Raw genomic sequence first — 144179 nt, forward strand, 5'->3', positions numbered from 1 at the left:
TGAAGTTTTTAGTGGTCACAACAACTCTCCATAAAAAATTGTCAACATAGGTCCATGTTCGGATATAGCTCCCATATAACGGTACCTCCCAATTTTCAGTTATTGGCAATTTTAGCTACAATTTTCAACCGAACTAACTGAAATTTGACATTTGAAGGTTGTAGTGGTCACCACACATCTGCATCAACAATTTTCAACATAGCCCCAATATAACGATACTTCCCGATTTTCGGTACTTTGAGGATTTTACTTAAAATGTTTAACCGAACGTAGATCCATGTTTTTGCATAGCCCCAAAACAAACCTCCCGATTTTCCGTACCTTAGATTTATTTTTGGACGAACTTTCTGTAATTTGAAATTTAAAAGGGCAACAAAAATTCTGCAACAAAAATTGTTCATTTAAGTTCATATTTTCGTATAGCCCACATACTTCCGAACTAGCTGTTAATGACATTTGAAGTTCCCACGTTATGTACCGATTTTCGGTATTTTGAGGATCCTAGCTACATTTTTTAACCGAATTAGGAGTTATTTGACATTAAAGCCTCCAATCAAAAACTGTCAAAATACGTCCATGTTTTATTATAACCCCTATACAACGGTACCTCCCAATTTCTAGCCCACCAAAAATTGTCATCATATGTACATAGTTAGATATAGGCATCATAAAAAGGGCCTCCCGAATGAAGCATTTTATGTACATTATCTGACATTTTAACGTACCCACTTAAAGTTGGGGACAAGAATGAAAACTAATTATTCCATTTTAGTTCACAATATTTTATGGTGGAGGGTATGAAACGCATTTTTAACTTGTTTATTGCTGTGATTTTCTTGCATAGAACTACATTTACATTCCATGCTACAAAATGTCGCAATCATGATAGAAAAGTTTTGAAATCATGAAAGAAGGATTCCCAGGTTTTTAAATTAAAATGCTGCACGGAATCTTGATGTTTTTGTTATACCTTTGGCAAAGAGAAATGTAATAGTACCTCGAAATATTGGTCTATTTTCATTGATCGATTCGATAAAAATCACCGAAAACTAGTCAAATCCAAATCTTGTGTCCTTAATTCCAAAAATGTGCTTATCATCTATAACACTATTGTTCTAAGGTGTCTTATCATATCACACAGAGTACTTTAATATATTTCCCAGAGTATTTCCATATCATTTTAATTATAAACATAACTCACTACATCAAAATCACTAAGGCATTATTTATCTCTAAGGATAAGAGGAGAACAATCAAAGCAAAAATTGAAAATGAAAAACACAAACAACAGCAATTTGCCAAACAAAGCACCGGGAATGAGAAACAAGTACAGACAGTAAACTCAATTACTTGTTTCTTTGCAATGCAAAAAAACAAAAAGATCCAAATTTTTGTATGAATTCTCAAGAGAGATTAAAAACTGCAACAACAAATCTCTGAACATATTCAAATCTTCATGTTTAAATTGACAGGAAGGCCACCACACAAACATGGAAATGGTAAAGGGTATAACAAGGACATCTGTATTCACACATATGACAAGTGGTGGAAGATATAAACAGAAACCTTTTAAAGGACTTAAAAATTAATATTTTTTGTAGTTATGCGATTGAAATAAAAGTTGGTTTGGCTTTTGTTTTTCCAAGTTTTCATAACTGTGCCCTTCACCATAATCTGGTTGTTTTTTTTTATATCTTCAGCCTTATGGCTTACAAGGTGTTTACATACACTTTGATATGATCTTAAGTGTTGTTTGGGGGAAATATTTTCTTTGTATCCACCAACGAAAATGGTATCTTTTTTGTATTGTTTATAACAATTCTGAAAATGTGTTTTTATTCAACTTGCTGGTCCCTTCAACATACTTACTTAGCTGGCCTTTTGCAGAAAATCTGTTCCATAAGCCAAACTAAGTGCTTATGTCGGTCCCGAGGCAGACGAAGTCTTTTACTACCTCAAAATTGTAGGTACCAACATTCACAGTTGGTGCGAGATAAATTCGTCGATGCCGTCAACTTGGTTTAATCGCCGTTTGCTGCCAGACCAACTTTAGCAGATTTTCTTTCGACTTTTGCAAAGGTATCAGTTACTTTTTTTACCGATCGACCCTTAATGCCAATGTCGTGTACATAAGCAAGTAACATATGTCTGCTTATACATATATATTGTTCCACCTCTTTTGACCTTCGCATCTCGTATAACCTTTTCCAACAGGATGTTAAAGAGATAACACAACAGGTTCCTTCTCTCTGAAACCTCTTTTAGTAATAAACTCTTTGGAGAGGTTCTTTCCTAGTTTAACTGAGGACCCAGTATCAGTTAATGTCATCTTACAAAAACTGACATGGCTGAGAACACCTTTGAACTGTCGAAAGCTGCTTAACAATCGACAAAAAGGTGGTAATTGTCGATCTGCATTTCTTTTCCAGGCTGGTATTGGATACAAACAGTTTGAAAAAAATGCTCTTTCCATATCCCGAGCACACTATCTGTATCAATTACCAAATTACCTTACTGGTCTCTACAGGAGGATGTGCCTGTACCGGACTTCATTCTGGCTCCTGTATATCGGGATTTTTTCACACTCCCGATTTTCCATTTCTCTATTTTTCCTGCGGAAAAGACGTTTCTCTTCTATACTTTTGTAGAGTTTCCCTATATACCGCATTTTTCTCTTCGGTAGCAAAACGACACTCCTGGTCATACCATGGATTCCTTGATGGAGGCCTCTGGTATCCATTTATGGATTTTGCGGCTGCTTGCATGGAGTTGACAATACTTTGCCATTGTGCTCATATGTTATCGGGACGAGGAGTGCTTCCATTAAGCACTCGGGCCATTTGTGTGGAATATGCTGTGCCTATCTGTTGTGTTTGCAGCCTACCGATGTCCAACTTCCGCATTGTATCTCTTGCATTGTATCTTGTTGCAACAAAGTAGTGATCCGAGTCTATGTTTGCTCCTCGGAACGATAATACATCCAGCACGCTCGATGAATGTCTTCCATCTATCACAACGTGATCAATTTGATTTATTGCTCGTTGATCTGGAGACAGCCAGGTGCCCTTATGAATGTCGAGATGATTAAATCTGGTACTGCTAACTACCATGTTTTTTGCAGCTGTAAAGTCTATCAGCCTCATACCATTGTCAGATGTTTCACTGTTGAGACTGAATTTCCCGACTGTTGGGCCAAAGATATTCTCCTTTCCAATTTTGGCATTAAAATGATTTTAATGTCATGGGCAGGGCAACGGTCATATGTTTCTTCTAAGCGCTCGTAAAATATATCTTTGGTCTGTTCGTCCATTTCTTCAGTGGGAGCATGAGCGCAAATAAAGCTGATGTTGAAGAATTTAGCTTTTATTCGAATTGCAGCAAGTCTTTCATTCACTGGGGTGAAGCTGGATACCAGATGTTTTAGTCTCCGACTAACTACGAATCCACAACCAAACTCATGCTTTACGTCATGGCAGCTATAATGCCATGCTCTTCCCATATCCTTAGCACACTATCTGTATCAGTTACCAAATTACCTTGCTGGTCTCTACAGGAGGATGTGCCTGTACCAAAGCCATCAGTTTGCTGCTCGACTCTTTGGTAGAATTTTCGGACTTCATTCTGGCTCCTGTACATCTCGATTTTTTCACACTCCCGCTTTTCCATCTCTCTCTCTTTTTTCTGCGGAAAAGACGTTTCTCCTCTCTCCTTTTCTCCCTGTATCTCTCTCGTGCGCTACGCGTTGCTACGGATTGTAAAGTAGCCCTATATGCCGCATTTTTTTCTTCGGTAGCAGCACGACACTCCTGGTCATACCATGGATTCTTTGTTGGAGATCTCTGGTATCCAAGTATGGATTTTGCGGTTGTTTGCATGGAGTGGCCAATGCTTTGCCATAGGTTATCGGGATGAGGAGTGCTTTGATTAAGCAATTGGGCTAGTGGAGTGGTATATGCTGTGGCTATCTGTTGTGATTGCAGCTTACCGATGTCTAACTTTCGTGTTGTGTCTGTTCGTACTTTGTTTGCTCCGTTTAAGCGGGTGCGTACCTTTGCTGCAACAAGGTAGTGGTCTGAATCAATGTTTGCGCCTCGGAACGATCGTACATCCAACACGTTCGATGAATGTCTTCCATCTATCACAACATGATCAATTTGGTTTCTTGTTTTCTGATCTGGAGACAGCCAGGTGCCCTTATGAATATCGAGATGATTAAATCTGGTACTGCTAACTACTATGTTTTTGCCGCTGCGAAGTCTATCAGCCTCACTTCATTGTCAGATGTTTCACTATGGAGACTGAATGAAATGAAAAATCTCCTAGAATAATTTTAATGTCATGGGCAGGACGACGGTCATATCGTTCATTTACTCAAAGAGTGGCATAACTCAAAAAATGCGTTTTCCGAGTTAGCAATTTCTATTTTTTCTACGATTTCTACTTTATCTAAAACTCAAATAATTGAACACAAAATTTTTTGAGTTTATGAAGCACTAAAACGCTTCAAATCATGCTTGATCTTACACAGAAATTTATCTCTAATATCTGGTTAGCTGTTTGCAAAATATGATCCAAGTAGTTTTTAGTTTTTGTATAATAATCTTTTTACAGGGTTTTATTTAACTTGGTTTGGTGTGTGTTTAGTTCAAATTTGGTAACTCATTTTTCACAAAGTTGTAGTTGACCAATCGAACTAAAACTTTGTACACTTTTCAGGTTTGGATGACAATACATGAATATGAAATCAAAACCAATATTGGTCAATTTTTACAGTGTTGTACAGTATTCAATTTTACATGCTTTTCAAATCTGGTAACTCATTTTTAACACAGTTGTGATTGACCAAGCGAACTAAAACTTTGCACACTTTTCAGACATGGATGATAATACATGAATATGAAATCAAAACAAAAATTGGTCCATTTTTACACTGTTCTACAGTTTTTTATCTAATTTGCTTTTCAAATCTGGTAACTCATTTTTCACACAGTTGTAGTGGACTAATCGAACTAAAACTTTGTACACTTTTCAGATTTGGATGACAATACATGAATATGAAACCAAAACCAATATGTGTCCATTTTTCCTGTAGCTCCCATCCAGCTGTACCACTCGATAGGTATTTTAACGTCATTTTAAGCCCGTATTGCCTTTTTTTGACAACTAGGGTTTTCAATGGTACAGAAACGTACCCGTTAAAAATTATGGACCTAGGTCCAGGTTTTGATATAGCCCCCATATAGCGGTACCGCCCGATTTCAAGTGTTTTAAGGATTTTATCTTCATTTTTATACCGAATTGCGTGTAACTTGGCATTTGGAGATCCCAGTGGTACAGAAATTTCTCCACCAAAAAATAGCCCACATATTACGGCTCCACCCGATTTCAAGTTTTTTTGTCTTAATTTTTGGGCCGAAATTGCTGTAACTGTGATTTCGAGTTCCCAACTTCTCCACCAAAAATTGTGGACATAGGTCGTGGTTATATCAGGCATTTTAAGGTTTGTATCTACATTTTCGGCCTGAATTGGTTATGGGGTTCCGTTGAAAATGGAAAGAGCATGTTGAGAGGGGAAAGTTCGGAGGAGGTTGTTCGGCGGTTGTTTTTCAGAGGTTCGGTGGAAGTGGTGTATCTAGGATCCAAGCTTTTCGAAGAAGTGCAAGCATATGTGGCATTGAGTCGTGTAAGATCGCTGGATGGATTAAGAATAGAAGAAATGGATTGCTCGAAACTAAGAGGAAAGTAGCCATGCAATAACGAAGCGTTAACTGAAATCAATAGGATGAGAAACTACCAACCTAAATAAATTTTTACTAACATTATACATTTAATTAATAAATGTAAGCCCATCATTAAATATAATTTATAATCTCAAGTATATAGAAATAAAATTGAAAATCTTAAAAATGTATTTACCAAACAATTAAAAATAATTATAAAATTAATAAGTTACAGTGTTCTATTTTTAAATGCACTAAAAACTAGAAAATAACTATATAATTAAAAAAAAAATAAGTAGCAGTGTTTTATTTATAAATGCACTTCAAAGTAGAAAATAATTTTTCATGATGGAATCTCTCAAATAAAACGCTTGCATTTGAATTAAAAATTATGACAATATTGAACGGCAAGCTTTTTATTTGAGAGATTCCATCATGAAAAATTTTTTTCTACTTTTAAGTCCATTTATAAATAAAACATTGTTTCGCAGACACTTTCGTCGGAGTTGTATGAGGTTGCCAAGGAAAAACTTCTCATTGAACTTTTTTCTTCGCTTACCTTTATACTTCGAGCTGACGATTGATTTTTGGGTATAAAAAGTTTCTTGTTGAAGAAGTTATTGAAAAATAACTTCGGTGGAGAATATCCACAAACAAGAAACAAGGGAACTGATGAGATCCAGTGGCGTGGATCGAAACTATAGTATTCCCTGCCTTACCCCTTGGTGAACAATGCCAAATCTTTTCCACTAATAAAATAGTTGTTTTAAAATATTAAAACAACAACAATGGGATTAAGCCAGACTATTTTGAAAAAACAAAATTGCAAACGCTGTCCCAATAAAAAAAACGCCACAATGCTTCAAATTGAAGACACTGGCACGACGTGTGTTGTTTTTGCTGTAAAGCAGACCAACCAAATTTTGGTGTGTGCATTCGTCTAAATTCGACGACACATACAAGTGGAAGAGGTTTGAATTGTTTCGCAGACACTTTCGTCGGAGTTGTATGAGGTTGCCAAGGAAAAACTTCTCATTGAACTTTTTTCTTCGCTTACCTTTATACTTCGAGCTGACGATTGATGTTTGGGTATAAAAAGTTTCTTGTTGAAGAAGTTATTGAAAAATAACTTCGGTGGAGAATATCCACAAACAAGAAACAAGGGAACTGATGAGATCCAGTGGCGTGGATCGAAACTATAGTATTCCCTGCCTTACCCCTTGGCGAACAATGCCAAATCTTTTCCACTAATAAAATAGTTGTTTTAAAATATTAAACAACAACAATGGGATTAAGCCAGACTATTTTGAAAAAACAAAATTGCAAACGCTATCCCAATAAAAAAACGCCACAATGCTTTAAAACACTGTTCCTTAATTTTTTCATTTATATACTTATTAAGTTAGGAAGTCAAATTTCAATCGAAAATTTAAAACGCGTTTTTCTCGAAACAGGATTTTTCGGGATGTGTCACTCTTTAAGTAAACGAGCGACATGTTTATCTAATCAGTCGAAGAATATATCTTTGGTCTTAGGTTGAAACATGGGCACAACTAGGGCTAATGTTGAAGAATTTTGCGGGGGTCGTCCACTTTAGAGGGACTTGTTTTTCTTTTCTTTCGTATTTTTTGTAGGCTGTATTTTTTAGGGGAGGATTTCTAACCCGACACCCAGACCCAAGGTGTTCGCTCGAACAAGATGTTTGATATGCGGTCGATTCTAGCAGCAAAAACATTTGACTTCGATCACTACTAAGGAAATAAAGAAGAACATGTCACATTCAGTGAGATCAGGTCGGTGGAGAATGTTGGGAGGTACAATTACAATACGTTTACCTGTATCGGCCATTTTTGGTAAGAAGTCGAACTGTGGGATTACGATTAATTCGAGTGAACAATGTAGTCCAGACCCTAAAAAGAAATTAAATCACATAGTACTCTTGTATGGGGACCACACCAAAACATGAATCGATATTGTCCTGATGCAGACTTATTTTGTGCAAAAGGTTATTAATTAAGCGCCGCTAAATAAGTGATTCCAAGGTGCGATAATTTGAATCCAAAATCGGGGAATAAACTGCATAAAGGCGATTGTGGGAGGTATGAGAACCAGTGGACCCAATTATTTCACTGACAGATCCAATTTACACAGTCTACACGAATAAAATCTTTAATCCTTCATGGGATGTATGGTGAATAAAGTTTTACTTCACATGCAGTAAAAACCAGAACTTAACTTAAAATTAAAATGTGCAATTTTTTTTGGACCGTAGGTATTACCATTACTCCACCATAGTATGGAGGGTATATTAAGTCCGTCTGTATGTCAGTCTGTCTGTACGTCTGTTGTAATCACTCTAGCGTCCACAATAATTCAGCTTTGGCGCTGCATTTTTGCATCCGAGTGTCTTTTCTCCATAGGCAGGTGAAGTTCGAAGGTGGGCTATATCCGCTAACGTTTTGGTATAGCCCCCATATAACGGTACTACCCGATTTTCGGTATTTTGAGGGTTTTAGGTACAATTCTTAACCGAACTAGCTGTAATTTGACATTTAAGGTTCCTAGGGGTCACTACACTACTCCACCATTCAACATAGGCCCATGTTTAGGTATAGCCCTCATATAACGGTACCTCCCGATTTTCGTTATTTTGAGAATTTTAGGTATAATTTTTAACCGAACTAGCTATCATTTTACATTTGAGGTCCTCATTGGTCACAATACTTCTATACCAAAAATCTTCAACATAGGTCCTCCCGATTTTCGGTGTTTTGAGCATTTTAGCAACAATTTTTAAAAGTACTAGCTGTAATTTGACTTTTGAAGTTCTCTGTGGTCATGAAATTTAGCTCCAAAATCGAACCTGTTGTAATTTGTCATTTGAGTTTTCAGTGGTCACGAAACTTCTTCACTAAAAATAGTCAACATAGGTATAGCTCTCATATAACGGTACCTCCCGATTTTCGTTATTTTGAGTCAAATTACGGAACTATCCGTAATTTGACTTTGGAGGTTCCCCGCTGTTATAAAACTTGCCCACAAAAAATTGTAAAGGTATTTAGACACTTTGATATAGCCCCAAAGAGGTATTTCGTTCCCAAATATCGAGAAGTACGGACGTTCTCAACAACAAAATATACTGCTGTAGTTAATCTCACAAGAACTACCCGTCATTCAAACTTCAACATTCGAGGAGTGGGTTGTAAATTGGATTTAATTTTTGTACAAGAGGTACCGGAAATAATAGACCGATCGAACTTGATCGAATTTCAGTCATTCGTTTCGATAACTGCCGTGTGCACCACCCACTTTAGTTGGTCACCGTAAGATGTGTTTAAATTTTCGTGTTTTTTGACGTCAGGTAGTATGAAAATATGTAAAAGTTACAAAAAATTTTGGATCAGATTGGGTTCTAGGCTTATTGGGCTTACACACGAGAAAATATATCCGTGTGGTCAGGTCCACAAGAACATATCTGGAATTCCGATCAATAAGCTATTGGGAGTTAAATAATCTAACCTCTTGTAAAATAATGTATCCAGTAAATGTTGTATCGGTCGACTGTTTCACTGTTGACATGGCAGCTTATCCTCATATTTGGAATTTGGGCCTAATAATGAAAACGCAAATATTTATCATCAAAAATAGTTTTATTGTTTTCTAAAGTTTTCTCGAGCATGGGTTTTGCATGGGCTCAAACCAACTGTTGAAGCACTTTTTTTCAACTGCATTTTCTAGCGATGAAAATCGTTGACCACGCCTCTTCTTCTTGATGTGCGGGAATCAAAAGAAATCGTTCGGTGCCAAGTCAGTTCTGTACGGCGATTGGCCCATCAGTTCCACGTTCGGTCAGCTTTAAAAGGCGCTGGTTTGAATCGATGTGTGACAGATCGCAATGTTATGGTGCACAATAATTCTCTTGTTCGTTTTTCGAATTACTCCGAAGACTTCAGACATACAAATTGTAGCGTACCATTCAGAATTAATCGTCCTATGTTGGAATAGTCCCGACATGACCAGTTTTGCTGAAGAAACAGGCAACCAAGGCAATGTTTTGTTTCGGGCTCATACGAATAGATCGAAATAGATAAAAATCTTTTAAAGCACCACTATCGTATTTTTCAAAATTTATTCGCACCAATCGGCAAGAGCCGTTTTTAAGAGATTGTCAACTTGTGCTGGATCAAACGAGAAATGACTTTTTTACTGACAGGTGTTTATGCAATATGTGGTGGAAGAAATGCCCAAGGATGCCTCTATATCACGGTATATCACATGCAGGACATTATCAGTTCACGCACAGCATCAATGTTATCTGGAGAGACCTGAAATAAGAAATTTAGATTACTGTTGCAGTGCAGTATTGATATATGGAAGTAGTTTTGGGAAATCGTACTTATGTGTACGAATGGTACTGTAATTATTACAAACTTTGGTACAATTTGGATTTGGGTGAACGGATAGAAGTGAAATCCTGAAATTTGGAATAAATGTTACTGTTGGAGTATAGGATTGAGATATGAAGGTAGTTTTGGAAATTCGTGTACGAAAAGTACTTAATGGTACTAAATTCGATAAAATTTGGATTTGCGTGAACGCATAGAACTGCAATCCTGAAGTTTGGATGAAGTATAGATGTGAGGTAGGTTTGGAAATTCGTACTTATGTGTATGAAAAGTACAAAATCGAACTACAATGGATTTAGGATTTAGGTGAACGGATGAAATATGAAATTAGTTTTTGGAAAGTCGTAAAAGAGGACTAAATGGTTAAAAATTTGATACCCTTTGGTACGAGTATTTGCTAAAACTTGAATTCTGAATTTTGGTACTAGGATCACTGTTGGTGTGTAGAACGGTGATAAGAAAGTGCTAAATGGTACTAAATTCGATATTGGATATATATTTTGAAAATTTGGTATTATAGTAGCTGATGTTGTGGTATGTAGAGTTTAGATATGGATGTGGTTGGGGAAATACGTACAATAAGTATACAAAAATACTAAATGGTACAGAATTTGGTACAATTTGTCATTGTGTAAAGGGAAGAGATGGAATTTTGAAATTTGGTATTATGATAGCAATTGGTGTTTAGAGTAGAGACCCCCCTCCTTGGTCTTGGAAATTTATACGTATTTATACGAAAAATACTTAATAGCTCTATTGGTTTTAGAGGAACATATAGAATTGGAAAAGTGAATTGAGTTTTGGATACATGTTGGAAATAAGGAAATACCTTTTGAAACTTTTATCTATGTGTATAAACGAAAAGACCTGGAATTTCGTATGTGTACGAAAAGTATTAAATGGTAATAAAATTGTGTTAGGTGTAGGAGTAAAGCCTGAATTATGCTATTAGAGTATAAAACAGGTATGAAAGGTGTTAAGTTTGACCGGTCCGAAATTTGTATACCCTCTACCACCGATTGCATTGAAGTAAAATTGAAAAATTAGTTCCCTGTCCTTTATGAAAGTACTACCCTCTTCTGCCACGCTAATGAAAGATATTACTTTCTTTTAACCAGTTTTTAATAACAATGAGGCACCGATATTTTTACCCATTCATAATCCGAAATTCCATTTGACTGTAATTCCATTTGGACGATGCGTGTACAACCTTAAAACTACGCAAAATCTGGAGGTACCTCCATATTGGGAGTATACCTAAACATGAGCCTATATTGCGGATCCGAAATACCAAGGTACAGTCACTACAATAGAGTAATTCCTTAGAAGACTTCACATCGACAAGTATCGTAATAGCTTCCAATGTGAGAAACCGCTATACCTCTTCTATGAGAGCTATATTAATACCCACAATTCTTAGTAGGTAGGTTTTATACTCATATCGAATGCTAAATGCCAAATTTTTGATATTTCGATGTGATTATGAAGCTGTAACCTTTTAAATACCGAAAATTAGGAGGTACCGTTCTATCGGGGATAAATCTAAACGTGGACCGATTCCAAAACATTGCTGGGGGAATGTTTTCTAGTCACCCAGATGACTAAAAGCCAAATTTCAGTCATTTCGGTGCGATAATGAGGCTAAAACCTCCAAAATATCGAAAATCGGGAGGTACCGCTCTACGGGGGCTATATCACAACGTGGATCTGTACAGACAAATTTCTAGGCGTACGTTTTGTAGCCCATAGGAAGACTAGATACCAAATTTCAGTCATTTTGGTTGGATAATATAGGTAAGACATTCAAAATACCGAAAATCGGGAGGTACCGTTCTACGGGGGTTATATCAAAACGTCGACCTATACAAACATATTTCTGGGGGAAAGTTTTATAGTCCCAAAGAATATTAAATACCAAATTTCAGCGATTTCGGTGTGATAATGGGGCTAAAAGCTTCAAAATACCGAAAATCGGAAGGTACCCTTCTACGGGGGCTATATCACAACGTGGATCTGTACAGACAAATTTCTAGGTGTACGTTTTGTAGCCCATAGGAAGACTAAATACCAAAATTTAGTCATTTTAGTTGGATAATATGGCTAAGGCTTCAAAATACCGAAAATCGGGATCAAACAGATTTGATCAACATTTTATACACATACTTCAATCGGTTCGGATGCAAGAGTGATTTCTACAGACGGACAGACATGTGGATGTAGAATGATTATTTCGATGAGTTACAAACGGAATGACAAAATTAATATACCCTCCATAGTATGGTGGAGGGTATAAAAATACCAAAGTGCAATATGTTTTGTATTTGGCTGGAATTCTATTCCCACAATAAGTGTTCTAGAAGCACTACCATTTGAGATAAGGTCGTCAGTTTGAAAATTGCTCTGAATATTTTTCCATCGATTTCGCGATAACGCGAAAGCTGTTTCTGAATAATGTACTGAAAGCAAGTTCTAAACTTTTTAACATTGTACGATTTTTTTGTGCAAGAAGGTTTTTACTACCTGAGGGTCAACGCGTAGGATTTTTATATGTAGGGAGAGTATAATTAAATTTGCCATTCCGTTTGTAACACATCGAAATATTCATCGGAGACACTTTAAAGTATATGTATTTTTAATTAGCATAAAATTCTAAGTCGATGTACAAGTATAGAAGCTTCTAATTCTCCTAGGATATTTGGTATTGAAAATGGGCTATATCTGTCACGCCTTCATATAGCCCCCATAGAAAGGCACCTCCTGATTTTCGGAATTTTTATGGTTGTGTCTTCAATATCCCACCGAAATGGCTGAAACTTGATATATAGTTTTCGTTGGGAGTATAAAACATTCCACCTGCAATTTGTTGGTATAGGTTCACGCCTTTATATAGCCCCCATATGTCGGTACCTCCCGATTTTCGATATTTTTCGACCGAAATGGCTGAAATTTGGTATTTAGTCTTCGTTGGTGGTATTACATTTTCCACCTCAAATTTGTCAAATTTGCCTTCATATAGCCCTTCATATATATATAGCGGTAGAGCTGTATACAGTTGTGGCAAAGGAACTATATGAAACTAACTAGTTCACTTCGCAGTTCAAATGGCCCACATTTTTTCTTTGAACAAAATGCGTATACTTAATATCACACGTTACATTTCATGATGTTACTCATACGTTTTTGAACTAGCACAAGGAACTAGGAACTAGATTACCCAACTCTACAGCGGTACATTTCGATTTTCGGTATTTTGAAGGAAGTGGACTCAATATCCCACCGAAATGGCTGAAACTTGGTATTAAGTTTTCCTTGGTAATTTGTCGTTATAGGTCCACGTCTTGATATAGCTCCCATTGAGATTGCTGAAATTTCTAATTTGGTCTTCTTTGGGGGAATAAAACTTTCTTCCTGAAATTTATAGATCCACACCATCGTTTAATCCCCATAGAACTGTACCTCCCGAGTTTCGGTATTTTTAATGTTATGGCCTCAATTTGGTACATATTAAGTTTTCCATGGGGTATAAAATATTCCAGGAGAGAATTATCAGTATAGGTCCACGTCTTCGTATAGCCCCCAAAGAAGCGTACGTAGTCTTTGGGACCAAAAACATTCCCCATAAATGTATCAGTATAGGTCCACGTCAAGGTTTCAGCCGCATTTTTCCACAGAAATGGGTAAAATGCCTGTAAGGAATTGTCGCTATAGGTCTACGTTGTGATGTAACCCCATAAATGGTACCTATCGATTTTTGCGATTTTTACGGTTTTAGCCACATTATAAACATGCCTACAGAGAATTGTGTTTAATATAGCTGCCATTGAAGAAAGGGGTGGAAAACCACCACACAGAAAATGATCAATATAGGTTAATATTTTGGTATGTACCTCCTTCTTTTACATATTTTCAGTTTGTGCACGCTTCTAGGAAACAGCGTTGACGTGGCGCAGAATTTAGTACTTTCATAAACGAAAGAAAACTAATTGGTCCATTTTATGTCAATACAACTCAAAGGGGATGGTATAAAAAGTTCGGCCCTGGCGAACTTAACACCGTTGTTACTTATTTGAAAAAAGTTTTTCTACCCTTTGATGCCACAAATTCCGAAACAGCTACTTGATTGGACATTGAGCATAAAATCTTCAAAATATCCGTTCTAATAATAATATTTAAATTAAGCTTTTATATCCTCTGAGAATTCGAGGTCCAAATTTAAAGCCAATTGGTCAATGTAGTTTTGTTCTGTTTTTAAATACACCAAGTCGAAGGTATGCGTACATACGAGAACGTGGATTTATATTGCCATTTAGAATACCGAACATTTTACGGAATGTTGCCGAAACCGCTGAAGCCTTGAATTTTGAATGAGCGTTATTGTTGGATTGAAGGGGTTAGAGATGTGATATGGGGTCGCAGTTTTTGAAATTCCAATTTATAAATGTGGGTAACTTTTTGTGTGTAGAGATGCCACACAGCAGATTTTCTAAAATATATTTTTTTAATAATTAAATTAGGTGCAACAAAATTTCCAGTGTTCACCATTTCCATATTAACAAGTAAAAAGTATTTGTCGGCTTTGTCGACAGAGGTATACCCTCAGCTTATGTGAATTGAAACTTTCATCCACGGACAGGTCGAATGTATTTAGGGTATTTTCAGAATTTTGTGGCCTTTTTGGACATTTGTACTTGCCGACAAAAATTTGGATTAGAATACAAGTTCAAAAGTGTTGCAGAAGGGGTACTTAAAGGAATGGTCCGATATAGTCCATTATGGAAGTGGATCTTATTTTGGGAGTCATATCTTTTTGATAGATATATATCTATAAATTTTGGACCAGTATGCCAGGAAGCATGGACTTGTCCACGGAAACATAACATCGCGTAAACAGGACCACAACGAACAGCATCGGTATACATTTCCAAAGGATCTTCGAACAGACCCTAAACTGCACTTAGACAAAAATGTTTATCTTTTGTGGGGGGAGGTACTCTATGGAGAGGACTGATATGGGCCATTTAAGAAGTTAAACTTAATTTGGACAAAATATTAGGAGATCCAAAGTTTGGACCAAATTGGTCACCACGTTCAAGGTGTAGGTGCATACTTTACAATGTTTGTACTTGTAAACTTACATCACCTTTTCTTTGAATTTTAAATTGACAGAAAAATACTTTTTTCTTTTTGAAATTATAATTTTCAGTTCTTGTATTTCATTCGAACCAAATATACGTTTTGTTACTTTTTTATAAATGTGCCTTTGTTTCAATTAAAAAACACATAAACCTCGCACATTAATTGGTGACCTCGCGTTTTAAATCGTTGAATACAAAAACCAAATACAAAACTAGTGTAACAATGCCCTCGGAAAATTCGGATCAATTAGCAGATGGTCGGAATGAAAATTCTCAAGCCCGTAATGTTGCTGTTTCTAGTGTCCACAAGCTGCCTCCATTCTGGAAAGAAAATCCAAAACTATGGTTTATGCAGGTTGAAGCTATTTTTGCCATTTCTGGTATCACTCGCGATGAGACCAAATTCCAATATGTTGTAGCAAATATCGATTCAAATTTTCTTCCTCACATTTGTGATATTTTGGAATCCCCTCCTGCTGATGGTAGATTTGTTGCCGTTAAAAATCGCCTTATGGAGACATTTTCCGAATCTCAGGAATCAAAACTCCGCAGACTGCTGAAAAATCAAGAATTAGGAGACCAAAAGCCATCGCATTTGCTGCAAATTATGAAAAATCTTGCTTCTGGTCAATTAAATGACGCTGTTCTCAAGACACTCTTTTTGGAACAACTTCCAGAAGATGTTCGGTCAATTTTAACAATAAGTCAAGTAAGCGATTTGTCTTCGTTAGCTCTGCAAGCAGATAAGATCATGAGCCTACGTTCGCCACAACTTTATGAAGTAACTGCTGCAGCTGGTAATATTGATCTGATCAAAATATCTCGTCAAATTGAAGCTTTAGGAAAGAAATTCAACAACTTTTCTAGAAACCGCTCTCAGACTCGTTCAGACACAGGTAATAACAGCAAGTCGCGTAACAGAAGTAAGTCACGACGCAGAGACTGGTGTTGGTACCATAATCGGTTTGCTGAGAAGGCAACAAAATGCGTGTCTCCATGCTCTTTCTCAAAAAACTAGAGGACCACTCGGAAGTTGCGACAATTCCAGATTACAGTGGTATCTCGTGTCGCCTTTTTGTTAAAGATAAGCTTTCCAACAGAGATTTTTTAATTGACACCGGAGCCGATGTGTCTGTAATTCCTCTGTGCTTCAAGACTTCAAAAACGTCAGACTGTGGTATTAAAATTTTTGCTGCAAATGGTTCTTCAATTCGTACTTTCGGTCAGAAAATCATGCATTTAGATTTCGGATTACGCAGAAATTTTTCTTGGACCTTTATTATAGCAGATGTTACAAAACCCATTATTGGTTCTGATTTTTTAAAACATTTTCATCTTCTTCCTGATCTTAAGCGTAAAGCATTGATTGATGGCAAAACTGATCTGCAAGTTTCAGCGAAAATTTCTAAATCTCCGTCACTAGGCATAACAACTTTGGTGAAAAATGAATCTGTTTACAACAAATTGTTAATGAAGTATCCAGATGTCTATCAAGCCTCCACTCTTCCTGGAATTAAAACGGAACATGGAATATATCATCATATTGAAACGACTGGACCACCCGTACATGCAAAACCACGGCGCTTAGATCAAAATCGTTTCAAAATTGCCAAAAAAGATTTTGAGTATATGCTCGAACATGGGATCATTAGATCATCAAGTAGTAATTGGTCGAATCCTCTTCATATGGTTCCCAAGAAAAATGGTGAGTGGAGATGTGTTGGAGATTTTTAAATAAAATTACGGTACCTGATCGTTATCCAATACCTTTTATCACTGATGCCAACATTAACTTAGCCGGTAGCTGCATATTTTCAAAGTTGGATTTGGCGCGCGCGTTTAATCAAATCCCTGTATTTCCTGACGACGTACCAAAAACTGCTATCGCTACTCCATTTGGTTTATACGAATTTGTCAAAATGCCGTTTGGATTGCGAAATGCCGCCCAAAGTTTCCAACGTTTAATGGATGAAGTACTACGCGGTTTACCTTTTGTCTTTGTCTACATTGATGATGTCCTTATATTTTCAAAATCGCCTGCTGAACATTTGGAGCATCTGAAGATTGTTTTTGAGAGGTTTCAGAAATATGGCATTGTCGTCAATCAAGGTAAATGTTCTTTCGGTAATAGTGAAATCGATTTCCTTGGTTTCCGAATATCATCAACTGGAATGCAACCCATTCGAAGCAAAGTTGATGAAATTGTAAGTATCCCTAAGCCTTCGACTATAAAGGACTTACGACGCTTTCTCGGAATGGTAAACTTTTATAGAAGATTTTTACCTAATGCAGCGACAGAACAAGCCCCACTAAACCAACTTCTCAAGAATGTAGTGAAAAATGATAAACGACCTGTTATTTGGACTAAAGAAGCGGAAAAATCATTTTTGCAATGTAAGTCAAGCTTATCAAATGCAGTGTTGTTATTTCATCCCGTTAGTGATGCAGAATTATCCATTAAAGTAGATGCATCAGATTTTGCTTTAGGTGCTGTTTTGGAACAACGAATAAATGGTGAGTTACAACCATTATCTTTCTTTACCAAGAAGCTAAGCAAAACTCAGCAACGCTATAGTACTTACCAGGGTTTCGGAGTCGGAGTCGGAGTCTACGAGTCGGAGTCGAGCAATTTTGCTGGAGTCGGAGTCGGAGTCTGAGTCGAAAAAAATAGCTCGACTCCGACTCCGGGCAAAATTTTTTTCTACGTTATAGATATATAACCTTAAATTTGCAACAAGAACATTTCTTTAAAATGATTATTTATTTTAAAAGAAAGGTAAAAGAAAATATGTATCAGGAAAAATGTGTAAAATTGTCTTTTCCATTTCAAAAAAATCAAAAATATTTTTTGATACTACATCAATGATTTTTGGTACATAGATTAAGAAAAAAATCAGCATTCCAAATCTGTTTTCGTTACTAACTTTGATCGTTGCGCGCAAAAGATATGACCGTTTTAATTATGATAATAAGAAAAAATTCTAAAAAAATCGCGGCTTAATATAATTAGCTGTTATATCCCATTATCGTTAACTGAATTCGTAACCTTTGCGATGATGCAAAAAATAATCGCAAAGTCTCAATGGATTCGCGAAAAATCAAATTTGTTAAAAAATTTCATGTATTTACAAACATATTTTCGAAAAAATAGCGCTCATAGTTACGAAAAATATATAAAAAAAATTATAACAGCATCCAGACATTATGAGGAATAAAATGAAACCTAAGTTACGAATGTTGGAGCTATAGTATTCATGTTATTTGCAAAAATACGAAGAAAATATTACGAAAAAATTAAAATCATATTATTCTAATTTTATTTTTTTATGGTTTTATAGGAAAAGTTGGAGAAAAAATGTTTGAGTTCTTCGGCATTTTCGTCAAAATTTCACGCAATAATGAGGATATTCCGTTGTAACAAATTTTTCGCTTATAGTTTTCCTATTGGATAATATTATTAGAACCTTATTAGTCCGGTCAAAATAGACATTGAAATAGCAAAAATTCCCACAAAGCTGAATTTTGGTGGAGAGCTAGGGTTTGCCATTAGAAGCAACGTCCTAAAAGTCCCCATCGATCCCATGTGTGCAAAAAAAATTATTCGGGGTCAAAGGTCAAAATTTAAGGGTTTTTAGGTTTTCGGATTTATTTTTTGAAAACGGTTGATCGAATCAGAAAGTGACTAAAGTAAATATTGTAGACAGAAAAATTATCTACAAGTTTGACACTTATAAATTTTTTCTTAGAAGGAACCATTCTTGAGATATAGCTGTTCTAAAAAACACATGATTTTTATGCACTTATAAGGGAAATATGCACATATTCAGACGAACCGGCTAAAATAAGCGAAGTAATCGGGTCTGTCCCCCCAAAAAATATATATTTTCTTGAAGAGCGAAATTATAGCTATCTTCTAAAAAAAATTCCAACAAAATCGGAGCGTGTTTAGTAGAGTTATTCAATGTTAGAGTCATTTTATGCAAAAATAGCCCATTTAACCCACATGTATAATCGAAAGCCCAACGGGAACGACCCCAACGAAAACTCTCCGATTTTTTTCAAGTTTTGTCCGAAGGTAGGGTTTGTTGCGCTGATTACGGAAATGTATAATTTTCAACGGTTGCGGATCCGGTTCGCCGGTTATTAGACCCAAAGGGCCAAATTTAAAAACCGGGTTAGACCCGGTTCTACTGAACCGATTACTGCAAAGTGGATATCGTTTGAAAGCTTACGGAAGTATCTAACACATAGTGTCGTTACTTTAACCGGTTCGCCTCATAATGTACTTACGCGGCTAATTTTTTATTTGACCTTTAGATCGAGATATCTCGAAAATGGTAAGTCTTTTTTAAGAATCATAAAGACCAATCTTGTAGACAATTATTGAATCTACAACTTTTACTTTAGCGGGCTTTTGCTAAGTATTACCGTTTTTGAGAAAAACTAAAAAAACCGAATAATGCCTCCAAAAATGACCTTTGACCCCGAATAACTTGTTTTGCACACATGGGATCGATGGGGACTTTTAGGACGTTGCTTCTAATGACCAACCCTAGCTCTCCACCAAAATTCGGCTTTGTGGGAATTTTTGCTATTTCCCCCTTATACGCATGTCTATTTTGACCGGACTATATATTAAACCACAAGGAATTCCAATTGTGGCATAACGTTAAAATAATGTTATATTGAATATTACAACATTTGAGACGCATATAAACCGCGTAATTATGAAAATGACATGATGCGCATCCGATTTTCCAACACAGCGAATCAATCCCTTTTATTTGATGTACAGTTTGTCAAATTCTATTTGGCGGCCACGATGTAGCATCTGCTGCATTTAAGGGTGCAAAATACAGTAAAATGCTCATAATTTCCGCGAAGTTCATTTACATTTTATGCGCATCCGATTTCAATAATCACCATTAAAAAATACATCATTCTACGCCGTTTCAATGCGATCCATCAAGAACCGTGGATGTAGCATCGCACTTAATTTTTAGAAAAAATCTATTATATCTCTGGATTAGCGATAGTTTTGAAATATCTGTTTTCGCGCAGTTTAAACACGCGTATCGATCTATTTATTTAAGTAGAACTGACACATCCAAAACGCGTTTTAATATGCGATATTTTCAAAATAATTTTTTGCAAGTTTTCGAAATCTGAGGGGTATCATATCCGCCGATCTAGTGGGTGGATTTTTACGCGTCGTGGCTTGTTAGATTCAGAACGTAAAAAAACTAAATTTACGCGGGTTTCCACGGAAATCCAATGACGTTTGTAAATTTTAAACCAAAAAAATAGGTTTTTGTGAAAAATTTACGCACAAAAATTTCGTGTTTAGGCGCAGATTACTGTGATCCTGTGAGGGCTACACCCTCATGCTATACATTAAAAAATGCGAAATCGCGAGTACTACAATCCAATAATAAGCTTTTAGGGAAATCCTGCTGCGCGTCCCGATTAGAGCAGAAATTCAAAAAACCCCATTTTTCAGGTTTCAAAATGTCAGCATCCGTTTGAGGTAGATACAGTGGATATATTAAAAAATCATACATTAGAAACTTCAACTCTGAAGTGTGCTCTTTAACTTTTCCTTTGAGCATTAAGCTCTACATTTTGTTGTAAAACCACTAATTGGAAAATAACATAATGAAACTCGTTTATTTCAACGATTTTTTCCGATTTTTTTACTTTGGTACGACCACAGCTTCCGCTCAAATTATTATTTTAAGAAACCCCTCGGTGAATCGGGCTAAAACAGTTTATTTTGCCGAAATGCGGTCAAAAGTTATGGTATAGTAAAACTGATCGCGAGTTACAATACCCCATACCTCAGTTTCAACAAAAGTTAATTTTCTACAAAAAGCTTGATATGCAAATTATATATTATACTAAGTTAAAGGACAATTCACAGGATATTTACTATCCCCTGAAGTGTAGTCTATTCATCCCTATTTTGTTGATCCAATTGATTCTTCACATTTTTGCAAACAATAGTAAAGTTCTATCAATCGAATTAAGATTGGACCTTTAACCTCTTTCGTCAGAAGTCTTACTGGTCTTCTCACAAAGGTCTATAGGTATTCTCATCTTGTTTTTTATGAGAAGTCATCATTGTCTTCTATTAAAGACATTGTGGTCTCTATGGGAAATCTTACTGAATACACTGTGACACAAAGCGGAAGTTAAGATCTGGGGGAGGAAAATTCCTTTTGGGAATGAAAGCCCCAATTGAGAACCCCAAAGGATCCCATAGCTGAAATTTCTGAGTCATGACATAATGATTTTTTTGATTGCCCTCATCAATCATTGTAAAAATAGCTTTATATCTCTGTTTGGATATATTGTTTCATCATTTTTAGATTACATGTTTTCAGTTAAATGGAATGACGAACCTTTATGTCAAATATGCTGTCCTTCTAGCTTAGTTTCTTCTACAAAAATGCTCTACCGAAATATATATGTAGGTTTCCCATATCCAAGAAATCGATATTGTCACGTTTTAATTGTCCGTTACCAGTTTTACCCGTTACTTTCTCAAAAAAAAAAAAACGTATGTTTATGTATTTCGGTAAATTTCGCATAATGTATTAACTATATGGGTGCCACCGTGGTGCAATGGTATGCACGCCCGCCTTGCACGCAGAAGGTCGGGGGTTCGATTCCCCGGCCAGGCAACATCAAACATTTTTCAACGGTGTCAAAATACCCCTCAGTAATGTTGGCGACATTTCCTGAGTATTTCAGCCTTGAAAAACTTCTCCACAAGTGGTGTCTTAAGACACGCCGTTCGGACTCGGCGATAAACAGTAGGTTCCATATCATTGAGCTAAATATGAATCGGGGTGCACTCATTGATATGAGAGAAGTCTCCCTTGTCCCGTATGGGATGTAGTGGAACAATGTTTTTTTTTTTTTGTTTGTGTATTAACTATATATCAAATTCGGAAGGTAACGCTTCTGAACTAGGCATCATAAATTCGTTGTTGGTAAACAGAAGCCTCACAAACGGCGAATCTTTCATCTAGGATTCATTAAATATTCAATGAAGGCTTTAGATGTAGATATTCAAATAACCGAATCTGTCAGAGTTTTCTGCACATTCAATTGCATATACGAAATTCAATGAAATACATAATCATATAGTTTTCATAAGAAAGGATCGGGTAAAAGTGATAAAGGACAACAAAAACATGACAACATCGATTTCTTGTCCTAGTGAAGCGACACTACATAAAATTTTCCTAGCAACATATTTGTAGTATATTTTCATGCACGAAATCTCATCGTTTGCTAATTTTTCAGTTCCAGAAAACATCCATCTGCCTTTGTGCTAAGTGGTGTACACAATATATCTCAAATATTTCAATAAAAGTTCAACATGTGAGCGCTGAATTTTAGTTTAAGGGGTGATCCCTATTTATAAATTTCAGAAAAAGGTAGAAAGTATAAATAGCATAGAAAATGTGGTCAAATTTTTAAGTCGATCGGAACAATATTGCCTCAGTATGAGCGTTGGATGGGAACAATTTATTTTATTTTGTATGCAGCATATAAACCTTGTTTTTCTCGAAATCGGCGACAAAAATATATGACAATTGCTTTATTAGTTTTCGAAATAGAGTTGGCACCTCAAAATGTTTTAATGAAAACAAATTTTCGTAGACTACCTCAAACCTTCGTAATATTTTTCTCTTTCAGATGAAAAAAAAAAAAAATTCTGCCAAAAATTAACGTAGTTTTCTCGAAAAAAAAATCATGAAAAATGGCTTTAATTGAGCTTTACAACTGGTCTCCTTTTAAGGCTAAGCACACTAAATCGTAAATTGCTTATAGTTTTTATTGCATGTAGTCCATACGATTTGTATTGCCCCATCATTTTCAAATATTTTGAAGGCTTAAAGGTTTTCTCACGCGGAAGAAATCCGTCCAGAATATACTCGTGCAAAAAAATGAAAACCGACAAAAACTTTCTAACTTTGCTATTTTTCAATTTAAGATTCGGCAGAAACAGTATTGATATGTTCGAATGTATTCGAACCAATGCCCTTTCTAATGAATAAGTAAGAAAAAACGAACACATTAGCCTATATAGGCAAAAATATAGGAAAAAGTTAAAAATTTGTGCACATTTTATTCATTTTTAGTGGTATACGAATTCACTCTCGGAGTCGACCCGGAGTCTGAGTCGGAGTCGGAGTCGTGAAAAAAACTCGCCTGGAGTCGGAGTCGGAGTCGAGCCAAAAATACCTCGACTCCGAAACCCTGGTACTTACGACCGAGAACTATTAGCGATTTATGAAGCTGTTAAGTATTTTCGGGACTACGTAGAAGGCCGTTCGTTTTCAATCTATACTGATCACAAGCCATTAATTTACGCTTTTTCTCAAAAGCCAGAAAAAGCAAGCCCTCGTCAACTACGACAATTAAACTTTATTTGCCAATTTTCAACGGATTTGAGGTACATTAAGGGTAATGAAAACATCGTTGCAGATACACTCTCCCGTGTAGAATCATTATCATTATTGGATTTTGAAGAACTTTCAAAACTTCAACAAAGCGATCAAGAACTTCAAGATTTGTTAAAATCCGAAACATCAATGAATTTACAACTCATTACAATTCCTACCTCAAAAACGAAGATATTTTGTGACGTCTCTCAAGCTAATAATCCAAGACCATATGTTCCAGTTCAATTGCGAAAATCAATATTCTATGGTTTACACAATTTATCTCATCCTGGTTCAAGATCTTCCGTAAAACTTGTCACTGAACGTTATTGCTGGCCTTTCATGAAAAGAGATTGTGTACAGTGGACGAAATCATGTCAGTATTGTCAACGATCAAAAATAACTCGCCATACAAAAAGTCCTATCGGGACATTTCCATTATCATCTCGACGTTTTGCTGATGTGCACTTAGATATAGTTGGCCCATTTCCACTATCAGATGGTCATCGCTATATTCTTACCTGCATTGATCGATTTACCCGATGGATGGAAGCAATACCAATGCCGAATATTACAGCTGAAACTGTGTCCCAAAGTTTCTTAAATGGCTGGGTATCTCGTTTTGGTCCACCAGATATTGTTCACACAGACAGAGGACGTCAGTTCACATCGAATACTTTTCGCAATCTATTAAAGTTATTGGGAACTCGATTAAAACATTCGACTTCTTATCATCCACAATCGAACGGATTAGTTGAACGTCTTCACAGAACTCTTAAATCCGCATTGATATGCCACAACAAAACGCAATGGACAAGGTCTTTGCCTTTAGTATTGCTAGGGTTAAGAACTTCGGTAAAAGATGCAATTAATTGCTCTCCAGCTGAAATGGTATATGGCGAAACACTTCATGTTCCTGGTCAAATGTTCACCGAAAGTAATGTCGTTCTAGATTCAGATGATTTTCTCTTACATCTTCAAACATTAATGTCTGGAATTAAACCCGCAACAACTTCAAATAAGAACAGTTCAAATATATTTATCAACAAGGAATTGCATGTATGTTCCCATGTGTGGATAAGAAGTGATCATGTACTTAAACCTCTTGAGCAAAAATTTCATGGACCTTACAGAGTGATTAAAAGATTTCCAAAATATTTTACCCTTCAAATCGGAAGCAAGACAGATAACATTACAATTGATCGACTTAAACCAGCATTTACAGAAATTGAACATTTAGAAATTGATTTAAGTCAACAGATCACCCCTATCAAATCGGAAGAGAAATCTGTATCGTTTTCACTAGGAAGGGGGTAATGTAGGTGCATACTTTACAATGTTTGTACTTGTAAACTTACATCACCTTTTCTTTGAATTTTAAATTGACAGAAAAATACTTTTTTCTTTTTGAAATTATAATTTTCAGTTCTTGTATTTCATTCGAACCAAATATACGTTTTGTTACTCTTTTAGAAATGTGCCTTTGTTTCAATTAAAAAACACATAAACCTCGCACAAAGGTATATAGTGCATACCATTTTAGTGATATTATTTAAATATTCGGGGAAATACTGGTATTGATTATCGGTATTGACGAAGACCAAATTTTGGTCCAAATCGGTTGATCCGTTCGAAAGTTATCTTGCGCTCTAACCACTACACACTGTGTCATAGGGGTTTTTTTTTGCATTTTTCAGGCTATTTTCTCAAGAAGTTTTTACTTGCCTCTGAAAATACTCTTGCCGACGTAAAGGAGGCAGCGTATGCAAGTTGCTTCAACAGAAATCAAAGTGATTCGAGAGCGGGCCTTAAAGTGAATTAATCCGAAATTTTGTGTGGGAGGTACCCGCAGGAGTGGACAGATATAGTTCATATTCAAACCTGATCTATATGTGGTAGACTTATTAGGAAAGTACGGAACAATCGGTCACTCCCTTCAAGAGTTATAGGGCGCACAACTTTTCCGAACATTTTCGAACTTTTGTGGGGGAGGTACAGAAAGGAGTGGACCGATATAACCCATCTTTGAACTTAAACTATGTTTGGACAAAATATTACGAAAGCCAAATTTTGGACATAATCGGTTGATCCGTTCGAGAGTTATCGTGCGCTTCAGCCAACCAGACAGACAGACGGACGGACATTGCTAAATCGACTCCAAATTGTCTGAAAGGGATTTCGTCCAAACATACTTGGGGTCTAAAACCATTATTTCGATAAGGCACATTTTGCCCGTATGAAAGTGTATATCACCAAAATTTTTGAAAATTTAACATAGCTGAAGCCAAGGTTTACCCTTTTAGAATACGCGACTTGTGGTTCTATATTATACAAATTAAATATTTTTGGATAAAATGAAATGTTGTTGGACGTGGCAAAAAATATTGGCCTTAAAAGATAATTTGTGTGGAAGCTGTGGCTATATTTATGTTAAAAAATGGGTAAAAATGGGTTGAAGCCGCCATGTCTTTTTTTGTTTTCTCTCGATTTGTGAGTAAACCACACTTCTCTCGATTTTCCTGTCAAAGTAAAAGTAGAAGCAAACTAAATAAGGATCATCTCACTAATGTATTACTTTTCAAAATTTGAACTGCTTCTACCATTAAATGATGCTGACATTTTGAAGCCAGATTTACAGTGTTTTTTGAAATTTTCTTCTAATTTCATTCCGCAAATAGGTTTTTTAAAAAATTATATATAGGATTGTAGTACTTGCGATTTTGAGTTATTTGATACGACTAATGTGAATGTAGTCGCACAGCTTCATAGAAATCTACATCCAAATGCGGAAATTTTGTGCGAACATTTTTGTAAAAAAAATATTTTTCGGGCCTAATTTTTACAATTGTCATTCGATTTCCTCGTATACTTGATTGCACATTTTAGTTTTTTACGTTCCGGCTCCAATAAATCATTCCTCGTGAAAATCCATCTACTAAAACGCGAGTTACAAGAAAGTCCAAAGTAGAAAAATCACCTAAAATTGTTTTTGGAAATATCGCGTATTTTATCGCGTTTTCTGCGGTTCGTTTCCACTGCAATGAAACAACTAATACAGCATCTTCGTTTTAGCGGAAATAGAGATTTGAAAACTTCACTGATAAGGGAGCTACATTCATTTTATCCCAAAAAATAGTGTGTGATGCTACATCCACGGTTCTTAATTGATCGCCTTGAAATAGATATATATCGATGTAGATTTTCATGGTGGACATTGAAATCGGATGCGGACAAAAATTGTATTCACTTTGCGCAAATTAGCGATATTTTTTAGGTTTTTTAGTGCTAAGATGCAGCCGATGCTACATCTTAGCGTCCAAATTAAATTTCGAAAAATATATACAAATTAAAAGATATGGTCTTGCTGTACATGAAAATCACATGCGGACAAAATGATTTTGATAATTACGCGATGTACACGTATTTTAAAATGCATACAAATAAAAATGGGTTATTTGACCTCTATTTCCATTTCAGAAGCTTTGACATATATCCTCATCAACCCAATTAGCTTCCCTAATGGGAAATCTTTAATATGAATGTCAATAAAGCAAAATCCGTCTATTTTGTTGGGAGATTTAAGCAAAATGAAGGAAGTATTCCTATAAATTTTTACAATATTTTCTACTACATAATGCATGTGAAAAAAAAATATTTTTTCAAACAAAAAATTATTTTTTGACCGAAATATGTGTTTATTTTGGCTGTAACATTCAAACTATAACAGCAATCTGTATGATTGCAGTCTCATTTGATTCGCCGTGAAGCTTGGATCCACAACAATTTTTTATGTAATTATATGACCACCAAATGGGCCTTAATTTTAAAAAAAAGTAGACTTATATTCAATAATTTATCAATTATATGTACATTCCGCGAATTCTGTGTAACATTTTGCAGGTGTTATGCAATCTAATCGCTGAAGTCACTTCGAGAGAACTTTTTGGTAAAAATTGTGCTCATTAAAATAATTAGCGCTTTTATAATATTTTCTTTCTTAAAAAGCGAAATAAAAGCGCCATAACTTTTGTCCGCAACAACCAAAAATTGGCTCGCGACCATATTCGTACTGGGAATCTTTTTCTTAACCTACATATCAAAAATCGTTGATGTAGCGCGAAAAAAATTTATCCTTTTTTTCTGAAATGGGATATGAAATAATTGACAATAATCCTGATATACCCTCGTTAGCATAACTGCTGAGGGTATAAAAGGGCAATAAAAAATGTTTATTTGAGTTTACGGCCAAAACTGTAAATGGTTTAGTTCATTGTAGTAAATCCAATTGATTTGAAGTTTGTTTGAAAACAAAAGACCTTTTGTGGTAGCTAAAAACATGCTATTGTCCTTGTGGCGATTTTCCCCATAATTTCAGCAATTATTGGACAATTCAATGGATTTTATAGACAAACCCTTTAGTGATTAGAGTTGTTCAACACACTGATTGTTACCTCGAACAATATGTAATGATTCGTGTCACCCAAATTTGTGTATATTGATCCTTGAGCCCAGGTTTAGCCAATTTCCATTAGCCCTTTATTATTCCTCGACTAATAATATTTTAGATGATTTTTACATTTTATTATACTGTTATGGCAGAGGTCTAAACAAGGTTTGAATTGGATTCAGAAATATAGATCTGTACTAAAAGTTAATTTTTAGACGTGTTTAGAACTCAAACTGGATCTGGCAGAACTAATCCCAACGAGAGTTTTTGTATTTCGGTGTCTCTTTGTAGGTCTCTATGTATCATAAAAACGGCTAGGTAGACAGTACATAGTTTAAACATATATGTTTGCTCATTTCTTCTTTTAAAAATAAGGTAAACTGAAAAAAAACTAAAATAATTCAAATCAAACTTTATATATTTAAAATATTACATTTTAAATAATTTTAATATAATCAAGTTTGTGATTTTTGAATTTAGCATTTTTTCGTTCTTTTTGACCACTTAGCGTAATAAAAGTTTCTTCTGCCATATTGTATGCCATTGGGAATTATTGTATAATATTGTTTTGTTAGCAAAACAAAAGTTTTAATGAAAAACTAAACGGTGTGAATGCCGCCACCATAACTCTTATGAATATTTCGCAAAAGCATTTTATTTTAGCTTTACATTTCCGCTAAACTTGTGTGTGAATAAAAAAAGAATAGAATTTTCAAATTTAGATTATTGAAATTAGTTGTGTTGTGTTATGAAAAGAGAGTAGGGATTTTTTGGATTTGTTATAGAAAGAGTTTTAATGGATTTTTGTTTTAATTAATTCAGTGCAAATTGCAGGAATGTGAAATTATTCATTCATTGCCAAGCAGATAATGGAAAAACAGCAAATGAGATGAATTTTTGTTATTGGTTCACAAAAAGACCATAGCCTACAAACTATTATTTATGTACAATCAATTATGTATATGTGTATTTAAAGCGAATTTTTTAGTTTTTGGAGACCCAACAAAACAACTTTAGACCATCAATTACCACTAAATCACAAGGATATGATAAATTTTTGAGAAGAGAATTTAAGATTATAACGAAAATAACAGAAGTTGAGAACCGAAATGTACTATGAACATTCTTTTAATATGAATCGAATTTTCTTGTGCGGGGTTTTTGAAACATTCGGACTATAATCGTGGCAGGTATGGGGAACAGAGTTATAGCGTTGTAGCAAATACCACATAGACTACTAACAAATTTTTTACGAGAAGTGCATATGAAGGCGGGCCATTGGGATATTTTTTTTATTTTATTTAGATACAACTTTACATTAATTCAAAGCCATCTGGCCAAAAAAAGATTCAATTAAATCATATTATATATATTTATTTTTACACTACACCATAAATTGGATTGAAACGAAAAAATGTTGTTGATCTGATATTTGGAGTCTGTCCTTTCGTGCCAACCAGCCCTTTCAGTTGCTCACCGTAGGATTTTAAGAAATGTCAGGAAGTATGGACTTACCCACTTAAAATATTACTTCACTGTCAACAATGAGTACCTAAAACTATTATTTCAGAAAGAATGGGCTTGAAAGAAAGAAAAACAATAAACGGTTGTAATAGGATCTGAGAGAAATACCTGCTGTAAAAATTTCAAAACGAACAGGGAGCTGGACTTAAAGTGTACTTTAGTGGACATTTTTAAAATTTTGTCTGTTTGCAGCGCTTACCGATTTACACCACATTCAAACCTAATCAATATCTGAAGAAATTATTACGATGTGCCAAGAATGGACCAAATTGGTTAATATTTCGAGCATTATAAAAAAAAAAAAAACATTGTTCCACAACATCCCATACGGGACAAGGGAGACTTCTCTCATATCAATGAGTGCACCCCGATTCATATTTAGCTCAATGATATGGGACCTACTGTTTATCGCCGAGTCCGAACGGCGTGTCTTAAGACACCACTTGTGGAGAAGTTTTTCAAGGCTGAAATACTCAGGAAATGTCGCCAACATTACTGAGGGGTATTTTGCCACCGTTGAAAAATGTTTGATGTTGCCTGGCCGGCGAATCGAACCCACGACCTTCTGCGTGCGAGGCGGGCGTGCATACCATTGCACCACGGTGGCACCCCGAGCATTTCGAGCATTATATTAGCTCAAATTTTTGAATTTTTGAGAGGAGGTACCGAAAAGTTGGACCTGATCTATGTACTTTTTGACAAAATTTGATGACAAGCGTTAATCTACTCCAATATATCTGCATCTGGATTTCGTCCAAACATACTTGCGGTCCAAAACAATTGTTTCGTGGAGCACATGATTGATTCCAGATTTTAGGATTCCAGCTTTATTCGTTCATCCAAATCCAAATTGCATATTTAATACTTTTCGATCACTTATAGTTCGAATTTCCGAAAACCCGTTTGTACATCTTTCTTACTCTACATCAGTGACCCTCATTCCAAATTTCAGGATTACAGCTCTATCCGTTTACCCAAATCCAAACGGTACTAAATTTAGTACCATTTAGTTCTTTTGAACACTTGTAGTTCGAATTTCCAAAAATCCTTTGGTACATCTTTCTTACCCTACATCAGTGACCCTCATTCCAAATTTCAGGATTCCAGCTCAATCCATTCTCTCCAATCCAAATTTACAAAATTAATTACCATTTAGTACTAAAAGTTCTTAATGGTACGTACATTTATAGTTCGAATTTCCGATAACCCTTTTGGTACATCTTTCTTACTCTTCATCAGCGGCGATTCAAACTCTATCCGTTCACTAAAATTCACATTGTACTAAATTAAGCACCATTTTGTACTTTTCGTACACTTATTGTTCGAATTTCCAGAAACACCTTGGTATGTACCAGAGGTCCGCAAAATGCCACTCGCTTTTAATACATATTCGCGATTTCGTGCTTTTTTCATTGCTTGCTATTGCCATCTCTGTTTAATGCTTTTGCTTGCTTTGCTTTTACTTTCATGAGTGTGTGCCAATTGCACACACACAACATACTACAAGAGCTCGTTGCCTTTTTTTTTGCACGCTGCCTTCGAAAAAGCACGTTGCATTACAAAAAGCAGTAGATATTTCTGGTCAAATTTACATGTTAATAAACATAAAAAAATTAATGTTGAGACAATAAAAACAATTACTAGTTTAGTTTATCCTATTATTAAAGAAACTCAAAGAAAAAGCGAAATTTGGCAAATGTATTCATTTATTCAAACAGAAGATGGTACGATACTGTGTGGTGGTATGCAGTATTGTGCATACTGCATTTGCGAATCGTGTGAATACAAATGTAAAAGCAAGCAAGCATGCACTAAAGCAGTGAATCATTTTTTGGGGTAAATCTGCTGTTTGCACATTCATATTTCTTATATGCAAGGCACTGCACTATTCGCTTTTGGGAAAAGGCAATAGATTGTGCCTTTTATATGCATTTTGCGGACCTCTGGTATGTACGTCTTACTTTCTCTTCTTCAATGACCCTCATTCCAAATTTCAGGATTCCAGCTCAAATACAAGTTGTACCAGATTGAGTACCATTTAGTACTTTTCGTACACATGAGTACACATTTCCAAAATTACCTCATTATATCATCCCTACTTCTCAAACTTGATTCTCATTCCAATTTCAAGCCGTTAGCTTTATTTGTTCACATAACTCCAAATGGTACCAAATTTAGAACATTTTTGTTTGTGTACATTTCGTACACTTATAGTTCGAGTTTCTTCAAATCGTTTCGTACATCTTCCCTTCATTCCCTTACTGACTCTCATTCCATATTTCAGAATGCTAGCTCTCGCCAAATATTTAGTTCCTTTTAGTACTTTTACCGTTCTAGTAAGAATTTCAAAAAACCCAGCAATATTTAACACCTTCGGAACAAAAGTGACCCTATCCCAAAATTTCATGTTTCTAGCCCTCTGGTCTTTCATGAAAAGACCTTCATATATTTCATATTCATATCATATTCATACATATTTGCATAAAATGAGCATATGCAAAACCACATGCAAATATATATACAAGGATTTGTGGTCTAAAAATCCCACTGAAATGGCTGAAATGTGGTATTAAGTCTTCGTTAGGGGTATGAAACTTTACACCTGAAATTTGTCCGCATTGGCCCACTTCTTCATACAGCCCCCTTCTTCATACCTCCCGATTTCCGATATTTTGCAGGTTGTGGCTTCAACATCACACTTACTGGCTGAAATTTTGTATAAAGTCTTCGTTGCACAGTGGATCCACTTGTATGGAGAAAGTGGCCAAAAATATTTAGAGTGTACAAATCAAGCCAATGCGCAGGCTACAGCTGTGTGCTGCTGCGAAGAGTGTTTTAGAAACCACGAGCGTAACATTCTCCCCCCTTTCCCCTCTGGAGGGGGTATACTGTAAGAATTGTTTTATGCTGTTAATACAAAATGGCATGAACAAAGGTCTCGATTATCCTAAGATGCACAAATAGGCTTGGCGAAACCAAATTATCCCCTAAACAACATAAAATCCAACCAGTTTACCGGATTAAAAAAATCAACATCTATAAATATATAAAATTCTTCGAGTCTGCCATGATGTTCGAAATTAAACTCCTCCGAAACGGCTGGACCGAATTCGATGAAATTTTGTATGTGGAGTTTTTAGGTCTGAGAATAGGTTTTTAGCTATTTTTCATACGGGTCAGTGGAGTGACCAGGGTACCTCCCCCACAAAATTTTTTAAGAAAACGTGAAATTAAGGACATTTTTGAAAGTATTGTTTAAAAATTACTTGCAAAACTATGTTAAATACTGACTCGATCCTGAATGGTCTTCTCGGAAGTGGAATATAGCGGTCAGCCCAATTTTTCAAAAATGTATTATTATAGATAATATCCTTAATTTTAGTAAGCGTGACTACACAAACCCTATAAACACTGGCTTCAATAAGTGGGAAAGCGCGATCAACCCAACATTTTGGAATACAGTACAACCTCGATAATGTATAATGCTGCGTGATCGAAATTCCAAAAAAATTGATTGAGAAATCAGGCAAAACGTAATTTCAAAGATGGTTAAATAACTGGAGCGTCTAAAAATGTGAAATGGTCACTAAAACGATGGGTAAACTATGCTATGATCTATCTAAATGTATATAAATTCTTTAAGACTGACATGACGTTCTAAATTAGACTTCCGTGTGTGCAGATTCATAAGGTGGTAGAATACAAAAAATGGAGCGGATGGGGGACCTCTCCCATAACAAGTTTTAACAAATCGCGAAACTCAGTGATTATTAGACGTATTAGTAAAAACAATTGTAATTGTGGCCTCTGTCAATAATAGGTTTTTTGAATCAGAATATCGCAATTGCGTCCAATTTTTTAAAACTTTATTCTTTCTGATCAGATTCATTAATTTAATAAACTAAGCAAACACGCCGTGAACATTAACTTTAGGGCTTGAAATACAGCAGAGTCTAGATAAATTCAACTAGCATTTTGAAGTCATTTTTTATGAATCACCGATGTTTCATGTTTAAAAGTGTAAAATAATAACGTGCTCAATGAAACAGCACTAACAACAAGTAAAAACGACGTTACCCACCAGCATAAATTATACTGAAATCAGGTTTCAGACATTTCGGTTGAAAAAAAATCCCCAAAAATCGGTAGGTATCGTTTTATGGCGGCTATATGGAAACGTGGATTTTACCGACAATTCTCTGCTAAAATATTTGATACATCTAAAGGAGACTACATACAAAATAATGTTGAATAATGCCGCTAAAACCTTGAAAATACCGATAACCGGAAGGTGCCGTTCAATGTAGGCCACATAACAACTTCTATTGGTAATGTTTTATACCCATAATAGAGACTAAACACCAAATTGTAGTCATTTCGGTGGAATAATGACTCTAAAAACTCCAAAATATTGAAACTCGGAGGTACAGTCCTATGGTAGATGTATTAGAACGTGGACCTATGCCAATAATTCTCTGCCGAAATGTTTTATGCCACCTAGGGAGACTAAGTACCAATTATAGCCATTTCGTATGAATAATGTGGCTATACACATACAAATACCGAAGTTAGAAATCTAGCGATGACTATTTACAAAACCTGGACCTGGACTGAATATTCTATATTTTATACCCACACGGTACACTTATTACCAAATTGTAGCCATTTCTGTGGGATTACGAGACTAAAACCTTCAAAATATCGAGACTCGGGAGGTACCGTTTTAGAGTCTCTATCAAAACGTGGAGTTATGTCGATAATTTATTACAGAAATATTTTATGCCTCCAAGGGAGACTAAATACCAAATTATTGTCATTTCGGTAAGATAATGCTGTTAAAACCTGGAAAATACTGCAAATTGGTCGGTCAGTGGTGTGGCGGCTATATCAAAATGTGGACTGATATAATAACTTTTCAATACCAAACATGCTACGAGTAATAAATAGAAACTTCTGTACCAATTTGAAGAGTTCTATGTTAAATATAGCGAGCTGTATCATGATTTCAACAGATAGACATTATATCGACTTATTTTTTATGTTGATCACAAATTTATACATACTTTATAGGTTCTCCGACGAATATTCCGATGTGTTGCAAACAGAATCACAAAGTTAATTATCCCCTTAAACATCGTATGGTGGAAGCTATAATTTAAGTAACTTTCTATTCTACATCTGGATATCAAGCTTTTTGTAGAAAATTAACTTATGTTGAAACTGAGGTATGGGGTATTGTAACTCGCGATCAGTTTTACTATACCATAACTTTTGACCGCATTTCGGTAAAATAAACTGTTTTAGCCCGATTCACCGAGGGGTTTCTTAAAATAATATTTTGAGCGGAAGCTGTGGTCGTACTAATGTAAAAAAATCGGAAAAAATCGTTGAAAAAAACGAGTTTCATTATGTTATTTTCCAATTAGTGGTTTTACAACACAATGTAGAGCTTAAAGCTCAAAGGAGAAGTTAAAGAGTACACTTCAGAGTTGAAGTTTCTAAAGTATGATTTTTTAATATATCCACTGTATCTACCTCAAACGGATGCTGACATTTTGAAACCAGAAAAATGGGGTTTTTTGAATTTTTGTTCTAATCTGGACGCGCATTTGGATTTCACTAAAATCTTGTTATTTGATTATAGTATTCACGATTTCGCATTTTTTAATATATAACATGAGGGTGTAGCCCTCACAGGATCACAGTAATCTGCGCCCAAACACGAAATTTTTGTGCGTAAATTTTTCTCAAAAACCTATTTTTTTGGTTTAAAATTTACAAACGTCAATCGATTTCCGTGGAAACCCGCGTAAATTTAGTTTTTTTGCGTTCTGAATCTAACAAGCCACGACGCGTAAAAATCCACCCACTAGATCGGCGGATATGATACCCCTCAAATTTTGAAAATTTGCAAAAAATTATTTTGAAAATATCGCATATTAAAACGCGTTTTGGATGTGTCAGTTCTACTCAAATAAATAGATCGATACGCGTGCTTAAACTGCGCGAAAACAGATATTTAAAAACTCTCGTAAATCCAGAGATATAATAGATTTTTTCTAAAAATTGAGTGCGATGCTACATCCACGGTTCTTGATGGATCGCATTGAAACGGCATAGAATGATGTATTTTTTAATGGTGATTATTGAAATCGGATGCGCATAAAATGTAAATGAACTTCGCGGAAATTATGACCATTTTACTGTGTTTTGCACCCTAATATGCAGCAGATGCTACATCGTGGTCGCCAAATATAATTTGACAAACTGTACATCAAATAAGAGGGATTGATTCGCTGTTTTGGAAAATCGGATGCGCATCAAGCCATTTTCACTATTACATGGTTTATATGCGTTTCAAATGTTGTAATATTCAATATAACATTATTTTAACGTTATGCCACCATTGGAATTCCTTGTGATTTGATATAAGGTTCTAATAATATTATCCAATAGGAAAACTATAAGCGAAAAATTTGTTACAACGAAATATCATCATTATTGCGTGAAATTTTGACGAAAATGCCGAAGAACTCAAACATTTTTTCTCCAACTTTTCCTAGAAAACCATAAAAAAATAAAATTAGAATAATATGATTTTAATTTTTTCGTAATATTTTCTTCGTATTTTTGCAAATAACTTGAATACTATAGCTCCAACCTTCACAACTTAGGTTTCATTTTACTCCTCAAAATGTCTGGAAGCTGTTATAATTTTTTTTTATATATTTTTCGTAAGTATGAGCGCTATTGTTTCAAAAATATGTTTGTAAATACGTGAATTTATTTAACAAATTTGATTTTTCGCGAATCCATTGAGACTTTGCGATTATTTTTTTGCATCATCGCAAAGGTTACGAATTCAGTTCACGATAATAGGATATAACAGCTAACAATATTAAGCCGCGATTTTTTTAGAATTTTTTCTAATTATCATAATTAAAACAGTCATATCTTTTGCGCGCAACGATCAAAGTTAGTAACGAAAACAGATTTGGAATGCTGATTTTTTTCTTAATCTATGTGCCAAAAATCATTGATGTAGTATCAAAATTTTTTTTTGATTTTTTTGAAATGAAAAAGACAATTTTAGACATTTTTCCTGATATACCATTGTATGAGGGTTATACCAAAACATCGACATATCGTCAATTCGGTTCGAGAATCTAGAGGTATCAATATTAGATAGATAAATTGTTGATAGACTACTAATGCTTACATGAAAATCCAAAGCGACGGGCCAGCAACGCGGAACCGGGTCAGCTAGGTCCCTAGGTGAGCAGGAGAAAACCAAATATTGCCAAGGACTAAAGTCGAAACACTAATCACAATGTATTTTTTCCTTTTAAAAATTTTAAGAAGTAACCCATTATTATTCATCTTACTGGTAATGCAGAAAGTAGGGACTAAATACCAAATTGTAGCCATGACGGTGGGAAACCTCCAAACTGTTCTATATCAGAACGTTGACTTATACCGACAAGTCTCTGCAGGTATGTTTACGACCCCCGACGGAGACCAACAACAACCATTTCGGTGGGAAAATTAGGCAAAACCTCTTTACTATAGAAATTTATGAGGTATCGTTCTATGGGAGCCTTATCAAAAAGAGGACCTGTAGCGACAATACCCTGCAGAAGTATTTACCACCCCCAACAAACCAAATTATAGCCATTTCAGTTTAATAATTTGGCATAAATCTTGCAAATACCCAACATCAAAAACTGGACACAGAATGGGAATAATTATACCCCAAGGAAGACTAAATCCCATTTAATGGCGAATACCGAAAATCGGGTTGTACAGTTCCATGGGGTTTATATCAAAAGTGGAACCAATTTCCAATACCAAACATCCTAGGAGAAATTTATTACAAAGTTCAATGTTAAATATTGCGGGCTGTATCAGCTTATTTTTATTCCGATCAAAAAAAATCGAAGTGTTAGAAAGGGAAACAAAAAGTTAGTTATACCCTTCATCTTATGGTGGAGGGTATAACTAAAAGAATTTTCTATTTTAAATCTGGAGAAACAATTACATGAGAGTTTTGCTAAAAATTTTATTTTATGAAGTTTCAAGAGGAATGCAAAGTTACGTCAATTCGGTTCGAAAATCGCAACATTTCATTCGTAATTCGATTATTCTATTTGTAATTCAAATTATTCCATTTGTAATTCGACTATTATATTTGCAATTCAAATTGTTCCATTTATAATTCGAATTATTCCGTTTATAAAAAGCAAATGGACAAAAAGGAATAAATGGAATAATTCGGATTACAAATAAAATAGTTCGAATTACAAATAAAATAAGTCGAATTACAAATGGAATAATTCGAATTACAAATATAATAATTCAAATTACAAATAGATAAATTCGAATTACAAATGGAATAATTCGAATTATAATTGAAATGTTTCGAATTACAAATGCAATTATCGAATTACAAATAAAATGTTACGAAATAAAAATGGAATTCTCGAATTACAACTAAAATGATGCGGACCGGGTCAGCTAGTTTTTGTATAAAAATTGGTAAAATTTTTAATATAGATCTTATAGCGTTCTTCCTGGAAGGCACCTACCGCCAACGTAAGACAACTTTGGAAGAAGATTTCTTCATCTTACCACTGATGCCAATTATGTTAATGGACGTGGTCAGATAACAGAGTTATACGCTAATATATCCTTACAAACCCTATTCTTGGACAGCTTTAGTCAGCGACCCGCCATTTATAGTCTGGCACTAGATGGCAGCTGATTTTAATACTGAATAATTTTAAACCCATGACCTACTTTGGAAAAATATTCCCGAGGTGGGCACTGGTGGGCATCATGACTAAAACCTTAGGTAAAATTTCAGTATATGATCGAATTGGCATTACAAAATACACTAAGAAAATATGCAGCTAACTAGAATTCCACAACGCGCTAAAACACTATTTTTTAATGAAAATTAAGCTAATACCCCGTTCTTCAAAATCCACTATAATATTTTGCTATGCGTATTAGTTTTGCGATATTTTTAATATATTTACTTGCACTTAAAATATAGGTTGTTCTCACAACAAAAAATATTAGTCAAATGTTCCGACTTTTGAAGCTATTCTTAAGAAGATCGCGTTCGAATGAAACAAAACTGAAATATTTTTAAAAAGGTCCTTGTCATAGCTGTCAGAGTTGCCAGATGTTGTACCAAAATTTTGACATTAATTTTTTTATTTTTGGCCAATGGGTGGATCCACTGTGCGTTGGGAGTATAAAACTTTCCACCTGAAATTTGTCAGTATAGGTATTAAAGTCTTCTGGTATTAAGTCTTCCTCGGTGGTATACATACAACTTTCCACCTAAAATTTGTCGGTATAGGTCGACGTCTTCATATAACCCCATCGTACGGTACCTCCCGATTTCCGGTATTTTGAAGGTTGTGGCCTCAATATCCCGCCAAATTGGATGAAATTGGGTATTAAGTCTTCCGTGGGGGTAAAAACTTTCCACCTAAAATTTGTCGGTTTAGGTTCAGGCCTTCATATAGCTCCCATAGAACGATACCTCCCGATTTTCGGTATTTTGACGATTGATGCTGTGGTTATACATTTCTCTATTTTATTGACTTGTCTGAAAAGAATTTTTAACAGAAAAATTTTACATACAAACATTTTTGTACCTGTTATTGAAATATTTGTTGCATATGTCATATGTTTCGATTGCAATTTAATCAGAAGCCCAAAAATATGCCCAGTCCCAAAATTTGACATGAATAGGACCAAAAATAGAGGTTGCATAAAATTCCGCTGTCTAGTAATGACCTCTGATCATCTTTGTGAAGACCGCCTGTCTTCTGTGTGAAGAACCCTGGTTCTCGGTTTCGTTTAGAATATCTTTCATCTTCTCTGAGAAAACCTCTGGTATTTTGTGTGTAGACCTTTGGTCTTCCAGGAGCATATCTCTAGTTTTCACTTAAGAGACCTATGGTCTTCCATGAGAAGATGTCTGGAGTTGTATGGATAGAACTCTGATCTTCCCAAAAAACCCTTTTGGTCTTGGCCTCTGGTCATTTATGACAAGACCACTGATCTTCTGTGAGAAGGGCTTTGTGAAAACGGTTTCTTTGGCCTTCTATTAGAAAACCTTGTGTCTGCTAAGATAATAATAATAATGCTTAAAGAAGTTTTAAATTCTCATAATACTCTCATTCTAACCATTTCGTTGATTACCTTGGGTGTGCAGTTTAGAACAAGATGGCATTATTCAACAAAATAAGTTACACGTTATTCTTTAAAATGCATAAGAGTGTGCGTGTATACAGACATCGTGTCGGATTCACTTTGTTTCGTTGTTTTTTAACTTGTTGTAACACACTTAAATTCATCTTTGTCTTCGTCGCTTGTCTAGAAAATAAATAGTAGTCGACGCCTACAAAAAGTTGATAACTATTCTTGGATTCTTTGTGCGTACCTTTCTTTTTGTCCCTGACTAAATTTTTTGATAGTTGTTTTTTTTAATATGACCCTATTTTTTTAGTTTCGGGATTTGTTTTGGATTCTAGGGGAAAAATATGTTGTTGTTTAACTAACTAAGGTGGTTAGTTTTTGTATTAATTGTTACTTTTGTGTGGGTGTAAAAGGAAGATGATGCGGTTATTTCCGGCAGGCCAATGCAAACCTTCATTTAATGTGGTCGACCAACCACTAAAGCCATGCTGGGATTTTCGTTGTTATTTTATTTTAATGTAATTGGTCTCTGGTGTGATGGTTATCCTTGCCTAAAAATAGGTGTTTCACAAAGACAAAGCAAAGACAAACTCAAGATGAGAAAAGGTGAAAACTGCGGACCAATTTTTCCCACAATGAATTTACGGTTTAATTTATTGCATTGCAGCAGCTATTAACGGTGGTAAAAGGTGTAAATATACCGCATAGGATTTGCTAAAAAAGGGGAATGAGACTCAAGTAAAATATGCTACAGCTTAGGGGAACAATGTGTAACAGGTATAAATGGCACAGTATGTATACGAGAAAGGAAAGAAAGGTTGACTACCATTTGGAGATAGTAAGATTCGTATGGTCGTGCTTTCCAATTTGACGGCATTAATCACATCTTCAACCTATTTTACTATTAATTGACTTTGTGTTCCTACGAGTATTCGGGCAAAACATTAAACATTAAAATAACAGTAATCGGGAGGAAAGTTTATATGGAGGCTATAACACAACGTGGACTTCTGAATCAAATTACAAAGCCCTATCTCAAATATATTGTTATATCGACTTGGAACTATATGTTGATCAAGAATATATATATTTATAGAATCATCGACGGATATTTCGATGTGTTACAAACGGAATGACAAGCATATTAAACCCTCCATCTTATGATGGAAGGTATAAAAATTAAAATTATGGACACATTGAATTGTTTACTTAACGGCAACTGTAGGTAATTTTGTCGTTAACTAGTTAAAGAATCCTATTAGAGGTGGCTCTTAACCTAGCTGTTCGAGGACATAGCGCCGACTTCACCTCAACTGTGAATTGTTTGATATTCAGCTGAATGATGGCTTCCCTAGAAAAAACAAATGGACTTCATGTGGAAAATGGAAAATGGGTGCCACCGTGGTGCAATGGTATGCACGCCCGCCTTGCACGCAGAAGGTCGGGGGTTCGATTCCCCGGCCAGGCAACATCTAACATTTTTCAACGGTGGCAAAATTGCGGTGGCATTGATATGAGTGAAGTCTCCCTTGTGCCGTATGGGATGTTGTGGAACAATGTTTTTGTTTTTGTTACTTCATGTGGAATTCCAAATGGTCTTCCTATAGAAGAACAAATAATGTTTGCACAAAGGATCAAATGGTCTTTGCATAAAACATTTCTCGTTGTAGAAAAAGACTAGAAAAATTCGAATTGAACAACAATACTTATTTACTTAAGAAGACGATGACCCGTAGAGTGAAACAGTTGGTTCCCCAACATGGGATGATAGCTTTGAAACTGTTTAATAGGGTTATGACTTTTTGACATTTTTCCTCAAAAATGATTTCCTGTAGCAGGGATGAATGAACTTTTGCCTATTAATCACTATGCTATCGTTTATACCATTGAAATATAAAAAAAGTTCACGCACAAATCGATTTTAAAAAAATAATTTTTTGAAAAAATATATGATATGAAAAAAAAAAAATTTTTTCAAAAAATTATTTTTTGTTGCACGAATGAATAAATAAATATAAGCCTACTAATAACTATAATAACTTTTATTTCATTCAAATATTAAAAAAGTCGCGAAAAATGTCACTTTGAAAAAATTTTAAATTTTTTGTTTTTTGTTAAAAAATTATATTTTTGAATAAAAGCGTTTACGACATTTTTACGATTCTCAGAATTGAAGAAAAATAGTGAGAAATAAATTTTATGTCATTTTAATTATCTCATGTGGCTCAAAATTTTATTTTCAATTATATATCTGTTTTCAGTGACTTCAAAAAATTTTCCATAATTTTGATAAATTCAAATTTTAAAATCATTTTGTGCGTGAGGTTTTTTCACCGAATCACCTTATAATTAAGATTTTATGTAATCTTATGGCAAAACTCATCACGCTATGATACAGGGATATGAGGTTGTAAAAAAGTCATAACCCTACTGTTTAACCTTTAATTTCCGAAATTCTAACCTCTGTACGTCATAGAGATCGTAGTGTAAGTGGATGATTTTACGAGCTTTTCGTCGATGACATATGTGACTTAATACATTTCTCCGATCTGTAATATATAGCATGCTTAAATCTTTCGCGGAAACTACTGCTGTTGCTGACCGACAGAGCTTAGAGTGCTAAAGAGAAACACTTCTGATCTCATATAAAGAAAATTTGCCGGTCTGTGGTAAGCTATACGGCACCAGTGTGGAATGAAAATGTTAGCAGTACACAGTGGAAGAATCTTAATCTTGTCACAATGGCGTCCTAAAGACTGTAACAGGTGCCTTTGTACGGACCATCTTAATGGTGGTTACACCTGTTAAACAGCAAAGGTTCATGAGTTAATCAGCTCAACAAGATATTGTTGATGCAGTCCTTGCGTGTATGTTATCGCCATGAACATTACTTTCATAATCTTGTGATCATGAAAGAGAGGTACAAACGTATTAACGACTTGAATAGCATTCACACTGATGCAATTCCTAAGGCACTACAATAAAATAAGTGTGAATGCCGTAGTCGGGGAACACCCTTATCTATTGCCGCAAAAGAACATCAACTACCAAAGTACACATGTACACACAAGTGTTATAAGCACGTGCAGACGCCTCAATATGTATTGGCCTGGAATTTTTAACACGATACTCGACACAGGCCCGACATGTGGACCCTCCACCATAGTATGGGGGGTATATAAAATTTGTTTATCCGTTTGTAACGCATTGAAGTAATAATATGCGACCCTATAAAGTATATATATATATATATGTATTATTCATCAGGATATACCCAGCAAAAAGTTTGCCTCCAAAGAGGCAGTTAAATCATATGTACAAGTGACTTGCATGTGCATCAAATTATGCATTTTCACTCATGATTTTTACAAGAGCGTGACTACTGAAAGATGCACTCCATTGCACTGCATTTTAACTGACCCTTTGGCACTGCATTTTAACTGACCCTCTGGCACTGCATTTTAACTGACCCTTTGGGGGTAGAATAGGATGCAGTCCAAAGCACGTGTTTTGATATATTCTGCGGGAATGTGTGCAAGCCATTACAAAATATCCCAGAACAAATAAAATGCGTTTACTATTTGTGTAAAACAAAAATATTAAGAACTTTATTACATTAACACAAATTATGAAAATTCTCCATTATATTCAATCGCAACCATGCGTGTTTCCTCCGCTCTCCATTTAATCCAAGCTGAACTGTTCTTGCTTCATCTGCTAAATGAGTTTGATATTGTCTACCCATCACCAATTAAGATTTTGAAATGTACTCCAACTGCACTCCATTGGGAAAATTTTTTACCAAAGAAATGTTCGAATATTTTTTATTTTGTATTAACAAATTTTTGGAAATGTTAACACGCTTACCTCTTTTTCCGTCATATATATCAAAAATACCACCAGATAACCGTATAGAGAAAGAAAAGTATTAAGAAATGCATTATCAATTTTCGCCTACCGTTAAAAAAGTTTCCACATCTATTGCATACATGTATTTTATTTTTTATATGTTTTTCATTATAATAGCATATCGTTATGAAATAAGCTATTTATAATTGAAATTGAATATAATCGTCAATATCGGAAAACTTTGCATGCGTCCAATACATAAATTTAATCAAATCGCGATATTTTAAGCGTGTATTCTAAAATAAGTAAAGCATACATATGTATACAAATAAATTGCTCCAGAACCTGCACTATAGGCCAGGCCACAAAATCGAAAAAGTAATTGCATTAATTTACACTAACTAGGGTCAAATATTGTTTATAGCATCCCACTGCGTGTAGTTGTGAAAAAAATATATAAGTTTCTTCTTTAGTGAGTGGGCATAAGTCAAACTAACAGTATTTAAAAAAAATCTACATTTAAGTTGCTTATTAAAAATATTATAATATTCAAAATAAACAACGGTTTTAATTTTTTTGTAATTGTAATGAAAGGTATGTCAAAAAATGTTAAATGTTCAGTGTCGCCAATAAAGTTTTTATATAGCGTTTTTAAAAATTGATGTCCGAACTTGTTGTTTTTTTTTTCAAGGTCAATTTTCGCAGTAAATGATGAAAATGGTTGTGAGTAAGATCGAGTTGGGCTGTGTACCTTATAATTTCCTAAAAAGAGAAGAGTTTTTTACCAATGCCCATCGAAACATCCTGCACATATTTTCACTTTTCGTTTTTATGTGATATTTTGTCTTGCAAGTATAGGGTAAAATTTCTTTTGCAATACCATCTGAAAAAATCAAAAAAAAAAGTTTAGCGAGTACATCAACTATTTTTGGTATAGAGGTTAAGGAAAAAATTCTGGTATCAAATCCGTTCGCGTTCACAAAACTGGCCGATTGATTTTAAATGTACACCACTGCTCATCGGTCACCTTTCCGAGGAAGTTCAGGAGTCCAGGAATAAAGATATTAAGAAATATCTGGAAAAACTTTTCTCGAAAATGTTCTAGGATAAACACATTACAGATATAAGGAATTGGTTACTTGTATCCTCGGATCCTCTCATTTCTGGTCTAAGTTCAGACCCTCCAAAAACAAACAATAAGCTATCCTCAGCTGCTATTAAATTATTATCTACTAACGTCATTTGGAATGCTGAGCTAGTAACTATAAATCCCAATATAGATTCTGAATCATTAGATGACTACGAGCCTGACAGCGAATAGTATTGACTTATTGTGTGTATTTTCATAGTAAGCGAATCAATTACATTTAATGTATGTGTAATATGTGGCCATTTTCAACCTATTTATAATTATAATAATAATTTATAATTTTTAAATGATCAAAAATAATATGGAATACAATTTAAATATTTAGTTGTAAACTTTAGAAATTTTTTTTCTGAATTATTTAATACCATATCTTGGTACGTCTTTTTTACTTACACAAATTTCATTTCATTGGGGACTTACAACGAAATTTAGCGGAGAAAATTTTTGTCTTTGACGCCATTCTTCTAAAATGATGTTTTGTATGACAATTTTGCCAAAACTCACATGACGTACGACCTTAACCCTAAAAATGTTTTTGTTTAATTTTGCATATTTCTGCAGTTTAGGTATGATTTAGAGTTTTGGTGTATTCTACGACCTATAGTAACATTTTATGGCGAACAAATTTGTAGAATATTTCGATCTGACTCGATCACATTTTATAGGTAAAGGGACCAAAAAGACCCCTTTAGTGACCACCTGTGGGTTAAATAAAATGAAACTGAAACCAGCGACCTGAGAAACATAAGAACCTAAGGTTAGGTCAAAATCCATTCATTTTTATAGTTTTGGCCAGGTTTTTCGTAAAATTGGAGACTGTGCAATGGCAAGTTTCTGAGGCAAAAAGTCTATTTTTCAAGTCATATATTTGAATAAAGTGGTAACGGGATTAGATTCTTGACACTTTGGAGCACTTAATAAGAAAAACATTTCAACCTGACAAAAATTAATGATCACATATTTTCAAAGATATTACAATCAAAAGAAAAATAAATAAAATTGATTCGCTCGACAATTAAACACCGTTAACATAATTAACGCGTTTTTTAAAATAAAAAATACGTGGAAAGGTATGCTTAGTAAGATTGTGACTAATAATTAAAAAAAAAGTTGAAGATGCGATAAGGAATTGTTGGCGTAGACATGTGATGAGTTTTTTGTGTAGTTTTTATTGTAGTTTATATGTTCTTTGGAGTAGAACTCTCGGTATCGCGACGTATCCGGTAATCCCTATGTATGTGGTAGAAGGTAATAGTGAGTACTACATGTGTAGAAAAATGTATCCGCGTATGGTGGCGCAAACTTATAGAAACCTATTAATAGATAGTGTGACACATAAACATTTGGATATTTTTAAGCTCTTGACTGGGAGTGGGACTTGTCAATATGAAACAAGTCGCCAAATTAGATAGTTATCTTAATCGAGTTATACCAAGCATTAAATCTTTTGTGTTCAAGATCTCTTAATTTAGTAACTGGGGCTACAAACAACTACTAAATTTAAATCATCATCAATTAATTATGGAGGTCACAATTACTATTGTATTGTATACCAATACGTCTAATAACCTCTGAGATTTCAAGTTTGGGTAAAACCCCTTTAGGGGGAGGTCCGCCACTCACTCTAGTTTTCGGTATAAAAACTACCTTACGATCTATTCTAAGACCTAAAGAACCTACAGTCAAAGTTTTATCAAATTCGGTCCAGCCATTTCAGGAGATATATAATTTGAATGTTATGGCAGACCTGAATAATTTTCTATATATATGTAAATATGTATATATACCTGAACCGGTCAGAACCAACATTTCCGGACATTAATCTAAATTGAACAGGATTTACCATATCCAATTTTAAAGCGTGACCTTATTGCAGCTTAAATATAAAATCGGATAAAATCGATTGAAACATATATGAAGAAAAGACAAAATTTTTTAGTTTTCCATAAAAAAAAAATAAAATTTTTTTTTAAGCTACATGAAAGATTTTTGGTACATAGATTGGGAAAAAAATGTCATTCTTAAATCTGTTCGTGATACTAATTTTGGTTGTTGCGCGCAAAAGTTATGGCGGTTTCAATTCTGATAAAAAGAAAAAAATCTTTAAAAGACTCTAATCATTATATTGAGAAACTCTCTTAATTAGGGGCTCCCTACATACTATATGTTTACTGAGGTCCCATAACTTTAGTGAAAAAGTTGTGCATTTTCGCGGAAATTAGGAAAGAATTCCAAACAATTGGTAGTTTGCAAGTTGTTTTAATAAAATTCAACCTGCTTATGCCTCTGAAAAATATATAAAAAATATGTACGTAATCTATACATCGCGAAGATTCAAATGAAACCAAAACTATGTAAATCCGTTTAGTGGTTTTCATATTATAGCGAAAACAAAAAAATATATTGAGGAAATTTATAAAATTTTTGTAAGTGAAAATATTTATTAAAATTTATTTTGTGAGTTAGTTGAACAAAATGTAAGAAAAATAGGTCGGAGTTTTTCTCCTATTTTAGTTAAATTTCACGCAATAAATCACATTTTTTATTCTAATCACTTTTCGAAAACACGCTAACATCTAGCAGAAGATATGGATATCTTTCAAATAAATGTTTGGTTCCTTTAAATGGGGTATAATCTTGAAATAAAATTGTATCGGGTAATGCTCATTTTGAAATGCGTGTAAATCGCGAAATCCTTTATGCGCATGCGGTTTACCAATACAGCGAATTCTTCTCTTTTAATTTGTACACATTTGCCAGGATTTACTTTGGCCGCTAAGATGTAGCATCGTCTGCAGTTTAGTGTGCAACAAACTGTATAACGCTAATATTTTGAACAAAGTGCATACACTTTTTATGCGCATCCGATTTCACTATCAACCGTGAAAAAATACATCGATCTAAACATATTTCAATAAAATCCATCAAGAACCGTGGATGTAGCATCACACAGTATTTTTTGGATAAATCGGATACAGCTCCCACGCCACTAATTTTTTCAAACCGCTGTTTTCGCACAAACGCGAGTGATGATTCACTTTCTTCATTGAAATGGAAACGATCCACATAAAACGCGAATTAGTCAGCGATATTTTGAAAAACACTTTTCGCAAATTTTTCAATTTTTGCAGTAGCCATTTCCGCCGTTCTAGTAGATGGATTTTTATGATCTGTGATTCATATGATCCGGATCGTCGAAAAACTAAAATATCGCGGGGTACCAGCACACTCAAAACTATATTGTAAATACTGTACCCAAAAAATAGGTTTTTTAGAAAAAATATCACACTAAATTTTGGCCTTTGGCAGTAGATTACTCTGCTGCTGTGTGGGCTACATACTCAATATACATATCAGATTATGCAAAATCGCGAGTTCTTTAATCCTATAATTGGTTTTTCGAAATATCCGAATGCGCGTCCCAGTTACATAAAAAATACAAAAAACACCTGAAATCCGGCTTCAAAATGTCAGCATCCATAAAAGGTGGATGCAGTGGAAATTTTGGAAAGTGATACATTAGAAGTGTAATCTTCATTTTGTATTCTCCTACTTTTACTTTGGACAGATGTCCGTCATTTGAATGGTTTAATCAGAAATCGAATAGCAATGTAAAAAACCTGTTTAGCTTCAACGTGTTTTTACCTATGTTTTTTCCTTTACGCGGTCGTAACTACCACGTAAATTAAATTTTTTTGCTAAATTTTTGAGCTTTGTACAAAAACATCTAAAATAATCCAGCAATAGTCATAGTTACTGGTAAACTACAATAGTTCGCGTATTATAATAGTGCAAACCTTGGCTTCATGGAAACTAAAAAATTTTGACTTTTCCTCATATATGAAAACTATATCAATATCTGTATTTTGCTATGATTATGAAAAACATGAAAGAAATAATTGCAATGAAAAACTTGTATGCGATCGGTGCGGAAACATTTTTTAACGGTAGAGAAATAATGCATCTCTTTATATTTTTCGATAACCCTAATGTACATATGTTTATATACCGACAATGCCACAACAATATATAATATATACATACGTTGCGGTTAGAATAAAAATATTTTTATCTATAAATAATTATCGAAAATAAAAAATCTGACACATACATAGACGTTTTTTCTATTACAGACATCATTGTGTCATGGAATTCTGATTAAGGCGGTATTGGGATGTGATTTTCATTTGGATATTGGGAATTTGTGTATGTAAATTCAAGAAAGGAGCAACATTGATGCCTCAAACAAAAATCCAACACCATATGATTGTTGTAACCGTTTTCCATGGTTTACAGTAATGTACAGCAACGTACCACATTTTTGAAGTCATTACTACCTGCTGTATATGGCTGACGCTGCCATGTTGTGGTGACTCACTGACTAAATGCATGATGGAATGCTAGCCATTCAGGCTTTTGGTAAGCAGGCTATGCTTTTGCCTTGCCATACAAAATACACCGTATCGGCGTCATAATTACAACAGTGTTGCTGTGGTTTTTGTTGACTCCATGCAGATATAGTCCACGAAGTATACCTACAACGAAATTTGCACAGCTTCCTAGTTAACACGTTTGCATGCCCTACCGTCAGACCAACAACAAATCTAACAGAGACACGTACGGCTTTGGAGGAAATGGTTGATTAGAAAAAAAAACAACATGGATAACTACATCCATGGTACTTCCTAGGTGAGCTGCACACTACCAGCAACTATGGTGCTGTGCTAGATGGATTAATGGATGCCGACCGCGAAATTTGCCACAAGCTGATTTCTCATGATTTCCAATTGTTTGTTTTTCCATAATTCTAACTGGGAATTCTATTGAGAAAAAAACATTACTTTGGTTTCTCCATTACTAATATGATACACTGTACAGTGAAAATTGTGCTTGACATACATGACGTGATTTCGTAGACGTTTCGTGATTTCACTCGAAATAAAGCAAAATTTACCATGATTTCCCATACAAAAATGAAATCATCTCATTTCGTGATTTCAGCGAACTTAACATAGAAATCACAATACTCAAGATATATAATCATGTTTTTGCCTAAACTAGTACCAAAAGTGCAATAATCCTGAATTGAATTGAATTTCTGCAACAACAACATTTAATATCAACATTTTTAAAAAGTGAAAAAAAATTAGATTACTTTGTTACATTGTCAATTTTTCATTGTGTTTCCCTACTTTTTTAATGGTAATGTTAGAAAAAGAGCGAATTGTTAAAAATTTGTTAAAAAAACGAGAACGGAAAATGACAGAAATTGTAAAAACTCCAGCAGAAGTGTCAAAATCAACGTATCAGCCATTCAGATGCCTGCAAACATGCTGCTAGTTTCTATTCGGCGTAATGTTTATAGAAGAGAAGTGCAAGTCTTGCTAGATTTCAGTGTACGGGAACGCATTTCTAGCACTAATGGGACAAATTCTGCAAGTAGTAACATTTTGTAGGCTCTTGAACACAACTTTTATCAATCAAAATTTATAATTATGATGTTTTAACAATAAAATTATTTTTATACCCTCAGAATTTATGGTAACGAGGGTATATACACTTTTATACGGGCAATATTTGCCTCATCGAAATAATGGTTTTTGACACCAAGTATGTTTGGACGAAATCCTTTAGACAACTTGGAGTTGATTTAGCCATGTCCGTCCGTCTGTCTGTCTGTCTGTCTGTCTGGTGCGCACTATAACTCTCGAACGGATCAACTGATTCGGTCCAAAATTTGGCTTTCGTAATATTTTGTCCAAACTAAGTTTAAGTTCGAAGATAGGTTACGAGGGGAACTAGAAAAGTTTGCGGCCTAGGCAACACGCAGTGTCCCCAGGCGTCATTTGATATTTTTTCTTAGAAAGTTTGATGGTTTTTAGCATAAGCGTACTCAGGACAGTTTCACATACGACAATGCGTTGTGTTGTTTACTTGAAAAAAAATGACTTTGCAAAAGAATGAAATTTACTTGTGAACATTTTTGTCCGATAATTTTACACAACTTTTAACGTGGATAATCACGGCAAGAGTACATGGATCAAATTAAATTTTTGTCGATAAAGGAACATCCTATAGCACTAAGAAAAACTGACTTAATGAATTCAATCGTGGTTGGTATGTCTGTTTCTGTTTTATTTATAAACCACTCTTTGTTGTGTTGTATATTGAGTTCACACAGTTGTTGTTGTTTTAAAGCATTGAGCTTTTTTATGTGATGTAATGGATCCACATAGAAAAACAGACCAATATACCAATGAACCTTTTTATTGAAAGTTTGATGATCTGCATTAAAGATTCAAGGTATTTCATATACAAAGACAAGGTTTATGAACAGCAAAAGGGAATGCCTATGGGGTCGCCGATTTCACCAATTGTCGCAGATATCGTGATGGAAGAACTACTCAACGAAACTATAAAAACATTAAAGGTAAAACCGAGGTTATTAACGAAATACGTAGATGATATTTTTTGTATCATAAAGAAGAGCCAAGTGGAGAATACATTAATGGCAGTGAATAACTTCAATAAACCAATCAAGTTCACCATGGAATGTGAAACAAACAAACAATTACCATATCTAGACGCGATGGTGCAGAGACATGGAAATTGCATTCTGTTAGATTGGTATCAAAAGCCAACGGCCTCGGGAAGAATTATAAATTTTCACTCGAAACATCCAAGAAGAATGAAGATCAACACGGCGACAAACTTCATAAAGAGATTATTCAATATCAGCGACCAAACATTTCATGCCAAAAATGAGAAAAAGGTTACAAAAATTTTACAAATGAATGATTTTCCAAAACATACAATAAATCAACTTATAACACAAGCAAAAAATCAAACCCATAACAAAATAGAAAGAGATACAAAAATATACAAACGATCTACCTATGTGCATGGATTCTCAGAGCGTTTCTCTAGATCCAATTTATATAATAAAAACCAGTACCAAATAGCTCTTAAAAGTACCAACACAAACAAATAATTTTTCAGCAATACAAAATCCAAAATACCAAATGATGATAAATCTAACCTAGTGTACAGAATAGAATGTAATGGAGACAAGTCCAACATATGCCAAAAGGCATATGTTGGCACAACAAAAACAAAACTAAAGACCAGACTCAGCGGCCATAAGTCTGACCAAAAGGCCAACAACAAACCAATAGAACAAAAAACTGCTCTAGCAGCACATTGTTCCAAAACAGGTCACACTCCAAATTTTAAGGATGTGAAAATCTTATGTCAAGAAGACAATTATAAACGACGGTATATGTTGGAAATGCTCCACATAATAAATGTTCCTACAGAAAAAAGAATAAATTATAAGTCGGACACGGAACACTGTGCGCAAATATATCGAAACGTCATCCAAAAACATCAAAACCAAAGTGACAAAGGATGAAAGTTGTGTATTAGTTGAATAATACAAAAAATTTAAATATCTATTGTTTTTTGTATTTTTAAATGGTTTTATTTAGCTCGCCCCGTTTGTTTTATTATTTATTCTTGGGTCAAATTTAGTAATTCAAATTTGACCCTCTTCCTGTCAACCGATTAATCTGAAATTTTGTATAGACTTTGGATTTTGGTGACAATACAATTATGTTTATTCATTATCATTATAAATTCAAGATGGCCGCCGCTACAAAATGGCGGATAACGTAGGTTTTATCAATCCCATCAATATGAGTATCAAATGAAAGGGCTCAACAAGCAGAATACAATATACAATAAAAAATTGAAATCCAAGATGGCGGCCTTTACAAAATGGCGGATAACTTAGGTTTTATTAATCCCATCAACATGGGTATCAAATGAAAGGTCTCAACAAGTAGAATACAATTTACTATGAAAAATTGAAATCTAAGATGGCCACCGCTACCAAATGGCTGATAACAATTTTTTATCAATCCCACCAATATGGGTATCAAATAAAAGGGCTTGACAAGAAGAATACAGTGCACTATACAACCTCAATATTTAAGATGGGCGCAGCCACTAAATTGCGTATAATTAAATTTATATTTAGAAATTGAATCTGTAATTTAGGTATCTGATTAATCCAGCCTGAATCCACCACCCAAGTCAAGATTTTTTATCGTGTTGAGGACTGTGTGGCGTTAGTGTGGCTAAAAATGATACGTCGTTAGCGGTACACCACCCAAGTTAAGGTGAAAGGTTAAAACGTGCCGAGAACTGTATGCCATTAGGGTGGAAAAAAATTATATGTCGTTACCGTTTTCCCCTCAAGACTCAGGCGCATCTTATCGTACATAGCCTTGCCCCTTTATTGGACCTCTGGGGGGGGGGGGTCGACCGTTTAAATGGCCATTACTCGTGGGAACAAGATGGTAAAAAAAATATAAAAAATACAAACGCAAATAAAACAGAAACTGCAACACAACGTAAATGAAGGCTTCAAAAAGCGAAAGAAAAGTATAAAGCAAAACGAGCTAAAGAAAGTGAAGGTGGTAGAAATAGTCGATTACAATTAGCGTCAAAAACACCTGAGCAATATGAGACCAGGTTAAAAAAGCAACGTCAGCGATATACACAAATGACGGCGTCAGAAACGTCTGAAGAATATGAAGACAGGTTAACAAAGCAACGTGAGCGATACACACAGATGATAGCGTCAGAAACGCCTGAAGAATATGAAGCCAGGTTAACAAAACAACGGGAGCGATATACACAGATGTGTGTTGCCTTTAATACTATCATGGGCTTCTACAATACATAAAATGCAGGGCAGCACTGTGGATCACGCAGTCGTATACTTAGGTGCGAAACTGTTTGAAGAAGGTCAAGCCTACGTGGCTCTTAGTAGAGTAAGATCTTTGCAGGGACTACGTATAGAGGAGTTGAACTGCAATAAACTAACGGGCAAGAAACCTTGCAATAATGAAGCACTAAATGAATTAAACAGAATGCGAAATAAAAACTAAAAACTAGAAAATAAAAATAGGTAAAAAATCTTTTTAAGTTAAACGGTTTTATGTTAAACATACATTGCAATGTTTAAGATAAATGTACTAAAAACCAAAAAATAATAAAATAGATACAGTCGTGGGAATTATAAACATATGCATAGACTAGACTAAAATAAAACCGTGGGGCACATTCTAGCCCTACTTATCACACGTCCATCGTTGTCGGTTGAACAACTGCCTAATTATAGTGTAACATTACAAAACAAACATTTTAATCAACGACTGTAGACAATTGACGTATCCCACGGTTTTATTTTAGTCTAGTCTATGCATATGTTTATAAATCCCACGACTGTATCTATTTTATTATTTTTTGGTTTTTAGTACATTTATCTTAAACATTGCAATGTATGTTTAACATAAAACCGTTTAACTTAAAAAGTTTTTTTACCTATTTTTATCGTTTGTTAATTTATATAATTAATGTTTATGTTTATCTTTATTTCAAAAAAGATCCCTGATGATGACCGTCAAAGACGGCCGAAATATTGGAAATAAAAAACAAATAAAACAAACATAACTTTGTTTTATTAAAAAGAGACCTATAGCCGAACAAACCTCAAAAATAATAGGTCAGTTGTTACTTTATACTGCCATAGAAATATCGCTCTAGTTTTGAGTATGTACGCCCCCTTCCTATGAGTTTCATCTATTTTACACTTTAATGATAACTATCTAAACCAAAGTGGGTGGGTGGTAGAGAACCCAAGAACAAAAATCAATAGTTTACTGGATTTCATTTGTGCCCTCTGTCTTTCATTTTGTCTGCACGTGTCTCCAACTTTCTATTGAATTATCAAATGACCAGGTTGGTTTTCTATCGTTTGTAATGTCCTTTTGTTCTTGTTTGACAGAAAATGGTTATGGACACAATGAAAACCAGCTACACTATATGTTTTGGGGCGTAAAAGATATAAACAGAGAGTATGAAATTTTATATCCTTCTAAATAACACAATAAACAAAAGGTACAAATTTCAAATTCCCCATATTGATTTGTACACCCAGAGAAATAATTACACCATACGTGGTCAAGCTGACCACATCAGTTGTCGATAGTGTATCATCACCGATTGTGATCGAAATGAGTACGCCGGTTTCAATTTGACAACGGATGGTGTCAACGGTTTTGAGAATTGACAACGTACCATGGTCAACATGACGTGCTCATGTGGTCGAAATATTAAAAATTGAGCACGCATGTACTCATATTGGTACCATTAGTGGTCAGTTTTAATAAAATGACAACAGCCGTGGTCATGTCACATCATATAGTGTTGATTCTGAATCGACTTTTTTCGCTATGTGTACTCGTAAAGAAGGGAAAGGATTAAATGAAATAGAAAATAAATAAAAAAATCCGACGCATATTTAAAACCCATTATGACTTTATTCATACCCATTTTTCAAACTCCAAGAGGCATCTTTCTGGCAATTTATTAGTTTCGTTATATAACATTTTTTTCATTTAACTTTTCTCAAAATCTCTGCATACAAAAAAAGGTTCACCTTTTACATAGTTAAACAAGGAGTTTTACCTTTATATCTCCTAAGCTGCTGAAACAGGTAAAACAGAAGAAAAACTTTGGGATAGTTTTGCAGTAACGAATGTTTGGGTTACCTTTTTTAACGTAAATTGTTTTATACCCTCCACCATATGGAGGGTATAATTAAATTTGTCATTCCGTTTGTAACACATCGAAATATTCGTCGGAGACCCTATAAAGTATATATATTATTGATCAGCATAAAATTCTATGTCGATTTGACCATGTCCGTCTGTCCGTCCGTCTGTCTGTTGAAATCAAGATACAACTCGCAATTTTAAAGATAGAGAGTCAAAATTTGGTACAGAAGTTTTTATTACTTGCAGGATGGTTGGTATTGAAAATGGGATATATCGGTCCACGTTTTGATATAGCCCCCATAGAACGGTAACTCCCGATTTTCGGTATTTTTAAGGTTTTAGCTTCAATATCCCACCAAAATGGCTGAAATTTGGTACGTAGTCTTCTTTAGGGGTATAAAACTTTCCCCCAGAATTTTGTCGGTATCGGTCGACACCTTCATATAGCCCCCATAGAACGGTACCTCCCGATTTTCGGTATTTTTAAGGTTTTAGCTTCATTATCCCACCAAAATGGCTGAAATTTGGTACGTAGTCTTGTTTAGGGGTATAAAACTTTCCCCCAGAATTTTGTCGGTATCGGTTCACACCTTCATATTGCCCCCATAGAACGGTACCTCCCGATTTTCGGTATTTTTAAGGTTTTAGCTTCATTATCCTACCAAAATGGCTGAAATTTGGTACGTAGTCTTCTTTAGGGGTATAAAACTTTCCCCCAGAATTTTGTCTGTATCGGTCCACACCTTCATATTGCCCCCATAGAACGGTACCTCCCGATTTTCGGTATTTTTTAGGGTTTTAGCTTCATTATCCTACCAAAATGGCTGAAATTTGGTACGTAGTCTTTTTTAGGGGTATAAAACTATCCCCCAGAACTTTGTCGGTATCGGTCCATGCCTTCATATAGCCCCCATAGAACGGTACCTCCCGATTTTCGGTATTTTGAACGTCGTGGCCTCAATATTCCACCGAAATGGCTGAAATTTGGTATTTAGACTTAGTTGGGGTACTCAAACTTCCCCTTTAAATTTGTCGTTATTTCGTCTTCCAAGAATTATAAAATATTCCAGAAGAGTATTATCAGTATAGGTCCACGTCTTCCTACATCCCCATAGAAGCGTACTTCTTGATTTTCGATATTTTTTAAGTTTTAGCCACACTTACTTACCGAAATATAGGAAATTTGGTATTTAGTCTTCTTTGAGCCTAAAAACTTTCCGTCAAAAAATTGTTGGTATACATCGACGTTTTGAAATAGCCCCCATAGAATGGTGCCTCACATTGTTTTACCGAAATTGCTGAAATTTAGTATTAAGTCTTCTTTATACACGAAAGGAAACTAATTATTCCATTTTACTTCAATACAACTTGTGGTGGAGGGTATAACAAGTTCGGCCCGGCCGAACTTAACGCCGTTCTTACTTGTTTTGAGATTCCCTACTTCTGTTTTGTTTGCCGATATTAATTTTCTTAATAAAATCTCATTTTACATTGTTTGCAGATTTAAAGAAATCCCACGCTTAATCTCTTAGGGCAGCTGATCTTTTTTATTTTTGCTAATACTTGTTTTCTCCTCGTTTTATCCATGATATATTTGTTTTGCTCCAGGATATTATTGCATACACATTTTGGGACTTAGCTTCCATGCCAAGAAATTTAGTTCCGCAAAATTGAATCCTAAATGTACCGTAATAACCTGCCTGTAGTAATAATGCCCAAAAAACGCACGATTTTTGTGGGAAGCAATTTCTATTTGGAGTGTTATGTGATGCATAAAAGATGATAGATAAAAAACAACGGTTTTCATAGTCATCATTATGACGAAGTTTAGAACAGGACTGACTACTTCAATCTTCGTAAGTGCACGAACATCTCGACAAATGACAAATTTGGAAATACCCTTAACACACATTTAAGGTAATGCAAAATATTTACCCCTATAAAAAGGATGAAACCTTGGATCCAATTATGACAATAGAGGATATTTCTAACAAAGATAAATATACGAAGGAAAGAAGACTGACAAATCGAGCCTAATGATCACGACCTCCACCAACTTCTAAAAACCATGACCGACGGATCTGTGCGGAAATCGTCCCCTCTTACTACAGAAAACATATATTACGCAGAAGGAGTTGTACTCCGGAATAAAAAAGGAGAGCAAACAAATATAAAAGTTTCAGTGGTTGTGGTAGCAACACAAATATATTTATTGTTGTATAGTTTCAGATACCTGGTTCTTCTGTGTCCAAACTCTAAAATTCTGGAACGTTAGTGTAACGCGGTTTTCTCGTCGGCTAGGGTAAGTGCAGTCGCATCCAGGGTTTCAAAAAGACGAAATAAAAGACTACTTTTTTCCCATTTTTATATCCTCCTCCTAAATATGGAGAGCATAATTAAATTAGTCATTTCGTTTGTAACACATCGAAATATTCCTTGGAGACCCTATATATATATATATATATATATATATATATATATATATATATATATATATATATATATATATATATATTCTTGATCAGCATAAAATTCTAAATCGACCCGTCTGTATGTTGAAATCAGTATAGAGCTCGCAATTTTTAAGATTGAGCTTTATAATTTAGTATAGATGTTTCTATTACTCCTAGGGTGTTTGATGTTTGAAATTGGCTATATCGGTCCTCGTTTTGATATAGCCTCTATGGTACCTTGCGATTTTCGGTATTTTGAAGGTTTTAGCCTCAATATCCCACCGAAATGGCTGAAATTTATAGCTTCCCTAGAACGGCACCTCCCTATTTTCGCTATTTGGAGGTTGTGGCTTCAATATTGCACTGAAATGGCTGAAATTTGGTATTTAGGTGGTGTATAAAGCTTTTCATCTGAAATTTGTTTTATGCCTTCACGTAGCCCCCATATAATGGTACCTCCCGATTTTCGTTATTTTCAAGGTTTTAGTGTCAATATACCACTCTAATGGCTGAAATTTGGTATATTGTTTTCGTTGGGGGCATAAAGCTTTCCACCTGAAAATTTTGGACATAGATCCACGTCTTCATATAGTCTCCATAGAACCGTACCTTCCGATTTTCAATATTTTGAAGGTTATGGTCTCAATATACCATTGAAATGACGGAAATTTGGCATTTAGTTTTCGTTGGGGGTATAAAACTTTCCGCCAAAAATTTGTCTGTATAGGTCTTTATATAGCCCAAATAAAACGGCTCTGGCGGATTTTCGATATTTTGAACGTTTTAGCCAAGATTACAAAACATTATAACAGGTACAAAATATTCCTTGCAAAAAATCAGACAGCATACGACTACGTTTTGCCAAAGGCCTCATGTAAGGTTATCACCCAATGTAAGATTTTATTTAAGACTTTAGTCACATTTTCCTAAAGTATTGGAATTTTGTGTTCTCAGAAGATAGAAAACTTACCCGAAAAATGCTATGGGGGTTAGACTAAATCCAACATATATGAATATGGATATATGTTGGTTTTAGTCTAACCCGGTATTGTCCAATTTTATATATTTCGAGGGATTTTGTCAAATTTTCGAACCGAGATTGTTGTAATTTGATACTGTGCCTAGTCAGAGAATAGGAAAAACAACGATGAACACTTTTAAGAGTATTGCTACATTTTCCTTCTAAAGGGGATGTAATTTAGTATTTTGGAATCTCAATGGGTAGAAAACCTCCGCACAGACAATTATCAGCATAAAGTTATTATCATCAATTAAGATTATTCTCCTCCAAGGAATTATACCTAACGTAGAGAAAGAGCTTATTAGTTACTAATTGTTCATATTTACTCGTACTTCAATACCATGGTGGCGGGGGTATAACAAGTACGGACCAGCCGAACTTAACGACGTTTATACTTGTTAAATTTGTCATTCCGTTTGTAACGCATCGAATCATCAGGGTAAAATTTTAAGTCGATATAACCATGTCCGTCTGTTGTAACCAAGCTACAGCTCGCAATTTTTGAGATAGAGCTTTGAAGTTTGGTGTAGATGTTTATACTACTGCTAATACTGTGGCCACAATATCACATCGAAATGACTGAATTGTGGTATTTAGCCCTCGTTGGGGGTATAAATCTTTTCTTCTGAAATTTGTCGGTAAGTTAAATGTCTTCGTATAGCCCCCATTGAACGGTACCTCCCGATTTTCAGTATTTTGGAAGGGGTTATATCAAAACATGGGCCGACCATTTTCAATACGAAACATTGTAGGAATAATAGAATAGTCTCTCCAAGTTATAAAGTTCTATCTCCAAAGTTTCAACAGACCGACGGACGGACATGACTATTTCGACTTAGAGTTGTACGCTGATTAAAAATATATATATATATACTTTATAGCGTCTTCGACGAATATTCCAATCGCTCTGTTCCAGAACCTGCAACAAACTACTATTTTTTACTACGATAACATTTTTTCCTTTATGTTATCGGAAAAAAAGTCAAAATTAGTAGATTCTTGCAGTTCTGGAACAGACCAAATGTGTTACAAACGGATTGTTCTACCATGGGTGGAGGGTATTAAAATATGCGGCAAATGGTTCGACTTTGCAAAGTGATTATGATAAAAATCATTCATTAGACAATCTGCGAAGGTTGGGATTTAAACATTGATTAAATTTCTTAGAATTGGTAATTACTGAAAAAATATTTTGGATCACATACACACAAAAATTTAAAGGCTGCTGTATTTTAAGCTAGACTTTAGTTTGCCTGGGGTGTTTTCTGTTTTAATTTTTACAAATGAATAATTATACCCTCAGCATTTATGCTAACGAGGGTATATACACTTTGATACGGGCAAAATGTGCCTCATCGAATTAATGTTTTAGACCCCAAGTATGTTTGCACGAAATCGGTTTCAGACAATATGGAATTGATTTAGCCATATCCGTCTGTCTGTCTGGCTGGAGCGCACGATAACTCTCGAACGGATTAAGCGATTCGGTCCAAAATTTGACTTTCGTAATATTTTGTTCAAACTTAGTTTAAGTTCGAAGATGGGTTATATCGGTCCACTCCTTCCGGTACCTCCACCACAAAAGTTCGAAAAAGTTCGAAAAACTCTTGAAGAGAGTAAGCGATTTGGTCCATACTTTGCACATCATGAAATGTCTACCAGACTTAGGTGAGGTTTTAATATGTCCACTCTTTCGGGTACCTCCCACACAAAATTTCGGATAAGTTCAGTTTAGGACCTGCTCTCGATTTTGATTTTTGTTGTAACAACTTGAATTCACTGCCCCCCATACGAAGGTACAATTTTTATCAGGGCTAAGTTCATACTTCCTGAGAAAATAGCCTGAAATGTGCAAAAAAAAACACCGTGCGTAGTGGTTGGAGCGCAAGATAAGTCTCGAGCGGATCTGCCGATTCTGTCCAAAATTTGGCATTCGTAATATTTTGTTCAAACTTAGTTTCAGATCGAAGATAAGCCCTATCTGCCTACTCCTTCAGGTACCTCCCCCACAAAAGTTAAAACATGTTCGAGAGAACTGTGCGCCTCTTGATGGGGGTGACCTAATTTGCCCATACTTTACACATCCTAAAATATGTAGCAAAATAGATCAGGTTCAAATATGGTCTATATTTGTTCACTCCTTCATGTACCTCCCACACAAAATTCCGGATAAGTTCACTTTAAGACCTGGGCCCTATTCCACGAAACAACTTATCAACTTTTCATTTTGCACTTAGCAATATTTTTGACAATTCTCAAATTTTTGCGTTCCACAGAACTCTTGTTTTTGATAAGTGATAAGTTGCTGAAAATAAGTTGAGTTTGCTAAGTGTCTCTCTCTCTCTTTGATTTCTGTTCCACAAACATCCTCTTCTGCTAAGTGAAAAGTTGTAACTGCAAAGTGTATTTTGCTAAGATTGTATACAAATTGTGCTCTTTTGTTACACAGAAAACTTTGCATTTTGTTTTTGCAGACCAAATTTTGATAAACGTCCTCTTTGCCAATGTACAGTGTTAAAAAATAAAGTTTTTAAAACGTTACGTCGGGAGATTTTTTTCGTAATATTTGAAAACACGGTAATGATAAGAAGTTATAAGAATCGAATTATTTTTATTTTATTTATTTCGTTTTATTTTTTTCATTTTGTTCTCGCGTTTCATTTTTACGTGTCTTATTTATCATTGCCAAGTAGAAAATAATGCAAAGATGATCAACTGTTCTGTGGAACAAATAGCATCCTTTGCAAGAGAACGGAGAGACTTATCAAGATGGCGGAAAAATGAAGCAAGAGAGCACAAAAACTTTGCGAAAGAGAACAGTGATAGTAAAATTCAGGGGTGCCAACTTGGTGGTTTTCCCGCTACTTGTGGTGATTTTTGACGTACAAAAACCACTGTTTAAGCAGGAATGTCAACTGTTTTAAGGTAAAAATTTTACTAAAATTTGCTAAGTACAAAGAGGAACTGAAAATTATATTTGTGGAAGAGAAAAAAATATCAATTTTCAAAATAATTACTTTTCGATAAGTGCAAATTGAAAAGCGATAAGTTGGTTCGTGGAATGGGGCCCTGCTCTAGAATCGCTTTGATTTTTGTTGAAACAACTTGCATTCCCTGTCACAATTACGACCGTAAAAGTTGTTTCAGGGGCAAGTCCATACTTCTTGAGAAAACTGCCCACCTGACCAAAATTTTGAAAGTTCGTGTTGGCGAAAATGTCTTATTAGCAAAGATGTAAACCTTGTTTTAGACTTATATAATAATTTTCATTATTTTTTAATTCAAATGGCGTAAGACTTCTTGGCCAATTTTATCTTGTTTTTAGAACTTTTTTGACAATTTTTCACAGTTAATATATGGTCAAAACAATGAATATATTAATAATCCCATATATTTTTGGGTGTATCATTTATCAAATAATTCACAACTGTAGTGAATGTTATGAAATTCAGTGATATCACTTCGGTAAGACCAAAAGAAAGCGAATACAATAGGAAAAGCTTAGAAATATCATAACATTTAATTTTCAAATCTCTTAACATTATAATTTTCAAATATATGCAAAAATCCGATGTCCACTTATCACAAAGAATTTCTGAAGGCCGAGAACTAATGCTGAGCAATAATTAGTCTATCCATCAAGTACATAATCGCGGTTATGTAAATGACAAATTCTGTCGCCAAAACATGCATCTGTCAATAGACTAATTTTGGCGTCCAATCGTCGGACTTCACTTATAGAAATTCTTGTTTCCTATCCTGGATCTTCTCATAAATTGATCAGGAACAAGGGAAACTCTGGAATCCAGTCTTACATTCTTTTAAAATGAAATTATGTCGCCCAATCCAAGGTCATATACCTGTATAGATTCTTTTAGCAAATATCCATAAACACAATTTTTCCCAATTTACATTTTTTATACTCTCTTTTAAAATGAAATTATGTCGCCCAATCCGAGGTCTATACCAGTGATGGCCAAAATCACACGTTTGCAGATTATAATATGCGTTAGTATGAGTGGAAACGTAAACAATGCATTAACCGAACGAATGTGTTTACAGTGTACGTGTGTGTCGTATTCCCGCGGGCATAGAAAAGTTGTTGTTGGTGGCCATCACTGGTCTATACCTGTATACATTCTTTTAGCAAAAATCCATAAACACAACTTTTCCCAATCTACATTTTTTATACTCTCAGCCTTTAGCCAAAATGTGCATCATCGAAATAATGGCTTTAGGGCCAAAGTGTGTTTGGAAGAAATCTGTTTCAGAAAACTTGGAGTCGACTTAGCTATGTCCGTTCGTCTGAGTAGCTGCCTATAGAGCACGATAATTCTCAAACAGATCAACCGATTCTGTCCAAAATTTGGCCTTCGTGATATTTTGATCAACTTGGAAGATGGGCCATATCGATCTACTCTATCGGCAAACTTCCGCAGAGTATTTCAAAAATTTTCAACGAAGTGCAGTTTAAGACATCCCGGGATAAGCTGTGTAAGTTTAAGACCTCCATGGTCATGGCTTCACTTCCTTAATATTTATAATTTAGTTATAAGTAAAAATATGAAATAAATAAAAAGAACTCTCTTGAAACGCTTTACTTTTTGCAACAAGTGTTCTCGGGGCCCCTATTACTACAGTTCAAGTTTTACAGAGGCAAGTCTATACTTCCAGAGAAAATGGCCCGAAAGCTGTAAAGAACACCTAAGGCAATCATGTGTAGAGGCTAGTGCGCACGACAACTTTCAAACCGGATACTGCGTTGGTCCAAACTTTATTTATCGCAATCATTCAGCGAGCCTTATATATACAAAAATCGAAGATGGTGCTTTTCGGTCTACTTCTTCTGTATTTTCCCCCCAAATTTCAAGAATTTAAGCTAAAATGGTATGCGCGAGTAATATTCTATCCAAACTTAGTTTTTGCTCGAAAATGGGCCATACTGGGGTACTTTCCTCACAAACCTTCAAAATAGTTGTTTAAGTGCAGTTTAAGGTCTGTTTGAGGATCTTTAGGCATTTTTACTGAAGGTATTACTTGTGTTTAGAGCGGTATTATGTTTTTCGTGGGCAAGTTCGTATTTCCTGACATAAGTGTCAAAAGGTGAAAATTATACTGTGGCGAACTGAAATGACTGGTGGGCGCAATATCTTTTAAAAGGAATGACTCCCAAAATAAGACCTACTCCCAAAATGAACTATGTCGGTCTGGTCCATTTCTCCACAATGATACAAATCCATATTTTGTTGGCAAGTTCATACGTACGAAAATGGCTAAAAATTTCTGAAAATCTCCTAATACATAGTTTTTGGGTTTAAGGATTTTGGCTGTGTAGCCGCTATTCGATCTGTCTATAGATGAAAGTTTCAATTCACACATGCTCAGGGTATATTCCTGTCCGCAAAGTCGAGTGGTACTTGTTGAGATTTTGACGAAGAAGCGAGATTTCGTTTATCGTCACAAAGTCCTTTACCGAAGGAGGAAAAATTAACATTTCTAGAAATGTGCATCTAAAGTACTTCCCAAAATACAATTGCTGCGGGTTTCTATGACGTTTTCTTCTGGGTTTATTCAAAGAGTAATCGACAGAAAAATTCCTGAAGATGAAATTCATTTTAATTTTAAAATATTGGAAATAATATGCAATAAATCAATATATATATAAAGTAGAAAAATGTTTGTACGTTTGTTTGTTTGTTTGAAGTTTATGGACTCAAAAACCGCTGAACTGTCCTCCTGAAATTTTCAGAGTATATCACATTTGCCAAATTATATTGAAATCGGTTCAGATTTGGATATAGCGCCCATATATATTTTGGGCTGATTTCATGTTTTTTTTGCATTAAACACGCTATGTATGTATTTCCAATTTCAATGAAATTTGGAATGTGTGGTGGAATTGGGTCTAGAAATAAATTTTCCAAATTATATTGAAATCGGTTCAGATTTGGATATAGCTCCCATATATATTTTCGTCCGATTTCATGTATTTGATGCATCAAACACGATTTATATGCCCGATTTTAATGAAAGTTGGAATGAGTGACGAAATATGGCCTACAAATAAATTTGTCAAAATATATTTTAGATTATTCGGGGTAGCGAAGCACACCGGGTTCAGCTAGTAAAATATAAACATTGACCTCAAGTTCAATAATCTTGATTTTATTAACATTCGAAAGGTCGAACAAAACATAAAAATTCGACAGAAAAATCCTTTTGTCCAATAGACATTTACGACACTGCGGTGGAACAGAAATTATAACATAAAAAATGGTTGATATAGTTTTTTTATTGCAAATTTCAAACATACTAAAGAATTTGTAATTGTTATGAATTTCAAAATATATAAAACGTGTTAGTGAAAATATACAAACACTTAAAACCACAAAGATTAAGCATTTGTTTCATATTTTATTGTTGAATTGCTCTCATAAAAAATTTCAAAAACAAAATATCTCAAAAATGTTTTTCTGGATGTTGTTTATAAGCCAAAGTATTGGACGTAATATGTTACAAACGTTCAATAAATACAAATAAACGTTTGTTCTGAACTCAGTAAATCTTACAGTCAGCCTAAAATTCCGATTAATCGCTTAAAACTTAACAAGAAGTATGCACAAAATTGCTCAAAAAGCCTTAATTGTTCATTATTTTTATATTTTCAAATATGTTGGACAATAAGTATGCCAATGTAGTTAAATAATTCTCTGTAATACTTCCAACTATTTTACATATTTCAAGAACAATTTAAAACAGTTTAAAATTTTAATCAAAAATTAAAAAAATGTGTAACAAAAGCTAATATCCTACGGGAACTAAAATCATTTCGGGGGGGGCCCGGGGGGCCCCCTGGCTACGTCGGTGGATGGAGAGCACGATAACTCTCGAACTGATCAACCGATTTGATGCAAAATTTGGCCTTCGTCATATTTTGTCCAAACTTAGTTTAAGTTCTAAGATGGACAATACCCGTCCACAACCTCCGGCACTTCCACCCAATATTTAAATAATGTCAATAAAATGGTATGCACAATAACCAATTTCTTCTAAAGTTTGGATCTCCTAATATTTTGTCCAAATTTTGTTTAACTTCTAAAATGACCATATCGGTCCTCTCCTTACGGTACCTACCCAACAAAAGTTTAACATTTGTGTCTAAGTGCAGTTTGTGGCCTGTTCAAAGATCCTTTGGAAATGCATACCGATGTTGTACGTTGTGGTCCTGTTTACAGCGATACTATGGTTTCCATGCTTCCTGGTTATACGAAAAGATATGACTCCCAAAATAAGATCCACTTCCATAATGGACTTTGTCGGTCCATCCCTTCAAGTACTTACTTCCCAACAGTTTTTAACTTTAATCCTAAACCACATTTTTGTCCAAACAGGGCAAAAAAAATCTGAAAAGACGCTAAATACATTCGATCTGCTCGCAGATGAAAGTTTCAATTAACATAGGCTGAGGGTATATGACTGTCGGCATAGCCGACTGATACTTTTTTACTTGTTTTTGATAAAATACATCTGTTTATTCTGCAATATTGTTTACTCTTTTACATTCTTGTCAAATTTACTTTTCTGTTGTATTTCGTTGATGCAAAGTTAAGCTTTATATTCTATTGTGTTGTGTTATTTGTTTATTTCTTAAAAACATCCACAGCATATGTTTAAACAATCATACACAACCCCCGGAAAAGTTCCCAGCATGTGTGAAGTTCCGTCGAAAGTTTTCAGCAATACGTCTTACCGACTTCTGTCAGTTTTGCCTTATTGATATTTTTTCTCTCACTTAACGGACTATTTTCTGCTCCGCTTAGGCTACAGTGCCAATATTAGTTGTAAACAAGCAAAAAGAAAAGAAGTGTATTTTTTGTATTGTTTATGTGGTGGCGACGGTGACGTTGATGAAGTACGAACGATAAAATTAGTTTTTGGTTTTTAATTTCTTTGAGGAGCATTTCTGTATTGAAGAACAGATTTGGTTTATTTTTGTTATTCATGTTGGTCAATATTTGGCGGAATCAATGTTTGATGTTTATGTTGAACGATTTCGTACATATACATGCGTTTATTTTTATAACATTAAAACTATTCCGTGGAATAATATTTGTTTTATACATATTGCCAAAATATATTTTTTGTTGATATTTTTATACTAACATTCCTTATTCATATGTAATACATGTATTTTTTTATATTAATAACAATTGTTATACATATGGAACAGATCCTGTTGATGAATTTATTGCTGCCGGCTGTATTATCTATAAAGCAAATTTAATTTTTGATGAATTAAATCTTTAGTATTATAACGTTTGAGTGAAGTAAAAAAAGTTGCATTATTTATTTTGTACAAAAACATTCGAAAACATGTCCGAATTTCATGTGACATCACTTCAGAATTTACTCCCGAATTCGGACAGATAACTATACGAATGACGACAAATAAAACAGAAATCAAAACGATTTTACATCAAACATCAAATTTTCATCCGACCTTTTGGTAAGAGGTCACGTCAACCGCTTCACCACTCGGCCAGAGTTCGATCCGAACTCGCATGCGAAAACGGATGTTTTATAAGACTTTCGTCCGAACTCTGACAATTTGGTTTGCTGAGTTGTTGTCGTGTTTAAAACCCTCACATATACGCAAACAGACAGTTGCCGGTTTAAATAGAGAAGAAACAAATATCAAATTTAATCCGCTTCTATGCAAGACCGCGTCGACGTCTCGTAGATAACTAAGACTAAGTTTCAACGTGTGTCCTTAGAGATAGGAATGTATCTGAGCGAGAACAGACAACAATGAAGAAATAAATGCAATTACGTTAAAACACTTGTTACTCAGATACTTATGTAAATGTTTTCTCTCATATATTTTCTACTCTCATTGTATCACCCTCCTCCCACTTCTGGGTGAGTTTTATTTCCATTTCTCTCGTTAAAATTCCAAAATGAGTATTTTAGTTAAAATCGCAGCTGTTTACCGGTATTTTGTTATCTGTGGTAAATGCAATTTCATGCTATACATTTTCTCCCATAACTCATTGTTTCCTTTTATATGGTCACCCTTACAACTTGTTGTTTGGATTTTATAGAGCAAATTAATTGGTGTGTTTTGGTATCTTTTGTTGTTGTTATTTTTGACGTCTTGACTGTAGTGAATTGTGTTTCATTTTTTGAAAATGTTTGTTGTTTCGGTTTTAGGAAGACACGTGCTTAATTGTTTCATTTCCATAGTATAATAATATTGTTTTTCCGTTTGGGCGCATTGACTTAATAATTTGCGACCCTATAAAGTATATAGATTAGGATGGGGCGATTTGTATGGAAGGAAAAGAACAGTAATGGGCCCTTCGCGTTTCTGATTCCTGGGATTGAACTGAGTAAAAAGTCCACTAGAGCATAGGTCTACGGTGAAAATCGAGCCTCCCGATTTTGACTTTAAGTTTTTTATCCACGTTTTTAGATATTTTGGCATATAACAGCCAAACTATTGAGATTTTCGATCGAACACACGGACAACAATTCTAGCCAAGACAGTAATTAAGAACTCTCTAATACATCGCAAAAGCATTGAAACGCTCCTTCAGTCAGTTTTGGCCTTCAGAAGGTGCAAACTTTCCGAAAAATGTTGATAAATGGCACTGTGCTACAAAAGTTGACCAGAAAAATATTCAAGCGTTCTGATGCAAAATTATATCGTGTTGGGATCCATGGGCAACGACAATGCCTTAAGTTCGTTTGGGTCACTTCGTTTTATTTTGTTATAACGGTAAAAGTAGTGAAAATCTGGGTTTCTTACATTTTCAAATTTAAACGGACATATCTTCTTTTTTCACAACGGATTTCTATTGAGCATTCTTCCTCTTAAAGGGGTGCATAATATCTTTCGAACAAGTTATTATTTTTTTAAATCGGTTAACAAATGGCTATGTTATAGTGGTTTAAGTCTGAAAACCCCCACAAAAAAACTATAACTGAATTTCTCACAATTTTCAAAATAAATATTGAACAAAACAAAAAAATAAAAATATGTATTTTTTTGAAAATTATGAGCAATTCAGTTATAGTTTTATTTGGGGGGTTTCAGACATAAACCACTATAACTTAGCCATTTGTTAACCGATTAAAAAAAAAAAAAAAAAAACAAGTAAAAAGTGTCAGTCGGCTTTGCCGACAGATATATACCCTCAGCCAATGTGAAGTGAAACTTTCACCTACGGACAGATCGAATTTAAGGTCTCTTCAGAATTTTGTGGCCCTTTTTGGACATTTGAAGTTGCCGACAAAAATGTGGATAAGAAATAAACTGCACTAAGACACAAATGTTGAACATTTGTGGGGGAGGTACCCTTAGGGAGGAACGATATGGGCCATTTTAGAAGTTAAACTAAATTTTGACAAAATATTTGGAGATCCAAAATTTGGACCAAATCGGTTGCCCCATTCAAGTGATATCGTCCAAGCATTTTTTTCATTTTTTAATTATTGAGGAGAAGTACCGGAAGTTGTGGACTGATATTACTAAGTTTGGATATAATATGACGAAGGCCAAATGTTGGACCCAATTGGTTGAACAGTTCGAGAGCTATTGTGCTCTCCGACAGCCACATATGGTGACATAGGGATTTTTTACACCTTTCGGGTTGTTTTCCCAAGAAATATGGACTTGTCCCTGAAAAAACTTTTACCGTCGTAATGGAGCAAATCGCTTCAACAACAATCAAAGTGATTCGAGAGCTGGTCTTAAAGTGAACTTATCCGAAATTTTGTGTGAGAGGTACCCGAAGGACTGAACAAAACAAATATAGTCCATATTCGCACCTGATCTATATCTGGTAGATTTATTAGGATGTGCAAAGTATGGATTACATCGTCACTCCCTTGAAATTTTGTGGGGGAGGTACCTGAAAGAGTGGACCGATGTGGCTTATCTTCGAACTTAAACTATGTTTGGACAAAATATTACTAAGGCCAAATATTGGATCGAATTGGCAGATCCGTTCGGGAGTTATCTTGCGCTCCAACCACTACACAGGGTGTCATAGGGCTTTTTTGCAACTTTCATGCTATTTTCTCAGGAAGTCTGGACTTGCCCCTGATGAAACTTGTGCCGTCGTATGGGGGGCAGTGAATACAAGTTGCTAAAACAAAAATCAAAGCGATCCGAGAGATGGCCCTAAACTGAACTTTTCCGAAATTTTGTGTGGGAGCGATTGAGTCCATATTGAAACCTTATCTAAGTCTGGTACACATTTCACGATGGGCAAAGTATGGATCAAATCGGTTACTCCCTTCAAGAGTTATCGTGCGCACAAATGTTCCGAACATTTTCTAACTTTTGTGGGGGAGGTACCGGAAGGAGTGGACCGATATAGCCCATCTTCGAACTTAAACTAAGTTTGGGCAAAATATTACGAAAGCCAAAATTTGAACCGAACCGGTTCATCCGTTCGAGAGTTATCGTGCGCTCCAGCCAGCCAGCCAGACAGGCAGACAGACAGACAGACAGACGGACGGACATTGCTCAATCGACTCCAAATTGTCTAAAACACACTTCGTCCAAACATACTTGGGGTCTAAAACCATTATTTCGATGAGGCTCATGCTGAGGGTATAACTTGTTCGAAAGATATTATGCACCCCTTTAAAAGGAAGAAGGATCAATAGAAATCCTTTGTGAAAAAAAGAAGATATGTCCGTTTAAGTTTGAAAATGTAAGAAAACCAGATTCCAAGTATGTTTGGACGAAATGTGTTTCAGACAATTTGGAGTTGATTTAGCCATGTCCGTCCGTATGTCTGCCTGGCTAGAGCGCACGAAAACTCCCGAACGGATCAACCGATTCGGTCCAAAATTTGGTTTTCGTAATAATTTGTCCAAACTTAGTTTAAGTTCGAAGATGGGTTATATCGGTCCACTCCTTCCGGTACCTCCCACACAAAAGTTCGGAAATGTTCGGAAAATTTGTGCGCACGATAACTCTTAAAGGAAATAACCGATTTGGTCCATATTTTGCACATCGTGAAATTTCTACCAGACTTAGATGAGGTTCCAACATGGACTCAATCGGACCACTCCTTCGGGTACCTCCCACACAAAATTTGGGAAAAATTTAATTTAGGACCTGCTCTCGAATCGCTTTGATTTTAGTTGTAAGAACTTGTATTCACTGCCCCGCTTACGACGGTACATGCTTCGTCAGGGGCAAGTCCATACTTCCTGAGAAAATAGCCTGAAGGTTTCAAAAAATCCCTTTGACACCGTGTGTAATGTTTGGGGCGCAAGATAACTCACGAACGGAACTGTCGATTCGGTCCAAAATTTGGCCTTCGTAATATTTTGTCCAAACTTAATTTAGGTTCAAAGATAAGCCATATCGGTCCACTCCTTCCGGTACCTCCCCCACAAAAGTTCAAAAATGTTCGGAAACTTTGCGCGCACGTACTTTGTTCCGTACTTTGAACATCGTAATATTTCTACGAGACATAGATCAGGTTCGAATATGGACTACATATGTCAACTTCATCGGGTATCTCCCACACAAAATTTCGAAAAAAATCGGTCCAAAATTTGGCTTTCGTAATATTTTTCAAAGCTTTGTTTAATTCTCAAAGATTTTCCCCAAAAAGTTAAAACATGTCACTAAAAAGCTACGCGCTATATCTGTTCAACGGGGCAATCGTCCAAATTTAGATCTCCTAATATTTTGTCTTAATTTAGTTTTACTTCAGAAATGGTCCATATCGGTATTCATCCACAAAAACTGTACTTAATTTTCTTTTAAGTACAGTTTGGATCTGTTCGAATATGCTTTGGAAATGTATAGCCGGTATTACATTTGATATTGTCCATAGATGAACGTTTAAATTAACCCAGGCTGAGGGTATATCTCTGATACTTTTTTACTTGTTCTGGTCAACTTTTGTAGCACAGTGGCATTTATCGGCATTTTTCGAAAAGTTTGCACCTTCTCAAGGCCAAAACTGCCTGAAGGAGCATTTCAATGCTTTGCAATGTATTAGAGAGTTATTAGTGACTGTCTTGGCTACAATTGTTGTCCTTGTGTTCGATCGAAAATCTCAATGGTTTGGATGTTATATGCCGAAATGTCTAAAAAACTTTGATAAAAGACTTAAAGTCAAAATGGGGGGCTCGATTTTCACCGTAGACCTATGCTCCAGTGGACTTTTTTGCTCAGTTCAACCCCAGGAATAAGAAACGCGCCCGGCCTAATATAGATATTCTTGATCAGGATAAAATTTTGAGTCGATATAGCCATGTCCGTCTGTTTTAATCGCTCTAGCGTCCACAATAATTGAGCTAGAATGCTGTATTTTTGCATCAAAGTAAGTTTTTGCCATAGACTGGTCGAGTTCGAATATGGGCTTTATCGGCCTGAGTTTTGGTATAGCACCCATATAAAGGTACTTCCCTATTTCCAACATTTGATGGTTTCAGCTACAATTTTTAACCGAACTAACTGTAATTTGACATTTGAGGTTCTTTGTGGTCTCAAAACATCTCAAAGAAAAATCGCAAACATAGTTCCATATTATGGTATAGCCCCCACATAACAGTACCTCCCGATTTTCAGTATATAGAGGATTTTACCCAAATATTTTTATATACATTTATATATAGCTCATGCAGGGAGTAACCGATTTTGTCCAAAATTTGGTCATCGTAATTGTTTAAGTTAGAAACTCTCTATTGGTGTTTTCACTACAAATCTCCAGGGAGCCTTTGTTCGCCTAGTTGGGATCGCAGAGAGGCCCCCTTCCCAATGTGTTCTCTACAAACCCTCTGAGAAACTATGTTCGCTTACGGCGGACCGTAGGGTGATATTTCCAATCATTGCCCTACAAATCTTCTCAGAGACTATGTTCGCTCAGTGCGGATCGTAGAGAGTACTCTCTTGGTAGTGGAATTTCTCTGCAATATCTCCCTGGAACTATATTCGCTCAGGTCGGATCGTAGTGAGAACTTTCCAATAAGCAGTGATTGCCACAGCCTTGATTCACTCTCGGTTTTTATACACAAATCACTTATTAGTCATCTCTTCACCAGTACGGAAGTACTTTTCGGCTTATTCGCGAATTGTAACGCGTCTCACCCCACTCAAGGTAAAGTCATCAGTACTTTTCGCCTAAATAAATCACCTACACACCATTGTTATTATTACACAAACTAAAAACCTTTGTGTTTTATTTCCTCTCCTTTTATTTATCGGTAACACTCGGGTTTGTATCACCATTGCTCATCTCCACAAACAACAACTAATCTCTGCGGCCTTTCTGAGCTATCACCTAAACAGCTAAAGCTATGGTCTAAACTTATCTTAAGTTCGAGAATGAGCCATATCAGTCCACTCCTTCAGGTACCTCCCCCAAAAAAGTTCGGAAAATTTGTGCGCACGATTATTCATGAAAGGACATGGTGCTCTTAAACCAACTTTAAATAGAAAGTGCCTACACCTGGAAAATTTTGCGGATTCTAAAACTATAATGTTCATGGATGAGAAAAATCAAAAAGCGAAAATAAATAAATAAAATTAAATAAATCCCGGTCAAAGTTCACATTTTTAAGATTTTTTTTTAGGTTTTTACGATTTTGCTTGGAATCCGCAAGTGCTAAAGTAACAGGACTAAAGAAAATGTTTTAGCAGTGAAAATTCTCTACAAGATTGTCCTTTATGATATTTTCGTAGATTTTACCATTTTTGAGATATAGAAGTTCAAATTGGGACAATGTACTGATCATTTAAAGTTAGCCATATCTCGAAAATGGTAAAACTTAAGAAAATATCATAAAGGTAAATCTTTTAGAGAATTTTCACAGCTACAACATTTTTTTAATCCCATTTCGTTAGGACTTGCGGTTTCCAAGCAAACCCGTGAAAACCTAAACAACCATAAAAATATGAACTTTGAATGCGATTTTATTAAAAAGCGCTCTGGCGATTTTTTTCTTTTTTTGATTTTTCTCATCTATGAACATTGTAGTTTCAGAATCCGCAAAAACTTCCCAGGTATAAGCATGTTCCATTTAATGTTGAGCACCGTGTGTAGTAACCGATATGGCCATGCTTTGCACATCGTGATTTTCTACCAGACACAGATGAGGTTCCAATATGGGCTCTATCGGTCCACTCCTTCGCGTACCCTCCACACAAAATTTTGAAAATGTTCTTTCGAATTGCTTTGATTTTTATTGTAACAACTTGTAGTGGCTGCCGCCATTACAACGGTACAAGGACAACTTCATACTTTCTGAGCAAATAGCCCGAAATGTGTAAAAATCTCACGGAGCGCACGATAATTCGATACTCGCGCGAGTAGAAAAAATAAATCGAGTATACTCTATTTTTGCTCGTCACTTGCTAAGCATATTTCAGACTTGCTCGTTTTTGCTCGTGAAAAGTGTTTGCTAGTACGAGTACTTGAAGAGTACGAGTTTTGCAAGAAAAAAGAGTGTGAGTGAAAATGCTAGAAATAGAGTACGAGTTTACTCGAAGAGTAAAATTAAGTGAAAAAATATTTTTTGCCGTTTGTGTCCTGTTACATGTGTAGTAGCGAACAGGTTTTGATGTTCCTGTGGACTGAATATGGAAAGAGCATGTTGTTCGGAGGTCCAGAGGAGGTTGTTCCGAAGTTCGGATGAGGGTGGTCGGAGGTCCAGAGGAGGTTGTTCAGAAGTTCGGAGGAGGTTGGTCGGAGGTCCAGATGAGGTTGTTCCGAAGTTTCGATAAGAGTGGTCGGAGGTCCAGAGGAGGTTGTTCTGAAGTTCGGAGAAGGAAGGTACGAGGTCCAGAGGAGGTTGTTCCGAAGTTCGGGGGGAGGGTGGTAGGAGGTCCAGAGGAGGTTGTTCCGACATTCGGATGAGGGTGGTCGGAGGTTTAGAGGAAGGAGTTCGGAGATGAACAGAGAGTTATAATGAATTGATAAATTAATATCTTAGTTAAAAGAAATTATTATCGTTGTTATTTTTATAGTTGACCTTTGGACTGTTTTAAACATGTATTTTTTTGTTTGGCTTTAGGTCAGAATAATTAAAAAACAATGGGTTTTGTTTTTTACATAATTTTTATTTTCCAATATTTCGACTTTCTTTGAAAGTCATCATCAGGGATTTTTCCTTTTTTAAAAGAAACAAATAACAAAGTTTTTGATATAAAAATATAAACAAAAAGTATAAATGTTAAAAGATAATTACATATATTTTTCTTCTGCTAAACAACTATCGGACACATCCTCTTTCTCACTCGAGTATTTTCCAACTAATCAATGCTTTTTATTGTATTTTTCTATAGTGTTTCGGTAAATTTGTGCACAGTGTTCTGTGTCCATCTTGTAGTTGATTATTTTTTCTATTGGTACATTAATTATATGCAGCATTTCAAGCATGAAGATCGATCTTTCTAGTTCTCTTTCCAAAATGAACTAGTTCCAAATAGTTCCGAGAGCGATATAATTCAATGAATCTTTCTCTTTCATCGTTCTTTCTGTTTCCTTCTTTCCAAATAGTTCCGAGACCGATATAGTTTAATGAATCTTTCTCTTTCGTCGTTTTTTATTATTTCTATAGTTTAGGGAATTATTCCCTTTTTTTTTATTTTCATCTGTTGGTGGAATAACTGACATAAACAAAATTACTTGCAGCGATGTAAAGAGGATGTGATTTACGTTTATTTAGCAGCATCTGAATTATGAACGAACCGAACAAGAAAATTAACTATACAAATTAAAGGAATTATAAGCATGACTGGAACTATGTGAACTAAAGGAACTATACATATAAATGCAACAGCTGGATATAATTCCAATAGTTCTTTTTCAGGAATAGTTCCTTGGAATTAGTTCGTTCCAGAACTACTAGAACTACAACTCTACTAGAATTCTGAGCGGAAAATTGGGACAGGGACGGAGTGCAATAGTTGTATTAAAGGCTTTTCGGAAATTAGAACAATAAGTTTATTACAATTACTAAAATTTATTATATGTGTACAATTTGGGATTTTGTAAACGAATAAAGTTAAAATCTTCAAAATTGCTATGCTAATATTGGTTGAGATATTATGTTTATGTAAGGAGGTGATTTGGAAATATATCAAGAAAAATGTCTAAAATTGTCTTTTCCATTTCAAAAAAATCAAAAAAAATTTTTGATACTACATCAATGAGTTTTGGTACATAGATTAAGAAAAAAATCAGCATTCCAAATCTGTTTTCGTTACTAACTTTGATCGTTGCGCGCAAAAGATATGACCGTTTTAATTATGATAATTAGAAAAAATTCTAAAAAAATCGCGGCTTAATATAGTTATCTGTTATATCCTATTATCGTTAACTGAATTCGTAACCTTTGCGATGATGCAAAAAATAGTCGCGAAGTCTCAATGGATTCGCGAAAAATCAAATTTGTTAAATAATTTCACGTATTTACAAACATATTTTTGAAACAATAGCGCTCACAGTTACGAAAAATATATAAAAAAAATTATAACAGCATCCAGACATTTTGAGGAATAAAATGAAACCTAAGTTGTGAAGGTTGGAGCTATAGTATTCATGTTATTTGCAAAAATACGAAGAAAATATTACGAAAAAAATAAAATCATATTATTCTAATTTTATTTTTTTTATGGTTTTATAGGAAAAGTTGGAGAACAAATGTTTGAGTTCTTCGGCATTTTCGTCAAAATGTCACGCAATAATGATGATATTCCGCTGTAACAAATTTTTCGCTTATAGTTTTCCTATTGGATAATATTATTAGAACCTTATATTAAATCACAAGGAATTCCAATTGTGGCATAACGTTAATATAATGTTATATTGAATATTACAACATTTGAGACGGATAAAAACCGCGTAATTATGAAAATGACATGATGCGCATCCGATTTTCCAACACAGCGAATCAATCCCTTTTATTTGATGTACAGTTTGTCAAATTCTATTTGGCGACCACGATGTAGCATCTGCTGCATTTAAGGGTGCAAAATACAGTAAAATGGTCATAATTTCCGCGAAGTTCATTTACATTTTATGCGCATCCGATTTCAATAATCACCATTAAAAAATACATCCTTCTATGCCGTTTCAATGCGATCCATCAAGAACCGTGGATGTAGCATCGCACTCAATTTTTAGAAAAAATCTATTATATCTCTGGATTTACGAGAGTTTTTAAATATCTGTTTTCGCGCAGTTTAAACACGCGTATCGATCTATTTATTTAAGTAGAACTGACACATCCAAAACGCGTTTTAACGCGATATTTTCAAAATAATTTTTTGCAAATTTTCGAAATTTGAGGGGTATCATATCCGCCGATCTAGTGGGTGGATTTTTACGCGTCGTGGCTTGTTAGATTCAGAACGTAAAAAAACTAAATTTACGCGGGTTTCCACGGAAATCGAATGACGTTTGTAAATTTTAAACCAAAAAAATAGGTTTTTGAGAAAAATTTACGCACAAAAATTTCGTGTTTAGGCGCAGATTACTGTGATCCTGTGAGGGCTACACCCTCATGTTATACATTAAAAATGCGAAATCGCGAGTACTACAATCCAATAATAAGCTTTTAGGGAAATCCAGCTGCGCGTCCCGATTAGAGCAAAAATTCAAAAAACCCCATTTTTCAGGTTTCAAAATGTCAGCATCCGTTTGAGGTAGATACAGTGGATATATTAAAAAATGATACATTAGAAACTTCAACTCTGAAGTGTGCTCTTTAACTTCTCCTTTGAGCATTAAGCTCTACATTGTGTTGTTAAACCACTGATTGGAAAATAACATAATGAAACTCGTTTATTTCAACGATTTTTTCCGATTTTTTTACATTAGTCCGACCACAGCTTCCGCTGAAATTATTATTTTAAGAAACCCCTCGGTGAATCGGGCTAAAACAGTTTATTTTGCCGAAATTCGGTCAAAAGTTATGTTATAGTAAAACTGATCGCGAGTTACAATACCCCATACCTCAGTTTCAACATAAGTTAATTTTCTGCAAAAAGCTTGATATACGAAAAGTGCTAAATGGTACTAAATTAAGTACTATTTGGCATAGAGTGAACGGATAAAAGTGGAAAACATATAAACATAGACTCAAAGGAAAATGTTTCATTGATTTTGAACCAACGTAGAGTTTCATTGAATAAATGAAAAGTTTCATTAAATAACAATAATGAGTTTCTTCATTATTCCATTGAAATTTCCTCAAATGTGCAATGATACTTCTTTATTAATTCAATAAAGTAATAAGAAGTTAAAATTCTATTATTGCTATTAAATTTTTACATTCATACTATGAAACAATAATGAAAGTTATTTTATGAAACTCAATGAAACTTCTTCATTAATACAATGAAGTCTTACGTTTGTTTAAAATCAATGACAAATTTCATTGATACAACGTAATTTTCGGTGTATGTTCCACAATACCCCCGAGGGGACAAGGGGGCTTCTATCCTATCAATCAGTGCACGCCAATTAATATTGGCTCAATAATGTGGAACATACTTCTTATCGCCGAGCCGGAACGGCGTGTCTTACGACACCACTTTTTAGTGAAGTTGAAATACTGAGGAAATGTAAGGATTTGCCACCGCCGAAAATTTAGATATTCTGGTAAGGGATTGAACCTCAGACAATCTGAGTGCAAGGCGGATGTGCATACCACTGCACCACGGTGGTTCCCAAAACCTATGCAATAGTTACCATAAAAGTTACTGTCTGCTTTTATGTGGACGATAAAAGTGGAATAATGACATTTATTATCTACGTCACCGGTTGTGTGTATGTTTGAGGTACCTCGAACAAAATAGCCATATTCTCACACTGCAGCGTGATAGAAGACCAAAAAAGAAGAGATACATGTTTCGGCGTTTGTCGCTATCACATGCATTTTTGTTGTCATGGGTCCACAAACATTAGATTTGATTTACTGCCTCAAACTCGTATCTCGTATTTCTTCTAATATCCATAAATGTACCTAATTCCCTAATAATTGCCTTTTACACTTTTACACTAACACGGATGTATCAAAAGATAAACCGTTTTTTGTCTCTCCTGAAAAATTGTATTTTTTAAGATACGAGGTAGAGGAAGTAAAGCATCGATTTGCAGATGTCGATTTTTCGCTTTTTGTCGCAGGTTGGAACCAGCTTGGATTGAGTCTTTAGGCCAAGTCTTTGGGCTCCAAATAAGTACGTAATGTTGGAGACACAACCACAATTGTCGCGCAAATTAATATCCAAACCGACACATTCGTAATTAATTTTTTAACAATAGGGTATAAGGGAAGTACCCCACACATTCCGAAATTTAACATAATATGTAGCTTATTATCACCGGGGGCTATCGCTGTACATTCCCTGACAATTTCAGTAAAATCGGTTTAATTGTGTTTGTAGAAAAGATAAAAATTGAATGTTGAAAAAGTGTGCGTAAGAGTGGGCGTGTTCAATTATCCAAATAGGCCCAGCCGTTCTCAACTGATACCATTACTAACGAACGACATTTGATTTTTATTAATAAATATATAGCATTAAGGTATAGGGTATAGGGTAAGTACCCCGCCCATTTTAACCGGAGGTCATCCCTGTACATTTCCTGACAATTTCAGGAAAATCAGTTCAGAATTTTTTGTAGAAAAGAGAAAATCTTAAAATTAATAAAAGTGGGTGTGGTCAAATTTTCTTTGCATAAAAATCTAAGTCGGGTTATGGCGAACATATCACAAAAGGAATTGCCCAAATCGGTCCAGCTGTTCTCAACTGATGCCATTACCAACGAACGACATTGGATTTTTATTTATAATGATTTTATATGACATGACAAGTTTTAAAGTGTTGTCCGAAAAAGTTCAAAATGCTTCATCGTCAACATCAGTGACGTTAGTACAAAATGATATTCACTTCAACGTCGTCTTTACGTCACCACAAATTGAACAAAATGTATTTCTACTCACCGTTATCTTCATACGTCTGAAAATTGTTAACAAAGTTTGAACAATTTGAAGTATGCAAGACTACGCATAATAACTTCGAGCAGTCATATGTACGTACACACAAGGTACAGCAGCACGCTAAAAACGTGTAGACATCACAAATACAACACATGCATTTTGCGGAAACGGATCTAAGTGTGCGGGGATAAGTGGCATATTCTGTTTACATTTTTCATATGAATGCCTACTTGCACTTGTCACACTTATGTCTAGATGTTGAAGACGATGGTCTTGCAGCGGTACACGTACACGCAGCTGTTATCTAATGTTATCCATTTGTACAACAAAACGGAAATAGTAAGAATAAATTATAGGCAAATTTACAAATGTTTTGTACACTATTAGTTCTACTTTGAAATTTAGTTTAAGAAAATTTATGGTTGAAACTGGAATTTATACATTTACATAGTTACAACATTTTTGGAGTTAAAAAATTCTATTGTGATAAGAGACAGAGAACATTATCATTTATTATCAAACACTGTATTGCCAAATATCTTTGTGAACAGACATTCTTATATAATTGAATGGAATATGGAATTGGGCTGAACTCTTTGGCATGTAGAAATATTTCTGTGAGTATCGGACGATATTTCGCGACAAATTTGATCAAAAAAATAGTAAAGAGAATTCGTTCGTTCTCTTTAGTAAATTGTAATATTGAACATGTTCGTTCGTAAACAACAAATCGCTATTTTTTTGATATTGTAATTTTCGAAGAAACGCAGTATGTATGAAATATATGTATGAAACGTCATCTCAGATCACATTCAATCACAAATTGTCATATTCCCTACAGACTTTTCAAAAAGTGTCAACCTTATATATTCGATAATGTGGTAGAAAAATCAAATGTCAGTCTATGATGTATTTGTCCTTTGGGATATATAAAAAATCAAATGTTATGGTATAAACCAAATGGGCAAAATGGGCTATCACATATGTATGCAGTGTGCATATCTGTGTTACATTTATGTTTGTGTTGATTTAAATCTGTAATTTAAAATTCGTTCATATTTTGTTATCATCAATCTTTCATAGTACTGGTTGCAAGGAAAACCCCTTCCCTTCTGACTTCGCCTGTCTTACATGAATTGAAGCAAAGTGTAGATTGGCATGAGCCACAAAAAAGTGTCTGAAAATGTCATCCGTATAGTAAAGTGTTGTTCTTGTTGTTGCTCCTACTGCTTTCCATCTTTTACTAATCCTTTTGACTTCTAGTTTGAACGAGTCCAACGTAATTGCTGTTGTTGTAACACGTCAACCATTCATGTTACTCAAATTTTGATTGATTCTTATTTGAACGACACAATGTCATTCCGGCAACTCATGTAGTAAGTAGAAGTATTACATATGTATGTTGTTGTGTACCAGGAAAAATATAATCACACACACCTAATCTAACAAAACGACAAAAATCAAAAAATTCATGTCATCTTTTTAAAAATTTAAAGATGCAAATCGTATCTAGACACTCCAAATTTTTCAAAACTAAAGTTATTTTTGCCATTGTCGCGGTTTTTAAAGAGAAAAGGCTTACAAACATGGCTTACTTTTGAGAAAAAAAAAAATATTATTTTAAAATGAGAAAAAATTGGGGTATTATAAGTGAATTTCTGAAACAAAGTACCATTATTCACGCATTAACTTAAATTTAATCAATTTAATCAATTTACTAAGCTTAGTTTTTATACTTATAGCAATTCCTCTAATTGTTAAAGGTTACCAAATATTTTCGGTTTAATATTGGTCTAAATGAAAATATTTAATATAGATGTATGGATTTCCTTAAAGTTTTAATTACTTTCCAAGCATTTGCGAGAATCGCTACCAGTGTCAAAATGAAGCCAATGCACACTGGTCCCGACAAAAATCGAAAAATCGATATCAGGAAATCTCTACGACAATTCAGCAATTGTCTCTAAACATATCATATTTTAATATTCCAGCACTTTTTTATACCCTCCACTATAATATGGAGGGTATAATAACATTTTTCATTCCGTTTGTAACACATCGAAATATTCATCGGACACCCTAAAAAGTATATATATTATTGATCAGGGTAAAATTCTAAGACGATATAACCATGTCCGTCTGTCCGTCTGTTGAAATCAAGATACAGCTCGCAATTTTTAAGATAGAGCTTTGAAATTTGGTGTAGAAGTTTCTATTACTCCTAGGATGTTTGGTATTGCAAATGGGCTACATCGGTCCACGTTTTGATATAGCCCCCATAGAACGGTGCTACCCGATTTTCGGTATTTTGAAGGTTTTAGCTTCATTATCACACCGAAATGGCTGAAATTTGGTATTAAGTGTTCGTTGGTGGTATAAAACTTTCCACAAGAATTTTGTTGGTGTGGGTCCACGTCTTCATATAGCGCCCATAGAAGGGTACCTCCAGATTTTCGGTATATTGAAGGTTGTGAAATGGCTGAAATTTGGTATTTAATCTTCGTTGGGGGTACGAAACTTTCCCCCAGAAATTTGCCGTAACAGATCCACGCCTTTACATAGCCCCCATAGAACGGTACCTCCCGATGTTCGGTTTTTTTAAGGTTATGGCCACAATAATCCGTTGAAATGGCTGAAATTTGGTATTTAGTCTTTGTTAGGGGTATTCAGCTTTCACCTGTAAATTTGTCGGTATAGGTCCACGCCTCCATATAACCCCCTTAGAAGGGTACCTCCCGATTTTCGGTATTTTGAAGGTTGTGACTTCAATATTCATCCAAAGTGGCTGAAATTTGGTATTTTGTCTTCGTTCGGGTAACAAAACTTTCCCACAGAAATTTGTTGGTAAAGGCCCACGCCTTAATACAGCCCTCATAGAGTGGTACCACCCGATTTTCGGTATTTTGAAGGTTTTAGCTTCGTTCAACATCAAAAGGCTGAAATTTGGTACTTAGCCTTAGTTGGGAATATAAAATTTTCCCCCAGAATTTTTTTGGTATGGGTCCACGCCTTCTTATAGCCACAAAGAACGGTACCTCCCGATTTCCGTAATTTGGAGGCCTCAATATTTCTCCGATATTGCTGAAATTTGTTATTTAGTCCTCATTTGAGTTATAAAACTTTCCATATGAAATTTGTCGGTATAGGTCCACGTTTCGATATAGCCCCCATAGAACGGTACCTCCCTATTTTCATAATTGTGAAGGATGTGACGTTAATATCCCACCGAAATGACTGAAATTTGTCATTTAGTCTTTCATGGGGTTATGTTCCAGAAAAAAATTATCAGTATAGGTCCACGTCTTCCTATATCCCCCATAGAAGCGTGTCTCGTGATTTACGGTATTATTTAGGTTTTAACCACATTATTCTACTGAAGTATTGTAAATTTGGTATTTAGACTTCTTTGAGTCTAAAAACTTTACGCCAGAAATTTGTCGGTATAGATCGACGTTTTCATATAGCCCCCATAAAACGGTACCTCCAGAATTCCCATATTTTGAAGGTTAGCGATATTGTTTTACCGAAATTGCGGAAATTGGTATTACAAGGTTTTCTTATTACTTTTACATAAAAATTGTACACATTATTCGCATAAAATGTGCTGGAAATCAAATCTTTATATATAAAACTCAATTGTCGTTTGTTGGTAATTGAATCAGTTGAAAACGGGTAGAGTGATTTGGATAATTTTTTTGTGGAAATGTTAGTCATAGTCCAGTTTAGGTTTTTATGCAAAGAAAAATTGGCCACGCCCACTTTTACGCCCACTTTAATAAATATGTTATATCTACGGAACTACTCAATAGATTTTCCTGAGATTTGCAGTGAACGTAGAGTGATGGCCCCCGGTTGAAATAGGCTACATATTTGGTTGAATTTCGGATCGGGCGGGGTAGCACCCCTATGCCCTATTTTTGTGAAAATTCAATATTTGCAACAATTACAAATGTATCGCCTTGAAAATTTATTTCCGAGTCAATGGCGATTGTGTCTCCGACCTTACGTGCTTATTTGGGGCATTAAGACTGGACAACGCCCACTTTTTTAAATATGTTATATCTACGAAACTACTAATTCGATTTTCCTGAAACTTTCAGCGAATGTACAGGGTTGGTCCCCAATAAAAATAGGCTACATATTTTTTGACTTTCGGATCTGGCGGGTACCTCCCCTATGCCCTATTTTTGTAAAAATGCAATATTTGCAACAAATACGAATGTATCGGTTTGAGAATTTATTTGCGAGTCAATGGCGATTGTTTCTCCAACCTTACGTACTTATTTTGTGACTAACGATCCGACCACGCTCACTTTCTAATTAGGTTATATCTACAGGGGTTTTTTAAGAAAATCGCGATTTGTCTAAACTTTTAAATCTTTATAAATAAAAATCAAATATCGTTCGTTGGTAATGGCATCAGTTTAGAACGGCTGGACCGATTTTCGACCTGGGTTTTTATGCAAAGAAAATTTGACCACGCCCACTTTTACGCCCAATTTTTTCAATTTTCTATTTTTATCATTTCTACAAAAACTACTGAACCGATTTTCCTGAAATTGCCAGGGAATGTACAGAGATGGTCCCCGCTTAAAATAGGCTACAAATTCAGTTGAATTTCGGAAAGGGCGGGGATCTTCCCTTATACCCTACTTTTTTAAAAATGTTATATTTACAATAATTACGAATGTATCTATTTGGAAGTTAATTTGCGAGACAGACTTGACCATACCCACTTTTTAAAATATATTACATCTACAAAACTACTGAACCGATATTGGTGAAAATGTCAGGGAATGTACAGGCATATTTTCTTGAATTTTGAAGAGGGCATATTTAAAAAAAGCCTTACCATTATGAATAAAAATCAAATGCTGTCATAACCCAACTTAGGTTTTTTGGAAAGAAAAGTTTGCACGCCTCCGAAAACAGGTTACATATTTTATTGAATTCCAGAGGGGGCGGGGTACCTCCCCTATGCGATATTAAAAAAAAAAAAACGTTATATTTGCAAAAATTATGTATGTATCGGAATAAAAATTTACGGATTAATCTACAATCTAAGTACTTCTTTGGGGCCTATAGGCCCGACCAAGCCTGTTTTTTATAAAATTTGCAGCAAAAGCTTAATGTTTGCCGTTGTTATGTGGTGTACCTTCCCCATGCCTTTTTGTTAAACGCTAAATGTATAAGCCAAACTTATGACTATATCGGTTTCAGCATACATGTTGGTAGGCAATGAAGTTGAGTGCATGTCCCGTGGATGTCAGGAATGTCCCGTGGTCCAAAATGCTATATATTTGTAGACGAATTTAGGGGCCTATTATTTTATAATCGGTGTATTTGTTAAAGTTATGAGTGCATCAGGTTGCAAATTAGTTTTCGAGACAACGGTGGTTGTCCCCCGATCAAGAAAAACTATATATTTACAAATTATGGTGAGGTTCAACGGTCCATCAGCCATGAAGCTAAAACATAAAGGTCTAAATAAGCGGGAGAATTCGATTTAATAATTTTTTTAACTTTTATTATTAGATCGATTTAGGATAAAGACAGTGACATGGACGATAATAAATCCTAAAAGGCACAAATTGGCGAAAAATGCGACAAAGTCCGTAAGAGAAATAAAAGGTTACAGACAAAATCTGTTGATAAATTTGAAATTCCTCTGGGTTTGACAATGGACCGAAGAAGTGAGGTAGAAAATACCTACTTTTGAATTAAAACTCATTACGACGGGCCAGCAACGCGGACCGGGGTCTGCTAGTTTTTTATAATACTTTGTTGTGGATTTTTTTCCAAGTCCTAAAAATTTAAGTTTAGTTTTACTAACTTCGCCATCCTTCGCCAGTCTCCAAATTTTTCGAAGAATATTCGAAATATGTAGTGTCAAGTTTACAAAAAATTTGGTTCCAGCTGCATATATTTGTATTTCCGTGTGTGACATTAAAAATACTGACGATGACTCTGGTCGTTTCATTGAATTTGCCATATTACTCTATTTCCAGTTTAAGGCAGAAAATGTTGATAAAATCTTCAAAATACCTGAAATCGGGAGGTATCGTAATATGAGAGCTATACCGAAACCTGGACCTAGACCACAATTTTTGACGCAGAAGGTTTTTGACCATTGGGAACACCAAATACCAAAGTATAGCCAATTAGAGCCGAAAATGTATATAAAAGCTTCAAAATACCTGAAATCGGGTGCTACCGCTACATGGGGGCTATAGGAAAAACTGTACCCATATTGATGATTTTTTTGGCTAAAGTATTTTTGCTTATTTTTAGCATATATACTGAAAAAATCAGATTGATCTGACGATTATAAATATTTTTGTCGCATCTTCCCATACAAGTGGGACCACTGTGCAATGGTCTGTAGATTTCAAAACTGTTTAGACCTTTTGCGGACATCTGCGATTTGGGCATTTGTGACTAAAAGTTTAACCCAATTTTCAGGTGCTGAATTTATATATTTTGGAATTGGTTTAAAATTATTATCATTTCTTATATGTATGTTCAGTATAATATATTTGTGCTATTTCTGATTTCTACTCGTATTTCCATGATAACTTGGAGCGGCACTGACAACTCGTGAAGGGAAAAGTTCTGGCTGTATGCACTTTAACAAATATTTTTTTCTTGGAGCACACTTATGTTGTAACACCCTAGACCATGGAGATTTTCCCTGCAATGAGAACCAAAAATACAGTATTACATATAATTCTACAGAAAAAGGCGATTAAACCTTCTAAAATAACGAAACATAGATGGCAACCCTATATGGAAGCTGTGGTCAAAAGTGGACCGACAACACATTTCTATATAAAGTGGTGTTCTGAACTCTGAATTCATTATTAAGACCTATTCGGTTTGAATGTTTGGTTAACATCTGCTAAAGCAAATCATGGACCAATACTAATAGTTTTTCGCTCGGAAGTTTATTATGCAATAAGAACTCCTAGTACCGGAGCTTAACCACAAGAAGACGGTAGTGATCAGAATGTGATCGAATTGGCCTTATTTGACTTGACCTGCACGGTGCGCCTAATTTTAATTTTAAAGGGAAGGTGCTTACACCTTTAAGTTCACATTTTTAGGGGTTCTTTAGGTTTTACGATTTTGCTTGGAAACCGCGAGAAGCTGTGAAAATTCTCCACAAGATTGATTTTTATGATATTTTCGTAGGTTTTACCGTTTTTGAGATATAGAAGTTCAAATTAAAACAATGCACTGACTGTATCGCCTCCTTATAAAACAATGTCATTACCTCAATTTCCCAAATTAAACTTATATATCTTAAAAATGGTACAACCTAGGAAAAAATAAATCCTCCAGTCTTGTAGAGAATGTTCAGAGCTTCAACATTTTCTTTAGTCCCATTTTGATATGACTTGCGGTTTCCAAGCAAAATCTTGAAGACTTAAGATATAAACCTAAAAATTCGATCTGTATCTCTATATCTCAAAAATGTTAAAACCTACGAAAAACCTAAAGGTCAGTCTTGTAGAGAATTTTCACAGCTACAACATTTTCTTTAGACTAATTTCGATACGACTTGCGGTTTCCAAGCAAAATCGTGAAAACCTAAAAACCCCTAAAATTGTGAATTTTGATCGCGATTTATTAAAAAATCCCTCCGGAGATTTTTTCTGATTTTTTTATTTTTCTTATCTATGAACATTGCTGTTTCAGAATCAGCGAAATCTTCCCATGTGTAAGCTGTTTTCATCAAAAGTTAGTTAAGGCGCACTGAGAATGATAATGTTTTATAAGGAGGCGATACAGTCAGTGCATTGTCTCAATTTGAACTTCTATATCTCAAAAACGGTAAAACCTACGAAAATATCATGAAGGCCAATCTTGCAGAGAATTTTCACAGCTACAACATTTTCCTTAGGTCCATTTACATAGGACTTGCGGTTTCCAAGCAAAATCGTGAAAACCTAAAGAACCCCTAAAAATGTGAACTTAAATCGCGATTTATTTGAAAATCCCTCCGGCGATTTTTTTTGTTTCTTGATATTTCTTATCTATGAGCATTGTAGTTTCAGAATCTGCAAAAACTTCGCAGGTGTAAGCACCTTCCATTTAAATTTGGTTAAGGCACACCGTGCTGGTGACAGCAATGTGACTTTATTTAAATCGACATATTTGAATCTTGTGCTACACACTACGATATTGTTTATTGCCGTATTCCCTTATTTCATCCCTCTGTACCAAACTGTTGGTATCCAATAGTAGCGAAATCGACGAAGATACCACAGATCCAATCCCAGAAGATGGTATTGTTGTATACCACCCGGCCAAGATGAGGTAAAGACAGCAATAAACCGGCTGAAGAATAATAAGACAGGAGGAGCTGATGGCCTACCATCCGAGCTAGTTAGCTCCATCTGGAAGGAAGAACGCGCACCTGACGATTGTAACTTGAGCATCCTGTGTGCCGTCCATAAGAAAGGAGATAAGACTTTATGCTCCAACTATAGGGGCATAGGTCTTCTCCCTATTGCCTACAAGATAGTGTCAGGGATATTGTGCGAACGACTAAAGCCCATGGTCAACGAAATAATTGGATCATACCAATTCGGCTTTAGACCTGGCAAATCCATCATTGACCAGATATTTACCCTGCGGCAAATCCTGGAGAAGACCCAAGAGATGCAGATCGACACCTACCACCTTTTTGTCGATTAGAAAGCAGCCTTAGTCAGCCCGCTACGATCAAAGATATTCCAAGCCATGTCTGCAAAGCTCATTCGGCTTTGTAAAATAACTCTAACTGACACAAGATCTTCAGTTAAAATAAGGCAAGGAGATCTTTTCAACATCCTGCTAGAGAAGGTTATACGAGAGGCAAACGTCAAAAGAAATGGCACAATCTGCACCAATAGCCACATGTTACTTGCTTATGCTGATGATATAGACATCATGGGACGATCAGTAAAAGAAGTAACCGATACCTTTATGAAGGTCGAAAGAGAATCTGCTAAAGTGGGTCTGGCGGTAAACGGCGAGAAGACCAAGCTAATGGTGTCGACGCGCAGTGCGTCCATTGAGATCGGACCAACTGTTGAAGTTGGTTCCTATAATTTTGAGGTAGTAAAAGACTTCGTATACCTCGGCACCGCCACAAACACAACAAACCACATCAGTTGTGAAATAAAAAGAAGAATTGTATTGGCCAACAGATGCTACTTTGGCTTAAGTAAGCACTTTAAAAACAAAGCCAGAACTCGTCAAACAAAAATAACGCTTTACAAAACACTGATACTACCCGTGCTGATGTTTGGTTCCGAAGCCTGGGTACTTGCGCATGAATATAAGGCAGTGCTTGGCGAGTTTGAGAAAAAACATTTTCGAAAGATCTACGGACCAATCTGCGTTGACGGTGAATATCGACGTCACACAGTGTTGCCGCTTCCATACAAAAGTGGACAAAAATAGAAGGAGTTGACCTAGGTTGATAAATTTTTGCACAAGTACTTGTAAGGGCATAGGAATGAAAAATTTCAACTTTGGTCAATATCGGTTCAGATTTGGATATAGCCCCCATATATATCTTTCCCCGATTTTGCTATAACTCGGTCAATTTTAATCCAATAGCCTTCAAATGTAATATGTAATATTTTCTTAGGCCCCTAAGTAGCTCTACTGATTTTAAAAAAATCGATTCAGATTTGGATATAGTTCCCATATATATCTTTCCCCGATTTTGCTGTAAATCGCTCAATTTTTGATGAATAGCCTTCAAATTTGATATATGATATTTTCTTAGGTTTCTGAATAGGTTCACCGATTTTCGTAAAAATCGGTTCAGATTTGGATATAGCCCCCATATATATCTTTCCCCACTGGGAACCCTAAATGCCAAATGAACAGGGGCCTGAGGAACCTCCCATGTTAAATTTGAAGGATATTCATCAAAAATTGAGCGAATTATAGCAAAATCGGGGAAAGATATGTATAAATGGGGGCTATATCCAAATCTGAACCGATTTTTGTGAAAAAAAAAAATTTAGAGCTACTCAGGGGCTTAAGCAAATATTACATATTAAATTTGAAGGCTACCCGATCAAAATTGACCGAGTTATAGCAAAATCGGGGAAAGATATATATGAGGGCTATACCCAAATCTGAACCGATTTTTGTGAAAATCGGTGCAGCTATTTAGGGGCTTCAGAAAATAACACATATTAAATTTCAAGGCTATTCGATCATAATAGAATAAGCTGTAGCAAAATCGGCAAAAGATATATATGGGGGCTATATAAAATCTGAACCGATATATCTCAGAAGGTTGCAGGGATGGGCAGAATGTTTTTACACATTTCGCTTCGGAAGATAGGTGGCAATCAAAAGATATACTCTACGAAATATTAAGAATTTATTCTTTTTTTATCAAATATAAAATTTTACTTCTTGATAACGGTACTTTGCCCATGTGCAGTTGATGTCAACTTTTTGTACTAAATTTTTTTATTTATAGCCTACCCATCAAATCCCCATCCAAAACTTTTAATATTATCAACAAACTTTTCAGAAAATGTTATTTTAAATGTCGTCCAATTTCATATGATTATCTCTTTAGATTATCTGGGAAATATTTTTCATATTTAAAGAGCTATAACTTCATTATGGATGCACATATCGACAAAATTCTTTCAGATTCTTTGTATCGGATGTGTTTACTGTAAGAAAAAAACATAAACATATGGAAAAGTTAACATCACATTTTTTGATTTTTGTCCACGCGGCAACACTGTGCGTCGTATGAACCACGAGCTGTATGTGCTATACAACGACATCAATATACTTAAACGTATCGAGATGCAGCGATTGCGTTGGCTAGGCCATATAATAAGAATGAGCGATGATGAAAAAGGCGTATAAATTCGAGCCACATCGCGGTGCACGCAGAATTGGCAGGCCAAAGAATATATGGCGCAAACAAGTGTATGAAGAGATGACAAGTCGCGGTATTCCAGAAAGCGAAGCACTAAACAGAGAGAATTGGAGATCTTTTCTTAGTTCGGTCTATGAAACAAATGTTTTGTAATGGGCCAGCTAAGTAAGTAAGTAATACGAGGGCTACTCGAAATGTTTCTGGGCTAGGCAACACTACGTTTTGCTAGGTGCCATTTTATATGTTCTATGGAAAGTTTGACAGTTTTTTATTACAGCGTGAGTACGACCATGTATAGGATTTCTAGCAATTTGCCAGAACTAAATTGAATTTACTTTTTAACATTTTCTCCAGCATGACTTTTATATCGTGATTACTGAGTGAGAGTAGTGATGCTGTTCATTTCATGTATTTTCAGATTTTTTCGACTAAATTTTCCACATATATTTCGCCTTGAAACATTGAATTCTGCAAAAATTATAGGCAAAAAATACCCCATAGTTTAATTATACCCCCCATATTATGGTGGAGGGTATAAAACCGTGAGGGTATATCTCTGTCAGCACATCTAACTGATACATTCTTACTTGTTATACCCTCAGAATTTATGCTAACGAGGGTATATGGGCAAAATTATTGAAAATTTAACATCGTTGAAGCCAAGGTTTACCCGCTTATAACTCGCGAATAGTGGTTGTATATTGTACAATTTACATGCTTTTGGATAAAATGAAATGTTTTTAGACTTGGCAAAAAATATTGGCCTTCAAAGTTGATTTGCGTGGAAGCTGTGGCTATATTTATGTTAAAAAATGGGTAAAAATGGGTTGAAGCCAACGTGTCTTTTTTTGTTTTCTCTCGATTTGTGATTAAACCACACTTTTCACGATTTTCCCGTTAAAGTAAAAGTAGAAGGCAACTAAATAAGGATCATCTCACTAGTGTATAACTTCTCAAAATTTGATCTGCGTCTACCATTAAATGATGCTGACATTTTGAAGCCAGATTTTAAGTGTTTTGTGAAATTTTCTTATAATTTCGTTCCGCAAACAGGTTTTTCAAAAAATCATATATAGGAATGAAGAACTCACCATTCTGATTTATTTGACATATGTGTCGTGAATGTAGCCTACACAGCTTCAGAGAAATCTGTATCCAAATACGAAAATTTTGTGCGAACAAATTTCTAAAAATCATATATTTCGGGTCTAATTTGTACAATTGACATTCGATTTACTCGTGCATGATTGCAAATTTTGGATTTTTACGTTGCGGATCCAAAAAATCATTATTCGTTCAAATCCATCTACTAAAACACGAGATAGGAGAAATTCCAAAGTAGGAAAATCATCTAATATTGTTTCTGAAAATATCGCGCATTTTATCGCGTATTCTGTCGGCTGCTTGCACTACTAGAAAAAACTAGTGCAGCATCTTCCTTTTTGCGGAAACAGAGATTTAAAAACATCACTGATAAGGGAACTACATTCATTTTATCCCAAAAATAGTGTGTGATGCTACATCCACGGTTCTTGACTGATTGCCTTGAAATAGGTATATATAGATGCAGATTTTCATGGTGACACTAAAACCGGATGCGGAACGAAATTGTATGAACTTTGCGCAAATTAGCGATGTTTTATAGGTTTTTTAATGCTAAGATGCAGCCGATGCTACATCTTAGCGTCCAAAATTTATTTCGAAAAATATATACAAATTGAAAGATATGGTCTTGCTGTACATGAAAATCACATGCGGACAAAACGATTTTGATAATTACGCGATTTACACATATTTTAATAATGCATATAAGTAAAAGCGGTTTATTTGAACTCTATTTCCGTTTAAGAAGTCTAATGACTTATTTCAACAACCTGATAACTTTCCTCAATGGGAAACCTTCTATGTGAATGTAGATAAAACAAAATCCGCCCATTTTCTTGGGAGTTTCAAGAAAAATAAAAGAAGTACTCCTATAGAATTTTTCCAATATTTTGAACTCTAGAATGCATGTGAAAACTATTATTCCAAACCAAAATTTGTTTTTTGTAACACAAATATGTGCTTATTTTGGCTATAATATCCTAACTACTATCCCCATGATTATAAGTTTGGTCTCATTTGATTCCCCGTGAAGTCTTTCTTTAAAACTGTTACTTTTTTCTAATTTTTGCACCTATATTTTCAAACAATTCGGATTACTTTTAAAATTGTGTCCATTTTTTGTAAATTCCGCGAATGCTGAGTAACATTTTACAAATATTATGCAATCTACTAAATGACGTCACTTCGTGATAACTTTTTAGTGCCAATTGTGCTCAATAAAACAACTAGCGCTTTTATAACAATTGTTTCTTAAAAGCAGAAGTAAAACCGCGATAACATTTGTCCGCAACAACCAAAAATTTGCTCGCGAGCGGATTTGTACTGGGGAATTTTTTCTTAACCTATGTACCAAAAATCGTTAATGTAGCGCGAAAAGAAAAAATTCAATTTTTTGGAAATGGAATATGAAATAATTGGCAGTTTTGCCCATATACACTTTCATACGGACAAAATGTGCCTCATCGAAATAATGGTTTTAGACCCCAAGTATGTTTGGACGAAATGTGTTTCAGACCATTTTGAGTCGATTGAGCAATGTCCGTCCGTCTGTCTGTCTGGCTGGAGCGCACCATAACTCTCGAACGGATAAACCGATTCGGTTCAAATTTTGGCTTTCGTAATATTTTGCCCAAACTTAGTTTAAGTTCGAAGATGGTACCTCCCCCACAAAAGTTCGAAAATGTTCGGAAAATTTGTGCGCACGATAACTCTTGAAGGGAGTAACCGATTTGGTCCATACATTGCACATCGTGAAAAGTGTACCAGACTTAGATAAAGTTTCAATATGGACTCAATCGGTCCACTCCTTCGGGTACCTCCCACACAAAATTTCGGAAAAGTTCAGTTTAGGGCCATCTCTCGAATCGCTTTGATTTTTGCTTTAGCAACTTGTATTCACTGCCCCCCAAACGACGGTATAAGTTTCATCAGAGGCAAATCCCAACTTCCTGAGAAAATAGCTTGAAAGTTTCAAAAAACCCCTATGACACCGTGTGAGGTGGTTGGAGCGCAAGATAACTTTTGAACGGATCTGAGGACTCGATTCAAAATTTGGCCTTCGTAATATTTTGACCACACTTATTATCTACCAGATATAGATCAGGTTCAAATATGGACTATATTTGTCCACTCCATCCGGTACCTCCCAACAAAATTTCGGATAAGTTCAGTTTAAGACCTGATATGGGATCACTTTGATTTTTGCTGCCTCAATTGCGACGGTAAAAGTTTTTTTCAAGGGCAAGTCCATACTTCTTGAGAAAAAAGCCAGAAAGTTGTAAAAACCCCCTATGGCACCATATGTAGGGCCTGGAGATCCATTCTCCTGCGCAAAACTTTTGATCTTTAATCCTAATCAACATTTTTGTCGGTTCAAACGCGCAAAATTTTTAAAAATCCCTTAAATATGTGCGTTTTTCTGTAGAAAATTTACTTTTTGTAGAAAATTTACTTATGTTGAAACTGAGGTATGGGGTATTGTAACTCGCGAATTGTTGTAATATACCATAACTTTTGAACGCATTTAGGTAAAATAAACTGTTATAGCACGATTCACCGATGGATTTCTTAAAATTATAATTTGAGTGGAAGCTGTGGTCATATTAATGTAAAAAAAGAGGAAAAAATCGTTGAAGGAAACGAGTTTTTTTAAGTCAATTTTCAATTAGTGGCTTTACAATACAATGTAGAGTATAATGTTCAAAGAAGAAGTTAAAGAATACACTTCAGAGATGAAGTTTCTAATGTATGATTTTTTAATATAACCACCGCATCAATCTCAAACGGATGCTGACATTTTGAAGACTGAAAAATTGGGTTTTTTGAATTTTTGCTCTAATCGGAACGCGCAACTGTACTCGTTTAAAAACTGATTATGAGATTGTAGTACTCGCGATTATGCATTTTTTGATGTATAACTCGGGCGTGTAGCCTTCAAAGGTTCACAACAATCTCAGCTTAAAGTCGAAATTTTTGTGCGTAATTTTTTTTTTAAAAACCAGTTTTTTGGATTCAAAACTTACAAATGCCTTTCGATTTCAGTGGAAACCCGCGTGAATTTAGTTTTTTTACGTTCTGAATGTAACAAGCCTTTGCGCGTCTAAATCCATCCACTAGATCGGCGGATATGATACCCCTCAAATTTCGAAAATATGCAAAAAATATTTTTGAAAATATCGCGTATTTAGACGCGTTTTAGATGTGTTATTCCTACTTAGATAAATAGAGCGAAACGCATATTTAAAATGTGCGAAAACAGATATTGAAAAACGTTCGCGAATCCGGAGATATAATAGATTTTTTCTAAAAACTGAGTGCGATGCTACATCCACGGTTCTTGATGGATCGCATTGAAATGACATAGGATGATGTATTTTTTAATGGTGTTCATTGAAATCGGATGCGCATAATATGCAAATGTACTTCGTGGAAATTATGGGCATTTTACTGTTTTTTGCACCCTAACATGCAACTGATGCTACATCGTGGTCGTCAAATGGAATTTCACAAAGTGTATATCAAATAAGAGGGATTGATTCGCTGTTTTGGAAAATCGGATGCGCATCTTGTGATTTCCACTATTACGCGGTTTCTATGCGTTTCAAATGTTGTAATATTCAATATAACATTATTTTAAGGTTATGCCACAATTGGAATTCCTTGTGATTTAATATAATGTTCTAAAAATATTCGTCAATAGGAAAACTATAAGTGAAAAAGTTGTTGCAACGGAATATCTTCATTATTGCGTGAAATTTGGACGAAAATGACGAAGAACTCAATCAGTTTTTATTCAACATTTCCTATAAAACCATAAAAAAATAAAATTAGAATAACATAATTTTTATTTTTTCGTCACATTTTCATTGTATTTTTGCAAATAACACGAATACTATAGCTCCAAACTTCACGACTTAGGTTTCATTTTATTCCTCACAATGTCCGGATGCTGCTATAATTTTTTTTATATATTTTTTGTAAGTATAAGCGCTGTTGTTTCAATAATAATAAATATTAAATAATTTCACGTATTTACAAACATACGTGAAATTATTTAACAAATTTAAATTTTTCGCGAATCCATTGAAACTTTTTTAATTTTTTTTGCATATTCTCAAAGGGTGCGAATTCAGTTAACGACAATTGGATATAACAGCTTACAATATTAATCCGCGATTTTTTTTTAAATTTTTTCTAATTAGCATAATTAAAACGGCCATATCTTTTGCGCGCAACAATCAAAGTTGGTAACGAAAACAGATTTGGAATGACGATTTTTTTCTTAATCTATGTACCAAAAATCATAGATGTAGTATCAAATTTTTTTTTTGATTTTTTTGAAATGGAAAAGACGATTTTAGAAATTTTTGTCGATATCTCTGTCGGCAAAGCCGACTGATACTTTTTTACTTGTTTTTTTTTTCACAATTTTCGACGTAGGTAATAGCGACAAGAGTGCATCGACCAAATTCACTATGAAAAATTGAATTCAATCGTGGCCGACACGCGCTACAAATGAATGTCGTGAGGGTTGTCCAAAAACGACCGTGCGTGAATATCGTCATGTTATGTACCGTGAAATAGAGGCATCTTGTGTATTTCCTCTGCCAACAGACATTTTATATTGCTCGTTAGATCCAGAACAATTTGACATTGTGCACAGAAATTGTGAATAAATACGATCGCGGTGCTTCAAACGACGTTTATAAGATTGACGAATCTTGGATCTATGTGTATGACCCCGAAACACTCTCTCGAAAAACGAACAAGTGAAGACGAATCATTGTGTACCATTACAGTTAACGCTCTCACACATCGTTTCAAACCTGTTCCTTTTTTACCGGACAAAAGGTGGAATTGATGGGGCATCTATCGTACATCCCTGACTGGGGATCCAATGACATCATTTATTCCAGCATATCAAGAACAAAATGCGTGGTCAACGATTTTCGTCACCAGAAGGTTACAGCGTTCAAAATCTATGTTTTGGAGTTGTCTCAATCGGTGTCGAAAATTGCTTCAACAATTGGTTTGAACGCATGAGAAAGTGTGTTTATTAACCATGCTGGAGACTACTTAGGAAAATAATAAAACTATTTTCAATGATAAATATTCGCGTTTACATTGTTGGACCAGAAACTTATCGTATAATCCTACATTTACATGTAAAGCATTTAATATTTCATGTATTTCTGCTGTGATTTCACAGGTGGTTTTTGATATTTTTACAAGCGGAAAATTAGCATTGCAAAATCCGTTACATGTATTAGATGGCCATAAACAAGAATGTGGACAACTGTAGCCGTAAAAAGGTAACGCTAGGCAACAACTACACAGATAACTAACCAACTATTCTGTTAAACCCTCTTTAACACCATTTCATTTAAAAAGCGAGCGATTCAACACGTTTTCAAAGTTGAGTAGTGAAGTGTTTGGTTGTGGGTTTTTTTTGTGTTCACAATTTGTTAGCCATTCAAAAAGTGGCTAGAATTTCAAGCAAAGAGTTTATTCACAACTGTTTTTGTCAGTGGCAATTATGACTATGACATTTATATTCCTTTTTAATTTGATGCCATGCGCATATGTTGACGATATTTAGAATGAATATTTTACCAGTTCTAGGTATTTGCAGTTGTTGTATCGATATCGCCATCAACATTGTCGACCGTGAATTTTGAATGCGGTTACAATTTGTTATATTTAAAAAATTTAACTTTCGTGGGTTGTAAATCGATTTGTCATAAACGAAATTGGTTTAAAGGGTGTAAAATAAAAACATACAAAAGTCAACAATAACTACAATTTGTATAAATTCAACATTGAAACTAATGAACCTCAAACTAAATAAAATTTTAATTAATTGAAAATAGAGTAAAAAGTATTTGCGAATCATTAATTTTACAAAGTAGGATTAAGTTCAAATAGCAATGTCATGGCCTGTATAGTAAGTGTATTAGAAATTAATTTACTGTGCTTTATTTATGGTTTTGAACGGATTATTGTATTATATGAAAATATAATTCATATTACGAATCGAAAGGAAGGAACTAATTAAATTAAATACAAACTATTCAAGAGGAATGAATTGATTTGGAAATTGTATGTAACGTTTCTCGGTGGTGTAATCGTTTGGCACTGATGACGTTTCTGATGACATTTCTATTAATCTATGCATAGGCAAAATCTCTCCACAAAAGTAGAAAGAAAAGAAATGATATTCCTTTGTAATAAGTCCAACAGGAAATAAATTCCACAAATTGATATTTACGGTCAAGAAGGATTTTTTACATTGTTTTATTTAACTTGCTTTGGTGTCCGTTTAGTTCAAATATAGTAACCAAAACCAATACGGGTCAATTTTTTCCTATAGCCCCCATATAGCGGTACCACCTGATTCAGTTCAAATATAGTAACTCATTTTTAACATAGTTGCAGTTGACCAATCTAACCGAAACTTTGCACACTATTCAGATTTGGGTAACAATACATGAATATGAAACCAATACCAATATGGGTCAATTTTTTCTTATGGCCCTACAGAGGTGTACCGCCCGATTTAAGGATTCTATTTTCATTTTTAGGCCGAATTGGCTGTAATTTGGCAATTGGGGTTCCCAATGGTACATAAACTTCCTCAAGGTTTTGGTATGGCCTCCATATAGCAGTACCACCCGATTTCAGATATTTTAAGGATTTTATCTACATTGTCGGCCTAAATTGGCTATGATTTTGTTATGAGGTTCTCAGTGGTCAAAAAGTTTAATGTTAGAAATAAGTTTAAAGTTAGAAATAAAAAATAATTAAAAAAATTAAGTTACAGTGTTTTGTTTCATTTATAAATGTACTTAAAAGTAGAAAATAATTTTTCATGATGGAATCTCTCAAATAAAACGCTTGCTTTTGAATTAAAAATTGGAACAATGTGACGGCAAGCGTTTTATTTGAGAGATTCCACACATTAACTTAATTATTTTTTATTTTATATTTGATACTTTTGTTGAAATAACTTCAGTCAAAGCACTATGGGCCCAATGCCAGGTTTCAAGTCATATATTTGAATAAAATAGTAGCGGGATTAGATTCTTAACATTTTGGACCATTAAAAATAATAAAAAAAATCAACCTCACAACGTTGCTCGACAATTAAACGCCGTTAACATAATTAACGTTTTTTAATGTAAAATACTTGAAAAAATATAAGATGTGAAAATGAAATTTTGGTGTAGACAGGTAATGCATTTCTTGTGTAGTTTCAATTGTAGTTTATGTGTTTTCTAGATCTTTAAATTTAATAACTGGGGGTGCAAACGCCTACTAAATTTCGAGATCTTAACCTGCAATTATGAAGTTTTCAAAAATCGGACGGATCGCGATTTTCTACTTTCAAAAAATAAATTAATGATGTATGTCACTATTACTATTGTTCTGCATACCAATACGTCTTTTAATCTCTGAGATTTCGCGTTTGGAGGTCCCCCGCCCCCTCCGTTTTTCGGTATAAAAGCTACAAAACTGGGATTACAATTAAAACCTAAATAATGGACAAATTGGATGGAAAAGCTACTGTTGTGAAATTTCCTTTGTTTGACTACTTACGCCAACAAGTATTGGATCTTCCTCTCTGAAACCCCCATTTTCACCAAAAATTTGCTGACGGAATAACGTGTGTGTCCGTCACACAGCCCTATCTAGCTGAGTCGAGACATTGATTTCAGTATATTTGAGCCTAACGAGCTTACGTAGCGAAGGAGAGCATTGAATCGTCTTAGTGAATCTCGTTATATGTTAGAGAAAATTTATTACATTAGTCAAATGCTATCGTGCACCCCAAACAGCTCTCAGATAGAGGGACCTCAATACTTAAGGATCTCAAATTGTAGGGAATAATAGTATAATTTTCTTCTCAATTATTATAAGTAGAATTTCTCATAGAAGCAACCATTAACTATCAGTAGACAGCGGAATCCTAGGCAAATGCATATATGGTTAGGATGGTCGTAGAGAACATCTGATTATACAGGAACTCGTTTTATGACAAAATAAAACAAATTAGGCACAGAAATGTTTGCATATTGTGCATATTGTGCATATTTTGACATATTTTTAAATATTTGCATAAAATCAGTATATGCAAAAATATATGCAAGGATTTGTGGCCCGAATGTCCCACCGAAATGGCTGAAATTTGGTACTAAGTCTTCGTTGGGGGTATGAAACTTTACACCTGAAATTTGTTCGCATAGGTCCACGTCTTCATATAGCCCCCATAGAGCGGTACCTCCCGATTTCCGATATTTCGAAGGTTGTGGCCTCAACATCACACTGAATTGGCTGACATTTTGTATTAAGTCTTCGTTGGAGGTATAAAACTTTCCACCTAAATCCATGTATTCTTATAGCGCCCATAGAGCAGTACCTCCCGATTTTCGGTATTTTGAAAGTTGTGGCCTCAATATCCCACCGAATTGACTGAAATTTGGTATTTTGTCTTCGTTGGAGGTACAAAACTTTCCACCTGAAATTTGTCGGTATAGGTCCACCTCTTCATATAGCCCCCATAGAACGGTACCTTCCGATCTCCGGTATTTTGATGGTTGTGGCCTCAATATCCCTCCGAAATGGCTGAAATTTGATATTAAGTCTTCCTTGGGGGTGTACAACTTTCCACTTGAAATTTTTCAGTATAGGTCCACGTCTTTCTGATTTTCGGTGTTTTGAAGGTTGTGGCTGTGATTATACATTTCTCTATTTTATTGACTTGTCTAAAGAGTATTATAGACAGAAAAATTGTACACACAAACATTTTTGTACCTATTATTGAAATATTTGTTGCATAAGACAATATATAAAATGCATAAATTGTGCATATGCACATATTATTTTTTGCATATGCAAAATGTATGCAATTTGCATAATTTTGCATAAGTCATATGTTTCGATTGCAATTTAATCTGAAGCCAAAAATATACCCAGTCCCAAAATTTTACATGAATCAGACCAAATATTCAATAAATGTCACTTAAGTTAGGCTTTCTTAACTAGTTTTACATCATTATTCTGTGTATTGTTATTTCCTATATAATTTCTCATACTTTTCATATGCGTGGAAATTAATTTTTCCTAAAGGTGTGTCCTAAGGTCTTAGGTATTCCAAAAGAAAGGAGCGTTAGTGCATACAGTGATACCTGATTTGAAATCGTTGTATAGCGTGTTCTGTTAATTATTCAAACGCATTTCTGCTTAGCGCATAAAAAAACGCCATTCTAAACTATTCAATGAATACATGGAATTCTAGTCGAGCTACTACCCACATGCACGAAAGAGATACTTTTGTGATACCTTTTTTTTTGCATATGAAAAGAACCAAAGTAGCTTGAACTTATTGGCCCTAAAGCGCAAAAAATGGCAAATGTAAAACTATAACAGCAACTACAATTTCAACTATGAACACGATTCCCGACAAATGTAAATACATGTTCTATATATTTTTAATTGCTTTTTCATCAGTTAATTCTTGATTGGATGACCATTGTACATATTATAGACGTGTGCTTTCATCAAACATGTGCATGAAATACCTATAAGTGATTACACACCTGACTATGCCCACCACTCATAACATTATCATGAGGAGGAATGTGTCATTATTTGCGAATCGTAGTAATTGCTTAACAATTACGTTGAGACGCGTTCCAGTGAATAGCAATTGTGTGGGCATACATAGAATGGTATGCAATTAACATATGCGGTATTGGTCATAACTGTTAATTAAACCATTTATTGAAAGCAGCCAACATTTGGCCTAACAATGAAAGGGCTAACATTAACCATCAAAAATATTGTTATTGTTTTCTTAAGTAGTCTCCATCATGATTTATACACTTTTTCATGCGCTCAATCCAATTGTTGAAGCACTTTTTCCACTACGATTGAGACACCTCCAAAACATGGTCCATTCAACAGCATCTTCTGGCATTGGACATTTTTGACCACCTCTTTTTTCTTGAAGTGCGGGCGTAAATTGATGTCATTGGTTGCCAAGTCAACGCCTGATGATGCACAATGATTCGTCTTCACTTATTCGTTTTTTCAATTTCTCTGGAGACTTCAGGGAAACAAATTGTACTGTAACACTCAGAATTAACCCTTCTACGGCAATACAAGCAATTTGCTTCGAAATGCTACTTACATGAATAACTTTCATTAGATTTGGCTTGCCTTCGAACACCCACACGGTCGATTGCTGTTTTCTTTCGGTCTCATACGCGTGGGTCCAAGATTAGTAGTCTTTGACGATCTTATAAACGCCTTTTGAAGCCTCGGATCGAATTTATTCACAATTTCTTTTTACTAATCAACAATAGCCGTTTTTTTAACGATTCTCAAATTGTGCAGGATCTAACGGGAAGAAAACCATTTTTGCGCCCAAGTGTTCACGCAACATCAAATTTAAGTTGATGGAAGAAATTCCAAAGCATGCTTCTACCTCTCGGTATATATCATGGTGATCTTGCATTATCCGTTCACTCACGGCTTATTTTTTTTCTGGCACAAATGTCGTATATGTAGATGAGGTCGACTTTCGTTTTTAGAGAGCTATCAGGGCTATCATTGAATTTATTTAACCAGTTTTTCATTGCGCTATACGAGATCATTAACCGACATACACATATTTAATGTGATCGATACACTCAAGGCGAATCTAAGAAGGTGATCCAAGAGGCGAATTCAGGCCGTAGTTTTCATTTGCTGTTGAAATATTTGCGCGAAATATTCACAAAAGTTAGAAGAAAACGGTAAAATATTCTTTGCGAAGCTCGATCTAAGATGTTGTGTACAGACATTCTTTATAGATGCGAAATATTTGATATTTATTTTTGATTAAAAATATTGTTGACAGCAAATGAAGTGCATGACATTGTTTTATAAGGAGACGATACAGTGTACACTGTTCCAATTTGAACATATGTATTTGAAAAATGGTAAAACCTAGGAAAAAGTCATAAATATCAATCTTGTAGAGAATTTTCACAGCTACAACATTTTCTCTAATCCAATTCGATAGGACTTGCAATTTCCAAGCCTGAAAACCTAAACATCGATATAAACATATCCGTCTGTACGTCCGTCCGTCTGTTAAAATCAAGATACTGTAACGCTCAAAAGTCGTGGGTACTCGTTTTTGATTACATTAAATAGTGATGCTATATTAAACTGTAATTATTTCAAATGTTAAATTCAAATTTAACGGGCGAAATGCCCTCTAGCGGTGACGAAGAGCATTAACCTGATGAATGAGTCCTCCTAGCGGCAATGCGGACGAACATAAACAATCTGTCAACAAGCAGTCAGCTGGCATCATCATCATCTGGCATGGTAGTTTCTGCGTAGTCAAGTGGTGTTGCAAAACAAAACCTTGACTCTGTGGAAAATAGAGTAGATGTAGTTTCTACGTAGTCGAGTGGTGTGAAAACGAACCTCGACACGTAGAAGAATTAGTGTTTGTCTCGTCGAGTGGGGTTGTAAAACGAACCTCGACGCATTGTAGAAATAGTGTCTGTCTCGTCGAGTGGGATGCAAACGAACCTCGACGCACAGAAGAATTAGTGTTGTCCCGTCGAGTGGGGTTGTAAAACGAACCTCGACGCATTATAGAAATAGTGTCTGTCTCGTCGAGTGGGGTTGTAAAACGAACCTCGACGCACCGTAGAAATAGTGTCTGTCTCGTCGAGTGGGGTGCAAACGAACCTCGACGCGCAGAAGAATTAGTGTTTGTCTCGTCGAGTGAGGTTGTAAAAACGGACCTCGACAATACCTCAGCGCGTACCTGACCGCCACTGCTACATCCGGACGCCGTTGCTATGCTTACGTCGCTGCAAATCGTCGTGCCTCCAGCATTTGTCGGGCCACGGCTGTGCCAAACCATATGCCAATTACACAGTCGTCATTCAACGAATCAACGTCATATTCATCGCGCCGCTGCTGCGCTAAAGCCTGTGCCTACCGCCTTGTCCCGCTGTCTCGAGTCCAAGCCACATCAAACCTGACTCATCCAGCATATCATCTCGTGCCAAAATTTCTTCGTATAAACTTGCCCGGCCATCTATGTACCAGTATATTTAGGTTCAGAACAACGATGCAGTGTTAAATATGTGTAGTGTTATTGTGATAAAAATAGTTAATAAAGTGTGTTTATAACGTATTATGAAAAAAGGAAATCAACTGATGTGTTTCTCTCTGTAATGTCTCTAAATCAAAATAAATTTTTGTGACGACCCTGGCCCCGCTGAACCTACCCCAGCTTCAAAGTAGAAAATACGTCGTCACAATACAGCTCGCAATTTTTAAGAGAGAGCTTTGTAATTTGGTATAGAAGTTTCTATTACTTCTAGGATGTTTGGTGTTGCAAATGGTCTATATCGGTCCACGTTTTGATATAGCCCCCATAGAACGGTATCAACCGATTTTCGTTATTTTGATGGTTTTAGCCTCACACACACTATATCACCGAAATAACTGAAATTTGGTGCTTAGTCTTTGTATAAATCTTTCTCCCAGAAATTTGTTGGTATAGGTCCAAGCCTTCGTATAACCCCCATAGAACGGTACATCCCGATTTTCTAATTCTGAATGTTGTGACGTCACTACCCCACCGAAATGACTGAAAATTTCTGTTTTCTAAACATGGGGTTATAAAATATTTCAGAAGAGAAGTAACGGTATAGGTACACGTGTTTCTATAACCGCCATAAAAGCGTACATCTTGATTTTTGAAGTTAGTTCAGGCGCACCAGTATGCGAAAGCAAACAGAAATGACACAATATACATTAATATTCATTGGCAATGAATGTTATGCCTCTATGCTAATTTATTTGACTTTTTATACCCTATACCACAATGTGGAAAAGGGTATAATAAGTTTGTTTTCCCAAAAATTCATGTAACGCCGCGAAATATTCGTCGTAGACCCCTCATGTGGTATACCAAACTTCATATCTCGACGAGATAAAGCGATTTAGCGATGTGTGTCCGTCCGTCCGTCCGTCCGTCCGTCCGTCTGTCCGTCCATTAAAAATTGTAATCAAGCTAGAGGCCGCAATTATGGACCGATTGTCACGAAATTTAGTATGGAGGTCGGGTTTGGTCCAGAATAGAACTGATTAGTTTTTGGCGATGATCGTGAAATGTTAAAGGGATGAAATGGACCAAAAACAAAATTTTTGCTCGATTTTGTAGCCGCTCTGTAGGTCGCAATAATAGTCCGATCGGCGCGAAATTTTAAACGTAGTTTTGGTTTGAGATGAAGAAGTAGCGTGCAAGTCAACGGTATGATCGGATAATATTTAGCGGGTTAAATTGATCAAAACTTTTGTGTGAAAATTGGTAAAATTTCTAATGCACATCTTATAACTTTATCCCAAGAAGACGCGTTTAGTGGTATAGGGTATCACATGGTCGGCCCCGTCCGACTATAGTCTGTTCTTACTTGTTTTTTATACTTTAAGTCAAATAAATGGATATACAAGAGAAAATCTTGGTACTAAGTGTTAGCATTACCGTACGCTTAGAATTTTTTTTTTTTTTGGACCAGTACGCCAGGAAGGATGTACATGTCCACGGAAAACATTATATCGCTGTAAACAGGACCACAACGAACAGCATCGAATCTCCAAGCAGACCATAAACTGCACTTAGAGACAAATGTGACAAAATGAACTTTTTTGGAGGAAGTACCCTAAAGTATCTCCATTTTAGAAGTTAAACTAAATTTGAACAAAATATTAGGAGTTTGGACCAAATTTGTTCAATAGATATAGTGCATACTGTATGAGAATGGCTAGCTGGAGCCAGAGCAAAATAAAAACACAAAAAAAGTTTCTTTAAAAAATATATAATGTCACTGGAGCAACTTTATTTAAAGCAGAATTATAATTTAATATAATTTGTAAATATTTATGCTCCCGATGGGACAATAAATTTAATTAATAATAAAAAAACTTAATTTAAATAATTTTAATATATTTAGAATTCGCGATTTAGGCTAGTTTCACAATAAAACAAATTAGGTCGGTTTTGCAGCACGGCAGAAAAAATGACTTATTGTTTATCGATGTAATTAGGCAGCACGGCAGAGAAACAGAACGATACTGGTAATAGGCAAATTAATAAACAACATAACAAGGCAGAATTGATCCTATTTACTGTCTCTGCTTACGCTATGCTTTCGTCAGTTTGGCGCTCATTGGTTAGTTGGTGTAAATAGAGAGATTTACCAAAGTAAATAATGTGTGGAGCGACAACAACAACAATAACAACGCATAGCCAAACAGAGGCAGAAAACGGAGATCAATGTCCACATCAAGCGAGACAAATGTTTGGCCTTGAATCGATGAGGACACGATTAAAAAGGGAATTAGAAAAAATTAGGCATTAGAATGCAAATAGGTATGCCAGTTGGGACAAATTAAAATAAATGTGGGGACATTTTTAATTAGTGGGAAAATACAATATTTTTGGTGGAAATAATTAATTATCGAAATTAAAATAAATTAACAATGATAATTAAATAAAGTAATTGTAGAAATAAACAAAATTAAATAATAATGAAATAAATATATAATAATTAACTTTAATTGAAATCAATAATATAAATAATGACTTTTGCTCCAACATTCCCCCGCACAAAGAACAACTGTTCTTGACCAAGGGATACGGTAGATGATGAGGTGTTTTATTCGGTTTCCGAGATAACCGAGCTGTGCCTCTGCTCACAGCAACTCTCATCTGGATCATGAGGGGACTTGAAATCATCTTGAAGAGGCAGCAGAGCGACCTTCGAGACAGGACGTTTATAAACTTTGCCATTAGACTTCAGGGACACAACCCGAACTCTTCCATCCGCACCAGGATGAACTTCTGTGATACGAGCAAGTGGCCATTGACCTGGAGGAAGTCTTTCATCAAAGATCAGGACCAGATCTCCAACTTCTAAGTTCTTCTGGGGCTTCAACCATTTAGGACGCGACTGCAGGCGATTGACGAATTCGGATAACCAACGTTTCCAGAATTGTTGTTGTAGGAGTTGAACTACTTTCCACCGGGAAAGTCTATCAATGGAGCAATCCAACAGATTTTCGTCTGGGACAGAAAGAATTGGTTCTCCAACTAGAAAATGAGAGGGAGTTAGGGCTTCACAGTCCGAAGGATCAGTGGACATTGGACATAGTGGCCTTGAGTTGAGACATCCTTCAATTTGAGCCAAAAGTGTTGCCAATTCCTCATAAGTGAGAATTCTATGACCCATTATTCGCTTCAAATGATGTTTGGTGGATTTGACGCCAGCTTCCCAAAGTCCTCCAAAGTTTGGGGAAGCCGGTGGGATAAAGTGCCAGGTTGTGCCATTGTCAGCTAGCAGGGTTGCCAGATCTTCAGGAAGAGATTCGGTACTTCTTCTTTGGAGAATTTTAAGCTCTTTGTTGGAGCCAATGAAATTCGTGCCACAATCGGAGTAAAGATCTGAGCACATACCACGGCGGGAAGTAAATCTTCTGAAGGCGGCGATAAAAGCATCGGTGGAAAGGCTGGTTACTGCTTCAAGGTGAAGAGCTTTAGTCACCATACAGATGAAGAGGCAGATGTAACCTTTGGTCGTCACTGAGTTTCTAGCTGTTGATTGTTTGATGGTTATTGGGCCAGCATAATCCACACCACTATGCTTGTAAGGCCTTGTAGGTTGAAGCCTAACAGAGGGAAGGTTGCCCATTATCTGCGTCAGAGAAGTGGCCTTATACTTAAAGCAAGTGATGCATTGCCTTTGGACCTTTTTTGCAATATTGCGGGCAGATAAAATCCAGAACCGTCGGGTGACATAGGCCTGCATCTGGATTAGACCGCCATGGAGTGTCTTCTTATGAGCATCTGTAAAGACTAGAAGAGCTAAAGGACTATGCTTGGACAGAAGCATAGGATATTTAAAATCATAATTAAACTTAGCCTTTTGTAGTCTACCACCAACACGCAAAACGCCATCGTCATCCAGAAAGGGACACAGTTGTGCAATTCTACTGCTAGGATGTATTCTTCTTCCATTCTTTAGCTGCTTTATTTCCTCGGGGAAATTGACCTCTTGGGACATAATAACAACCTTTTGTAGAGCTTTATTCAATTCCGCTGCTCGGAGAAAGCCAGTAAAGCGGACCTTAGAACCAGGTTTATGTTGAAGGAAGCGCAAGATATATGCCATGACTCGAGTCAATCTTGTTAGAGATGAGTATTTAGTTAACAAATCCGAATAATTTGAGACCGTAGATGAGTTGACATTTACAGATGATTTCCGCTTTTCCAAATTTGTTTCAAAAGAGTTTTCCGGCTGTTTGGGCCAGAGAGATTGAGGCTGAGAGAGCCAGATGGGACCAGTCCACCAAAGTGCATGCTGAACCAACTCAGTAGAGGAAATACCACGGGAAGCGCAGTCAGCAGGGTTGTCATGAGTTGAAACATAGCGCCATTGTGAAATGTTTGAGTGTCGTTGGACTTCACTCACTCGGTTTCCAACAAAAACGCTCCATCTTGAGGACTCACCTCTGAGCCAGCACAAAACCGTAATGCTATCTGTCCAGTAATAGACGTTAGAAATGTTGAGATCTAGCATTTGTTGTACTTTCCGCATAAGTTTAGCCAGTAGTGTTGCTCCACACAGCTCCAATTTTGGGACAGACAAAACCTTTAGAGGGGCAACTTTCGTTTTGGACTGTAGCAAGTTGACTACACCTTCTCCATTGTTATTTAAAACTTTGATAAAAACTGCAGCAGCGTAGGCTGATGTAGAAGCGTCGCAAAAACCATGCAACTCCACGGGACAATCTTTAAAAGTGCCAATCCATCGGGGGATTGAAACCTGTTCTAAGGTCTTTAGCTCTTTGAGATATGTATTCCAATTGGACTTCATGGTAGGAGAAACGTCGTCTTTCCAATCGATGCCTTCGAGCCATAACTTTTGAAAGTAAATTTTCGCTTGAATGGTGACAGGGGCTAGCCACCCTAGAGGGTCATACAATTTTGCTGCGTCAGATAGAAGACTAGATTTAGTGACTTCGGGTTTTATCGGAAAGTTGACTTCGAAAGAAAACGTATCTTCATCAGTATTCCAGCCCAATCCCAGAGCTTTCACGACATTAGGTTCATTTAGATTGAAAATGTTAGCCTTTTCACGAAAATCTTCCGGAATATGGGACATAAGTTCTGTAGAATTTGACGTCCATTTGCGTAAGTTAAATCCTCCTGCCGAAAGTAGTTGAACCAATTGTTTTTGCAGGAATATTGCTTCTGACTCCGAGTCAGCGCCGGAAATAATGTCATCTACGTAGGTATCAGTTTTTAAAATCTTACAGGCTTCAGGGTAAGTTTTATTTTCATCATCTGCCAACTGATGAAGAACTCTAATGGAGAGGTACGGAGCCGAGGAAGTGCCATAAGTGACAGTCTGAAGTTTGTAGATGCAAATATCCGAATCAGAATTTCGCCATAATATTTGCTGATATCGTTGATGACTGTCTACAACTTTAATTTGGCGGAACATTTTTTCTAGATCGGAGCGAAAACCAATTTTAAATCGACGCCATCTATTGATAATTGCAGGCAAATCATTTTGCAAAGCAGGACCAGGGAAAAGTTCTTCGTTTAATGAAGTAGAAGAAGGCCGTTTGCTGCTACCATCGAAGACTACACGAAGTTTTGTCGTAGAGCTAGATTCTCTAATAACGCCATGATGAGGCAGAAAATATCCAGAAAGTTGAATGGATTGAGGATAAGGACCAATATTAACCATATGTCCTAAAGATTCGTATTCATCCATAAATTTCCTATATTCAGAGGCAAAAGATGGTTCTCTAGCAAATTTAATTTCAACTTGTTTTAAGCGTTTTAGAGCGCTGAAGTCACTGTGACTAAATACAGGGGGAGAATGGGCAAGTATTTCGGACCTGAAGGGTAAGGCGACCGTATATCTTCCATCGGAGCTACGAGTGCAATATTTCTTGAAGTATTCCTCACAAGCAATTTCTTCGGGAGTCACTTTACGGGCTTCTAAGAGTTCTTCTTGTTCCCAAAAAGCTTTCAATTGGGTATCCAAGGAACAGAAATTAATGTTGACCGTATTCTCATACGAAACTTCAGCCGTCGGGCCAGAAACAATCCACCCAAAATGGGTTAATTGAAGAAAAATTCCCTTTTCGAATTTCTTTTGTTGCGGAAGTAAAATATCTCCATATAAATCACCTCCAATAAGTAGATCTATCGGATCATTTTTGTCAAAATCAGGATCAGCCAATGTAAATTCTGCTAAAGAGGGCAATTTATGTCTGTCCACTGGACCAGCACAATAATTATTCAACGAGGGCATGACGTAAGCCTGACTGCTCAATTCAAAGCCAGTTTCATAATGCGAGGCCAGAGTAAACTTAACAAATTTTTTAACCACCACTGTTTCACCACCAACGCCAGTGATTCGAGCAATGGTACTGTATTTTTTAAGACGCAGAAGTTGAGCAGCGCTTTCCGTAATCAACGTTGCCTGAGCTCCTTGATCCAGAAGAGCCCTTAATTTAAAATTTCCAAACTCGTTTTTGACTATAACGCGAATTGTTGCTAGCAAAACCTGAGGCATAACAGTTGTGCTCAATAGAGACAAATTTACATTAGAATTCCCAGCAGAGGAAGTGGAAGCTACATTGTCATTTCGGCTTTCAGGAATATTAGAAACATTGGACCGATTATGTGTCGCGTACTCGTTATGCATGATCGTATGATGAGGAAGGTTACATGATTTACAACGACTTGAAGATTTACAATCATTGGAGAAATGGCCAATATTTAAACAGTTTCGACATATTTTCTTTGAATTGATAAACTCACGCTTAGATGCAGAGGGCATAGCAGCAAACTTGAAACATTTGTATAAAACATGTCGTTTCCCACAGCAGGGACAGTTATCATCATTAACGGCAGCCATATTTACTCGACGATTTTGACTCATTCTCTGAGACTGAAACGATTTTGAGTGATATTGTTTAGATTGTGGCCTAGCAGTGCTCTCAGTGTATTCAGCAATGGATTCCAAGGTTCGAAACGTTGTTTCGAGAAAGTTGTACAGCTCCGAGATTTTTGGAATTTCTGTTGACGCTTTTAAAGATTGCTCCCACTCCTTGCATGTTTGCAAGTCTAATTTGCTGACCGTGATGTGGATAAGTAAAGGATCCCAGTTGGAACAATCGATGCCTAAAGTGCTTAGCAGAGCCAAGCTATTTCTCGTAGAGTCAAGAAGAGTTTTAATGCTTTCGCAAGAACCATTTGATTTTGGAATGCTAAGCAATTTTCGCAACACTGTGTCAGCAATTTTACGTTTGTTGTGATATCTCTTATCCAACGCAGCCCAAGCGAGCTCATAGCTTCCTTCGGAGGCAGGGTACTCATTGACAATGGACAATGGAGTATCTCGACAGGAATTTTTCAAAAAATAATACTTTTGAACTTTCGACAAACTTTGGTTACTGTGCACCAGAGAGACAAACATGTCTCTGTACGAGATCCAGCTTAAGTAATCACCCGAGAAAGTGGGGATGTCTATTTTAGGAAGACGAACTTCAGGGATAAGGGAATCGTTTCTTTGAGAAGAATTTGAGGCATGGAAAGTGGAGTGGAAATTCGGAGAATTAGGAGGCCGATAGTCAGACATAGAGTCGAGTAATTTTCCTTTACCGCTGAGATAAACTTTAAAGAACGAGTAATGAACATCGTCTTTAAAATATGGGACATCATCAGAGTTAATTGACTTTTCACGAATTGCATCAAAAAGCTGGTCATGGTTGGCCTCAAATGTTCTTTTAATTTCATCTATCTCGTCGAGACAGCTTTGGCACAAACCACGGGTTTTTTCGCCATCGGGCAATTTATCAAAATCAGAAATTATTCGTTGCATACGAATCAATAAAATTTTCTGATCTTCTATTGGTCTCGAGTAATCCTCCATTTTGAATTAAAATTCACAAAATTTATGGCAAACAAATAAAGTTTATAAAATGTCTATAATTTCTCACCAGTATGAGGCAGATTGTTTTATTTGTTCAAAATGAATTTTATAATTTTGTCGCACAAGGTAGTTTATTTATTGAAAAACGTTCACAATTAATTTTATAATTCCCAGCACAGGGGCAGATATCCAATTTTCAATTGTTAAAAATTAATTTTTTTTCAGTTTGAGTTTAGAAAATTATTTTAATATTTCGTTGGAACACTGTATTCTTCAATTTGTAATCAATAAAATGTTCACAGTTGTGAGTAAGATTTAATTTAACTTTATTTGCAAAAAGTTTCAGAGCAAGACAATTTTTTCACTTTTGCACTAAAATGTTCACTGAATGTAATTTTGTTTAGTTCTAGTTGTTGGGAATATGCACTTTTCTTTGTTTATTTGTTCACATTTCCCGGGTTTCGGCACCATTAAAATGTAGGAGAATGGCTGGCTGGAGCCAGAGCAAAATAAAAACACAAAAAAAGTTTCTTTAAAAAATATATAATGTCACTGGAGCAACTTTATTTAAAGCAGAATTATAATTTAATATAATTTGTAAATATTTATGCTCCCGATGGGACAATAAATTTAATTAATAATAAAAAAACTTAATTTAAATAATTTTAATATATTTAGAATTCGCGATTTAGGCTAGTTTCACAATAAAACAAATTAGGTCGGTTTTGCAGCACGGCAGAAAAAATGACTTATTGTTTATCGATGTAATTAGGCAGCACGGCAGAGAAACAGAACGATACTGGTAATAGGCAAATTAATAAACAACATAACAAGGCAGAATTGATCCTATTTACTGTCTCTGCTTACGCTATGCTTTCGTCAGTTTGGCGCTCATTGGTTAGTTGGTGTAAATAGAGAGATTTACCAAAGTAAATAATGTGTGGAGCGACAACAACAACAATAACAACGCATAGCCAAACAGAGGCAGAAAACGGAGATCAATGTCCACATCAAGCGAGACAAATGTTTGGCCTTGAATCGATGAGGACACGATTAAAAAGGGAATTAGAAAAAATTAGGCATTAGAATGCAAATAGGTATGCCAGTTGGGACAAATTAAAATAAATGTGGGGACATTTTTAATTAGTGGGAAAATACAATATTTTTGGTGGAAATAATTAATTATCGAAATTAAAATAAATTAACAATGATAATTAAATAAAGTAATTGTAGAAATAAACAAAATTAAATAATAATGAAATAAATATATAATAATTAACTTTAATTGAAATCAATAATATAAATAATGACTTTTGCTCCAACACATACCATTTAAGTGACATTTTTTAAATATTTGGGGGAAGACCGGAAGTTGTGGACCGATTTTGTGTATCTTCGAACTGAAACTATGACAACTTATGACGAAGGCCAAATTTTGGAACAAATCGGTTGATCAGTTTGAGAGTTATCGTGCATTCCAACCATTACACTTGGTGTCACAGGGGTTTTTTTACAACTTCTGGTTATTTTCTCAGGAAGTATGGACTTGCCCCTGATAAAACATGTACTGCCGTAATGGGGGCAGCAAATACAAGTTGGTACAACAAAAATCGAAGCGATTCGAGAGCAGCTCCTAAACTGAACTTTTCCAAAATTGTGTGTCGGAGGTACTCAAAGGAATGGACCGATAGAGTCTATATTGGAACCTTTGGAACCTCATATACGTCTGGTAGAAATTTCACGATGTGCAATTAATACATGTTGTTACAAGAAAAATCAAAAAGATCCGAAAGCAGCTCCTAAACTGTACTTTTTCGAAATTTTGTGTGGGAGGTACCCGAAGGAGTGCGCCGATTGAGTCCATACTAAAACCTCATCTAAGTCTGGTAGAAATTTCGCGATGTGCAAAGTATGAACCAAATCGGTTATTCCCTTCAAGAGTTATCGTGCGCACAAATTTTACGAACATTTTCGAACTTTTGTGGGGGAGGTACCGGAAGGAGTGGACCGATATAATCCATATTCGAACTTACTTGGGTCTAAAACCATTATTTCGATGAAGCACATTTTACCCCTATGAAAGTGTATATACCCTCGTTAGCCGACAGAAGTGTATCCTCAGTCTGTGTGAATTGAAAAACGTTTTCTCAAAAAAGTATGTATTTAGGGGGTCTTCAGATTGGGCGCATGAATTTGCCGACAAAGATATGGATTAGGGTAAAATATCAAAAGTTTAAGCGAATATTTTCGAACTTTTGTGGGGGAGGTACCGGAAGGAGTGGACCTATCTGCACCTTCTTTGAATTTCATCCAAAGTTTGGACCAAATCGGTTGCTCCGTTTATGAGATATTGCGCTTACCATTTTAGCGAAAATTTTAGAACTTTTGCGGGGGAGGTACCGGACCATTTTCTCAAGAAGTATGGACTTGCCACTGAAAAAACTTGTACTATCTAGAGGAGCTCCTACCTAACCTGCACTTTTTCGAAATATTGTATTGTATCCGAATGAGTTGACATATTTAGTCCACATTCTAACCTGATCAATGTCTCGTAGGAGTACATATTACGATGTGCAAAGTATGGACCAAATCAGTTACTGCCTTCGAGAGTTATCTTGCGCACCATTTTTGCGAAACGTTTTGAACTGTTGTGGGGGAGGTACCCAAAGGAGTGGACTGATAAAATCCATCTTAAAACTTGATTTAACTTTGAGCAAACTATTACGATTGCCAAATTTTGGATCGAATCGGTTTATTCGTTCGAGAGTTACCGAGTGCTCCATCCACAACACATGGTACCATTGCGGGCTTTTACAGCTTTCAGGCCATTTTCTCATGAAGTATGAAATTGCCCCTGAAAGAACTTGCACCGTCGCAATGGGGACCGTGAATGCAAGTTGTTACAACAAAAATCAAGAGGATTCGAGAGGATATCTTAAACTGCACTTTTCCGAAATATTGTGTGGGAGGCACCAGCCAGACAGACAGACGGACGGACATGGCTCAATCGACTCCAAACTGTCTAAAACTCATTTTGTCCCAACATACTTTGGGTCTTAAACCATTATTTCGATGAGACACATTTTGACCGATTAATGCTTACGAGGGTCCATTTTTGGTTGATGCAAACAAAATTCGTTAAAATGGTACGCACGAATATCTTAAATCCGATTTAGTCTAAACTGGAATTGGAATTCGTAATATTTTTTGCAAACTTAGTTTAAGTTAGACAATTTGTTTTTTTTTAAGGCGCCTTTCTACAAGAGTTGAACATTTTTGTGTAAGTGAAGTTTAGTGCAAGTTCGAAGATCATTCGGAATTTTATACCGATACTACTCCTTGTGATCCTGCTGCCGCGATATTATGTTTTTTGTGGACAAGTCCATGCTTCCTGATATAATGTTCAAAACCCCTAAATTATATGCTGAACAACTGAAATGACAGGAGGGCGCGCTATCTATTGACAGGAATGACAGCAAAAATAAGATCCACTTCCAAAATGGATCTATACTTTTAAGTACTACCTCCGCAAAACTTTTATATAACTCTTAAATACATACATAATTTTTGGGGAACTGGATTTTGATTGCGTAGCCGGTATTCGATTATAAATAGTATATAGATGGAAGTTTCAATTCGCACAGTCTACTCTTGAAAAAAATCTCATTTCTCTCGTGGTAAAATTTGCCAATAATTCCATTTATCATCATTAATTGCTAAATTAATGCCGTTCCACTTAATTGTATGGACAAACATTAGTCATTATCTTTAGTGTATCGAAGTTAATGTTATTTTATGTCTCTCTTTTCGGTGTCTCCCTTTCGGAACTTACGGTTGACAGGAATCTCACAACATCAGTAATTTTCACAATACAAATGGCAGATAACTTTGTCGTGTTTAAATTTCATTATGTGTTCGCCTTGATGAGTTTTCGCACACTCTTGCTTTCATTAACGACAACGAAAGAAAATTAAAGTACTAAGCCCACAAGAAAAGTGGAGCAGCAATGGCACGAAGGAAGCCATAATTGATGGTATCAAGAGAAATAAAGAAAGTTAATTTGTGTAGGATATAAGTTATGGAAGAAACTGATTGGTAATGATAAATTGACTAGTGGGCGCCAGCACAATGGTAATTTAGTAAATATATTCTAGGAAATGATTAAAAAGCAATTAAATGCATCAACTGGGAATAGAAAATTGAATAGAATAGAAAATGAATAGAAAATTTCCATCCCTCTATTTAATATATTTCACGGGAATCAGGAAGGGTACTGATATTTTAATCTAATAATTATGTTGTTATAAAAAATATAGCTCTGTGTATTTTTCAGTCCCGGCAAAACTGGCATGAATTTTTGAAAAATCATGTAAATCGTCTACTTAATAATTGCATTAATTTAGTTTATCATAAGATCAGCTGATCTTATGGTCTACTCGAGACTTTAATGGGTCGAAATTTTATTAATAATAATAAGGTGCGTTAGACATTATTTTCCATTAATGCACCGTGAATATGCATATTTTTGTGACTTTTATATCCATGACCACATATTTGGTAACGCCATAGATCACTCCTAACCCTACACCACAATTACCACTACATACAAGGTGTGATTTTGTCCTTAAATTACTTATTAACCAATTTGGATGTACCATAAGGGTGATCTGGTCACCGGTGGAGGTGGACAGCGGCCTTAACGGGGGAAATCACTTTGCGACATGACAAGTCTGGACTAGAGTGGCACGATCACCAACTTCAGGAAACCGTGAGAGTCCCGGGAACAAATAAAACTGACTACTGGTGTGTTTCCCTAGAACAAAAAGCAAGGATAGAAGCAAAAATGAAATAAAATTTAAGTTGCAGGGCCTAAATAAACCAGTGCTGTCTGGACCAGCGATCTGGCTGAGACTTACTCCTCGTCGTCATCAAGCAAATTTGGTCGAGAGTGCCGCTAAAAGCACGCAACCTAAAGGAAAAAGTGGGGAGGAACCAAGAAAGCTTAGACAGAGATTTAACCATTAAAGCACCACGAATAAGCAGATTTTTGTAATTCTTTATATCCATGCCCAGCAAAATGTTCGATGCCAAAGATGCTATTCAAGAATGGGTGCAAGTGAAATGGAATGTCATTTTTTCAGCATCTTCACTCATTCTTTTTACAAGAGCGTGACCTCCAAAAGATGCAATTCATTTTCAGATCCTAAGCATATAGGAATTTTGACGGCTGCACCATCCCGAGCGTATTGACCCAAATCCACTCTGGTTTGTCCTGACAGCTGGCGCTTCTCAGCCGCGATATATGGTGGATGTTCTCCAAGGACCGCATTCACACTATAACTGTTTACTGCATCTGCGACTGCATTCGTGTGAATGCTACTTAAACCTGGTTGAAAGGCTTGTTGATCTAGAGGTTATCTCTTGTAATGTTAGACTTCTCTTTCTAGATTATGAGCACGGCTTGCTCTGAGTGAGTCCTCTGCTAATACGTAGATAGAGATGGCCTTCAGCGCAGTTGTTGTGCTGCTTACGGATCCTATGCTATTGATCGGCAACTGGAAAGTTATTTCTGATGCTGGAAGAACTATAGCCACAAGAGTCCTTGCTTTGCTGGCATCCTTTTCGGGCTTCAGTAGCTGGCCTATTTTACAGACTTCGGGAACGATGTGTTTAGCAAGTGACAGGTTGTAAATTTAAGTGAGAAACTTGACTTCCGGCCGTCCGAGCTGTTGCAGTCTAAACACCGCCGCTGCATGCAACAGAGTTTACTTCCTCCGCAACAGGTTTTGATTCATCTTACAAAAGGATTTTACTTCCCATCAGTGCAGTGCAGATTTCGACATTGACTCCAACTGCAGATTACTATTTCGTGAATTTTATTTTACATCGTTTTGGAAATTTTTGTTGTTCTGTAGGGATCTACATATCGACTTGTTGAGCAGGGTTCTCTAGAGCAGGCAAGGAAACTTTTATAATTGGTATGTTCCTTTACTTTTAAAAATGGTAATTGTTGCAAAAATGGTAAAAGTGGTGAACTGCTCTCATATAAATTGTATGCTTTTAAAAGTAAGGAAACACTTTGCGGGTAAAAACTGGTAACCTCAGGCACGTAAAGGAACACGACTAATACCAAAGAGTGCAGTCCGACTCTACTTTTAGCTCAATGATTAGGACTTCCTAGCATAATAAATCTTACATTGCTTTAAACGTACATATTTAGATAAATAAATGTGTAATGTGTAATAAATGTGTAAATATAAAAACACAAAATTCATCTCTATTGGATCGATGGAATGGATTCAAATGCTAAGGAAAAGATCGGATCTATCACGACTTCCTTTGAATTGGTTCAAATGCTGATGAAACGATCGGATGTTTCACGACTTCCTTCGAATGGGTTTAAATGCTGATGAAAAGATCGGATCTTTCACGACTTCATTTGAACCAATGCAAAAGATCCAGTGAAATCATGGCATCTCATGGAACCACTTCCATAAAATTTTGCTGGGTGACGACATATTTTGTAACTCCAGAGATTACTCCTAACCATACACTGCAATTACCTATACATAGTGCCTGTACTTTCTTTCTTAAAGTACTTATTAACCACTTTAGATGTACCTTTACGGTGATCTGGTCACCGGTGGATGTGGCAGGGGGAGGTGCAGGTATTCTACTCTGGCCATAATGCGGGAGATCACTTTGCGACATAACCAGTCTGGGCAAGTGTGGTACCATCACCTACATCTGGAACCCTTGAGTATCCCGGGATCAAATAAAACCGACTACTGGGGTATTCCCCTAAAACAAAAAGCAAGGATGGAAGAAGGGAAACAATGAAATAAAAATGTCGGTACAGGGCCTAAATAACGCAGAGCTGGCGGGACCAGTGATCTGGCTGGGAGTTACGCATCGTCGTCATTAAGCAAATGTTGTCGAAGGTACTGCTAAAATCACACAACTTAACGGAAAAGGGGAACTGGGAACTACCTTGATTCCAAGAAAGCCAAATTATGGACCTATGTTTACAAAAGTTTTGTTGATTTTCAGACAATTCGGTCAAGAACTGTATATATGTAAATTGTTCAAAACTCCAAAAATCTGACAATTTATCGTGGAGAAGTTTTGGGACCACTACCGTTAAATGGGAGCTATACCAGGACCAGAAGAAGTTTTGCGACCACTGAGAACTTCAAATGTCAACTAACATCTAGTTCGGTCCAAAAATGTAGCTAAAACGCTCAAAAACATAAACTCGGGAGGTACAGTTGACAATTTTTGATCGAGATTTGACTGTAGGTAACCTCAAATGTCAAATTACGATTTGATCAGTCAAAAATGTAGCTATACCAAAACATGGACCTATGTTGACAATTTTTGATGAAGAAGCTTTGCTATTACTGGGAACCTCAAAGGCCAAAAACAGGTCTTTCGGTACAAAAGTTTAGCTAAAATCCTTAAAATACCTAAAATCGGAAGGTAACGTTAAATGGGGGCTATACAAAAACTTGGAACTATGATGACAACTTTTGGTGGGGTAGTTTTGAGACCACATGTAACCTGAAATACCGGAATCGGGAGGTACTGCTATATCAAAACCTATGTTGACAATTTTGTAAAATAAGTTTTGTGATCACTAAGAACCTTATGTGTCAAATTACTGCTAGTAATTTTAGCTATACTCCTCAAAATATCCAAAATCCTGATCCGTTATATGCGTTACAAACGGAAAAACCAACCTCACATACCCTCCATACTATGGTGGAAAGTATAAAATAAAAGACACGTATGCATCTTAAATAGGGAGAAGGACTACTATTCGCCCTTGCGAATAGTTTAGGAATTTCTTGTAATTATTTGTTTGTGTTGATAAATATTACTGCACTTTACTTCAATGGATCAGGGATGACGAACAGAAGCACACGTGCACCATAAAAAATATTGTGTGCTTTCGTTCGGTTTAGAAACTTGTTGTTGTTTAACACAATAGCTTTGTTCCCGTACTTTTTAATAGTAAAACTCGAAAAAGAGAGAAATGGAAAAATGGAAAAAACGTCAAAAAAAACCTGGTACAAATGTCAAAGTCGACGTACCAGCCAATCAGACGCCGGCATCCATGTTACTATTTTTACACTCTCAAAATTTGTCACGTAAAAAGTTTTTAAAGAGAGTGTCATTCAGCGCCATTTTTGTTTGTAAAATGTTGCAACTTTTTTGTGTACGGGAACGGGTTTTCGGGTAAAATGTGCAAAAGTCGTAAAAATTGTAAAAACTTTTTAGTTCTGGAACAAAGCTAATACAAACACAATATTTAGTCTTTACTTGCAATGGTACGCGTTACTGGTCTATTTCGTTTTATCAACTAACAATTGTTGCGTATACATAATAAAATAAGTATGTGTGTACCTCATACGCTCCACATGTTGGAAGAATGTTTCAAATATTTTACTTTGAGAGACTAAAAAAATCGTAAGAACTAACTAATAGCTTCCAATTGCTTTCCTTTTGATTTGTTATTTAGGAAAACAAAATAAAGAATAATTCATTTCACTGGAAGAATTTCTACATCTTTGTGTTTATTTCTTTTATTAAAAATTTTAATTTTATACAGTAAAAAAAATTTCCATTTTTGATCGTTTCCGACTTTAATATCTTCTAATACTGAGAAAGAATAAGTGATGAATTTAATATAAAGAATTATTCGTATGTACAGTAGAGAGCTGCTTTGTATCAATGCAACTGTGCAGTGTATCGCACTATTTCGAAAACAAATCATTCCTTTTTACAAAAAGAGCTTCCGTTAGCATAATTGAATTATCATAAATCCGCATTCGCCAATGATTACTACAAAAGTAAATTTCTTATCTCTTGTAATTAGTTTGATTCATAAATGTTTTTTCGTTGCTTAGTTGATTACCAATTGTTTTTAAACAAGAAAATCAAAAGTATTAAATACAATTACATAGTTCTCTGCCCGAGATCTCATAAGTTTTGATTAAATTAAATATATTACTATCACTACATTAATGTAAATACTTGTATTAAATTACCAGGAAAAATGGAAAAAACTAAGATCTGATTCATTCATAAATGTGTATGATCTACAAACTACTAATGAATATAAAGTAGTAATCCTACATGGTATAAATTGTAAGAGAACTGAGAACAAAGACAACTTAGTTCGTCGATGTAATGCTTAAGTGTTCCATACGCCATTTTCCCGTTTCGAGATCGTATTTTATTGTTTGTGTCACATCTGGGTGGAACTGACTGAAGAAAATATATTTATATATTTGTTATTTTCTCCCTAATTCATCAGAAGGTCTTTGTAAATTAAAAATTATGTCAGAGTGATTGTCACCAAAAACAACTACACTACATGTTTCACACTTGGTGAGAGTGATCATCAGGGTATCTTGTGCGGCAATCTGTCTATGCCATTACCCCAAAATTTTCGTTCTATATATTTTGAATTTATTACGAAATTTCAATTAGGAATTCAATAAAACGGAGAAATATAACAAAATTAAAGCATCGCCTTACAGGTAAACATAAAAAATATTTATATTTTTGACTTGAATTATTACATAGAAAATCTTTGCAAAAGTATAGGAAAATTTTTGGGGTGAAAAAGTTATAGCTTTTTAAAATAGAACTTTCGTCATATTCTTCCATTTGTGGATATGACACAAATGGAAAACATTGTATATCACATGGAACAAAGTGGCAAAATTTTTTTCCATCTTTGCCTCAATAAATTCAAACTTTGTACATGGAAATTAGAGTTCTGTAGTGGAATTCCGACAAAAATCGGTAAAATTAAAACGCAACATTATGAATGAAAACTATGAATAGAAGTTGCCAACACTGTTGCTATCGGTAGGCCTTAATAACAACTTCATTTTAGTTCCTAACTTACCGACAAAATTTGTAAATTTCCGAAATTATGTTCTGTATTTGCAAGTTTTTAAAATAATATTTTCATACCTGAAAGTGTATGTCTTGGAAACTAGAGCAGATAGGAGAAAGCCGACCAAAAATTCAGAAAGATCATACGCGAAACCCCTTTAAACCACCTATATCTCAAAAAGTCAAAAATTACGTGTGGAACACTTAAGCATGACAACGACGAGTTGTCTGAACATTGTTGTCTAACAATGTGGGGAATATATGGGAGAGATTTATTACTTTGTTATACAAAGTCTGTGTTGGTCGACATAACTGTGATTACATTTGATGTGTTTCATTATACCCCAGCATTTATGCTAACGAGGGTATATACACTTTCATACGGGCAAAATGTGCCTCATCGAAATAATGGTTTTAGACCGCAAGTATATTTGGACGAAATGTGTTTCAGACAATTTGGAGTCAATTTAGCAATGTGCGACCGTCTGTCTGGCTGGCTGGTGCGCACAATAACTCTCGAACGGATCAACCGATTCGATCCAAAATTTGGCTTTCGTAATATTTTGTCCAAACATAGTTCAAGTTCGAAGTTGGGTTAATCGGTCCACTCCTTCCGGTACCTCCCCCACAAAAGTTCGAAAATGTGCGGAAAATTTGTGCGCACGATAACTCTTGAAGGGAGTAACCGATTTGGTACATAATTTGAACATCGTGAAATTTCTACCAAATTTAGATGAGGTTCCAATATAGACTCAATCGGTCCACGCCTTCGTGTACATCCCACACAAAATTTCGGAAAATTTCAGTTTAGGACCTGCTCTCGAATCGTTTTGAATTTTGTTGTAACAACTTGTAGTCATGGCCCCCATACGGCGGTACAAGTTTCATCAGGGGCAAAATCATACTTCCTGAGAAAACAGCCTGAAAGTTTCAAAAAACCCTATGACACCGGATCTGCCGATTCGATCCAAAGTTTGGCCTTCATAATATTTTGTCCAAACTTAGTTTAAGTTCGAAGATAAGCCATATCGGTTCACTCCTTCGGGTAACTTCAAAAATGTTCGGAAAAACTGTGCGCACAATAACTCTTGATGGGAAGGATCGATTAATATACCTACCGACTAATATATCTACCGTATATAGATCGGGTTTGGACTACATTTGCCCATTTTTTTCGGTACGTCCCACACAAAATTTCGAATAAGTTCACTTTAAGATCTGCTCTTGACTAACTTTGATTTCTGTTGAAGCAACTTGCAATCGGTGTCTCAATTAAAACGTTAAAGGTTTTTTCAGTGGGAAGACCATACTTCTTGGGAAAAAACTACTATGTCAGGATATGTAGTAGCTGGAGAGCACAATAACTCTCGAACTGATGAACCGATTTGGTCCAAAATTTGGCATTCGTCATATTTTGTCCAAACTTAGTTTAACTTCTAAAATGGCCCATATCGGTATTCTCCTTCGAAAACCTTCTCCACAAAGTTCAACATTTGTGTCCAAGTGCAGTTTAGGGTCTGTTCGAAGATCCTTTGGAAATTTATACCGACGATGCACTATGTCGCGAGTTCGTATTAACTGTGGCCAAAAATAGAAGGAGTTGTCGTAGGTGCATCAATTTTGGTACACGTACCTATTATTGACTTACAATCTTCAGGACAAAAATTTGGGTTGGTCGGTCCACGTTTTGATATAGCCCCCACAGAACCGTACCTCCCGATTTTCGGAATTTTGAATGTTTTAGACACAATGACCAACCGAAAGTATTCAAATTTTGTGGTTAGTCTTCGGCAGAGGTATCAAACATTCCAACAGAGAATTGTGGGCTTAGGTCCACGTTTTGATATAGCTCCCATATAACGGTACCTCCCGATTATCGGTATTTTGAAGATTTTAGCCTCATTATTACACCGAAATTGCTGAAATTTGGTATTTAGTCTTCGCAGGGGGCATTATACCTTCACCATGAAATTTGTCTGCATAGGTCCATGCCTTCATATAGCCCCCATAGGACGGTACCTCCCGATTTTCGGTATTTTGGAGGTTTTAGCCTGATTATCACACCGAAATGGCTGAAAATTGGTATTAAGTCTCCGTTGGGGGACTTATAACCCTCCACCAGAAATATGTCTGTATAGGTCCTCGTCTTCCTATAGCCCCCATAGAACCGTGTCTCCTCATTTTCGGTGTTTTGAGTGTTGTGGCCTCAATATCCACCCGATATGACTGAAATTTGGTGTTTAGTCTTCATATTGTTTGTGAGCATATTGAATATATCAAACTCTTGTCTTTATATATGAGAAATTTCCTTTAAAAAAAATTTTGACCGATTAGTGGTCAAAAAAGGTAAATTTTTTGTAAAAAATCGAATTTTGATTTTAGTTGTTCACAATTTTTTTAAAATTTATATTTTTAAAAATTCTCTCGTTTTAAAGCAAGACTATTAGGTACTTAAAAAGCCCACAAAAATATATGATGATCGGTTCATTCGTTTTCGGGCTATAGCCAACACCGCAAAACGATTTGTTAAAAAAGAGGGTATCCTCTCAGTGAGGTGGTCGCTGAAAAAGAGAAGTGACACATTCGTCTGCAAACCTCTGCAGCTGGGACCTTTATATATTTGAAGTACTCACTTTTTACTACTCATACAGCAAAAAATATCGATATACACTTTTATACAATTTTTTTCCCACTCCACTCAATTTAAAATTTGCTTCAGAAAATTAATAAACATAGTAATACATGTTTGGGTAAATGTAAACACCATATGATTAATATATACATGCAAACAAGAGTGTAGCCAAGTTTATTACATCCCAAGAGAACTTAGGAACAACTTTTGCAGCGACCGTTACTTTTAAATATTAACGCATAATATAATTTATTAATTTTAGAAAAAAACACACAAAAATACTTATTAACTAAAATTGTCGGATTTACATCCTCATATAGCAAAAACTACTTCACGTATCAATATTAAAAATCAGATTCTTCTTAATTAATATGTTTTCTATCACTCCCCATCAATAAATTTGTTCAACGAAGTATTTCGTTTTTACCATTTTTGGCCACGGTCGTGACACTGTGCGATGTTCTTTGTGGTCCTATTTACAGCCATATTATGATTTCCGTGGACAAGTCCATGTTTCCTGGCATACTGGTCCAACAGGTGTAAGATAACCCACTGAAATGACTAGGGCTCGATGTCTATCGAAAAGATATGAGTCTCAAAATAAGATCCACTTCCGTAATGCACTATATCGGTCCATTCCTTCCCCTGCAAAAGTTTTGAGCTTTAATGCTAATCCACATTTTATTCGGCAAGTTCAAATGTCCTAAAAGTACCACAAAATTCTGAAAAGACCCGAAATACATTCGATCTGTCAGTAGATGAAAGTTCCAATTCACATAGGCTGAGGGTATATGGGAAATGTCGCCAATTATTTCTTATTCCATTTCCAAAAAATTGATTTTTTTCCTTTTGCGCTACATTAACGATTTTTGGTACATATGTTAAGAAAAAATTCCCTAGTACAAATCCGCTCGCGAGCAAATTTTTGGTTGTTGCGGACAAATGTTATCGCGGCTTTACTTCTGCTTTTAAGAAAAAAATATTATAAAAACGCTGATTATTTTATTCAGCACAATTGTCACTAAAAAGTTGTCACGAAGTGACGTCATTAAGTAGATTGCATAATATTTGTAAAATGTTACTCAGTATTCGCGGAATTTACAAAAAATTGGAAAAATTTTAAATGTAATCCGAATTTTTTGAACATATAGGTCCATTTACCCGTCAAAAATTACGAAAAAAGTAACAGTTTTAAAGAAAGACTTCACGGGGAATCAAATGAGACCAAACTTATAATCATCGGGATAGTAGTTAGGATATTGTAGCCAAAATAAGCACATATTTGTGTTACAAAAAACAAATTTTGGTTTGGAATAATAGTTTTCATATGCATTCTTGAGTTGAAAATATTGGAAATATTCTATAGGAGTACTTCTTTTATTTTTCTTGAAACTCCCATGAAAATGTGCGGATTTTGCTTTATCTACATTCACATAGAAGGTTTCCCATTGAGGAAAGTTATCGGGTTGTTGAAATAAATAATTAGACTTCTTAAACGGAAATAAAGTTCGAATAAACCGCTTTAACTTATATGAAATATTAAAATATGTGTAAATCGCGTAATTATCAAAATCGTTTTGTCCGCATGTGATTTTCATGTACAGCAATACCATATCTTTTAATTTCTATATATTTTTCGAAATATAATTTGGACACTAAGATGTAGCATCGGCTGCATCTTAGCATTAAAAAACCTATAAAACATCGCTAATTTGAGCAAAGTTCATACAATTTTGTTCCGCATCCGGTTTTAGTGTCACCGTGAAAATCTGCATCGTTATATATGTACCTATTTCAAGGCAATCAGTCAAGAACCGTGGATGTAGCATCACACACTATTTTTGGGATAAAATGAATGTAGTTCCCTTATCAGTGAAGTTTTTAAATCTCTGTTTCCGCAAAAAGGAAGATGCTGCACTAGTTTTTTCATAGCAGTGCAAGCGGCCGACAGAATACGCGATAAAATGCGCGATATTTTCAAAAACAATATTAGGTGATTTTCCTACCTTGGAATTTCTCCTATCTCGCGTTTTAGTAGATGGATTTTAACGAGTAATGATTTATTAGATCCGCAACGTAAAAATCCAAAATTTGCAATCACGCACGAGTAAATCGAATGCCAATTGTACAAATTAGACCCGAAATATATGATTTTTAGAAATTTGTTCGCACAAAATTTTCGTATTTGGATACAGATTTCTCTGAAGCTGTGTAGGCTACATTCACGACACATATATCAAATAAATCAGAATCGTGAGTTCTTCATTCCTATATATAATTTTTTGAAAAACCTGTTTGCGGAACGAAATTATAAGAAAATTTCTAAAAACACTTAAAATCTGGCTTCAAAATGTCAGCATCATTTAATGGTAGACGCAGATCAAATTTTGAAAAGTTATACATTGGTGGGATAGTCCTTATTACTACTTTCACTTTGACAGGAAAATCGGGAAAAATCTGGTTTAATCACAAATCGAGAGAAAACAAAAAAAGTCTCGCTGGCTTCAACCCATTTTTACCCATTTTTTAACATAAATGTAGCCACAGCTTCCACGCAAATTAACTTTTAAGGCCAATATTTTTTGCCAAGTCTAAAAACATTTAATTTTATCCAAAAGCATTTAAATTGTACAATATACAACCACTATTCGCGAGTTATAAATGGGTAAACCTTGGCTTCAACGATGTTAAATTTTCAATAATATTGCCCATATCTCTGTCGGCAAAGCCGACTGATACGTTTTTACGTGTTTTTTAAGTGTTTTACGGTGTTCCTCTTTTCAGTAGCTGTATGCACAAGTCAACTCGAAATGAAGGCGACATGAACAATGAAGAAAGTGTCTCAAAATATCTCCAGTGTAAATATCAAGCTAATGCGCTGGTTAGAACTTTGTACTGCTACGAAGATTGTTTTACGAAATCAGGAGCGTAGCATTCTCCCCTCTTTCCCCTCTGAAGAGGATATACGGTATGAATTGTGTTACGATATTAGTACAAAATGTCTTGAACAAGAGTACCGATTATCTTTTGATGCAAAAATAGGCATGGGGAAACAAATCAATCTCCAAAACAACACAAAAACCAACCAATTTGGCAAGTAGACCAATATTTTTGTCTGACAATTGGTGCAATTTTTAATAGAGATCACATAGAAAAGAAGAATTCTTGACCTTTCCATTGATGCCAATTATGTTAATGTACCACAGAAACCATATAATATGTCCACAGGCCAACTTAAGCCTGCGACACACAATGTATATCCTGGCAGTAGATGGCAGATCGTATTAATACTGGATAATTTTAAACACAAGACCTACATTGGAAAATTATTCCCAAGTTTCAATTAAAGTATACGGCCGGATTGCCATTAAAAACAAGTAAAAAAGTATCCGCTTTGCCGACAGAGATATACCCCCAGCCTGTGTATATTGAAACAATTTTTTCCCAAAAAACGTACGTATTTAGGGGGTTTTAAACAATTTAGGCGTATGAACCGACAAAAATGTTGATTATGATTAACCATCAAAAGTTTTGCGGAGGAGATACTTAAAGGAATGGATCGACATTGACCATTATGGAAGTGGATCTCCAGCGTTGGAATGGACTTGCCGCTGAAAAACGTTTACAATCTTAATTGAAGCAGCGAATGCAAGTTGCTTCAACAAAAATCAAAGTGATTCGATAGCAGGTCTTAAAGTGAACTTATCCGAAATTGTGTGGGAGGTACCGGATGGAGTGGACAAATATAGTCCATATTTGAACCTGATCTATATCTGGTAGATATATTAGGATGTGTAAACTATGGACCAATTTGGCCACTCCCTTCAAGAGTTTCCATACGAACAATATTTCCGAACATTTTTGAACTTTTGTGGGGGAGGTACCTGAAGGAGTGGACCGATATGGCTTATCTTCGAACTTAAACAATGTTTGCACAAAATATTACTAAGGCCAAATTTTGGACCAAATCGACAAATCCGTTCGAGAGTTCTTTTGCGCTCCAACCACCTCACACGGTTATAGGGTTTTTTGCAACTTTCAGGCTATTTTCTGGAAGTATGGACTTGTTCTTAATGATACTTGTACCGTCGTATGGAGGGCAGTGAATACAATTTGCTAAAACAAAAATCAGAGTGATTCGAGAGATGGCGCTAAACTGATCTTTTCCGAAATTTTGTGTGGGAGGTAACCGAAGGAGTGGGCCGATTGAGTCTATATTGAAACATTATCTCAGTCTGGTACACATTTTACGATGGGCAAAGTACAGACCAAATCGGTTACTCCCTTCTAGAGTTATCGTGCGGACAAATTTTCCGAACATTTTCGAACTTTTGTGGGGAGGTACCGGAAGGAGTGGACCGATATAGCCCATCTTCGAACTTAAACTAAGCTTGGGAAAAATATTACGAAAGCCAAAATTTGAACCGAATCGGTTCATCCGTTTGAGAGTTATCGTGCGCTCCAGCCAGCCAGACAGACAGACGGACGGACATTGCTCAATCGACTCCAAATTGTCTGAAACACATTTCGTCCAAACATACTTGGGGTCTAAAACCATTATTTCGATGAGGCACATTTTGCCCGTATGAAAGTGTATATACCCTCGTTAGCATAAATGCTGAGGTTATAAATATAGTAAATATTAAAAAAATAAGCTTTACCTCCTCCTTCAAAATCTCTTATAATATTTTGCAATACGTATTAGTTTTGCGATATATATTCTTCTTTTTATACTCTCAGCATTTATGCTAACCAGGGTATAAAAGGGAAGAGTTTTTTTTAACACTTTCCATCAAAACATCCTGCACATATTGGTACTTTTCGTTTTTATACCCTCAGCATTTATGCTAATGAGGGTATATACACTTTCATACGTGCCTCATCGAAATAATGGTTTTAGACCCCAAGTTTGTTTGGACGAAATGTGTTTCAGACAATTTGGAGTCGATTGAGCAATGTCCGTCCGTCTGTCTTTCTGTCTGTCTGTCTATCTGGCTGGCTGGAGCGCACGATAACTCTCGAACGGATGAACCGATTCGGTTCAAATTTTGGTTTTCGTAATATTTTGCCCAAACTTAGTTTAAGTTCGAAGATGAGCTATATCGGTCCACTCCTTCCGGTACCTCCCCCACAAAAGTTCGAAAATGTTCGGAAAATTTGTACGCACGATAACTCTTGAAGGGAGTAACCGATTTGGTCCATACTTTGCCCATCGTGGAGCGTGTACCAGACTTAGATCGGTCCACTCCGTCGGGTACCTCCCACACAAAATTTTGGAAAAGTTCAGTTTAGGAACATCTCTCGAATCACTTTGATTTTGGCTTTAGCAACTTGTATTCTCTGCCCTCCATACGACGGTATAAGTTTCATCAAGGGCAAGTCCATACTTCCTGAGAAAATAGCCTGAAAGTTGCAAAAAAAACCCCTATGACACCGTGTGAGGAGGATGGAGGGCAAAATAACTCTCGAACAGGTCTGCCGATTCGGTCCAAAGTTTGGCCTTAGTAATATTTTGTCCAAACATAGTTTAAGTTCGAAGATAAGCCATATCGGTCCACTCCTTCAGGTACCTCCCCCCCAAAAGTTCAAAAATGTTCGAAAAAATTGTGCGTACGATAACTCTTGTAGAGAGTGGCCGAATTGGTCCATACTTTACACATCCTCATATATCTACCAGATATAGATCAGGTTCAAATATGGACTATATTTGTCCACACCATCCGGTACCTCCCACACAAAATTTCGGATACATGTTCACTTTAAGACCTGCTTTCGAATCACTTTGATTTTTGTTGAAGCAACTTGCATTCGCTGCCTCAATTGGGATGGTAAAAGTTGTTTCAGGGGCAAGTCCATATTTCTTGAGCAAACATCCCTGAAGTTCTAAAAAACCCCTATGGTACCATATGTAGTGGCTGGAGATCCATTCTTTTTAGTATATCCTCCGCAAAACTTTTGATATTTTATCCTAATCAACATTTTTGTCAGTTAAAACGCCCAAAATTTTTAAAACTCCCTAAATACATGCTTTTTTGGAAAATTCAAATATGGTCCCAATAGGTCCACTCCTTCGGGTACCTCCCACACAAAATTTCAGAAAAAATCAGTTTAGGACCATCTCTCCAATCGCTTTGATTTTTTTTTTAGCAAGTTGTATTCACTGCCCTCCATACGACGGTACATGTTTCATCAGGGGCAAGTCCATACTTCCTCAGAAAATAGCATGAAAGTTGCAAAAAACCCCTATGACACCGTGTAAGGTGGTTGGAGCGCAAGATATCTCTCAAACGGATTTGCCGATTCGGTCCAAAATATGGCCTTCGTAATATTTTGTGCAAACTTAGTTTAAATTCGAAGATAAGCCATATCGGTCCACTCCTTCAGGTACCTCCCCCACAAAAGTTCAAAAATGTTCGGAAAAATTGTGCGCACGATAACTCTTGATGCGAGTGACCGATTCGGTTCATACTTTACACATCCTAATACATCTACCAAATATAGATCAGGTTCGAATATGGACTATATTTGTCCACTCTTTCGTGTACCTCCCACACAAAATTTTGGATAAATACACTTTAAGATCTGCTCTCGAATCACTTTGATTTTTGTTGAAGCAACTTGAATTCGCTGCCTCAATTACGATGGTAAAAGTTTTTTCAGGGGCAAATCCACACTTCTTGAGCAAACAGCCCGAAGGGTGTAAAAACCCCCTATGGCACCATATATAGTGGCTGGAGATCCACTTCCATAATGGTCAATGTCGATCCATTCCTTTAAGTATCTTCTCCGCAAAACTTTTGATCTTTAATCCTAATCAACATTTTTGTCGTTTCATACGCCCAAAATTTTCAAAACACTCTAAATATGTACATACCTTTTTTGGGGAAAAATTGTTTCAATATACATAAGCTGAGGGTATATCTCTGTCGGCCAAGCCGATTGATACTTTTTTACTTGTTATGTGATAGTTTCTCTTGCAGATATATACATATTTTCGTATGTCAGACTTCCTGGCATTTAGGTAAAACCTAGAGTTTTGATTTATTCTAGGAGCTTTAGTAAAATTTTATGGCGAACAAATTTCTAGAATATTTTGATCTGATACGATCGCATTTTATAGGAGATTTTAAAGATTTCTGGAAAAATTTACCAAAAATACCCCTTTTATGACTCATACGAGGATTAATTTTTTAAGAAAAATATTCCTCGCATTCAGTAAAGTTGCCAAAGACGCCTTATATCTAAAGTGCAAGAATTCCAAGTAGTCTTAACTCAAATATTTCCAAAACTCTATTTTATTTTTTGGTTTCTTGGCAAAACTGATACCAATATTTCCATGTATTCTAGGGCCTGTAGTAAAAATTAATAGCGAACAAATTTTTAGAATATTTTGATTTGATACGACATTTTATAGCAGAAGGGACCGAAAAGACCCCTTTAATAACCGCCGGAGGGTTAAATAGTATGAAAAATGAAAGCAGCGACCCAAAAAACATAAGAACCCAAGATTTTTAGAGTTTTTGCCAGGTTTTTCATAAAATTGGACATTGTGCAACGATGTATTTCATTGTTCTAATCCTTTTCTCATCAACTCTTTGTATCCGCTACTTTATTGCAGTTGTAAATTCTGTTACGATTTACGTACAAATGCATTTGTACGTGTTGTGAATATTTTATTTATTGTCTCTTGTTTTGTTTTGTTATACGAGACTAGCACTTGATTGTCCTAATCACTGTTACGACACGATTTGTGGTATAAGAAACAGGCCTTTTCATGGTCAACTACCAACCACTGCACATTGGGCCCAATGACAGGTTTTTGAGGCAACAAGTCACTGGAAGCAGCTAGAGCTACCAAATTTCGTTCCAATGTTTTTAATGGGCATAAAAGTACTTCTGCAAAATTTGGTAAGAATCGGTTCAGATATAGATATAGTTTTCATGTATATGTTTCATCCGATTTAATCCGATTTTATATTTAATCCCCACAAAGGTCACAATTTGCATCCGATCGCCTTAAAATTTGATATGGTAAATCCTGTTCAGGTTAGAATCAGGTCCTGAAAATTTGGCTCTGATCGGTTCAGATATATATCTACATATATATAGAAACCTTTTCAGGTATACAATGATGTTCGAAATATAAATCTTCTGAAATGGCTGGACCGAATTTGATAAAATTTTGTTTGTAGATTCATAAGGTCTGAGAATAGATCGTAAGGTACTTTTTATACCGAAAAATGGAGGGGGTGGGGGACCTCCCCCACAACAAGTTTTAGCCAAACGCGAAATCTCAGAGATTATTAGACGCATTGGTATACAAAACAATAGTAATTGTGACCTCTATCATTAATTTATGTTTTGGAAGTAGAAAACCGCGATCGCGTCCGTTATTAGAAAACTTTATAATTACAGGTTAAGATCTTGAAATTTAGTAGGTGTTTGTAGTACCAGTTATTAAATTTAAAGATCTAGAATATTGAAGATTTCAATGCTTGGTGTAACTCGGATAAGATTACTATAAAATTTGGCGACTTGTGTCATATTGAGCATCGTCCAGTCCCAACCCAATCTAATAAATTAAAATATCCACATTTTTAAGTGTCACGCTATCTGTAAGTAATTTTCTATAAGTATTCGGATCCATATGGACATGAAATTTTTTTACACATATAGTACTCACTATTACCTTCTATCAGATATATATAGTTTCGACAATACGTCGCAATACCGCGAGTTTTATTCCAAAAACTATTTAAACTACAATACGAACTACACAAAAAATACACCACAAGTCTACTTCAAATATTCCTTACCAAATCTAACTTCTTTTATTTCTTAATCAGAATATTAATTTATATACCTTTACACGTTTTATCCATTAAAAAAACTGTTTATTAAATCAGCGGTTTTTAATTGCCGAGCGAAACAAATTTGTTCTTCGTTGGATAAATTTTTATAAAATTTTACAAAGTAACATGCAATATCTTTGACAGCTCGGTATGTGACCACGAAGCGTTGCCAGGTTGAAATGATTTTGTTTCTAAGTGGCTCAAAGTGTTAAGAATCTAATCCCGTTACTAATTTATACAAATATATGACTTCAAAACTAGACTTTTTGCCTCAGAAACCTGCCATTGGGCCCAATGTGCACTGATGACATTTGTAGTGACGGACCGACCACCAATACAAGTGTTGTCGTAAAAATCTACTATAAAAATTCTCTTGTTTAGCTCTGTTTAACTTCCTTGTCTTATCATATGGCACTACGAGTTGATCAATTTTAGTAAACAAATGTTCTGTATCACCAGTTTACGACAAATCTGGGCAGTGTCATCATCATGTTGGGGAAAGAAACGTGTTTGTCATACCAAAATACGTTTGCCTCAAGCGGAAGAATGAAATTAATTTCGGAAATGAAACGTGTTGCAAATTACACAGAGAACGAATATTGTAAAAAGAGAATAGGAAAACGCTTTTTTATTGCACTGCACTAAAGAGAACTTGAATAAAAATGAAATTACAAAAGATAGTAGAAAACTATTTGCTACATAGAGCAGGGGTTTGTAATGCTATATACAAATCGGTACCTATGACAAGTAAGAAAATTATGTTTGCACTTGAAGGTGATATAACATTATGAAGATTACTAATATAACACAAACATTCGCCCTAAAGTTCCAATACCTATTATTTACTTATGCACTCAAATTTTGTTGACTTTGCTTTTTGACGTATTTGGCCATTCGTCAAAAAACCAATTAATTTTGGCTCATTATACCCTATACCACAATGTGGAAAAGGGTATTATAAGTTTGTTTTGGTAAAAATTCATGTAACACCGCGAAATATTCGTCGGAGACCCCCAATGTGGTATACCAATCTTCATATCTCGACAAGATAAAGCGATTTTGAGATGTGTGTCTATTCGTCCGTCCGTCTGTCCATTATAAATTGTAAACATGCTCCAGGCCGCAATTATGGACCGATCGTCACGAAATTTTGTATGGAGGTCGGGTTCAGATCAGAATAGATCCCTATTCTTATTGGTGATGATCGTGAAATATTTAGCGGGTGAAATGGACCAAAAACATAATATTTATCCAATTTTCTAGCGGCTCTGTAGGTCTCAATAACAGTCCAATCAGCGCGTAATTTTAAATATGGTAAGAGTATATCACAAATTAGTAATTTGCAAAATGGACCAAAACTTTTGTGTGAAAATTGTGAAAATTTTTAATATACAGCTTATATCTTAATTCCTGGAAGTAACATTCCGGACAAGAGAGATATGCTTGAAAGTGGAACGCTTGACCTTTCAATTGATGCCAATTATGTTGGAGTGCATGATCAGATAACAGAGTTACAGCCTAATATATTCCGTTATTTGTTTGTAGTGTAATAATAAACTCGCTAGAAGTCGCAATTATACATCAATAGTCACGAGATTTTGCACCGGGTAAGAGTATAGGTCGAAAAAGATGCCTACAATTTTGAATGATGATCTGATATTCTTTAGCTGGTGAAATGGACCATTACTTTTGTATGAAAAATATACAAATTTGATTTTTGGTCGATATTTTAATTCCTTGGGGACATATATATTTCGCAAAGTAGCCTACATATGGGAAAAACTACTGACCTTTCCTCTGATGTAAATTGCAATAAAGTGTTTGCTAGATATCGGGCCTACTGCCTAATATATAATGGGTTCTGTGTAGAGAACCACATTTTTATCCCATGTTACATATTGTCTCTCCAAAAGTTTATGTAACACCACGAAATATTCGTCCTACACCCCTTATATGGTATGCCAAAATTCATATCTCGACGAGATAAAGCGATTTAGCGATGTGTGTCCGTCCCAAAACAAAATTGTAACCAATTTTGTAGCGGCTCTTTAGGTCAAAATAATAACCCGCAAAATTTTAAACAAAGTTTGAGTTTATGATGAAGAAGATGCGTACAAACCAACGTGAAGATCAGATAATACTTGTGTGAAATTTGTAAAAATTTCAATAACGTAGCGGTTAAACAACGGAAGTAGTAGTACTACATAAGTGGGTTTCATTACATATTAGTTTGTGTGAACTAAATTTTCCTTTCCTGCTACAAAAATGTCTTTGCCATGCTAGATAACTTTTTGGGATTGGTCATACGTATTATACATTACATCTCTGATATTTGATATTTAAATTTTCACAATCATTGAAAAGGAGTTCCGTGAAGAGCGATTGTCCAGGGATAGTGGCATAAGGTATCCCATTGTCGGCTCCGTCCGACTATAGACTTTTCTTACTTGTAATATATACAAAAATTAATGTCTAGAGAAGCTGAGTCAATCTGGCTATGTCGTAGCATCCATCTAAACCTTGTTGTTTAGATCAACGCAATCATTTTTGTGATGATGGTCGTCCCAGAGAGGAAAAGGTACATTAATTCTGGTGTTGGACGGATAATATGTACCCAGCAAAATGTTCGATGCCAAAGATGACATTCAATCATGGGTGCAAGTGATCTAGCATGTCATCTTTTTAGCATCTTCATCGATGAATTTTATATAAGCGTGGACCCCAAAAGATGACGTTCTTTTCTGGATCCTAAGCATGTCATTTTAACCAATGCGTTGACATGTCATTTCCACCAATGCTTTGGCATGTCATTTCCACCAATGATTTGACATGTCATTTTCACCAATACTTTGACACGTCATTTTCACCCATGCATGTCAGGCATGTCATTTTCACCAACCCATTGGCATGAAATTTTCATGTCTTGTTTGGAAAATGTAAATGCTGTATTGAAATATGGTTTTCATGAAAAACAAAACTCTTCATTAATTCAAACGAATTCATGAAATAGCTACAATTAATTTATCAGTTTAGTTTTTCAAAAGTTTACATCCAAAATTGCAATGTAATCACCACCGCTGCAACGCAAAAGATTACTTCCTCCGTTCTCCGCAACTGATATTCTTTCATCTTACAAAAGGTTTTTTCAATTATCTTCCCATCACCAGTTCAGATTTCAACATGGACTCCAAATGCACTCCTTTAAATATTTTTATTTCGTAAATTACTTTTATTTTATAATTTTGTTATTTTATAACAACATTTTGGTAATTTATACTCTTTTGTTTAGTGACGGAAATATGTAGGGATCTACAACCCGGCTTGCTTTAGGGATCTCTAAGAACAAAATGTAACGAACGGGGAGGAGAGACTTTTTATGGAAAATACCATTTATGCTTAATTAATTTATTTTTAATTGTTTCTTTCCAAAAGTAGTTTCTTCTCTATTTTCAGATTCTTGTTCCTTTTCGTTTCGGACTTTTTTTTTTCAAATTCCAAGAAGCGAGATTTGATTGATTTCATTCTATGTCAGATTTAGAACAGACAAGGGAACTTTTAAAATAGCTATGTGTGCAGTCCGATTCTATTTTTAGCTCGATGGTTGGGACTTCATATAATACCAATTGTTTAGAAATTTTATTTGTTTGATATGCAGGAAATGTAAGACAACATCACGACGACAGTTCTAACAACTTTGGTCTGTTCCAGAAACTGCAAGAATCTACTTATTTTTACTACGATAACAATTTTTCCTTTATGTTATCGGAAAAAATAGTAAAAATTAGTAGATTTTTGCAGTACTGGAACATACCAAAATGAAAATAAACAGGTGTGTAAATAAAAACACAAACATCATCTCTATTGGATCGATGGAATGGGTACAAATGCTGATGAAAAGATCGGAACTTTCACGACTTCCTTGGCATTGGTTCAAATCCTAATGAAAAGATCGGATCTTTCACGACTTCCTTTGAACCAATGCAAAAGATGACATGAAATCACGTCATCGCAAAGAACCCCTTCCGTCAAATTTTGCTGGGTAGGAGTTGAAATTGGCAAAAAAAAAAATTGTTAAAAGAATAAGAAACTGTTCGTTTTTAAGCAAAGCCAAGGAAAGTAGAACATATCACCTATGAGGGGTCATTGACCACTGCTCAAAGTCTTGAGATATCGTTGTTCTGTAAAGCGGTGAACGGCAAAATTTCTTTTGACGGTTAATGGAGGTCTCATAGAGCAAGAAGCCTATTTTGGTGATGGTCAAATAATTTTCAGGGGTTGGAATGTGCAAAAACTTATGTAGAGAACATTCAAAATTGTATTCATATGCGAATATCTCCGCTTTTAGTAGGCGTATTCCAAAAGAAAAGTCCGTCAATGGAAGAAGATACGATTTCCTTTACATTGTGCGAAGTAGGTTGGCGTAAATTGTCAATGCATCCCATTTTTCCATTTTTTGTAATCGCAATTTTGATAGGATTGTCACGAAATTTTGGTGGGTAATAGGGCTCACAGAGCTGGAATGGGCAAAAAACTTATGTTGAGAAAAATTCAAAGTTTTATTCTTAACGACAAATACCTCTGCTTCTATTTGGTGTATTAAAGACATGTAAAATACTAATCAAGAAGACAAGCATAGCTTTCATTCAGTACCAAGTAGATGTCGACAGTAGTCAAAGATACAATTAAATATCAATTATTTTGGTTTAGTTCGCCTTAAGTTATTTGCTATAAAAACCATAAGGTGAAAACTTTTGTATCTCCTTAAAAGACATGTTTACGAGTGAAAAGGTTACGACAGGAAGTAGTGTAGGGTATCACATAGCCGGCCCCGTCCTGACTATAGCCTTTGCTCACTTGTTTCTTAATATACTAGAATCAAACGCAGTTGATCCTTAGTGAGGGGTATATATGACCCATCAATTCTACGTTTTGTCCGGTGAAGCAAGCGCTGCACAGTGGTCGAAATCACGGATCTAGCGGCGCGTAATTAATAACTTGGAAACGAATGGAGATATCTTTCTGAAATTTTGCACATACTCAGTCTGTGTCCGTGGGTAATAATGGACTAAATATGAACAACATCGGCTAATATTTTGGTATAGCCCCCATATAACGGTACCACCTGATATTCGGTATTTTGAGGATTTAAGCCACCCTTTCCTTCCAAATTAGTTGTAATTTGGTATTTACGGGTTCTAGTGATCACTAAACCTTTCCACCAAAAATTGTGGACATAGATCCACGTTTGGGTATAGGCCCCTTTTAAGGTACCTCACAATTTTCAGTATTTTGGGGGTTTAAAGCTACATTTTCCGGCCAAATTAGGAGTAATTTGGTATTTGGGGTTCCCAGTGGACACAAACATTCTCCAACAAAACTTGTGGAGATAGGTCTACGTTATTGTCCCCATATAACGGTACTTCCAATATTCCGTATTGTTAGGATTTTGTCTACATTTTCAGATCAAATAAGCTGAATTTTGGCATAGGAGGTTCTCGTTGGTTATACATCTTCTCCACCAGAAATTGTAAACATAGGTCTACATTTTGATATAGCCCCCATATAACTGTACCGGCAGATTTTGGGTATTTTGAGGATTTAAGCTATTTTTCAAGACTATTTGCAGCTAAATTGTGGTTATTCGGAATTTAGGAAGTCAAATTTAATTAGTAAAAAAGATTGGACTGAAGCTCAGTGGACCTTAGTAGTTACGCTCCATTCAACAAAAACACTAAAAACATAAAAAAATAATAATTTTTGAAAATTTATTGCTACATAATAATGTAACTTCAGGCCCCAAACATTTTTTTTAAATTTAACTTACACCCTCCCCTATCAATAAAAAATAAACTTCGTTTAGTTTTATTACGAATTTATTAAACAATTAAACAAATATGAAATCAGGTTTTAGCAACAATTTTGTTAAAATCTGATGCATCAAAATGTCTTGCACTTGACAGTTAATAACTGAGTGAATATTTACAACAACAAAAAAGTGAAAACAAAATTTAAGTCAGCAGAGTGTCTGTAATCGATACAATGGAAAATATTTCGCAATTTTATACTTTGATATTTTGACTTTCGCGCCGTTAGATCAATGGTTTCGACCAGTGTGCGCTGGTTTGAATCGATGTGTGAGAGCTCGCATTGCCATGATGTAAAAAAAATTGTCTTCTCTTGTTCGCTTTTCCAAGTTTTCAAGAAGACTATTGGCAAACAAATTGTATTGTACCATTCAGGATTAACCGTCCTACATTTTTCAAGCCATGTAGTCGCCACGCGGTCGTTTTTACTGAAGAAACAGGTGACAATTTGTTTCGATGTCTTTCATACATGAACAACTTTCGTTCGAAGACCTAAACGGCCTCCTAGCATATATTCAAGATTCGTCGTTTGTGCGATTAACCAAGAAAAATCCATTTTTGTGACCATCTGTTCATGCAATCACAAATTTAGCTAATGAAAGAAATGCCCAAGGATGACTCCATCTTACGGTATATAACATGGCGATCATGCTTTATCCGTACCCGCACGGCTCATTTTTTCTGGTACAACGTCCAAATTTGGGCGTCCCTCACTACCTTCGTTTTTTTTTGCGAGTGTCGGTCCCGATGCTATTCATCAAATCAATTTTTCATATTGCTACAGGATGGTCCTTTATCGACTATCTTATATGCAATAGGGAGAAGACTTATGCCCCTATAGTTTGAGCATACAGGTTTATCTCCTTTCTTGTGGACGGGACATAGGATGCTCAGGTTCCAATCGTCGGGTACGCGTTCTTCCTGCCAGATGGTGCTAACTAGCTGATGCATACACCTTATCAGCGCGTCGCCTCCGGTTTTAAACAGCTCGGCTGGTAAGCCATCGGCTCCTGCTGCTTTATTATTCTTCAGCCGGTTGATTGCTGTTTTTACCTCATCTTGGCCGGGCGGTATACATTCTTTACCATCTTCTGGGGTTGGATCTGTGGTATCATCGTCTTCGCTACAATTGTATACCAGCAGATTGCAGAAATGTTCCTTCCATATCCTGAGCACGCTATCTGTGTCTGTTACCAGATTACCTTGCTGGTCTCTACAGGAGGATGTGCCTGTACCAAAGCCATCTGTTTAATGTTTCACTCTTTGGTAGAATTTTCGGACTTCATTCTGGCTCCTGTACATCTCGATTTTTTCACACTACCGCTTTTCCATTTCTCTCTTTTTCTTGCGGAAAAGACGTTTCTCTTCTCTCCTTTTCTCTCGATATCTCTCTCGCGCGCTACGCGTTGCTACTGATTGCAAAGTAGCTCTATATGCCGCATTTTTCTCTTCGGTAGCAGCACGACACTCCTGGTCATACCATGAATTCCTTTGTGGAGGTCTCTGGAATCCAAGTATGGATTTTGCGGCTGTTTGCATGGAGTGGGCAATATGTTGCCATTGTGTTGTTATGTTATCGGGACAAGGAGTGCTCGCGTTAAGCAATTGGGCTAGTTGAGTGGAATATGCTGTGGCTATCTGTTGTGTTTGCAGCCTATCGATGTCCAACTTCCGCGTTGAGTCTGTTCGTGCTTTATTTGCAACGTTTAGACGGGTACGTACCTTTGCTGCAACAAGGTAGTGGTCCGAATCAATGTTTGCGCCTCGGAACGATCGTACATCCAACACGCTGGATGAATGTCTTCCATCTATTACAACATGATCAGTTTGATTACTTGTTCTTTGATCTGGAGACTGCCAGGTGCCTTTATGAATATCGAGATGATTAAATCTGGTACTGCTAACTACCATGTTTTTTGCAGCTGCAAAGTCTATCAGCCTCATACCATTGTCAGATGTTTCACTGTGGAGACAGAATTTCCGGACTGTTGGGCCAAAGATATTCTCCTTTCCAATTTTGGCATTAAAATCGCCTAGAATGATTTTAATGACATGGGCAGGGCAACGGTCATATGTTGCTTCTAAGCGCTCGTAAAATATATCTTTGGTCTGTTCGTCCTTTTCTTCAGTGGGAGCATGAGCGCAAATAAAGCTGACGTTGAAGAATTTAGCTTTTATTCGAATTGCAGCAAGTCTTTCATTCACTGGGGTGAAGCTGGATACTAGATGTTTTAGTCTCCGACTAACTACGAATGCGCAACCAAACTCATGCTTTACGTCATGGCAGCTATAAAACAGTGCGTCACCTTTAGGTGTTGTTGTGACGCCTTTCCCAATCCATCGTATTTCCTGTATGGCAGTAATATCGGCCTTGTACTTTTCAAGTACGTCTGCCAATGCGAAGACTGCACCTTCTCTATAAAGAGTGCGAACATTCCAGGTGCAGATTCGCAGATCATGGTTCTTAAAACGTTTGCGGGGTTCGTCAACTTTAGAGGGGTTTGTTTTTCTTTTCTTTCGTTTTTTCATAGTAGGATGTTTTTTCTAGTGGAGGGTTACTAACCCGACGCCCAAACCCAATTTTTTAACGTTCTTATGGGTGAACGCGCGGCACATGTTAGCTCACTACCACGGGGAGGTCAGTGTCCACTTGAGATGAAAGAGGGACCAAGATAAATCCTGGGCTTTGCCATGTTAAAGCCGGTCAAGACCGTTGCTTGGTATCATTCATCCCCATACGTCACCCCCTTTATCGACCTACAAAGATTTAATTTGTTCACAAGTAAATTAAATTTTTTTTGCAAAGTGATTTTTTCAAGTCACTGTAAACAACAAAACACATGGTCGTATGATAAACTGACCTGAGTAAGGTTAGGCTAAAAACTATCAAACTTTCCAAACAATTTCGAATGGCGCATGGTAGCACGCTGTGTAGCCCTCGTATGTTCTGATTAACGCCAAATGACAGGTTGTCATTTGAGTTAATTTGTTAGACCAGGTGACACGTCAGTTATATCTGCCGAAATATGCCACTCTCCATTAATTCAGTTTGGAGGCGTCCAGTGTTGCCTCAGTGGACAAAAATCGAAAAATTTAATGTTAACTTTTATATACATAATATGTTAACGTTTCGTTTCTACAGCAAACGGCGAATCTGAAAGAATTTTGTCTATATATAGAGAAGTTTAGCTCTTTAAATATTAAAAAGGTTATCTAAAATGATAATCATATAAATATTAAAGGAATTTCAAATAAATTTTTTGAAAATGCAGTTGATAATAAATATTAAAACTTTGAATGGGGATTTAATAAATATAAATTTCTTGAACAATAATGTGACATCAACTAGACATGCTCAAAGTTCAAATTTGATAAAAAAAAACCATAATAAATATCCAGCCCCCCTATTCAGTAACTTATTAACAACTTTACTCATTGTTTATTTTACAACAATTTCATTTGTTTGTTTTGTAGTTGTTACAAAAACAAAAGAAATTTTAACAACTTTTCAATCGATAAAAGTTACAGAATAGGCCTACTGGTGTCCCCTAATTTGACATCAATTCCGAAGCGAAATACGTAATAACTTTGTGCCAATCTCTGCAACCATATAACTACATTGTCGCCATCATGATAGAGAATTTTCCGAAACTATGATAGGAACACTCCAGTTGCTACATTCATGCAAATGACAATGATTATTCATAATGGTCAATTAGCTTTAGTAGATAAAACAATTTAGCAATATATATTGATTACAATTACAACAATTTTCAATTTTGTGGTTTCTACATTTCACCACAATATTATTATGTTTGTTTTAGCAAAAAATAAATCTTTTATTAATTGTTTCTTGACCATTTGGGTGTACCGATGTGATGCCACCATCAAACTACTTTTGCAATAAACCAATAAAACATCAAATGCAATTACAATTTGAAACCTCGTGTCTATGGTTTTTCATACAATTTAGCAAATTGAACACTGCACTCAGAACGTATAAGGTTGATTGGTATTAACTTTGCACAGTTGGTTGAATAACGTCATTGACACATAAAATTGCACTTAAGAAAATTGGAAAAAATCTTGTAATGTAAATTAATACTTTTATATGTTTAGGATGCCACCGTGGTGCAATGGTATGCACGCCCGCCTTGCACGCAGAAGGTCAGTGGTTCGATTCCCCGGCCAGGCAACATCAAACATTTTTCAACGGTGGCAAAATACCCCTCAGTAATGTTGGCGACATTTCCTGAGTATTTCAGCCTTGAAAAACTTCTCTACAAGTGGTGTCTTAAAGCACGCCGTTCGGACTCGTCGATAAACAGTAGGTCTCATATCATTGAGCTTAATATGAATCGGGGTGCACTCATTGATATGAGAGAAGTCTCCCTTGTCCCGTATGGGATGCTGTGGAACAATGTTTTGTTATATGTTTAGGATTTGTAGATTTTATAGAATTTTAATAAATATTATATAAATATTGTAAAGCTGATTTTAACATTAGTACGAATTTTAAATGGTACTGAATATTTTTTATTTTGCATAAAAGGTAAATTATGTCAAACTGTCAGTTATATTATGTGGGACAAACCGTTCCATCCTATTTACAGTATAATCTCGAAAATCCGGATACCACATGTCCCGGCGGTGCATGAATGGTAAAAAATTGTTTTTATGATTAGTTGTAATTGCTGAGGCTTTAATAAAATATAGTAGTAAACAAGTAAAAATTCGCATTCGGATGCGATCCAATTAATGACATCTTTCCTCACATTTTAACAGCATCTGGATGCAGTTCAATCAGAGTCGTGAAAAAGGCATACCAATTCCTTACATTTTAACACCCTTTGGATGCGATCCAACCATTGACATCCATTTCTCACATTTTAATTGCATCCG

General features: G+C 35.6%; 1 long non-coding RNA gene across 2 annotated transcripts; it reads right to left on the reverse strand.

Annotated features, from left to right (window-relative positions):
- Positions 1–9402: 9402 nt before the first annotated feature.
- Positions 9403–67724, reverse strand: LOC141391134 (uncharacterized). Of its 2 annotated transcripts, none has more exons than XR_012409567.1 (3): positions 67502–67724; positions 67165–67268; positions 9403–10045 (listed from the first exon to the last, which is right to left on the reverse strand). It is a non-coding gene; the product is annotated as an uncharacterized lncRNA (long non-coding RNA). The 2 variants fall into 2 exon arrangements; XR_012409568.1 differs by having other exon boundaries at positions 67477–67724.
- Positions 67725–144179: the final 76455 nt, after the last annotated feature.

This window comes from Musca autumnalis, unplaced genomic scaffold, assembly GCF_047663935.1.
Source record: "Musca autumnalis isolate F117 unplaced genomic scaffold, ASM4766393v1 scaffold_1, whole genome shotgun sequence".
Classification (NCBI taxonomy): Eukaryota; Metazoa; Arthropoda; class Insecta; order Diptera; family Muscidae; genus Musca; species Musca autumnalis.